The sequence below is a fragment of the Ictalurus furcatus genome, chromosome 7 (genome assembly GCF_023375685.1).
Source record: "Ictalurus furcatus strain D&B chromosome 7, Billie_1.0, whole genome shotgun sequence".
NCBI lineage: Eukaryota > Metazoa > Chordata > Actinopteri > Siluriformes > Ictaluridae > Ictalurus > Ictalurus furcatus.
This window is the reverse complement of record NC_071261.1, coordinates 31,203,810-31,304,778: the sequence shown is the minus strand read 5'-3', so window position 1 is coordinate 31,304,778 and position 100,969 is coordinate 31,203,810. Positions and strand designations below refer to the sequence as shown.

At 39.4% G+C, this 100,969-nt stretch overlaps 4 protein-coding genes, 1 long non-coding RNA gene and 1 pseudogene across 6 annotated transcripts; 1 reads left to right on the top strand and 5 right to left on the bottom strand.

The window, feature by feature from the left end:
* Positions 1–10,772: 10,772 nt before the first annotated feature.
* On the bottom strand, positions 10,773–45,788 carry LOC128610462 (uncharacterized). 2 transcript variants are annotated; one of them, XM_053629799.1, is made up of 3 exons: positions 45,722–45,788; positions 41,917–41,995; positions 10,773–12,824 (listed from the first exon to the last, which is right to left on the bottom strand). In XM_053629799.1, exons 2-3 carry the CDS (start codon positions 41,925–41,927, stop codon positions 11,123–11,125), a joined length of 1,713 nt encoding a protein of 570 aa, XP_053485774.1. In that variant the 5' UTR covers positions 41,928–41,995; positions 45,722–45,788; the 3' UTR covers positions 10,773–11,122. The 2 variants fall into 2 exon arrangements, with proteins under 2 accessions (XP_053485774.1, XP_053485772.1); XM_053629797.1 differs by lacking the exon at positions 45,722–45,788 and adding an exon at positions 43,584–43,879.
* Positions 35,783–37,873, bottom strand: LOC128610788 (uncharacterized; annotated as a pseudogene).
* Positions 37,498–41,877, bottom strand: LOC128610461 (uncharacterized). The gene is made up of 2 exons (XM_053629796.1): positions 41,212–41,877; positions 37,498–39,516 (listed from the first exon to the last, which is right to left on the bottom strand). The coding sequence occupies exons 1-2, from the start codon at positions 41,526–41,528 to the stop codon at positions 37,896–37,898; spliced, it is 1,938 nt and encodes a 645-aa protein (XP_053485771.1). The 5' UTR covers positions 41,529–41,877; the 3' UTR covers positions 37,498–37,895.
* A 22,860-nt stretch (positions 45,789–68,648) lies between the features above and the next one.
* Positions 68,649–80,976, top strand: LOC128610459 (uncharacterized). The gene is made up of 3 exons (XM_053629795.1): positions 68,649–68,774; positions 74,327–74,401; positions 79,265–80,976. The coding sequence occupies exons 2-3, from the start codon at positions 74,391–74,393 to the stop codon at positions 80,904–80,906; spliced, it is 1,653 nt and encodes a 550-aa protein (XP_053485770.1). The 5' UTR covers positions 68,649–68,774; positions 74,327–74,390; the 3' UTR covers positions 80,907–80,976.
* On the bottom strand, positions 74,890–78,706 carry LOC128610460 (uncharacterized). The gene is made up of 3 exons (XR_008386356.1): positions 78,494–78,706; positions 78,010–78,087; positions 74,890–77,596 (listed from the first exon to the last, which is right to left on the bottom strand). It is a non-coding gene; the product is annotated as an uncharacterized LOC128610460 (long non-coding RNA).
* Positions 80,977–84,523: 3,547 nt separating the features above from the next.
* On the bottom strand, positions 84,524–88,218 carry LOC128610782 (SUN domain-containing ossification factor-like). The gene is made up of 7 exons (XM_053630199.1): positions 88,061–88,218; positions 87,759–87,846; positions 86,897–87,001; positions 86,632–86,789; positions 86,443–86,528; positions 85,553–85,608; positions 84,524–85,384 (listed from the first exon to the last, which is right to left on the bottom strand). Exons 1-7 carry the CDS (start codon positions 88,138–88,140, stop codon positions 84,914–84,916), a joined length of 1,044 nt encoding a protein of 347 aa, XP_053486174.1. The 5' UTR covers positions 88,141–88,218; the 3' UTR covers positions 84,524–84,913.
* Positions 88,219–100,969: the final 12,751 nt, after the last annotated feature.

The following is a 100,969-nucleotide window of genomic DNA, read 5'->3' as shown; positions in this document are numbered from 1 at the left end:
GTCTTGGCTAGGCATTTAAGGCTAATTTTACACAAGCTTTACGTTATGAGAATATACAGAAAAAACACACTAACAAGATTCTTAAGGGTTTGATTATATTTACAGACATCTCCTGTATCACACCACACAAGAACTAGAAAATTACAGCCAAAAGCAGCACAGTGTGGAGTTCTTTTCCTGCTGTGGGGGCTAGTGGCTAATTCTTTTGACTGCTGAAGTGCAACCATTTTACATCATCGACTTTGCAGTGCGCATGTCACGTAATGGCGTTCTCCGTAGGTTAAAATATGTGTTAAATATGAAGGATCTTTAAAGTAATGAAAATATTTCATTTGCTTCTAATGACGTATTTTATTAAGAGAGCGCATTTACTGCAAGTTAGATTTCCATGTCACAGGAATCTAAGATTATGCCTTATGCCCATCAGATTGCCCGTCATGCCTTCCAGCCTGTTTTACCATTAACTTCTATTAACTATTATTAACTTTTAGTTCTGTGCTGCTATGAGCTAGAAAGTGTGGTTTGCGGCAGAGTCAGGCACCTGGAGAGTCCAAAATGAACACACACACTGACAGATATGAGTGTTCACAGAGACTTCCCCATTTATTCATTCAAAACAGAAGTATTTATACACATTGTACACATTGATAACAGCAGTGCATGGACGGTTTCTACTGGTCCAGGTGTCAGGCAGATTTAGTCAAAACACACAGCACATAGTCATAATACAGAATGAGTCCCGTGTCATGTTGACATGGAAATATATAATAATATAATCAAGGATAGCAGTTGATCAGCTTATTCAAAGAGGTAATTAAATGATTACATTCATCATAGGTATTTGAGAGCAGTTCATAATATAAGAGGATACATGATATAAGAGAATTTCCTTTCAATCCTCTCTTTTATTCTAGCGTAGCATAAAATAAACCAAAAGGAAATTCAAAGATTAACATCACCCTGTCACAGGAAAGTCATGATATGTCTGTGAGACCACATCTGAAGCCGATGAAACCGCAGCTTCATGGTTATTAATGTAAATGTCAATCAGTTAAGGTCTACAAGTCTTCATAGTCGGCATTTCTTTAAATGCGTAGCTTTTTTTAAATTGACCTCATCTCATTAGCATATTAGTATTTTTGAACAAACATGGTGGACAATAGTTTTGCAGCACAAAAAGTATGTATTTGGTTATTTTTATAACTGAGTAAAAAACTAAGCTTTATAGATAGAAGTAGTCATTATTAAAACTATAGCTCATTTCACATTTTCTACAAATGACTGAAACTAGAAACAGCATATTTTAAATTGCGCGCTCTGATTTGAATTTAGAAGCTGGTGAAAATAGGCGTATTTAATCTCATTAACGTGTCTGTTCCTCGCCGTTAATTTGTGTTTCTGTTTTCTTCCTACAGGTTACATTTTGTGGACTGATAGCATGCCTATATGTGAATGAAAAAAATACTCTGAATACATGTATGTGTGGGGACCAGTGCAGTAAAATCTGTAAGAAATTAGGACTAAACGCATCTTAGAACGATATCTCCCCATTTTAATTAATTTCTGATATTGGCATTGATTTGGGTGATGGATTAGAAATGCTGGTTATGTGATTCCTCCTCATGTACCTGGGCAGAGTTGCTTAGGCATAATTGTTTGCAACATAGCCATTTTTCAAACCTTTACCTGGTCTATATGACTCTTGTATCTGCAGATTTATTTCATTCAATGCACTGAAAATACATGCATCACAATTTCATAATGAGAAAGATAAGAGGAGTACATGTCACGCAGTACAGGTTGTGTACACATGTCCTTTATGGGGGTTTAAGCAACCTTTTGTATAAAAAACAAAACAAAATGTTGGTCATTTGAGAGCTCATGAAAGAGTAGCATTCCCATATAAGAAATGTAGGTGTAGCACAAATGTTTATTCATCATTTAAAGCTCAGACAACCAGAGCCCATGATGTAGATGATAGTTTAACCTCATTGAACATCTTTGATAAATCTTACAGAATGCACTGCAGGTGATGACATTTCTGCAACTGCAGAGACTGCTTATGAGGATCCTGAGAGTGATCTGAGAATGAAAACGCTGCATTACTTCGAATGCTTCCATTTTTGTTTTATGTAATACCAGAGGGAGATTCTGCATGGGCAGTGTTAATGCAATTAAAATCCACTGTGTAGTTAATGCTGTCCAGAACATTTACAGAAGAAATGATTCCGTATCTACAGAGTAAAATTAGGGACCACAATTCTTCTTGAAGTCTTTCCAGTCTTTAAACTTCGGCCAAAGCATCATTACATGAACATTACCCAGAGCTGATCATTTACATTTGCATTTACATTTATTCACTTAGCAGACGCTTTTATCCAAAGCGACTTACAAATGAGAAAGATACAAGCAAAGCAATATCAAGCAGAGAACAATACAATAAGTGCTACCATACGAGATCTATTAATTGAATTCCAGAAGAAGCAAAGTGCAGAGTAGAGGTGTAAGTGCAATTTTTTATTTATTTATTTATTTTTTTTATGAGTTTGTTAGGTGTTCATAGAAGAGGTGGGTCTTTAGTTGTTTTTTGAAGATGGTGAGAGATTCTGCGGTCCGGATTGAGATTGGAAGTGCATTCCACCACTGAGGAACAGTTAGTGTGGAGGTTTTGGAAAGGGACCTTGTGCCATGCTGAGTTGGAACTGCTAAACGTCGGTCGCTAATCGATCGCAGATTGCGAGAGGGAACGTAAGCCTTCAAGAGAGAGTTGAGGTAGGAGGGTGCTGTTCCTTACAAGGTCTTGTAGGTGAGCATCAAGGCCTTGAACTTAATGCGGGCAGCTACAGGAAGCCAGTAGGAGGGAGATGAAGAGGGGTGTGACGTGGGTTCTCTTGGACTGGTTGAAGACGAGGCGCGCTGCAGCATTCTGAATCATCTCAAGGGGTTTGATGGAGCTGGCTGGGAGGCCTGAAAGCAGTGAGTTGCAGTAGTCCAGTTTTGAGATAACAAGAGCCTGGACTAGAATCTGTGTAGCCTGTTTGGTGATGTAGGGTCGGATTTTCTTGATGTTGTAAAGGATGAACCTACAGGACCTTGCAGTTGCTGAGATATGGTCTGCAAAGGTCAAGCCATCATCAAGAATCACCCCAAGGTTCCTGGCCGTCCTGGTTGGCATGAGTGTGAGTGAGCCGAGCTGTACAGTGAGGTTGTGGTTGATTGAGGGACAGACTGGGATGACGAGAAGCTCAGATTTTGCCAGGTTAAGTTTAAGATGGTTTTCCTTCATCCAGACCGAGATGTCCGAAAGGCAAGCAGAGATGCGTGCAGATGCTTTGGTCCTCTTGTACACTTATGGACCATGTGTTTTGAAGGCAAACACCATTTCTTCAAACGAGTCATGCATGACACATAAAACTTTAAAAATGTGCTAAAGACACTGGCAAGCAGACACCAGCATATGATGGCTTACCATGTAAGTACCCAGGAACTCTCATTTATTCAAAGAAAGAAATATATATCTCATATGGTCATCTCATCAGCCTCAGACAGGATCTTCACCTGAGAGGCCGTCTCTCTGACCTCAGACAGGAACATGGTTTGGGAGACTGTCTCTCTGAACTCAGACAGGAACATGGCTTGGGAGGCCATCTCTTTGACCTCATACAGGAACATGACATACTCTCTGAGGTTCAGGTGTGGAGCAGTCTCTTCTGCACCTCAGAGAGATGATGTGTTATCCCCGGCCTGGCTTGAATGCAGAGCGATGGCTACTGCACAGTCAGTGGGAAGAATGAAGCTCAAGGCTGAGCCTGAGGGGAATTCGACTTTCCCCATGATGCTAGAGGGAGGAGCAAAGTTCTCCGCAAAGCCAGAGGGAGGAGCAAAGTTCTCCGCGAGGCCAGGAGGAGGAGCGGTGCTCTCCGTGAAGCATGAGGGGGGAGCGATGTCCTCTGTGGAGCAGAAAGGTGGAGCTACATATGGCATGAAGCAAAGAAAAGGAGGGACGTCTTCAGCAGAGCATGGAGGCAGAGTGTCGTCCTCAGCCGAGCAGGAAGGCGAAGCAATGTTCGAAATGGAGCCTGGCGTTGTGACGTCCAAGGTGGAACAGGGAAGAAAAGCGGAGCGCTTGGCTGGAACGGGAGGCTTAGCAAAGTCTTCAGTTGAACATGGAGTCTGAGCGACGTCCTCAGCTGAACAGTGACGCTAAGCGGCATCCTCAGACGAGACACTTTAACCTTGCCTAGAACATGAAGAAATTAGCTGGGTTATGTTTACACACAAGCCCTCCGTGCTCACACATCCAGACAAGTTTTCTACTCTGGCTCTGCAGCAAAGCCATCAGATGGCGCTATTGAGTTTGTGTACTGAAGTAGATTGAGACGTTTTCCTGGACATTGGATAATAATAATAATAATAATAATAATAATAATAATAATAATAATAATAATAAACAACTTTATTTTATAAAGCGACTTTAAAGCAGCTTCTCAAAGCGCTGTACATAAAATCACAGTTCACGGAAAAATAAAACAAATAAAAGTTAATAAGAACAAAAACAACAACATTGATAATAAAAAATACATATAAAACAATCTAAAAAGACATCAGCAGTCGAATGCAAGTTTTAAAAAAGTGTGTCTTGAGAAGAGTTTTAAAAATGCCAAAAGTCTGGGCTTCCCTGAGTTCAGGGGGAAGAGAGTTCCAAAGTGAAGGAGCAGAGACAGAAAAAGCCCTGTCACCCATAGATTTTAGGTGGGTTATTGGAACAGTAACAGATTACACTGTGAGGAGCGCAGTCTGTGATTTGGGGTGTAAGGGATTAATAAGCCAGATAAGTATTGCGGAGCCAATCCATGTAATGCCTTGTATGTCAACATCATGATCTTGAAATCGACACGGAACCTGACCGGGAGCCAGTGTAAGGACTTCAAAACAGGAGTAATATGGTCACATTTCCTGGTTCCCGTCAGGATCCGGGCGGCAGAGTTCTGAACATACTGCAATTTGTTTATTGCGGTTTTAGAAACTCCGGCTAAAACGGCGTTACAGTAATCCAGCCGTGTGACAACAAACGAATTAATCAACTTTTCAGCGACAAATAAGTTAAGCATTGGGCGTAGTCTGGCTATATTTCTGAGGTGGAAAAAGGATGCCTTCACAGTGCCCTGAACAAAAAAATCAAAAGTGAGGCTGGTGTCAAAAATTACACCAAGGTTCCTCATCTTACTTTGGGTCTCTAAAACAGAACCATCAACAAACAGAGACAGTGGAGCCGCTTTGCGAATTTGATGGCGGGAACCAATAAGCATGACCTCAGTTTTCCCGCTGTTCTGGCACAGAAAGTCATTGTTCATCCATGATTTTATCTCAGAAATACAGTCAGAAAGATAACAAGCATCAATGTTTTCACCAGATTTAGAGTGAATGTAGATTTGGGTATCGTCGGCATAAAAGTGATAATGGAGGCCAAGCGATCGCAGCAGATGCCCATGTGGAGATAAATAAATATTGAAGAGTAGAGGGCCTAGAACTGAACCCTGAGGAACACCAGTGAGCACCGAGCAAGTGTCAGACCTAAAGCCACACACAGAAATAAACTGGGAACGGTCAGTAAAATAGGATTTAAACCAGTTTAAAACTGTCCCAGACACACCAAAAACACTTTCAAGGCGGGTAAGTAAAGGACCATGATCCACAGTATCGAAGGCGGCTCTAAGGTCAAGAAGAATAAGAAGTGAGGTAGCTCCAGAATCAGAGGCCATCAGAAAGTCATTGGTAACTCTGACCAACGCCGTTTCAGTGCTGTGAAATTTACGAAAACCTGATTGAAGGGGTTCAAAGAGGTTATTGGTTGTCAGATGAGTACAGAGTTGAGAGGCAACAACACGCTCAAGTATTTTTGCCAAAAACGGAAGGTTTGAGATGGGACGAAAATTGTTAAAATCATCCACAGAAACATTTTCTCTCTTTGGTACAGGTGTAACAGCAGCAGACTTTAGTACTGCTGGAAGGACCCCAGTCTCCAGGGATTCATTTATAATGCTGAGGATAGTAGGGCAGCACACAGCGAAGCACGATTTGAACAGATTCGTAGGAATTGGATCCAGCAAGCAAGTGGTAGATTTCATGCTGGATTCCTCCCTTGTGAGAGCCTCAGAATCAAGCAGTGAGAAATGAGTGAAAAAAGCACCAGTGAACCCAGATGGACGAAGGAATGAAGTGGCACAGTCAGGTTTAACAGAAATTTCTTTGCGAACATTGACAATCTTAGAATTAAAAAACTGTACAAAAGAATCACAGAGCTGCTGTGAAACAGGCAAAGTGGTAACAGCATTAACTTGAAGCAATCTGTTTATGGTTTGGAACAAGTGTCTGGGATTATTTTGATGATTTACAATAGCCTGAGAGAAGTAAGAGGATCTTTCAGTCTCCAGTAGTGCACGATAATCCTCCAGAAGATCCTTCCACGCTTGATAGTAGACGTTCAGTCCAGTAAGGTGCTGTTTGCGCAACATTTTCCGACATACAGCCTTTCTAGAGCGCAGATTGTCATTATACCAGGGAGCAGAGCGGGTGAATGTGAGCTTACGTGACCTTAGAGGAGCAAAAGTGTCAAGATTAGCAGCAAGGGTTGAATTTACCTGCAGAACTTTCTCCTCCAGTGATGAGGGATGAAGATTGCTTAGGATGGAAACCACAGAATTGGAGAAAGCTGTCTGATCGATAGACTTCCACTTCCGGAAGGTTACTGTTCGGATGGTCGGCTCACATGAATGATACAGTTCGAGGTTAAAAAAGACAGCTGAATGATCAGACAGTCCAATGTCGATAGATGAAAACTCAGATACAAATGAGCCATTAGCAATCACAAGATCCAGTGTATGACCCTTGTTATGAGTCGGGTCACTTACAAACTGTGTGAAGTTAAAACAGTCAATTAGTGACAGAAATTCCTTAGCCGCCACAGAGTCACTACAGTCCACATGAATGTTGAAGTCTCCTACAATTAGAATTCTGTCAAACTTCATGCTCAACATCGATAGGAAGTCCGCAAACTCAGACATAAAAGCTGGATGTGTTGTGCGCCCCTTATTGATGTGATTTACATATACGATCATAAAAGGGGTCATCGTTTAATTAATATACACGTAGGTTGTCTCAATAGCATACAAGTTGAACTTTTCAAGATTAGTTGACCCACACCACACAGCACGGAGCTGCACAGGATAAGAACCTCATCTGGAAAATGATATCTGCACACAATCCTCTGCTAGAAACTTCTAGACGTGCTCTAATCTGAAGGCGCGGTGCAATCAATAATCCACTGAGGTTCCACTGTAGTACCGAGCACCATTCATTTCTTCACCCAGTCATTCAAGCACATCCAAGAAAAAGAGGGAGCTAATATCAAAAATCTGAAAGGTGTTCATCATACCTGACACCTAGATGAACACTTTACAGTTGGTTATATGACTGTAAGTCATTCCCTTCAAATGCTATTGAGCTTTAAATTATGATATACTTTGTGTATGGGCCCATTCTGTAGTGAAATTCATATCTAATTTACATTTGATTTAATATCTTATTTTAATAAAGATCAAAAATCTAAAAGGTGTGTGTCATACCTGACTCCTAGACGTGACTTTACAGTTGGTTGTGTGACTGTACATCATTCCCTTCAAATGCTATTGAGCTTTAAATTGTGGTATATTTTGTGTATGACCCCATGCAGTAATAAAATACATGGCAATTTTTATACATGATTTAATAGTTTATTTTAATAAATATCAAAAATCTAAAAGGTGTTCATCATACTTGACACCTAGATGAACACTTTACAGTTGGTTATATAACTGTAAGTCATTCCCTTCAAATGCTATTGAAGTTTGAAACGTGTATAACAATGTGGTATGTAACTTTAGGGACGGTCCCTTAATTTCCGCGAATATCGAACCTCCATCCAACTTTATTCCAGAAATGACATTTGCAGGAAGCTCCCACTTTCTGCTGATGTCTACAGTAATTGATAACATTTACAAAATGAGTCTACAATAAATAATAAGTCTATTTAATGAAAGTAAAGGTCCATGTTTAAAAAAAAAATTAATGAAATTAATAAAATAAAAAAGGTTGAGGTTGTTCAGTTTAGTTTAATACATGTTCTCATAGTTATTTTCATACTGTGGGATTTAGTGAAGTTTACTGAAAACAAACATCAACAATAAACACAATAATTCCTCCTCAGCATTCAGTAACTCCACGCGAGACGCCATGTTTGTAAGCGTTGCTATGGTTGTTCCGACAAACTACTTCTTCTCTCAGCTACTTCCTGTTGGTTTATAGGACGGTTACTCAGAGTCGCCCCCTTTCGTTTAAAAGAATATTACACTGGCGAGCGCGTCGAGTATAAACGCCTCGTCCGTTTGTGGAGGTGCGCGCGCAGTCAGTGGAGGCTCGCGCTGCGGAGACAGGCGGAAGTATAAACAAGGCTTTAGCTCCATGAGGATGAAGTTGATGGTCCAGAAGCATCTGGAACTTTTCTTTTAATACATCTGTCCATATTCTTTTGCACTACACACGCATCGTCACACGCTAATTATTAGGATGAAACACATGCATTCGTAACAGATACTGATGTTGACGTGCTGCTGACAGTCAGCGAGGGCGGTCGAGGGGGAGGGAATTATTATTATTTCTAAATATAATGTTTATTATTGTTGTTATTCGTGTGTGTCTGTCTTATTATTTCTGTGTCTGTGTTATTATTTCAGATATCAGATATTTATCATATATATGAAATGTTTTGTACACATTTTAGCATTTTATAAATGTTTGAAGGATTTTTACACGCACCCCTGCTCTCATCAGACGGAACCCCGGCTGGGAAACACTGCCTTAGATGATTAAAATAACACACTTTTGCCATCACCTCCTATACAAGTTTAGCTGTTGAGAGGAAAGGTGGTAAGAGTCAAATATGGAAATACTTCACATTCGAGGCGGATGACAACAAACATATAATTGATGCTGTGAAGCCGGTGTGTAACTGATGCTATCGCTCATTTCAAACAAAGCGAGGAAACATCTGGAATTTGGAGAATCACCTGAAAGACGGTCCTATATTATGTTTGTTTGAGGCAGCTGCATTGTGGCTGTGAAACCAGCTAACGCTATGCTCCATGTAATGTTAGCGATAGACAGTTATTTGTTAAGGACCCTAACACATTGCAGTGTTATAAACTACGTCCTAATGGACCCCCATGCATCTCCATTCAGCCCGGGTCCTGTCAGATACATGTAGCCTCATGTCACTAATAATTATTCACATGTTCATGCTTTTAATAAATCTTTCTGTTCTGACACCAGATCAGTGAATTTAAACTAATGCTTGCATGCAGAGTATAAGGTGTGTGTGTGTGTGTGTGTGTGTGTCTGTGTGTGCGCGCCTGTGTTTAGGAGTGCATCTTAGTACTTGTAGCCTCCACTCTTTTATTAGTCATTGTCAGACAGTGTTTGATAATTAAAATATCCCCCCCTCTCTCTATGCCAGTATTAGCCAGAGGAGGATGTATATATATATATATATATATATATATATATATATATATATATATATATACTGTACATATGAGTGTATATATATATATATATATATATATATATATATATATATATATATATATATATATATTTATTTATTTGTATTTTTTAAAATCACACCGTGGTATCGACTTTGGTATGGAGTATCGTGTACTTTTGGTGGTGTCGGTACCAACTACTAGATGTTTGGTATCGTGATATTCCTTAGCTCAATGTTAACACGAAGACAGCAGAATCTGTCACTATTTTCAAAAACAGCTAAAGACCCACTTCCTCTCTGAACACCTAACTAACCCCTACAACGCCAACCCCACATTATCCTTAAAAAAAAACAACAAAAAAAAAACATACTCTGGCACTTACACCTCTACTCTGTGCACTTTGCTTCTTTTGGAACTCTGTTAAAAGATCTTGTATGGTAGCACTACTTGTATTGTTCTCTGCTTGATATATCGCTTTGCTTGTATTTCCTCATTTGTAAGTCGCTTTGGATAAAAGCGTCTGCTAAACGAATAAATGTAAATGTAAGAAGAGTTTCTTTGTCACCTGTCGAGAGTCATAAGGGAGGATTAAAACCAGCCAATGAAAATGACTGAGTAAGATATCGAGTCAAAACATCATATGAAAGGTTATGTCTAGGACTTTAAATTCTCTGCATACTTCAACACTCCAAATAGCTTGAGACTCAGGTTTGTCAACAGTGTTTGGGAATGAATCTCATCCCTCCCAGATTGTTTTGTGTATTAAACAAACCACACCTTTTATGCATATAATCTAAAACATCACATGGTTTCCAGGAACACGTCTCCTTTCCCATATAGTAGTGAAGGGAACTACAACTCGTTTCAGTGAGTCGGAGCTTTCAACTCGGCTCCCAAAAAAGAGCCCAATTTATTTATTTTTTTTTTCATCAAAGAAAGAAGCACTTGTCCTTTTCTTTTGTTAGTCTACCCTGTAAACCATAATAGTTATTATTATTATTATTATTATTATTATTATTATTATTATTATTGATGATAATAATAATAATAATAATAATAATAATAATAATAATAATATTGGTAGCAGCAGTATTAGTATTACTTTTCACTTTTTATAATAATGAATTACTGACGTTTGAATGTTATTTGATACGTTTGTGTCAAAAAGAGGCGACTCAGGCTCACTGCAGTTAAAACACTGTTATTTAATGAGAAAGTCAGATAAACAGATAGTTACACAGAGAACATTAGCACTAGTGGAATTAACAATAGAAGCTAATTAACTAAATCATCTATCCATGCACAGTATAGCTTCATAAGCAGTATGGTATGTGTAAGGTAAAGTTAAATTTTTTAGAAAAATTCCATTGCTATACTTTAATTTTTTTCATAATGGCTCACCAAAACAGTGTTAAATGATTACCAAAACAAAGTAAAAGATTAAATATTGAACATCAGCATTAATGAATAAACACAATGCAGTTTATTAAATGTACAAAACCTGCAGTCTTGATTCAGATATGATGAGAATTCCTTCTTCATTACATGTTATTTGTACGAGTAACAGCATCTTTAATTTTACTGAACCCTGCTCTTGCATACCCCAGTACAGCATTAACTCTTTCCTGTGATTCAGGATGAATGTTCTTCAGCTCTCTTAGTTTCTGAGCATAGTTGAGTTTTCCAGTTTCTTCAGCTCGAGGGATCAAGAAGTTGAGACACTGAACAATGAAAGCAGAATCTGACTTTAAAGCAATCTCAGACAGTTTCATGACGATGGAGCAGGCTTCTTCCACCAGCTCAGCTTTTTCCTTTTCATTCTTGGTCAGTTCTTCTTTCAGTCTCTTCTCTATGCTTGTCTTCTCCTCTTCCTGTTTCTTGCTGCTTTCAAACTCTTTTTTAACATTTTCAACGGCGTTTGAGTCAAACGTGATATCTGATGCTGAATTACTGCTTTCATATTGTTTTTTGAAGTCATCAAACGTCACCATAGTCTCTTCACTGCATGTAACATATTTCTTGTCCTCTCTGACATGTTTAGTGTAGTGACATTTACCTGTACATACAGTGCACTGGTCATTTTTCATGACATAACACCACAGAGGACTCCAGGCGCTCCAGCAGTTATACTCATGACAGTTTTCCTCACAGACAGAGCAAGTGGTGGCCTTTCTGTCCCACCATGAAGCATTTTCAATGGGAACTTTTTCTTTGTAATACTTGGTGACTGTAAAAGTAAAGTCTTCACTTTTCTTAATCTTTTCTCGGTTTTCCTCAAGGACTTTCTGAATCTGAATCAGTTCTTCACGTTTGCGCTCTACAAAGTCAATACGGTCTTGTAGATTAGAAATACAGGCTTCAAGTCGTTTGGACTCTTTCAGAACTCTTTCAGTCTGCTCTAAGCTTTTTCTGTTCTCTTCTTTCAGTGAGGAAAAGAAATCATTTAAACTGTTTTCCATTTGTTCCCAAGCTGTCTGGAGAGCTTTGATATATCCTGGGTTCCTTTCCTCAGTTTGACAATTGTTGAATGAGAAATACTCAGGTTCATTTCCTTTATTTTTCCTGCAGAGAATCCCTGCTTTCTTGATGGCATTAAGAGCATTTGTCGGAGGCAATCCAGCTGAGTGAGTGATAAAAATGACAATGTTGTTCTCTATGTCTTTACCAAATAATGACAAAAGTGCATCAAAGATGTACTGCTGTCTGTCAGAGAGTCGATTCTCAGATGCCTTCACTACCAGACACACTGCATCGATTTCTTTCACTCCAGTATCATTGTGAAACAGTTTGTACAGATTCTCAGCGATCTGTTTATCATTTTCTGCTCCCCTGGTGTCTCCATAACCTGGAGTGTCAATGATGGTGAGACAGATTGGGTTGCCTTGGATAAAGATCTCATACACAGTGATTTCAGTTGTTTGACTTTCTGACTGATCTGGCATGTGATTATCTCCTCCCTCTTCTGTAATCTCAAACCACACTTCATCTGTAAACTTCACCCCGAGTATATAATTTACCATGGCATTGATCAGAGTAGTTTTGCCTGTTCCAGTTTCTCCTACCAGCAGTAGGATTTTGTTTTGCATTTTGACGTCTCGCTGTCCAAATGTCCATTTTCTCACTGAGCCTTTTTCATCAAGATTACTTCTGGTTGTGAGGAGACGATATCGTGCAGGTGGACCTTCACTGATTAATTTACTCTTCTTGATTACATCACATACAGTCTGTGATGAGTCTTGAAATCTGTTGAATTTAAAGGACAGATATAGGGTCAGTTTGATATTGTGTACAAATTTATGTACAGTACATTTAGAGAGCCCTCCATTTTAATTTAAGTGTTGAAATTACAAATACAGCTAGGGTAAACAACAGCAACTAAAAACATTTTCCCAAGCTATGAGTCATAAAAGGCAACATCATGTTCAATATTAGGATTTTTCTAAATAGATATTGTCATGATGCAGTTATTATTGTACTAACAGATATTTAGGCAATTTAGAAAATGATGTCTGCCCACATGTGAGGTTGAAAAAATCCCAAACTTTTTTTTTCATGTTTTTCACGGTAAGGTGGAGAGAGTCACCCTGACACTAGCTCTGTGCAGTGCTCACACTTCAGGATCAACCTGAGATGACAGGTAGAGGTAAAATAAGATACTTTAAATATGCTTTAATATATTTGTATAAATTATAGTATTATAATATTTTCATTTTTCTAGATAGATATTGTCCTGTTGTAGTTATTATTGTAGTAACAGATAATATTGTACTAGCAGTAAGTATTTGTAAGTATAAAAAAACACATTGCTGTAATGTGATGCTTTAATTCTAACTAAAATAAATTTAGATTCTGTTCTCACAAATTTACAGTGAGGTTAAAAAAGTTGTCGTTTTCCAACAACGTGGAGACAGTTCTGTTCATAGCTGTAGACCTGGTAAAGAAGTGACAGGTACATGAGAAATGGGGGAAAAAGTGTGTTTTGTTTACCTCTCTTCTGCATGTAATGTACTTTTGTGAGAGAGAAGAAGAGAGTTACTGGCAGCTTTGTACTTCTACTTCTGGTGTTTGCTTGTCATAATGTTGTTGCATAACAGTAAATATTAGTGTAAATGTGAATGAGTTTCAGTTTAATGTACCTGTGATGTAGGAATCAGTCAAATGAAGAAAGACGTGTGATACTATAATATCTGTGTTATGACAATGTTAACAAGAAGAGTTTCTTTATCACCTGACGAGAGTCATAAGGGAGGGTTAAAAACCAGCCAGTGAAAATGACTAAGTTGTATCTAGTCATAACATCATATGAAACGTTATGTCTAGGACTTTAAATTCTCTGCATCCTTCATCACAGCACTCCAAATAGCTTGAGATTCAGTTTTGTCAGCAGTGTTTGGGAATGAATCTCGCCCCTCCCAGCTCGCTTTGTGTTTGAAACAAACCACACCTTTTATGCGTATATTCTAAAACATCACGTGGTTTCCAGGAACACGTCTCCTTTCCCATATTGTGCTGAAGAAAATTGCGACTCGTTTCAGTGAGTCGGAGCTTTCAACTCGGCTCCCAAAAAAGAGCCGACTCTTTTAATTCCCAGAGGGCTCACTGACAGTTTTTATTTTCAAAATAAAGTTGTTCTTTGCCTTTCAATCACATTTAACATTTTACTCTGCCTTCTGATTAATAAAATAACATCATACTTTGCATTGTACATGTTATAAAATCTAATTAAAGGACAAAATGCCTTTTTTTTTTACTACTATCCTACTTTAATAATCTTTAGTGAAAGTCTTAAAGGCATTTTATCCTAGTGTTATTAATACTGTATGGCAGGATTGGTTGATTACTAGTTTATTGTATGCCTTAGATGATTAAAATAACACACTTTTGCCATCACCTCCTACACTGCTGTCTGACATCAAGCAAGGATGCAGTATAATAGTGAAAATAATACTGAAATGAATATAAAATCCACATCTCATGGTGACTTTATTTAGTATATTTCCTTATCAACCCCCTAGAAGTAATTACTGGCTACACCGCAGGGGCTCAATTCAAACAACAGCAACAACCACAACAACAACAATTAAAATAAATAATAATAATAATAATGATAATAATAATAATAATAATAATAATAATAATAACATATTGTAATTCCAGACACACTGATCACAACTGACTTAACTTTGGGAGTGAATCTTGCCCCTCCCAGCTCGCTTTGCGTTTAACGAACCACACCTTTTATGCTTCTAATCTAAAACATCACATGGTTTCCAGGAACATGTCTGATTTCCCCTATTGTAGTGAAGGAAATTCTGAGCTTTCGAGCTTTCAACTCGGCTCCCAAAAAAAGAGCCGACTCTTTCCATTCCCAAAGGGCTCTAATAAAACTTAATTAACTGATAAAGCTTATTGAACATACGGCCGTGTACACCTGTACACTGTAATCATTTATAATCCCACCATCCTTTAGATGATGAGAGAGAGGAGTGGTTTGTATGTTCCATATCACTAATTGGTTTTGACAGGTTTAGGTCAAAGGTCATCAGCAATCATAATTATCTTAGCAGGTCAAAGGTCATCATCATCAATCATAATTATGTTGAGAGTTGTATACCAAAGATAATATTACATGTGGTCTTTCACATAGATTAATCTTTTTATCAGTTTTTAGAAGAAGAAGCAGACCACACCCACCCTCTTGATTTTAAATACTCTGTATGTAGAACAACATGTATGAGCTTTCAACATGGCTTGCCCTAATGTTCACTCTTTTTTGGGAAGATTAGAAAAAAATTTAGAGCACGAAAAGATTCAATATTGGGTAATGTCAAACGGTTGTACAGACAGATTTTTTTTTTCACATCCACTGGAGACGTGATACCGAGGGGGACTGGAAAAGGTTCAGAAAAATTTTCAAACATTAATGAAAAACATGACATATACACTTTGCTAAAGGCACGGGCCAAAAAGCATCAGTGTGTGAAAGGTTCAACAGAACGCTAAAGACCAGAATGAGGAGATATTTTACTGCTTTTAACATGAGAAAATACACCGACACGGTCCAGGATTTGCTTCAAGCATACAATCACAATTACCATTCCAACATCAAAATGAAACCCGCGAGGTCACGAAGCCAATTCCTTCAGAGTATTTAAAAGCCTCTATGGACGGTTCTCACCTAAATTAAAGAAAATACATTTCAAGTTTAAAGTGATATTGATGATATTGGTGATATTTTTAGAATTTCCAGTTTAAAAAGACAGTTTTAAGTCATATTTAATGATACTGTTATACTGTTCGGGAATACAGTGTGGTTTTTGGCCATGGATCATCAACTTGCAAAAGATCTCTATATCAGAGCTCCCTGTGACAACATGACGAAGAAACCTTGATAGGAACCAGACTTGGAACCATCATCTAAAGGAAAGTGGGATTATAAATGATTGCAGTGTGCAGGTGTACACGGACGTATGCTCAGTAAGCTTTTTCAGTTCATTAAGTTTTATTACACTCCTTTGGGAATGGAAAGAGTCGGCTCTCTTTTGGGAGTCGAGTTGAAAGCTCTGACTCACTGAAACGAGTCGCAATTCCCTTCACTACTGTATGGGAAAGGAGACGTGTTCCTGGAAACCATGTGATGTTTTAGAATATAAACATAAAAGGTGTGGTTTGTTTCAAACACAAAGGAAGCTAGGAGGGGTGAGATTCAATCACAAAGTAAAGTCAGTTGTGTCTGGAATTATTATTATTATTATTATTATTATTATTATTATTATTATTATTATTGTTGTTGTTGTTGTTGTTGTTGTTGTTTGACCTGAGCCCCTGTGGTGTAACCAGTAATTACTTTTAGAGGGTTGATAAGTGTTTCGTAATTTGCGTAATGGAGGTTAGGACGGATTCAAGTGCAGTTAAAGACTTTTATTTGAGAGAGGTAGACAGGAAAATCCAAAATGGTAATCAAAAGCGTGGTCCAATAACAGGCAAAAGGTCAGGCGATGGGCAAACGGGCATAACCTGGGCAAGGCAAACACAAAATGAAAAACGAGGTGCAAGATCAAAAACCATGAAACGAAACACGAACAAAGGCTTGGTGTGGTGAATACACTATTTATACTATACACTACGCAAGGTACAAAGAGACGCGAGGGGTTTAAATAACAAACGTTATCTGGGAGAAATACAAGACAGCTGGAAACAATGCTGGCACACCTACGGGAAACGACAACCAATGACAAGACGGACGGAGACACAAAAACCATAACAAAAGCACATGTAGAAAGTAAACAAAGTCAATGTCACTGAAGACCCAAAAGCATGCATTCGCTAAGAGCTCGCGCTTCGGGTCTCTGAGCACGCTGCATGCTACAGAACAACCTCGAGGGGAAATCGTGACAATAAGGAAATATTCGAAATGAAGTCAACGTGAGATCTGGATTTTAAATTCATTCAATATTCTTTTCACTATTTCACTGCATCCTTGCTTGATGTCAGACAATAGTATAGGAGGTGATGACAAAAGTGTGTTATTTTAATCATCTAAGGCATACAGTAAACTAGTAATCAACCAATCCTGCCATACAGTATTAATAACACTGGGATAAAATGCCTTTAAGACTTTCACTAAAGATTATTAAAGTAGGAGAGTAGTAATAAGGGGGAAATGTCATTTTGTCCTTTAAATAGATTTTATAACATATAGAATGCAAAGTATCATGTTATTTTATTAATCAGAAGGGAGAGTAAAATGTTAAATGTGATTGATAGGCTAAGATCAACTTGGCCTAGTTTTGAAAATAAAAACTGTCAGTGAGCCCTTTGGGAATGGAAAGAGTCGGCTCTTTTTCTGGGAGCCGAGTTGAAAGCTCCGACTCACTGACACGAGTCGCAAATCTCTTCACCACAATATGGGAAAGGAGACGTGTTCCTGGAAACCATGTGATGTTTTAGAATATAAACATAAAAGGTGTGGTTTGTTTCAAACACAAAGCGAGCTGGGAGGGGTGAGATTCATTCCCAAACACTGCTGACAAAACTGAATCTCAAGCTATTTGGAGTGCTGTGATGAAGGATGCTGAGAATTTAAAGTCCTAGACATAACTTTTCATATGATGTTATGACTAGATACAGCTTAGTCATTTTCATTGGCTCGTCTTAAACCCTCACTTATGACTCTCATCATGTGATAAAGAAACTCTTCCTGTTAACATTGTCATAACACAGATATTATAGTATCACACGTCTTTCTTCATTTGACTGATTTCTACAACACAGGTACATTAAACTGAAACTCATTCACATTTACACTAATAATTGAGTCAGTACGTTTACATGAACAACAATAATCCGATATGAACCCGATTAAGACGATACTCTGATTAAGAAACTATCATGTAAACAGAGATTATTGATGACCTTAATCTGACTAAAGACTCGAATTAAACACACATGGAATTAAGACACGTGGAGTATTCCTGTTTTAGTCGCATTATCAACGTGCGTTACAGACATGTACACACCTTAATCACACTATTAACGTCGTGTGAGAGTTTTCACCGCATTGTGTGACAGGACACGTACACACACGGCGGTGCTCAAACGTTTGACGGCAAACAAGAGAGCACGTCTGCGTCCCAAACCATGTACTCACCTGCTACAGTGAGGGAAAAAAGTATTTGATCCCCTGCTGATTTTGTACGTTTGCCCACTGACAAAGAAATGATCAGTCTATAATTTTAATGGTAGATTTATTTGAACAGTGAGAGACAGAATAACAACAAAAAAATCCAGAAAAACGCATGTCAAAAATGTTATAAATTGATTTGCATTTTAATGAGGGAAATAAGTATATTTGACCCCTCTGCAAAACATGACTTAGTACTTGGTGGCAAAACCCTTGTTGGCAATCACAGAGGTCAGACGTTTCTTGTAGTTGGCCACCAGGTTTGCACACATCTCAGGAGGGATTTTGTCCCACTCCTCTTTGCAGATCTTCTCCAAGTCATTAAGGTTTCGAGGCTGACGTTTGGCAACTCGAACCTTCAGCTCCCTCCACAGATTTTCTATGGGATTAAGGTCTGGAGACTGGCTAGGCCACTCCAGGACCTTAATGTGCTTCTTCTTGAGCCACTCCTTTGTTGCCTTGGCTGTGTGTTTTGGGTCATTGTCATGCTGGAATACCCATCCACGACCCATTTTCAATGCCCTGGCTGAGGGAAGGAGGTTCTCACCCAAGATTTGACGGTACATGGCCCCGTCCATCGTCCCTTTGATGCGGTGAAGTTGGCCTGTCCCCTTAGCAGAAAAATACCCCCAAAGCATAATGTTTCCACCTCCATGTTTGACGATGGGGATGGTGTTCTTGGGGTCATAGGCAGCATTCCTCCTCCTCCAAACACGGCGAGTTGAGTTGATGCCAAAGAGCTCCATTTTGGTCTCATCTGACCATAACACTTTCACCCAATTGTCCTCTGAATCATTCAGATGTTCATTGGCAAACTTCAGACGGGCATGTATGTGTGCTTTCTTATGCAGGGGGACCTTGCGGGCGCTGCAGGATTTCAGTCCTTCACGGCGTAGTGTGTTACCAATTGTTTTCTTGGTGACTATGGTCCCAGCTGCCTTGAGATCATTGACAAGATCCTCCCGTGTAGTTCTGGGCTGATTCCTCACTGTTCTCATGATCGTTGCAACTCCACGAGGTGAGATCTTGCATGGAGCCCCAGGCCGAGGGAGATTGACAGTTCTTTTGTGTTTCTTCCATTTGCGAATAATCGCACCAACTGTTGTTACCTTCTCGCCAAGCTGCTTGGCAATGGTCTTGTAGCCCATTCCAGACTTGTGTAGGTCTACAATCTTGTCCTTGACATCCTTGGAGAGCTCTTTGGTCTTGGCCATGGTGGAGAGTTTGGAATCTGATTGATTGATTGCTTCTGTGGACAGGTGTCTTTTATACAGGTAACAAGCTGAGATTAGGAGAACTCCCTTTAAGAGTGTGCTCCTAATCTCAGCTTGTTACCTGTATAAAAGACACCTGGGAGCCAGAAATATTTCTGATTGTGAGGGGGTCAAATACTTATTTCCCTCATTAAAATGCAAATCAATTTATAACATTTTTGACATGCGTTTTTCTGGATTTTCTTGTTGTTATTCTGTCTCTCACTGTTCAAATAAATCTACCATTAAAATTATAGACTGATCATTTCTTTGTCAGTGGGCAAACGTACAAAATCAGCAGGGGATCAAATACTTTTTTCCCTCACTGTATATAGTGTGTGAAATACATGTATTTTGGCTACTGAGTACGCGGTTTGGGACACAGCCCACGGCTCTAAGCAGTCGTCTATTAGCATGTACAGCATGACAAATAATTAACTGCACTTGAAGCTTTCGTAAAATTAAAAATTAATCAACCAGAACTGTATGTCGATACGTGAAATTCTGGAGGGAATGTTGGACGGCGTGGCACGGTGACGTAATGGCGTGTGCCGTTAATCCATCTATGTTCTACAACATGTAAAATGGGAACATGAAAGGAATATTCTAAAAGCGACTCATGTAAACATCTTAATCAGAATACTGTCTTATTCAGAATATGGTCAATAAGTATATTATTGCTCTCCATGAAAACATAGTCACTGTTATGCAGATCTAGTAGTAGAGTCAATAAAACCTATAAATAAATTACAGTACAATTTAAATAAAAAAGTTTATTTGGTTTTAAAAGGTATTTAAGCAAAAGTTGTTGTTGTTGTTGTTGTTGTTCTTCTTCTTCTTCTTCTTCTTCTTTTATTTATTTCAAAGAAGTCACGTGCCTCACTCATGTCTGGATTGAGGTCTGGATTGGTCGATCATTGTAGGCACATTGCATTCTGGGTATTGTAGTCTTTGGCTGAAAACGGAAGGTATGATCCCAATTAGGTCAATGTCATTTCCAGCACTGAAAAATGTGCAGATTCTCCACATTTCTATTTTAATAAAACTTCTAAATTTCATTAACAGGTCATTCAGCTGTGCAGGGAACTTCTGAGACATTTGTGTCATCTACCACTAACTAACCAGGATTATGGCTACAGGGTACGTGAACAAACTTCTTTACACTAAAAATGTTATTTCAGAAAAGGACAAATGCTCCTTTCTTTCGGAAGAACCAGCTTTCTGTACTGTTAGATTCTGAAAATCAGGGCCGGACTGGGACGTAATTTCAGGTCGTGAGTCTCACACTCAATTTTAAACCACTGACAATGCCATGTTTTATTTCCTAATTTCAAGTTTTTACACACAGTATGGATCCCATAAATACATAAACAAGCAGCCTAGAGGTAGCGAAGCAGTCCTAATTTATATCAGCTTACAGGGGTCTGCACAGAACATTATGACAAGCAAACACCAGAAGTGCAAAGCTGCCAGTAACTCTCTTCATCTCACTCAGAAAAGTACATTACATGCAGGAGAGAGGTAAACAAAACAACCCCCCCCCCCCTCCCCCCATTTCTCATGTACCTGTCACTTCTTTACCAGGTCTACAGCTATGAACAGAACTGTCTCCACGTTGTTGGAGAACGACAACTTTTTAAATCTCACTGTAAATTTGTGAGAACAGAATCTAAATTTATTTTAGTTAAAATTAAAGCATCATATTACAGCAATGTGTTTTTTTATACTTACAAATACTTACTGCTAGTACAATATTATCTGTTACTACAATAATAACTACAACAGGACAATATCTATCTAGAAAAATTTAAATATTATAATACTATATTTTATACAAATATATTAAAGCATATTTAAAGTATCTTATTTTACCTCTACCAGTCATCTCAGGTTGATCCTGAAGTGTGAGCGCTGCACAGAGCTAGTGTCAGGGTGACTCTCTCCACCTTACCGTGAAAAATAGGAGAAAAGTTTGGGATTTTTTTTTCAACCTCACATATGGGCAAACAATTTATATAATGCAATAATAACTGCATCACGACAAAATCTATTTAGAAAAATCCTAATATTGAACATGATGTTGCCTTTTATGACTCATAGCTTAGAAAAATATTTTTAGTTGCAGTTGTTTATCCTAGTGTTACGGCCCAGTCTAGGTTGGGCCGCACAGAGTAACCAGCTCGGGATTCAAGTTGATTGATCTTTAAATAGTGAATGAGGGAGCCAGGATTAAACTATCACTTTATGATGAAACATTCTAATATCAATAATTTTAGAGATTATCAACATCGCGCCATCATATACTTTATCCTGTTAAAATTCAGATGGCCCGCCAGCGTGCTCTCGCCATGTTATGATCAAATCTATGCTATCTACACATCTTCTGTGTGTATGAAGCTACTCATATCTTTGGAAAGCTGAGATTCTTGTGATTCGATTGATATAAACTGTTTTGAGATACAATCACAACAGCAGCTACAATAAATATCTCTGTCAGACCTCCGACATACAAACAAACACTTACGGAATGGAGGCAACTCTCCTCATATGAAGTCTCATAGTAATCCACTGATCCATAACATCCTGACTAAAACAGTCTTGTTACACTGGCAAAGGTCCAAACAATCCAATTATATAAAAATATTTAGCCCAGCTCCCAAAAGAGATCAAAAATCATGCATGTACTCCAAATGGTTCAAGAACCGCTTTAATTTTACTTTGGAAATGCCTTGGCTAGGTGTTTTAGGCAAATTTTACACGAGCTTTACGTTATGAGAATTTACAGAAAAGACTCACTAACAACATGCTTACAGGTTTGATTATATTTACAGATATCCCCTGTATAACAGAACACAAGAATTAGAAAATTACAGTCAAAAGCAGCACAGTGTGGAGTTCTTTTCCTGCTGCGGGGGCTAGTAGCTAATTCTTTTAAGTGCTCAAGTGCAACGATTTTACATCATCGACTCAGAGTGCAGCGCGCATGTCTCGTAATGGCGTTCTCCGTAGGTTAAAATATGTGTTAAATATCAAGGATTTTTAAAGTAATGGACATATTTCCTGTGCTTCTAACAAAGTATTTTAGTAAGAGAGGGAAATTACTGCGTGTTAAGGTCTACAAGTCTTCATAGTCAGGATTCCTTTAAATGCGTAGCTTTTTTTTTAATTGACCTCATCTCATTAGCATATTAATATTTTTGAACAAACATGGCGGACAATCGTTTTGCAGCACAAATAGTATGTATTTGATGATTTTATAACATGCTGAGTAAAAAACTAAGCTTTATAGATAGAAGTAGTCATTATTAAAACTATAGATTATTTCATTATTTTATACAAATAACTGTGAAACTAAAAACAGCATATTTTAAATTGCGCGCTCTGATTTGAATTTAGAAGCTTGTGAAAATAGGCGTATTTAATCTCATTAACGTGTCTGTTCCTCGCCGTTAATTTGTGTTTCTGTTTTCTTTTCTGCAGACTGATAGCAGACCTATATGTGAGTGAAAAAAAAACTTTCTGAATGCATGTATGTGTGGGGACCAGTACAGACAAATCTGTAAGAAATTAGGACTAAAGACATCTTAAAATGGTAACTCCCCCTTTTAATCGACTTCTGAGATTGGCCTTGATTTCAGATTTGAAATGCAGGTTAATGTGATTCCTCCTCACGTACCCAGCAGAGTTGCTTAGGCATTATCATTTGCAACATAGCCATTTATCAAAGGTTAGCCCTTTACCTCTTGTCTTGTATCTGCACATTTATTTCATTCAGTGCACTGAAAATACATGTATCACGATTTCATAATGAGAAAGATAAGAGGAATACATGTCAAGCAGTACAGGTTGTGTACACATGTCCTTTATGTGGGCTTAAGCAACCTTTTGTATAAAAAAACAAAATTTTGGTCATTTGAGAGCTCATGAAAGAGTAGCATTCCCATATAAGAATTGTAGGTGTAGCACAAATGTTTATTCATCATTTAAAGCTCAGACAACCAGAGCCCATGATGTAGATGATAGTTTAACCTCATTGAAGATCTTTGATAAATGTTACAGATTGCACTGCAGATGATGACAGCTCTGCAACTGCAGAGACTGCTTATGAGGATCCTGAGAGTGATCTGAGAGTGAAAACGCTGCATTGCTTCGAATGCTTCCATTTTTGTTGTATGTAATAACAGAGGGAGATTGTGCATGGGCAGTGTTAATGCAGTTAAAATCCACTGTGTAGTTAATGCTGTCCACAATATTTACAAAAGAAATGATTCAGTATCTACAGAGTAAAATTAGGGACCACAAATTCTTCTTGAAGTCTTTCCAGTCTTTAAACTTCAGCCAAAGCATCATTACATCGAACATTACCCAGAGCTGATCAGATGTTTTGGTTCTCTTGTACACTTATGGACGATGTGTTTCGAAGGAAAACACGTTTCTTTAAACGAGTCATGCATGACACATAAAACTTTAAAAATGTGCTAAAGACACTGGCAAGCAGACACCAGCATATGATGGCTTACCATGTAAGTGCCCGGATCTCTCGTTTATTCAAAGAAAGAAATATATATCTCACATGGTCATCTCATCAGCCTCAGACAGGATCTTCACCTGAGAGGCCGTCTCTCTGACCTCAGACAGGAACATGGCTTGGGAGGCTGTCTCTCCGACCTCAGACAGGAACATGGCTTGGGAGGCCATCTCTTCGACCTCATATAGGAACATGACATACTCTCTGAGGTTCAGATGTGGAGCAGTCTCTTCTGCACCTCAGAGAGATGACATGATATCCCCGGCCTGGCTTGAATGTGGAGCGATGGCTACTGCACAGCCAGTGGGAAGAATGAAGCTCAAGGCTGAGCCTGAGGGGAATTCGACTTTCCCCATGATGCTAGAGGGAGGAGCAAAGTTCTCCGCAAAGCCAGAGGGAGGAGCAAAGTTCTCCGCGAGGCCAGGAGGAGGAGCGGTGCTCTCCGTGAAGCATGAGGGGGGAGCGATGTCCTCTGTGGAGCAGAAAGGTGGAGCTACATATAGCGTGAAGCAAAGAAAAGGAGGGACGTCTTCAGCAGAGCATGGAGGCAGAGTGACGTCCTCAGCCGAGGAAGGCAAAGCGATGTCCGAAGCGGAGCCTGGCGTTGTGACGTCCAAGGTGGAACAGGGAAGAAAAGCGGAGCGCTTGGCTGCAACGGGAGGCTTAGCAAAGTCTTCAGCTGAACATGGAGTCTGAGCGACGTCCTCAGCTGAACAGTGACGCTAAGCGGCATCCTCAGACGAGACACTTTAACCTTGCCTAGAACATGAAGAAATTAGCTGGGTTATGTTTACACACAAGCCCTCTGTGCTCGCACATCCAGACAAGTTTTCTACTCTGGCTCTGCAGCAAAGCCATCAGATGGCGCTATTGAATTTGTGTACTGAAGTAGATTGAGATGTTTTCCTGGACATTGGATAATAATAATAATAATAATAATAATAATAATAATAATAATAATAAACTTTATTTTATAAAGCGCCTTTAAAGCAGCTTCTCAAAGCGCTGTACATAAAATCACAGTTCACAGAAAAATAAAACAAATAAAAGTTAATAAGAACAAAAACAACAACATTGATAATAAAAAAAAACATATAAAACAATCTAAAAAGACATCAGCAGTCGAATGCAAGTTTAAAAAAGTGTGTCTTGAGAAGAGTTTTAAAAATGCCAAAAGTCTGGGCTTCCCTGAGTTCAGGGGGAAGAGAGTTCCAAAGTGAAGGAGCAGAGACAGAAAAAGCCCCGTCACCCATAGATTTTAGGTGGGTTATTGGAACAGTTAACAGATTACACTGTGAGGAGCGCAGTCTGCGATTTGGGGTGTAAGGGATTAATAAGCCAGATAAGTATTGCGGAGCCAATCCATGTAATGCCTTGTATGTCAGCATCATGATCTTGAAATCGACACGGAACCTGACCGGGAGCCAGTGTAAGGACTTCAAAACAGGAGTAATATGGTCACATTTCCTGGTTCCCGTCAGGACCCGGGCGGCAGAGTTCTGAACATACTGCAATTTGTTTATTGCGGTTTTAGAAACTCCAGCTCCGGCGTTACAGTAATCCAGCCGTGTGACAACAAACCAATTAATCAACTTTTCAGCGACAGATAAGTTAAGCATTGGGCGTAGTCTGGCTATATTTCTGAGGTGGAAAAAGGATGCCTTCACAGTGCCCTGAACAAAAAAAATCAAAAGTGAGGCTGGTGTCAAAAATTACACCAAGGTTCCTCATCTTACTTTGGGTCTCTAAAACAGAACCATCAACAAACAGAGACAGTGGAGCCGCTTTGCGAATTTGATGGCGGGAACCAATAAGCATGACCTCAGTTTTCCCGCTGTTCTGGCACAGAAAGTCATTGTTCATCCATGATTTTATCTCAGAAATACAGTCAGAAAGATAACAAGCATCAATGTTTTCACCAGATTTAGAGTGAATGTAGATTTGGGTATCGTCGGCATAAAAGTGATAATGGAGGCCAAGCGATCGCAGCAGATGCCCAAGTGGAGATAAATAAATATTGAAGAGTAGAGGGCCTAGAACTGAACCCGGAGGAACACCAGTGAGCAATTGTCAGACCTAAAGCCACACATTAACAATCTTAGAATTAAAAAACTGAAGAAAAGAATCACAGAGCTGCTGAGAAACAGGCAAAGTGGTAACAGCATTAACTTGAAGCAATCTGTTTATGGTTTGGAACAAGTGTCTGGGATTATTTGGATTATTTACAATAGCCTGAGAGAAGTAAGAGGATCTTTCAGTCTCCAGTAGTGCACGATAATCCCCCAGAAGATCCTTCCACGCTTGATAGTAGACATTCAGTCCAGTAAGGTGCCATTTTCGCTCCATTTTCCGACATACAGCCTTTCTAGAGCGCAGATTGTCATTATACCAGGGAGCAGAGCGGGTGAATGTAACCTTACATGACCTTAGAGGAGCAAAAGTGTCAAGATTAGCAGCAAGAGTGGAATTTAGCTGCAGAACTTTCTCCTCCAGTGATGAGGGATGAAGATCGCTTAGGATGGAAACCACAGAATTGCAGAAAGCTGTCTGATCGATAAACTTCCACTTCCGGAAGGTTACTGTTCGGATGGTCGGCTCACTTGAATGATACAGTTCGAGGTTAAAAAAGACAGCTGAATGATCAGACAGTCCAATGTCGATAGATGAAAACTCGGATACAAATGAGCCATTAGCAATCACAAGATCCAGTGTATGACCCTTGTTATGAGTCGGGTCACTTACAAACTGTGTGAAGTTAAAACAGTCAATTAGTGACAGAAATTCCTTACAGTCACTACAGTCCACATGAATGTTGAAGTCTCCTACAATTAGAATTCTGTCAAACTTCATGCTCAACATCGATAGGAAGTCCACAAACTCAGACATAAAAGCTGGATGTGTTGTGCGCCCCTTATTGATGCGATTTACGTATACGACCATAAAAGGGGTCATCGTTTAATTAATATACACGTAGGTTGTCTCAATAGCATACAAGTTGAACTTTTCAAGATTAGTTGACCCACACCACACAGCACGGAGCTGCACAGGATAAGAACCTCATCTGGAAAATGATATCTGCACACAATCCTCTGCTAGAAACTTCTAGACGTGCTCTAATCTGAAGGCGCGGTGCAATCAATAATCCACTGAGGTTCCACTGTAGTACCGAGCACCATTCATTTCTTCACCCAGTCATTCGAGCACATCCGAGAAAAAGAGGGAGCTAATATCAAAAATCTGAAAGGTGTTCATCATACCTGACACCTAGATGAACACTTTACAGTTGGTTATATAACTGTACATCATTCCCTTCAAATGCTATTGAGCTTTAAATTATGATATACTTTGTGTATGGTCGCATTCTGTAGTGAAATTCATATCTAATTTACATTTGATTTAATAGCTTATTTTAATAAAGATCAAAAATCTAAAAGGTGTGTGTCATACCTGACTCCTAGACGTGACTTTACAGTTGGTTGTGTGACTGTACATCATTCCCTTCAAATGCTATTGAGCTTTAAATTGTGGTATATTTTGTGTATGAGCCCATGCAGTAATAAAATACATGGCAATTTTTATACATGATTTAATAGTTTATTTTAATAAATATCAAAAATCTAAAAGGTGTTCATCATACTTGACACCTAGATGAACACTTTCAGTTGGTTATATAACTGTAAGTCATTCCCTTCAAATGCTATTGAAGTTTGAATCGTGTATAACAATGTGGTATGTAACTTTAGAGACGGTCCCTTAATTTCCGCGAATATCGAACCTCCATCCAACTTTATTCCAGAAATGACATTTGCAGGAAGCTCCCACTTTCTGCTGATGTCTACAGTAATTGATAACATTTACAAAATGAGTCTACAATAAATAATAAGTCTATTTAATGAAAGTAAAGGTCCATGTTTAATAAAAAAAATAATGAAATTAATAAAATAAAAAAGGTTGAGGTTGTTCAGTTTAGTTTAATACATGTTCTCATAGTTATTTTCATACTGTGGGATTTAGTGAAGTTTACTGAAAACAAACATCAACAATAAACACAATAATTCCTCCTCAGCATTCAGTAACTCCACGAGAGACGCCATGTTTGTAAGCGTTGCTATGGTTGTTCCGACAAACTACTTCTTCTCTCAGCTACTTCCTGTTGGTTTATAGGACGGTTACTCAGAGTCGCCCCCTTCCGTTTAAAAGAATATTACACCGGCTAGCGCGTCGAGTATAAACGCCTCATCCGTTTGTGGAGGTGCGCGCGCAGTCAGTGGAGGCTCGCGCTGCGGAGACAGGCGGAAGTATAAACAAGGCTTTAGCTCCATGAGGATGAAGTTGATGGTCCAGAAGCATCTGGAACTTTTCTTTTAATACATCTGTCCATATTCTTTTGCACTACACACGCATCGTCACACGCTAATTATTAGGATAAAACACACGCATACGTAACAGATACTGATGTCGACGTGCTGCTGACAGTCAGCGAGGGCGGTCGAGGGGGAGGGAATTATTATTATTTCTAAATATAATGTTTATTATTGTTGTTATTCGTGTGTGTCTGTCTTATTATTTCTGTGTCTGTGTTAATATTTCAGACATCAGATATTTATCATATATATGAAATGTTTTGTACACATTTTAGCATTTTATAAATGTTTGAAGGATTTTTACACGCACCCCTGCTCTCATCAGACGGAACCCCGGCTGGGAAACACTGCCTTAGATGATTAAAATAACACACTTTTGCCATCACCTCCTATACAAGTTTAGCTGTTGAGAGGAAAGGTGGTAAGAGTCAAATATGGAAATACTTCACATTCGAGGCGGATGACAACAAACATATAATTGATGCTGTGAAGCCGGTGTGTAACTGATGCTATCGCTCATTTCAAACAAAGCGAGGAAACATCTGGAATTTGGAGAATCACCTGAAAGACGGTCCTATATTATGTTTGTTTGAGGCAGCTGCATTGTGGCTGTGAAACCAGCTAACGCTATGCTCCATGTAATGTTAGCGATAGACAGTTATTTGTTAAGGACCCTAACACATTGCAGTGTTATAAACTACGTCCTAATGGACCCCCATGCATCTCCATTCAGCCCGGGTCCTGTCAGATACATGTAGCCTCATGTCACTAATAATTATTCACATGTTCATGCTTTTAATAAATCTTTCTGTTCTGACACCAGATCAGTGAATTTAAACTAATGCTTGCATGCAGTATAAAGGTGTGTGTGTGTGTGTGTGTCTGTGTGTGTGTGCGTGCGTGCATGCGTTTAGGAGTGCATCTTAGTACTTGTAGCCTCCACTCTTTTATTAGTCATTGTCAGACAGTGTTTGATAATTGAAATATTCTCTCTCTCTCTCTCTCTCTCTCTCTCTCTCTCTCTGCCAGTATTAGCCAGAGGAGGATGTCCTCCAGGAGAGTTTTTAATTTTTAATTTTGTTTTAATGTATTTTTTTAAACCACACCGTGGTATCGACTTTGGTATGGAGTATCGTGTACTTTTGGTGGTGTCGGTACCGACTACTAGATGTTTGGTATCGTGACATTCCCAGTCATGACAATGTTAACACGAAGACAGCAGAGGCTTTTAAATTTGCGTGCTCCGTTTTGAATATAGAAGCTGGTGAAAATAGGCATATTTAATCTCATTAACGTGTCTGTTCATCGCTGTTAATTTGTGTTTCTGTTTTCTTTATACATGTTAAATTTTGTGGACTGATAGCAGACCTATATTTGAGAGAAAAAAGTCTTTCTGAATGCATGTATGTGTGGGGACCAGTGCAGACAAATCTGTAAAAAAAAAATACTAAACGCATCTTAATCTCCCCATTTTAATTAATTTCTGAGATTGGCATTGATTTGGGCGATGGATTGGAAATGCAGGTTAATGTGATTCCTCCTCACATACCCCGGCAGAGCTGCTTAGGCATTATTATTTGCAGCATAGCCATTTTTCACAGGTGAGCCCTTTACCTTGTCTATATGACTCTTGTATCTGCACATTTATTTCATTCAATGCACTGAAAATACATGTATCACGATTTCATAATGCGAAAGATAAGAGGAATACATGTCAAGGTCCTGTACACATGTCCTTTATGTGGGTTTAATTAACCTTTTCGAAATAAACTCATTTTGGTCATTTGAAAGCTCAGGAAAGAGTAGCATGTCCATATAAGAATTAGATCATGCTCATTGTTGTGCCTGTGTTACAGGCCTCAAGCATGAGAAACCTGTGAACAGATATTGTGTCCTGTTTCGTATAGGAAAATCAGACACAGGAGATGTTACTTGTGATCACTCAACAGGCTGTTCTCTGTCTGAGGAGCGGAAGCATCGCGCGGCCCTACTAGCGCTCACATAAGTGAACATGTGGCATAATCAAGCAATTGCACCCTCGAAGATACCACTCAAATCCACTGCAAAAATACATTTAAATTGTTCCATTTATACAGATCAATACACAAAACAACTTAACAATTGTGACAATACATTTGTAGGCGTCACACCTGCTGGTGACTAGCAACCGATTTCCTGTTTACACTTGTATGCGCATACCCAGTGTGCATGAATGGTCATGTGACATGTTTTCGGTCGTGTAGTGTGGACGGAGATTGTTTCTGAAACACAGAGGAAACACTAGTGTGGACAAGGATCATTTTCATTTTAAAATGCTGTTTTCAAACAAAAACACACTAGTGTAAACAGGGCCTTAACCAGTTTGTTAAGACGTTTCCTGTCCCTCTCTGTGGTCCCAGCCAATGATGACACCAAATGATCATTCTGACTGAAATTTATTTTTATCCATTCTGATTTGATAATTGTGCAAGCATGATAAGCAATATCATCAATATTAAGTACTCAGTGTTAGAATATGATAAAAAGACTATGTGACTGTTTCTATGTTTTATGGGTGAAAACTTAACGTCATTAATGCAAGTTTTTTCAAATTCAAATTTTATTTGTCACACATTCAACTATACACAGTTTCACTTGTAGTGAAATTTACAAAGACCAGAATTTACTTGTATACAGTTAGAAAACATTTTTTTTTTTTACAAAGTATAAAGTGCAGATGTGTGCAGTTGTTTTGTGTAGTATAATGCTGTGCAACGTTAAGCTGAGGTAGTAGTATTGAAATTGCCCACATATACTGTATAATAAATGTTTATAAATACAGGGTAATACAGGATAAAGTGGTTACAGAAGATGAAAGAATAGAAGATGCATTAAAGGAATGTAGCTGATATGGGTGTTGTGGGTGTTGTGTTGGACTGATCCCCTAAATGAGGCTTTAACCACTATGAACGAAAGTCAAAGGTTTGGATGGTTCGTGAAAATAACACCTTGTGATTAATCATAATAGTTAACACTAAAATATATTTCTGCTATATTTGCTGCTCAGTGACGGTGTATGCAGATGGACATTGTAACAGTTTTTCAAAATTGAAACAACAACAAAAAATCTGTAAGTGTTGAGTGTAAATGTTAAACACTCAAAATCTTTTCCTGACAATGGTCAAATCAATTTACCTGCAAATTATATATATACACGTCTAGAAATGAGCATTTTATATACTTGGTAGCAACGCTGTACAGTACTTGCCCCTTGGAGTTAACTGATGCACCATCTTAAGTTGCAATTTTTGCAAAAATATTGTGCACACTCACGTATGAGTGTCCATCACTAATATGAGTGAGTACGAGGTGGACCCGCTATCCCCACTGTCCCCGGTGACTCACTGTCCCCACTGTCCACACTGACCCCACTGTCCCCATTGACCCCACTGACCCCACTGTCCACCCAGCTGTATCTACTGGGCATGCTCTGGCTCCAAGGACTCTCCAAATATGGCAAGATGGTGACTCTGAATTCGACCCAAATAAGGGTTCAAAATGCACAATGGAGGTTAATGGCACCATGCTGTTCACTTATATACACAGCTATGTTTATATTTATATAATGTTTATAAGTAAGTAAGTAAATCAATCAATAAATAAAAATGTAAAGTTTATATAAAGTTTGACTCTTATTACTGAAGCTTTTAAGGGAAAACATAAGTTTGAATGAGTTAGATAGTATTTGTAAGAAACCATTAATATCCCTATATATAATCAGGTTAATTGTGTTAGGTGTTGCTTAAATATATCTGCCATGCTAAAATTACCTGGTTAGCTTACACCGATATAAACCAATCAGCCATAACATTAAAACCACTGACAGGTGAAGTGTATCTCATTGATTATCTCGTTACAGTGGGACGTGTACAGGGGGTGGGATATATTTATTAGGCAGCATGAGAACAGTCAGTTCTCGATGTTGATGTGTTAAAAGCAGGAAAAATGGACAAGTGTAAGGATCTGAGCAGCTTTGACATACAATCAGTGATGACCCTTGACATCTGGTAAATCCAATGGACAGATAAAAAAATGTCATAAAAATTTGTGCTTACAAAGTTACTCAATAATTTTTAAAACCTGTGAAACAGAATACAAAATATGTTACTGGGAATAAAACTGTTTTTGTGTGAAAATGCTGGAATTTTTAGCATCTAACTGTGCAGGAGTCGTTTTTTTTTGGAAAGAAAGAAGCATTTTCACTTTTCTGAAATAATTTGTTTTTTCAAAAACAATTTGTTAGCCTACTCTGTAAACCATAATAGTTATTATTATTATTATTATTATTATTATTATTATTATTATTATTTTAAATTATTATTATTATTATGCTGCGATGGACTGGCACCCTGTCCAGGGTGTACCCTGCCTTGTGCCCGATGCTTTCCTGGGATAGACTCCAGGTTCCCCGTGACCCTGAAAAGGAGTAAGCGGTTGAAGATGGATGGATGGATGGATTATTATTATGGGGCGCACAGTGGCTTAGTACAGTGGTTTTCAAAGTGGGGGCAGCCCCCTTGGGGACCGCCAGGGGGCGCCCGGGGGGCCTCAACAATTTGGCGTGCCCATCCCTCCCACTAGTATGTTTTCTCTTTCTCACTATCTGACAACCACCCACCCACACACACACATACACACACAATCAATTCCTAATGTAAGGCAAAGATGTAAGATGTTATTATTAATTATTAATTAAAAAAATGGGGATATATTCAGAAATCTGTATTTTTAATGTGTTTAAAGACATTTTGCAAAAGGGGGACTCGGTCAAATGTTAATGCCATTTGGGGGGCCTTGCCCGGGAAACGTTTGGGAACCCCTGGCTTAGTGGTTAACATGTTCACCTCGCACCTCCAGTGTTGGGGATTTGATTCCCACCGTGGCCCTGTGTGTGTGGAGTTTGCATGTTCTCCCCGTGCTGCGGGGGTTTTCTCCGGGTACTCCAGTTTCCTCCCCCAGTCCAAAGACATGCATGGTAGGCTGATTGGCGTGTCAGAGAGCCAATTCTCAGATGCCTACCAGACACTGCATCCAGGATAATTACCAAACAGTTTGTATAGATTCTCACAATCTGTTCCAGTGGTGTTTCCATAATCTGGAGTCTAAATGATGGTAAGACAGATTGGATTCTCTTGGGCAAAGACCTCATACACAGAGATGTCAGTTATTTCACTTTCTGCCTGATCTGACATGTGATCATCTCCTTCCTCTTCTGTAATCTCAAACCACACTTCATCTGTAAAGTTACTCAATAATTTTTAAAACTTGTGAAACAGAATGCAAATATGTTACTGGGAATAGAACTCTTTTTGGGTTAAAATGCTGGAATTTTTATTATCTAGCAGTGCAAGAGTTGATTCTTTGGAAAGAAATAATCATAAATAATTTTTAGCTGTATTCTTATAATTATTCTTATATTATTATTGGAATTATCAGTAGTATTAATTATCTGGATTCTGAATTACTGAAGATTCAGTGTTATTTGATACATGTAGGTTTGTGTCAGAAAGAGGCGACTCAGGCACACCGTCATTACCAGATATTTAATGAGAAAGTCAGATAAACAGAAAGTAACACAGAGAACACTAACAAGAGTGGAATTAACAATATAAGCTAATTAACTAAATCAATTTAAAGGAAAGGATAAACATCTGTCCATGAACAGTACGGCTTCACACATTCATAATGACTCATCAAAAAAAGAATAGATTTATAACGCATTTAAATGATTACCAAAACAAAGTAAAAGATTAAATCTTGAACAACAGCATTAATGAATAAACACAATGCAGTTTATTAACTGAACAAAATCTGCACCCTTGATTCAGATATGTTCATAATTCCTTCTTTGTCACATGTTACCTGGTAATATTTAAGTGTAGCAATGTGGCTTGCTTCATTTTTCGTTTTGTACCAACTACGCCACCCCGAGAAAACGGGGAAAATAACCCAAATAAAGGCACGCAAATACGTTCCACTTAGAACAGGCAAAAGGCATGGGTTTCCATACAAAAATTAATTTTATTTTGAAGTTAAAAAGACTGGCCAAGAATTATTTAAAAAAAAAAAAAAAGTCAGGCATTGGTCAAATAAAACAGTCACAAGAGGAAATGAACAATAATCATCATAGGAGGACTGAGGCTTCCTGTATGAAGGGCAGGCTAGTACGACAGCACCAGCTATACAAAAGGGAAAAGCACCCCACTAATCAGAATCATACCCACAAAATTCACTGCAAATAAACACAGCAATAATAAAGACCCTTAGTTAAGTAAAGCCTAAACGTGCAGCAAAGAATTCCCCCCAGCCTCAGGAAGCACTCAGCTCCTACAAGGAGAAAACAGACACAAGAACAATTAATTACAATATGCTCAAAGCAGACAAACAAAAGAATAAAACAAAACAAACTTACTGTCAAAAAAAACACATAACCCCACACTCAAACTGATTACAGGTAGCAAGTTTACCAAAGCTGACCAAAACCACTACTACTACCTAGCAGTATCAGCATAACTGATAAAGACTGTTACAACACAGTTGAACTAAAGAAAGCTGATCTCAGTGGCAGTAACCAACACAAAGCAAAATAACGAAACAAAGAAGAACATCATAAAGCAAAATAAAACCAAATCAAAGCACAAACCAGCAGAATCAAGCAGCCCAAAGCAGCACTGTGGCTCTTCGAGTGAGGGGGAGGAGCTATACCAATATGACCACACCTCACTCAGCCCGCCTTAACGCATGCAAAATCGAGGACCCTAAGAACAAACAGGTGTTACAACTTCAATTTGGAATGCATGCAAAATAGTTTAACTCGAGTAACAGAATTAAACGATTTACCTACCGTGATCCGATGACATGGTACTCACGATGGCACATACGAAAATCATGATAGCGTCTTTAGTTGTGACGTCACCAGCTAGCGCTCCGACCGGAGCTACGTTAAACTACCATGCTACACAGCTGGGAGCCTTGACGTCACTGCGCACTGAGAGTCAGCAGCACATCACACATGCACACAGTCTCGGTAGCCCAACGTCACACTAAACAAGTAAATCACATGGTAAATAGACAACGCTAGCATCACACAGCTAAGCAACAAAGCTAAAAACACATACCTCTGTAGTCCATAGCAACGAAAGGAAGGGGTGGGGTTTCGACCATGACGCATTCTGGGAGGCATAAACACCCACTTATATACTATGGTAGGGAGAGAGCCCACTGGCCACGTAGTTAATAAGGGTGACGTTTCAACCACGACACACCCCCCACTACATAAGCTAATTTATTCTTTTTTTTTTTTTTTTTTACCAGTAAAAGCTAATTTAATTTAACTGAACCCTGCTCTTGCATACCCCGTTACAGCATTAACTCTTTCCTGTGATTCAGGCTGAATGTTCCTCAGCTCTCTTAGTCTCTGAGCATAGTTTAGTTTTCCAGTTTCTTCAGCTCAAGGGATCAAGAAGTCGAGACACTGAACAATAAAAGCAGAATCTGGCTTTAAAGCAATCTCAGACAGTTTCATGATGATGGTGCAGGCTTCTTCCACCAGCTCAGCTTTTTCCTTTTCAGTCTTGGTCAGGTCTTCTTTCAGTCTCTTCTCCAGGCTTGTCTTCTCCTCTTCCTGTTTCTTACTGCTTTCAAACTCCTTTTTAACATTTTCAACGGCGTTTGAGTCAAACGTGATATCTGATGCTGAATTACTGCTTTCATATTGTTTTTTAAAATCATCAAAGGTCACCGTAATCTCTTCACTGCATGTAGCATATTTCTTTTCTTCTCTGACATGTTTAGTGTAGTGACATTTACCTGTACATGAAGTGCAATCATTATTTTTCATGACTTCACACCACACAGGACTCCAGGCGTACCAGCAGTTTTTCTCATGACAGTTCTCCTTACAGACAGAGCAAGTGGTGGCCTTTCTGTCCCACCATGAAGCATTTTCAATGGGAACTTTTTCTTTGTAACACTTGGTGACTGTAAAAGTAAAGTTTTCATTTCTCTTAATCTTTTCTTGGTTTTCTGAGTCTGAGACAGTTCTTCACGTTTGCGCTCTACAAAGTCAATGTGGAATTGTAGATTAGAAATACAGGCTTCAAGTCGTTTGGAGTCAATCAGAACTCTTTCAGTCTGCTCTAAGCTTTTTCGGTTATCTTCTTTCAGTGAGGAAAAAAAAAAACTTTTAAACTGTCCTCTGTTAGTTCCCAAGCTGTTTGGAGAGCTCTGTTATATCTTGGGTTCCTCTTCACAGCTTGGCGATTGTTGAATAAGAAATGCTCAGGTTCATTTTTGTCATTTTTCCTACAGAGAACCCCCACTTTCTTGATGGCATTAAGAGCATTATCTGGAGGCAGTCCATCTGAGTGAGTGAAAAAAATGACAATGTTGTCCTCTATGTCTTTACCAAATACGGACAAAACTGCATCAAAGATGTACTGCTGTCTGTCAGAGAGTCGATTCTCAGATGCCTTCACTACCAGACACACTGCATCAATTTCTTTCACTCCAGAATCACTGTGAAACAGTTTGTACAGATTCTCAGCAATCTGTTTATCATTTTCTCTTCCCCTGGTGTCTCCATAACCTGGAGTGTCAATGATGGTGAGACAGATTGGGTTGCCTTGGGCACAGATCTCATACGCAGTGATTTCAGTTGTATGACTTTTTGACTGATCTGACATGTGATTATCTCCTTCCTCTTCTGTAATCTCAAACCACACTTCATGTGTAAAGTTACTCAATAATCTTTAAAACTTGTGAAACAGAATGCAAATATGTTACTGGGCATAGAACTTTTTTGTGTGAAAATGCCGGAATGTTTACCATCTAACAGTGCAGGAGTTGGTTTTTGGAAAGAAAGAAGCGTTTGCCCTTCTGAAATTATTTGTTTTGCTTTCAAAAACAAGTTGCTAGTCTACCCTGTAAACCATAATTGTTGTTGTTGTTGGTAGCAGTAGTATTACTTTTCACTTATTATAATAATGAATTACTGACGTTTCAATGTTATTTGATACGTTTGTGTCAAAAAGAGGCGACTCAGGCTCACTGCAGTTAAAACATTAGTTATTTAATGAGAAAGTCAGATAAACAGAGTTACACAGAACATTAGCACTAGCGGAATTAACAATATAAGCTAATTAACTAAATCATCTATCCATGTACAGTATAGCTTCACAAGCAATATGGTACGTGTAAGGTAAAGTTTACATTTTAGGAAAAATTCCAAAAATTGCTATACTTTAATTTTATTAATAATGGCTCACCAAAACAGTGTTAAATGATTACCAAAACAAAGTAAAAGATTCAATATTGAACAACATCATTAATGAATAAACACAATGCAGTTTATTACCTGAACAAAACCTGCAGTCTTGATTCAGATATGATCATAATTCCTTCTTAATTACATATTACCTGGCCATGTTTAAGCTAATTAATTCACTTTTAACCAGTAACAGCATGTTGAATCTTATTGAAACCTGTTCTTGCATACCCCGTTATAGCATTAACTCTTTCCTGTGATTCAGGCTGAATGTTCCTCAGCTCTCTTAGTTTCTGAGCAAGGACATCTCTTCTAGTTTCTTCAGCTCGAGGCATCAAGAAGTCAAGACACTGAACAATGTAAGCAGAATCTGACTTTAAAGCAATCTCAGACAGTTTTATGATGATGATGCAGGCTTCTTCCACCAGCTCAGCTTTTTCCTTTTCATTCTTGGTCAGTTCTTCTTTCAGTCTCTTCTCCATGCTTGTCTTCTCCTCTTCCTGTTTCTTGCTGCTTTCATATTCTTTTTTCAAATCATAATATGTTGACGTAGTCTCTTCACTGCGTGTAACATATTTCTTGTCCTCTCTGACATGATCAGTGTAGTGACATTTACCTGTACATGAAGTGCAGTGCTCATTTTTCATGACTTCACACCACTCGGTATTCAAGGCACACCAGCAGTTATACTCATGACAGTTCTCCTTACAGACAGAGCAAGTGGTGGCCTTTCTGTCCCACCATGAAGCATTTTCAATGGGAACTTTTTCTTTGTAATACTTGGTGACTGTAAAAGTAAAGTTTTCATTTTTCTTTATCTTTTCTCGGTTTTCCTCAAGGGCTTTCTGAGTCTGAGACAGTTCTTCACGTTTGCGCTCTACAAAGTCAATTCGGTCTTGTAGATTAGAAATACAGGCTTCAAGTCGTTTGGACTCTTTCAGAACACTTTCAGTCTGCTCTAAGCTTTTTCTGTTCTCTTCTTTCAGTGAGGAAAAGAAAACATTTAAACTGTCCTCTGTTTGTTCCCAAGCTGTCTGGAAAGTTTTGTTATACTTTTTGCTCCTTTTCTCAGCTTGGCGATTGTTGAATAAGAAATGCTCAGGTTCATTTTCGTCATTTTTCCTACAGAGAACCCCCGCTTTCTTGATGGCATTAAGAGCATTATCTGGAGGCATTCCATCTGAGTGAGTGAAAAAAATGACAATGTTGTTCTCTATGTCTTTACCAAATACGGACAAAACTGCATCAAAGATGTACTGCTGTCTGTCAGAGAGTCGATTCTCAGATGCCTTCACTACCAGACACACTGCATCGATTCCTTTCACTCCAGTATCATTGTGAAACAGTTTGTACAGATTCTCAGCGATCTGTTTATCCACATCTGTTCCCCTGGTGTCTCCATAACCTGGAGTGTCAATGATGGTGAGACAGATTGGGTTGTCTTGGATAAAGACCTCATACACAATGATTTCAGTTGTTTGACTTTTTGACTGATCTGACATGTGATTATCTCCTCCCTCTTCTGTAATCTCAAACCACACTTTATCTATAAACTTCACCCTGAGTATATAATTTACCATGGCATTGATCAGAGTAGTTTTGCCTGTTCCAGTTTCTCCTACCAGCAGTAGGATTTTGTTTTGCATTTTGACGTCTCTCTGTCCAAATGTCCATTTTCTCACTGAGCCTTTTTCATCAAGATTACTTCTGGTTGTGAGGAGACGATATCGTGCAGGTGGACCTTCACTGATGAATTTACTCTTCTGGATTACATCACGTACAGTCAGTGATGAGTCTTGAAATCTGTTGAATTTAAAGGACAGATGTAGGGTCAGTTTGATATTGTGCTTATGAAGTTCATCAATTGTTATCAAATGTGTATAATAGGATGCAAATTATATTACTGAGAGCACAGTGATGGGATTTTGTGAAAATGCTGTAATTTTCAGCAGGCTGGCCAACAGGAGCACTGGGAGAATTCCCACTGACCTGATGACTGATTTGTCCCGTTTCCATGCTGTTGTTTTAATTTGTTTATTTATTTAATCATTATTATTTTATATTATTGCGTGTTTGATGTACTCAAGTGATCCTTTCCGAATTCGGCATTTGACAATAAATCAATAAGAAACCATGAATCTGTTAGTGTTGACTCCGGTTTTGAACAGAGTCCTGCACAGAGAGAGGATGGATGTCACGTTGCGGCGAACTCGCGACTACAGTTCCCAGAGTGCAGCGCAAACTACAAACATGGCCGACGAGGACTACACTTCCCAGATACGCACACGCTCACATTATCTGGAATTCTGATTACGGACACCTGCACTCAATCACAGTTTATAAAAGACCTAGTTAACATCTGAGCCATGTGAAGTAAACGCTCAGATTTTTCATCTCTATCGTTCACCAAGCCGTTGATCTCGGTTTGGATTTACCCGGTTTTCGAATATCGTACTTTGTTTCTCGACCACAACTACCTGCCTTGCCCAGTGTTGACTGTTCGTCCGATCGCCTGACCTTCTGTCTTCCGTGTTCGCCTTCAGCCTGATCCTCGCCTTCTTATTTCGGCATTGCCCGCGCTTGCGTCCAACAAGGTACCGTACCAATGGAGAGGAAGTGGCCAGGTGGAGCAGAGAGAATTATCCACTGTGTAGTTATAATACTAACTAATTTAGCAGACAAATATCTATACAGTACATTTAGGGAGCCCTCCATGTTAATTTAAATGTTGAAAGTACAAATACAGCTAGGGCAAACGGCAACTAAAAACATTTGTCCAGGCTATGAGTCATAAAAGGCAACATCATGTTCAATATTAGGATTTTTCTAAATAGATATTGTCAGGATGCAGTTATTATTGTACTAACAGATATTTAGGCAATTTAGAAAATTATGTCTGCCCATATGTGCACTCGAAAAAACCACAAACTTTTTTCTCCTATTTTTCACAATAAGGTGGAGAGAGTCACCCTGACACTAGCTCTGTGCAGTGCTCACACTTCAGGGTCAACCTGAGATGACAGGTAGAGGTAAAACAGGATACATTAAACATGCTTTAATATATTTATATAAAATATAGTATTATAATATTTTCATTGTTGTTACGCCACGGCCAGCAGAGGGCACTGCGGCACGGCTTCTGACTGGTCACGTGACTCTTTTGTTGTCGTTCGCTTCCCACTTGGACATTGAATTAAGTTTGATCATGTCTCTGATTTGCCCAAGTGTCCGTGTTTTGGTTTGATTAGGTTTGCTATTTTAACCCCCCTGTGTGACTGCGCACTTCGCGCAGTATTATAGTTGGTATGGTTTGTACCAAACGTCTGATGCGGTTCCCGGTTATGTTTGATTACGATAGTGAATGCGTTAGCATGTTAAGCGGTCCGGTTTCATGCCCTGCTCTAGTTTCAAGCCACGATACCAGTTTCTTGTTTTCCTGGTGAAGACTGCGTTTCCTGTGTTTGTTTGTCTACTGTTAATAAATACTTTGACCTGCACCTGCATCCGCCTCCAGTCCCGATATGTAACAGAATACTGCGCCCAAAATGCGGATGCAGCAGGTAGCCATGAGCGCCGCCGAAGAGGCCAGGATTTGGGCGCTTTAACGTTCGTCCCTGGAGATGAGCAAACAGCTCGAAGAGGAAATTGCTCAGTGCAAAGCTGAGCTGCGCGCCCCGTCGTCCCTCGCGCCATTTACCCCGTCCCTGCCGCCGAAGAGCGAGGCCGTGCAACGCAGCCAGCAAAATGATCTGAGCATCTGGGGCTTCCCACGGCAGGGGAACTGTACAGCGCCACGCAGCTGTTGATGACCGCATTTCCTGTGTTTGTTTGTCTACTGCTAATAAAGACTTTGACCTGCACCTGCATCCGCCTCCAGTCTACGTTTCGTAACAATTGTTCTAGATAGATATTGTCATGTTGTAGTTGTTATTGTACTAACAGAATATTGTACTAACAGTAAGTATTTTTAAGTTAAAAAAAAACATTTGTGTGCTCACAAATTTACAATGAGGTTAAAAAAGTTGTCGTTTTCCAACAACATGGAGGTTCTGTTTTATAACAGTAGACCTGGTAAAGAAGTGACAGGTACATGAAAAATGGCAAAAAAAAAAAAAAAAAGTCTCTTGTTTACCTCTTGGACTTTTCTGAAATAATACAATTTATTGTTAAAAAAAAAAAAAAAAAAAAAGACTGTTCACATACCCTGTAGCCATAATCCTGGTTGGTTAGTTAGTTGTAGATGAGACAAATGTCTCAGAAGTTTCCTGCACAGCTGAATGACCTGTTAATGAAATTTAGAAGTTTTATTAAAGATGTGGAGAATATGCACATTCATTAGTCTTGGAAGTGAAATTGACCTAATTGGGATGAAACCTTGTTTTGTTTTTCTGTTTTCAGCTGAAGACTACAATACCCAGAATCCAATGTGCCTCTGTGTAATTCAGACATAGGGAATGCCTACAGTGATGGACCAATAAAGGCCTCTAAGTGAGACATGTGACTGATGTAAAAGTGGAAACTCTACCAGAACTGTGGCTTCCCATGATGCACACTAGGAGGGTAGTGGCAATTAGAATATAAGCAAAACATTGAGCTTCTTTCTACATTTGAACATTCTTTCTACATTTATATCAAACATTTAGATTCATATTTATCATTTACATGTAACATTTTCATGTATCAATTTAACATGAGTCACTCTCTATATGTATGACCTCAAATGTAAAAATAATAAATTGAGAGAAAAGTACTCAATTTTTTTACATAGTTCCTCACAGTCACATGACAAAAGAATGTGTCCTATAGTTGGTTTATCATTATATTATTGGATAAAGCTACAGTGGTGCGAAACAGGATTAACCAATCAGAATCAATGTTTTCCTGTTTTTGTCTGCAAGCCAGCAACCTATACTCAGAGTATAGAGATATTGAGTTGATTGCCAATTAAGTACTGGAGGTTTACTGCAGGAGGAGAAAGCGAAGTCGTTTTAAAGGACAAAATGCCATTTCCTCCTTATTACTACTACTACTATCTTATTTTAATAATCTTTAGTGAAACCCTTAAAAGGCCGTTTATACCAGTGTAATTAATACTGTATTCAATGGATATTGTCTCAAAGCAGCTTTACGGAAACATATAAACACAGATACAGATTTTAAGAGTTTAAATTTATCTCTATTGAGCGAGCCGTTGGTGAGGAGAAACTCCCTAAGATGTTAAGAGGAAGAAACCTTGAGAGGAACCGGACTCAGAAGGGAACCCGTCCTCATCTGGGTAACAGTGGATAGTGTGAAAGTAAAAGAAAGCTCATTATGGTTTTATATAAAGTCTGTTTGTTGAACTATTTGTTGAACAGGCAGGATTGGTTGATAGTAGATTACTGTATGCCTTAGATGATTAAAATAACACACTTTTGCCATCACCTCCTACACTGCTGTCTGACATCAAGCAAGGATGCAGTATAATAGTGAAAATAATACTGAAATGAATATAAAATCCACATCTCATGGTTACTTTATTTAGTATATTTCCTTATCAACCCCCTAAAAGTAATAACTGGATAAACCACAGGTTCTCAAGTCAAACAACATGAATGCAACAAAAAGAACAACAATAATAATAATATTAATAATATATTGTAATTCCAGACACACTGATCACAAATCAGTTTATATAAAATATTTTCTGTTTTTTATACACCTTATCCACTTTTACTTAAATACCTTTTAAAACCAAATAAACTTTTTTACTGAAACAGTACTATAACTTGTTTATTTATATTTTTTCAATATATTTTATTTACTCTACTAGAAGATGTGCATAACAGTAAATATTAGTGTAAATGTGAATGAGTTTGAGTTTAACGTACCCGTGTTGTAGAAATCAGTCAAATGAAGAAAGACGTGTGATACTATAATATCTGTGTTATGACAATGTCAACAGGAAGAGTTTCTTTATCACATGACGAGAGTCATAAGGGAGGGTTAAAAACCAGCCGATGAAAATGACTAAGTTGTATCTAGTCATAACATCATATGAAACGTAATGTCTTTCATAAAGAACTTTAAAAACTTTTCATAAAAAAGGACTTTAAATCCTCTGCATCCTTCAACACAGCGCTCCAAATAGCTTGAGATTCAGTTTTGTCAGCAGTGTTTGGGAATGAATCTCACCCCTCCCAGCTCGCTTCGTGTTTGAAACAAACCACACCTTTTATGCGTATAATCTAAACATCACGTGGTTTCCAGGAACACGTCTCATTTCCCGTAAAGTAGTGAAGGATATTGCGACACGTTTCAGTGAGTCAGAGCTTTCAACTCGGCTCCCAAAAAAAGAGCCGACTCTTTCCATTCACAATGGGCTAACTGAAAGTTTTTATTTTCAAACCTATGCCAAGTTGTTCTTTGCCTATCAATCGCATTTAACATTTTACTTTTCCTTCTGAATAATAAAATAACATTATACTTTGTATTGTACATGTTATAAAATCTATTTACTCTATGTAGAGAGCAAGGTGCTACACATTAGCACTAAAAATGCAGTGAGGATTAATATTATTGAGCTGCTGTGTGCATTTCACTTTTATTAAAGTAAAATTAGGAAAAGATTCCTGTCCATTTAACCTGATATTCTCCTTCCTACACTACACTACCCTCACATTTAAACTGCCTTACAAAGAGTTATTCTGTGCCTCACAACTCGGATACTGATTAGACTCTGGATCAAAGTTTTAATAAAAAACTGGAATGTGTTTACCAGAGCAGAGGAAACAGTTTTATCTTTGTGACCTTGACCTTGGGTCAGAAGCCTAGACGAAATGTTATGGCAAAGGGCTCTTTGACATGTGGGCAGTTGAGGACTGAACTTTGAAGAGACAACACCTGCGTATGCACATGCATGAAGCTTCACTAAAGACTATTCCTCTTCTCCAAGTTTGTACCTTCCATCTTTATTGAGAAGAAAAAATACTTCACAATCCATCATTACAGTTGTACTACTAATATAGAATACTGATAAAGCTTCCTGAACACACTTTAAGCTCACCTGTACACTGTAATGATTTATAATCTCACTTTCCATTAGAGCATTCCAGATTTCTGTAACCGACTTTGTGGCAATCTCTTTGGTTGAAATTGCTATATAAATAGAATTGAATTGAACCAGTGATGTAAAGAACGCATGTTTCTATATTTCAAACTTAATACTGATTTAAAGCAAATAGTCGTGTATTGTTATACCAGATAGGGTGGTTAAATCTTCCACCAGCCCAATTTGTAGTCTTACTCAATTACTAGCCATGGGAATTAACAGCTCTTCCCTGCATTTTCTTGTTTTTATATTTTGGAAATTGTAATATTTCTCTATTAACATAATAGTTCTTTATATTTGCTGGGTGGAAAGTGATCACAGCACCCCCAGAGATTTTGTACTTCTGTTATAGAGATCTTTTGCCAGCTCATGGCCAGAAACCCACACTTTACACAATTCTGTTTCTTAGGAAACTGGTGGTAGAGTACAAGGCTACTGGTGTATTTTCTTGTCTGTTGTTGCATATAGGACCACTTCTTTCATTTAATCATAGCTTGTTAATGAAGAGCACTGCTGATAGATATTTATATTTTGGATGGGAAATAACTCCAATAATTTGGAACCTACATGTATAGTACCAAACTATGATATTAGTTAACTACTTAGCCCCTAAAATCTATATGTGAAATTGTATCCAAAGCTGTTATGCGAGCGTTATGTGTTGGATTATAGTGTAGTTTAAGCCCAAACCTAAAATACAACAATCAGACATACTGATCACAACTGACTTAATACCAAATATTTTCTGTTTTTTATGCACCTTATCCACTTTTACTTAAATATCTTTTAAAACCAAATAAACTTTTTTACTTAAACAGTTCAATAACTTACTGATTTATAGGTTTTATTTACTCTACTAGTAGATGTGCATAACAGTAAATATTAGTGTAAATGTGAATGAGTTTCAGTTTAACGTACCTGTGTTGTAGAAATCAGTCAAATGAAGAAAGACGTGAGATACTATAATATCTGTGTTATGATTATGAATGTCACGAGAACTGATACTTCGGTACCAAGTTGGTACCAACATTCTTAAAACGTGACGGTACTTGTTTTTCTGCAAAAGTGTAGGTACTGTTGGTAATGAAGGTACCAAGGTTGCAATTCTTCCGGAACTGAAGGGGGCAGCAAATACGTACATGTGTTTTAGTCGGTCCACAAGTGGTAGAGAAGAAGAAGAATGCCTACAAGCACATGGGAAAACTACAGAAGATGGTGACAAGTTTAGCTTTTTTCTTCACCCAGTCATTCAAGCACATCTGAGAAAAAGAGGGAGCTAATCTCAAAAATCTGAAAGGTGTTCATTATACCTGACACCTAGATGAACACTTTACAGTTGGTTATATAACTGTACATCATTCCCTTCAAATGCTATTGAGCTTTAAATTATGATATACTTTGTGTATGGGCCCATTCCGTAGTGAAATTCATATCTAATTTACATTTGATTTAATAGCTTATTTTAATAAAGATCAAAAATCTAAGAGGTGTGCATCATACCTGACACCTAGATGAACACTTTCCAGTTGGGATCATGACTGTACATCATTCCCTTCAAATGTTATTGAGCTTTAAATTGTGGTATATTTTGTGTATGAGCCCATGCAGTAATAAAATACATGGCAATTTTTATATATGATTTAATAATTTATTTTAATAAATATCAGAAATCTAAAAGGTGTTCATCATACCTGACACCTAGATGAACACTTTACAGTTGGTTACACGACTGTAAGTCATTCCCTTCAAATGCTATTGAAGTTAGAAACGTGTATTACAATGTGGTATGTAACTTTAGAGACGGTCCCTTAATTTCCGCGAATATCGAACCTCCATCCAACTCGGCTCCCAAAAAAGAGCCGACTCTTTCCATTCCCAAAGGGCTCCAATAAAACTTAATTAACTGATAAAGCTTATTGAACATACGGCCGTGTACACCTGCACACTGTAATCATTTATAATCCCACTTTCCTTTAGATGATGAGAGAGAGGAGTGGTTTGTATGTTCCATATTACTAATTGGTTTTGACAGGTTTAGGTCAAAGGTCATCACCAATCATATTGATCTTAGCAGGTGAAAGGTCATCATCATCAATCATAATTATGTTGAGAGTTGTATACCAAAGATAATATTACATGTGGTCTTTCACATAGATTAATCTTTTTATCAGTTTTTAGAAGAAGAAGCAGACCACACCCACCCTCTTGATTTTAAATACTCTGTATGTAGAACAACATGTATGAGCTTTCAACATGGCTTGCCCTAATGTTCACTCTTTTTTGGGAAGATTAGAAAAAAATTTAGAGCACGAAAAGATTCAATATTGGGTAATGTCAAACGGTTGTACAGACAGATATTTTTTTTCACATCCACTGGAGACGTGATACCGAGGGGGACTGGAAAAGGTTCAGAAAAATTTTCAAACATTAATGAAAAACATGACATATACACTTTGCTAAAGGCACAGGCCAAAAAGCATCAGTGTGTGAAAGGTTCAACAGAACGCTAAAGACCAGAATGAGGAGATATTTTACTGCTTTTAACATGAGAAAATACACCGACACGGTCCAGGATTTGCTTCAAGCATACAATCACAATTACCATTCCAACATCAAAATGAAACCCGCCGAGGTCACGAAGCCAATTCCTTCAGAGTATTTAAAAGCCTCTACGGACTGTTCTCACCTAAATTAAAGAAAATACATTTCAAGTTTAAAGTGATATTGATGATATTGGTGATATTTTTAGAATTTCCAGTTTAAAAAGACAGTTTTAAGTCATATTTAATGATACTGTTATACTGTTCGGGAATACAGTGTGGTTTTTGGCCATGAATCATAAACTTGCAAAAGATTATATCAGAACTCCCTGTGACAACATGACGAAGAAACCTTGATAGGAACCAGACTTGGAACCATCATCTAAAGGAAAGTGGGATTATAAATGATTGCAGTGTGCAGGTGTACACGGACGTATGCTCAGTAAGCTTTATCAGTTCATTAAGTTTTATTACACCCCTTTGGGAATGAAAAGAGTCTTTTTTGGGAGCCGAGTTGAAAGCTCTGACTCACTGAAACGAGTCGCAATTCCCTTCACTACTGTATGGGAAAGGAGACGTGTTCCTGGAAACCATGTGATGTTTTAGAATATAAACATAAAAGGTGTGGTTTGTTTCAAACACAAAGGAAGCTAGGAGGGGTGAGATTCATTCACAAAGTAAAGTCAGTTGTGTCTGGAATTACAATAAATTATTATTATTATTATTATTATTATTATTATTATTATTATTATTATTGTTGTTGTTGTTGTTGTTGCCTTTATGTTGTTTGACCTGAGCCCCTGTGGTGTAACCAGTAATTACTTTTAGAGGGTTGATAAGTGTTTCGTAATTTACGTAATGGAGGTTAGGACAGATGCAAGTGCAGTTAAAGACTTTTATTTGAGAGAGGTAGACAGGAAAATCCAAAATGGTAATCAAAAGCGTGGTCCAATAGCAGGCAAAAGGTCAGGCGATGGGCAAACGGGCATAACCTGGGCAAGGCAAACACAAAATGAGAAATGAGGTGCAAGATGAAAAACCATGAAACGAAACACGAACAAAGGCTTGGTGTGGTGAATACACTATATATACTATACACTACGCAAGGTACAAAGAGACGCGAGGGGTTTAAATAACAAACGTAATCAGGGAGAAATACAAGACAGCTGGAAACAATGCTGGCACACCTACGGGAAACGACAACCAATGACAAGACGGACAGAGACACAAAAACCATAACAAAAGCACATGTAGAAAGTAAACAAAGTCAATGTCACTGAAGACCCAAAAGCATGCATTCGCTAAGAGCTCGCGCTTCGGGTCTCTGAGCACGCTGCATGCTACAGAACAACCTCGAGGGGAAATCGTGACAATAAGGAAATATTCGAAATAAAGTCAACGTGAGATCTGGATTTTAAATTCATTCAATATTCTTTTCACTATTTCACTGCATCCTTGCTTGATGTCAGACAATAGTATAGGAGGTGATGACAAAAGTGTGTTATTTTAATCATCTAAGGCATACAGTAAACTAGTAATCAACCAATCCTGCCATACAGTATTAATAACACTGGGATAAAATGCCTTTAAGACTTTCACTAAAGATTATTAAAGTAGGAGAGTAGTAATAAGGGGGAAATGTCATTTTGTCCTTTAAATAGATTTTATAACATATAGAATGCAAAGTATCATGTTATTTTATTAATCAGAAGGGAGAGTAAAATGTTAAATGTGATTGATAGGCTAAGATCAACTTGGCCTAGTTTTGAAAATAAAAACTGTCAGTGAGCCCTTTGGGAATGGAAAGAGTCGGCTCTTTTTTTGGGAGCCGAGTTGAAAGCTCCGACTCACTGACACGAGTCGCAAATCTCTTCACCACAATATGGGAAAGGAGACGTGTTCCTGGAAACCATGTGATGTTTTAGAATATAAACATAAAAGGTGTGGTTTGTTTCAAACACAAAGCGAGCTGGGAGGGGTGAGATTCATTCCCAAACACTGCTGACAAACCTGAATCTCAAGCTATTTGGAGTGCTGTGATGAAGGATGCTGAGAATTTAAAGTCCTAGACATAACTTTTCATATGATGTTATGACTAGATACAGCTTAGTCATTTTCATTGGCTCGTCTTAAACCCTCACTTATGACTCTCATCATGTGATAAAGAAACTCTTCCTGTTAACATTGTCATAACACAGATATTATAGTATCACACGTCTTTCTTCATTTGACTGATTTCTACAACACAGGTACATTAAACTGAAACTCATTCACATTTACACTAATAATTGAGTCAGTACGTTTACATGAACAACAATAATCCGATATGAACCCGATTAAGACGATACTCTGATTAAGAAACTATCATGTAAACAGAGATTATTGATGACCTTAATCTGACTAAAGACTCGAATTAAACACACATGGAATTAAGACACGTGGAGTATTCCTGTTTTAGTCGCATTATCAACGTGCGTTACAGACATGTACACACCTTAATCACACTATTAACGTCGTGTGAGAGTTTTCACCGCATTGTGTGACAGGACACGTACACACACGGCGGTGCTCAAACGTTTGACGGCAAACAAGAGAGCACGTCTGCGTCCCAAACCATGTACTCACCTGCTACAGTGAGGGAAAAAAGTATTTGATCCCCTGCTGATTTTGTACGTTTGCCCACTGACAAAGAAATGATCAGTCTATAATTTTAATGGTAGATTTATTTGAACAGTGAGAGACAGAATAACAACAAAAAAATCCAGAAAAACGCATGTCAAAAATGTTATAAATTGATTTGCATTTTAATGAGGGAAATAAGTATAAGTATTTGACCCCTCTGCAAAACATGACTTAGTACTTGGTGGCAAAACCCTTGTTGGCAATCACAGAGGTCAGACGTTTCTTGTAGTTGGCCACCAGGTTTGCACACATCTCAGGAGGGATTTTGTCCCACTCCTCTTTGCAGATCTTCTCCAAGTCATTAAGGTTTCGAGGCTGACGTTTGGCAACTCGAACCTTCAGCTCCCTCCACAGATTTTCTATGGGATTAAGGTCTGGAGACTGGCTAGGCCACTCCAGGACCTTAATGTGCTTCTTCTTGAGCCACTCCTTTGTTGCCTTGGCTGTGTGTTTTGGGTCATTGTCATGCTGGAATACCCATCCACGACCCATTTTCAATGCCCTGGCTGAGGGAAGGAGGTTCTCACCCAAGATTTGACGGTACATGGCCCCGTCCATCGTCCCTTTGATGCGGTGAAGTTGGCCTGTCCCCTTAGCAGAAAAATACCCCCAAAGCATAATGTTTCCACCTCCATGTTTGACGATGGGGATGGTGTTCTTGGGGTCATAGGCAGCATTCATTCTCCTCCAAACACGGCGAGTTGAGTTGATGCCAAAGAGCTCCATTTTGGTCTCATCTGACCATAACACTTTCACCCAATTGTCCTCTGAATCATTCAGATGTTCATTGGCAAACTTCAGACGGGCATGTATGTGTGCTTTCTTATGCAGGGGGACCTTGCGGGCGCTGCAGGATTTCAGTCCTTCACGGCGTAGTGTGTTACCAATTGTTTTCTTGGTGACTATGGTCCCAGCTGCCTTGAGATCATTGACAAGATCCTCCCGTGTAGTTCTGGGCTGATTCCTCACTGTTCTCATGATCGTTGCAACTCCACGAGGTGAGATCTTGCATGGAGCCCCAGGCCGAGGGAGATTGACAGTTCTTTTGTGTTTCTTCCATTTGCGAATAATCGCACCAACTGTTGTCACCTTCTCACCAAGCTGCTTGGCAATGGTCTTGTAGCCCATTCCAGACTTGTGTAGGTCTACAATCTTGTCCTTGACATCCTTGGAGAGCTCTTTGGTCTTGGCCATGGTGGAGAGTTTGGAATCTGATTGATTGATTGCTTCTGTGGACAGGTGTCTTTTATACAGGTAACAAGCTGAGATTAGGAGAACTCCCTTTAAGAGTGTGCTCCTAATCTCAGCTTGTTACCTGTATAAAAGACACCTGGGAGCCAGAAATATTTCTGATTGAGAGGGGGTCAAATACTTATTTCCCTCATTAAAATGCAAATCAATTTATAACATTTTTGACATGCGTTTTTCTGGATTTTCTTGTTGTTATTCTGTCTCTCACTGTTCAAATAAATCTACCATTAAAATTATAGACTGATCATTTCTTTGTCAGTGGGCAAACGTACAAAATCAGCAGGGGATCAAATACTTTTTTCCCTCACTGTATATAGTGTGTGAAATACATGTATTTTGGCTACTGAGTACGCGGTTTGGGACACAGCCCACGGCTCTAAGCAGTCGTCTATTAGCATGTACAGCATGACAAATAATTAACTGCACTTAAAGCTTTCGTAAAATTAAAAATTAATCAACCAGAACTGTATGTCGATACGTGAAATTCTGGAGGGAATGTTGGACGGCGTGGCACGGTGACGTAATGGCGTGTGCCGTTAATCCATCTATGTTCTACAACATGTAAAATGGGAACATGAAAGGAATATTCTAAAAGCGACTCATGTAAACATCTTAATCAGAATACTGTCTTATTCAGAATATGTTCAATAAGTATATTATTGCTCTCCATGAAAACATAGTCACTGTTATGCAGATCTAGTAGTAGAGTCAATAAAACCTATAAATAAATTACAGTACAATTTAAATAAAAAAGTTTATTTGGTTTTAAAAGATATTTAAGCAAAAGTTGTTGTTGTTGTTGTTGTTGTTGTTGTTGTTGTTCTTCTTCTTCTTCTTCTTCTTCTTTTATTTATTTCAAAGAAGTCACGTGCCTCACTCATGTCTGGATTGAGGTCTGGATTGGTCGATCATTGTAAATATCTTTTAAAACCAAATAAACTTTTTTACTTAAACAGTTCAATAACTTACTGATTTATAGGTTTTATTTACTCTACTAGTAGATGTGCATAACAGTAAATATTAGTGTAAATGTGAATGAGTTTCAGTTTAACGTACCTGTGTTGTAGAAATCAGTCAAATGAAGAAAGACGTGAGATACTATAATATCTGTGTTATGATTATGAATGTCACGAGAACTGATACTTCGGTACCAAGTTGGTACCAACATTCTTAAAACGTGACGGTACTTGTTTTTCTGCAAAAGTGTAGGTACTGTTGGTAATGAAGGTACCAAGGTTGCAATTCTTCCGGAACTGAAGGGGGCAGCAAATACGTACATGTGTTTTAGTCGGTCCACAAGTGGTAGAGAAGAAGAAGAATGCCTACAAGCACATGGGAAAACTACAGAAGATGGTGACAAGTTTAGCTTTTTTCTTCACCCAGTCATTCAAGCACATCTGAGAAAAAGAGGGAGCTAATCTCAAAAATCTGAAAGGTGTTCATTATACCTGACACCTAGATGAACACTTTACAGTTGGTTATATAACTGTACATCATTCCCTTCAAATGCTATTGAGCTTTAAATTATGATATACTTTGTGTATGGGCCCATTCCGTAGTGAAATTCATATCTAATTTACATTTGATTTAATAGCTTATTTTAATAAAGATCAAAAATCTAAGAGGTGTGCATCATACCTGACACCTAGATGAACACTTTCCAGTTGGGATCATGACTGTACATCATTCCCTTCAAATGTTATTGAGCTTTAAATTGTGGTATATTTTGTGTATGAGCCCATGCAGTAATAAAATACATGGCAATTTTTATATATGATTTAATAATTTATTTTAATAAATATCAGAAATCTAAAAGGTGTTCATCATACCTGACACCTAGATGAACACTTTACAGTTGGTTACACGACTGTAAGTCATTCCCTTCAAATGCTATTGAAGTTAGAAACGTGTATTACAATGTGGTATGTAACTTTAGAGACGGTCCCTTAATTTCCGCGAATATCGAACCTCCATCCAACTCGGCTCCCAAAAAAGAGCCGACTCTTTCCATTCCCAAAGGGCTCCAATAAAACTTAATTAACTGATAAAGCTTATTGAACATACGGCCGTGTACACCTGCACACTGTAATCATTTATAATCCCACTTTCCTTTAGATGATGAGAGAGAGGAGTGGTTTGTATGTTCCATATTACTAATTGGTTTTGACAGGTTTAGGTCAAAGGTCATCACCAATCATATTGATCTTAGCAGGTGAAAGGTCATCATCATCAATCATAATTATGTTGAGAGTTGTATACCAAAGATAATATTACATGTGGTCTTTCACATAGATTAATCTTTTTATCAGTTTTTAGAAGAAGAAGCAGACCACACCCACCCTCTTGATTTTAAATACTCTGTATGTAGAACAACATGTATGAGCTTTCAACATGGCTTGCCCTAATGTTCACTCTTTTTTGGGAAGATTAGAAAAAAATTTAGAGCACGAAAAGATTCAATATTGGGTAATGTCAAACGGTTGTACAGACAGATATTTTTTTTCACATCCACTGGAGACGTGATACCGAGGGGGACTGGAAAAGGTTCAGAAAAATTTTCAAACATTAATGAAAAACATGACATATACACTTTGCTAAAGGCACAGGCCAAAAAGCATCAGTGTGTGAAAGGTTCAACAGAACGCTAAAGACCAGAATGTGGAGATATTGTAGGCACTGTTGCATTCTGGGTATTGTAGTCTTTGGCTGAAAACGGAAGGTATGATCCCAATTAGGTCAATGTCATTTCCAGCACTGAAAAATGTGCAGATTCTCCACATTTCTATTTTAATAAAACTTCTAAATTTCATTAACAGGTCATTCAGCTGTGCAGGGAACTTCTGAGACATTTGTGTCATCTACCACTAACTAACCAGGATTATGGCTACAGGGTACGTGAACAAACTTCTTTACACTAAAAATGTTATTTCAGAAAAGGACAAATGCTCCTTTCTTTCGGAAGAACCAGCTTTCTGTACTGTTAGATTCTGAAAATCAGGGCCGGACTGGGACGTAATTTCAGGTCGTGAGTCTCACACTCAATTTTAAACCACTGACAATGCCATGTTTTATTTCCTAATTTCAAGTTTTTACACACAGTATGGATCCCATAAATACATAAACAAGCAGCCTAGAGGTAGCGAAGCAGTCCTAATTTATATCAGCTTACAGGGGTCTGCACAGAACATTATGACAAGCAAACACCAGAAGTGCAAAGCTGCCAGTAACTCTCTTCATCTCACTCAGAAAAGTACATTACATGCAGGAGAGAGGTAAACAAAACAACCCCCCCCCCCCCCCCATTTCTCATGTACCTGTCACTTCTTTACCAGGTCTACAGCTATGAACAGAACTGTCTCCACGTTGTTGGAGAACGACAACTTTTTAAATCTCACTGTAAATTTGTGAGAACAGAATCTAAATTTATTTTAGTTAAAATTAAAGCATCATATTACAGCAATGTGTTTTTTTATACTTACAAATACTTACTGCTAGTACAATATTATCTGTTACTACAATAATAACTACAACAGGACAATATCTATCTAGAAAAATTTAAATATTATAATACTATATTTTATACAAATATATTAAAGCATATTTAAAGTATCTTATTTTACCTCTACCAGTCATCTCAGGTTGATCCTGAAGTGTGAGCACTGCACAGAGCTAGTGTCAGGGTGACTCTCTCCACCTTACCGTGAAAAATAGGAGAAAAGTTTGGGATTTTTTTTTCAACCTCACATATGGGCAAACAATTTATATAATGCAATAATAACTGCATCACGACAAAATCTATTTAGAAAATCCTAATACTGAACATGATGTTGCCTTTTATGACTCATAGCTTAGAAAAATATTTTTAGTTGCAGTTGTTTATCCTAGTGTTACGGCCCAGTCTAGGTTGGGCCGCACAGAGTAACCAGCTCGGGATTCAAGTTGATTGATCTTTAAATAGTGAATGAGGGAGCCAGGATTAAACTATCACTTTATGATGAAACATTCTAATATCAATAATTTTAGAGATTATCAACATCGCGCCATCATATACTTTATCCTGTTAAAATTCAGATGGCCCGCCAGCGTGCTCTCGCCATGTTATGATCAAATCTATGCTATCTACACATCTTCTGTGTGTATGAAGCTACTCATATCTTTGGAAAGCTGAGATTCTTGTGATTCGATTGATATAAACTGTTTTGAGATACAATCACAACAGCAGCTACAATAAATATCTCTGTCAGACCTCCGACATACAAACAAACACTTACGAAATGGAGGCAACTCTCCTCATATGAAGTCTCATAGTAATCCACTGATCCATAACATCCTGACTAAAACAGTCTTGTTACACTGGCAAAGGTCCAAACAATCCAATTATATAAAAATATTTAGCCCAGCTCCCAAAAGAGATCAAAAATCATGCATGTACTCCAAATGGTTCAAGAACCGCTTTAATTTTACTTTGGAAATGCCTTGGCTAGGTGTTTTAGGCAAATTTTACACGAGCTTTACGTTATGAGAATTTACAGAAAAGACTCACTAACAACATGCTTACAGGTTTGATTATATTTACAGATATCCCCTGTATAACAGAACACAAGAATTAGAAAATTACAGTCAAAAGCAGCACAGTGTGGAGTTCTTTTCCTGCTGCGGGGGCTAGTAGCTAATTCTTTTAAGTGCTCAAGTGCAACGATTTTACATCATCGACTCAGAGTGCAGCGCGCATGTCTTGTAATGGCGTTCTCCGTAGGTTAAAATATGTGTTAAATATCAAGGATTTTTAAAGTAATGGACATATTTCCTGTGCTTCTAACAAAGTATTTTAGTAAGAGAGGGAAATTACTGCGTGTTAAGGTCTACAAGTCTTCATAGTCGGGATTCCTTTAAATGCGTAGCTTTTTTTTTAATTGACCTCATCTCATTAGCATATTAATATTTTTGAACAAACATGGCGGACAATCGTTTTGCAGCACAAATAGTATGTATTTGATGATTTTATAACATGCTGAGTAAAAAACTAAGCTTTATAGATAGAAGTAGTCATTATTAAAACTATAGATTATTTCATTATTTTATACGAATAACTGTGAAACTAAAAACAGCATATTTTAAATTGCGCGCTCTGATTTGAATTTAGAAGCTTGTGAAAATAGGCGTATTTAATCTCATTAACGTGTCTGTTCCTCGCCGTTAATTTGTGTTTCTGTTTTCTTTTCTGCAGACTGATAGCAGACCTATATGTGAGTGAAAAAAAAACTTTCTGAATGCATGTATGTGTGGGGACCAGTACAGACAAATCTGTAAGAAATTAGGACTAAAGACATCTTAAAATGGTAACTCCCCCTTTTAATCGACTTCTGAGATTGGCCTTGATTTCAGATTTGAAATGCAGGTTAATGTGATTCCTCCTCACGTACCCAGCAGAGTTGCTTAGGCATTATCATTTGCAACATAGCCATTTATCAAAGGTTAGCCCTTTACCTCTTGTCTTGTATCTGCACATTTATTTCATTCAGTGCACTGAAAATACATGTATCACGATTTCATAATGAGAAAGATAAGAGGAATACATGTCAAGCAGTACAGGTTGTGTACACATGTCCTTTATGTGGGCTTAAGCAACCTTTTGTATAAAAAAACAAAATTTTGGTCATTTGAGAGCTCATGAAAGAGTAGCATTCCCATATAAGAATTGTAGGTGTAGCACAAATGTTTATTCATCATTTAAAGCTCAGACAACCAGAGCCCATGATGTAGATGATAGTTTAACCTCATTGAAGATCTTTGATAAATGTTACAGATTGCACTGCAGATGATGACAGCTCTGCAACTGCAGAGACTGCTTATGAGGATCCTGAGAGCGATCTGAGAGTGAAAACGCTGCATTGCTTCGAATGCTTCCATTTTTGTTGTATGTAATAACAGAGGGAGATTGTGCATGGGAAGTGTTAATGCAGTTAAAATCCACTGTGTAGTTAATGCTGTCCACAATATTTACAAAAGAAATGATTCAGTATCTACAGAGTAAAATTAGGGACCACAAATTCTTCTTGAAGTCTTTCCAGTCTTTAAACTTCAGCCAAAGCATCATTACATCGAACATTACCCAGAGCTGATCAGATGTTTTGGTCCTCTTGTACACTTATGGACGATGTGTTTCGAAGGAAAACACGTTTCTTTAAACGAGTCATGCATGACACATAAAACTTTAAAAATGTGCTAAAGACACTGGCAAGCAGACACCAGCATATGATGGCTTACCATGTAAGTGCCCGGATCTCTCGTTTATTCAAAGAAAGAAATATATATCTCACATGGTCATCTCATCAGCCTCAGACAGGATCTTCACCTGAGAGGCCGTCTCTCTGACCTCAGACAGGAACATGGCTTGGGAGGCCGTCTCTCCGACCTCAGACAGGAACATGGCTTGGGAGGCCGTCTCTTCGACCTCATACAGGAACATGACATACTCTCTGAGGTTCAGATGTGGAGCAGTCTCTTCTGCACCTCAGAGAGATGACATGATATCCCCGGCCTGGCTTGAATGTGGAGCGATGGCTACTGCACAGCCAGTGGGAAGAATGAAGCTCAAGGCTGAGCCTGAGGGGAATTCGACTTTCCCCATGATGCTAGAGGGAGGAGCAAAGTTCTCCGCAAAGCCAGAGGGAGGAGCAAAGTTCTCCGCGAGGCCAGGAGGAGGAGCGGTGCTCTCCGTGAAGCATGAGGGGGGAGCGATGTCCTCTGTGGAGCAGAAAGGTGGAGCTACATATAGCGTGAAGCAAAGAAAAGGAGGGACGTCTTCAGCAGAGCATGGAGGCAGAGTGACGTCCTCAGCCGAGGAAGGCAAAGCGATGTCCGAAGCGGAGCCTGGCGTTGTGACGTCCAAGGTGGAACAGGGAAGAAAAGCGGAATGCTTGGCTGCAACGGGAGGCTTAGCAAAGTCTTCAGCTGAACATGGAGTCTGAGCGACGTCCTCAGCTGAACAGTGACGCTAAGCGGCATCCTCAGACGAGACACTTTAACCTTGCCTAGAACATGAAGAAATTAGCTGGGTTATGTTTACACACAAGCCCTCCGTGCTCACACATCCAGACAAGTTTTCTACTCTGGCTCTGCAGCAAAGCCATCAGATGGCGCTATTGAATTTGTGTACTGAAGTAGATTGAGATGTTTTCCTGGACATTGGATAATAATAATAATAATAATAATAATAATAATAATAATAATAATAAACTTTATTTTATAAAGCGCCTTTAAAGCAGCTTCTCAAAGCGCTGTACATAAAATCACAGTTCACAGAAAAATAAAACAAATAAAAGTTAATAAGAACAAAAACAACAACATTGATAATAAAAAAAAAACATATAAAACAATCTAAAAAGACATCAGCAGTCGAATGCAAGTTTAAAAAAGTGTGTCTTGAGAAGAGTTTTAAAAATGCCAAAAGTCTGGGCTTCCCTGAGTTCAGGGGGAAGAGAGTTCCAAAGTGAAGGAGCAGAGACAGAAAAAGCCCTGTCACCCATAGATTTTAGGTGGGTTATTGGAACAGTAACAGATTACACTGTGAGGAGCGCAGTCTGCGATTTGGGGTGTAAGGGATTAATAAGCCAGATAAGTATTGCGGAGCCAATCCATGTAATGCCTTGTATGTCAGCATCATGATCTTGAAATCGACACGGAACCTGACCGGGAGCCAGTGTAAGAACTTCAAAACAGGAGTAATATGGTCACATTTCCTGGTTCCCGTCAGGACCCGGGCGGCAGAGTTCTGAACATACTGCAATTTGTTTATTGCGGTTTTAGAAACTCCAGCTCCGGCGTTACAGTAATCCAGCCGTGTGACAACAAACCAATTAATCAACTTTTCAGCGACAGATAAGTTAAGCATTGGGCGTAGTCTGGCTATATTTCTGAGGTGGAAAAAGGATGCCTTCACAGTGCCCTGAACAAAAAAAATCAAAAGTGAGGCTGGTGTCAAAAATTACACCAAGGTTCCTCATCTTACTTTGGGTCTCTAAAACAGAACCATCAACAAACAGAGACAGTGGAGCCGCTTTGCGAATTTGATGGCGGGAACCAATAAGCATGACCTCAGTTTTCCCGCTGTTCTGGCACAGAAAGTCATTGTTCATCCATGATTTTATCTCAGAAATACAGTCAGAAAGATAACAAGCATCAATGTTTTCACCAGATTTAGAGTGAATGTAGATTTGGGTATCGTCGGCATAAAAGTGATAATGGAGGCCAAGCGATCGCAGCAGATGCCCATGTGGAGATAAATAAATATTGAAGAGTAGAGGGCCTAGAACTGAACCCTGAGGAACACCAGTGAGCACCGAGCAAGTGTCAGACCTAAAGCCACACACAGAAATAAACTGGGAACGGTCAGTAAAATAGGATTTAAACCAGTTTAAAACTGTCCCAGACACACCAAAAACACTTTCAAGGCGGGTAAGTAAAGGACCATGATCCACAGTATCGAAGGCGGCTCTAAGGTCAAGAAGAATAAGAAGTGAGGTAGCTCCAGAATCAGAGGCCATCAGAAAGTCATTGGTAACTCTGACCAACGCCGTTTCAGTGCTGTGAAATTTACGAAAACCTGATTGAAGGGGTTCAAAGAGGTTATTGGTTGTCAGATGAGTACAGAGTTGAGAGGCAACAACACGCTCAAGTATTTTTGCCAAAAACGGAAGATTTGAGATGGGACGAAAATTGTTAAAATCATCCACAGAAACATTTTCTCTCTTTGGTACAGGTGTAACAGCAGCAGACTTTAGTACTGCTGGAAGGACCCCAGTCTCCAGGGATTCATTTATAATGCTGAGGATAGTAGGGCAGCACACAGCGAAGCACGATTTGAACAGATTCGTAGGAATTGGATCCAGCAAGCAAGTGGTAGATTTCATGCTGGATTCCTCCCTTGTGAGAGCCTCAGAATCAAGCAGTGAGAAATGAGTGAAAAAAGCACCAGTGAACCCAGATGGACGAAGGAATGAAGTGGCACAGTCAGGTTTAACAGAAATTTCTTTGCGAACATTGACAATCTTAGAATTAAAAAACTGAAGAAAAGAATCACAGAGCTGCTGTGAAACAGGCAAAGTGGTAACAGCATTAACTTGAAGCAATCTGTTTATGGTTTGGAACAAGTGTCTGGGATTATTTTGATGATTTACAATAGCCTGAGAGAAGTAAGAGGATCTTTCAGTCTCCAGTAGTGCACGATAATCCTCCAGAAGATCCTTCCACGCTTGATAGTAGACGTTCAGTCCAGTAAGGTGCTGTTTGCGCACCATTTTCCGACATACAGCCTTTCTAGAGCGCAGATTGTCATTATACCAGGGAGCAGAGCGGGTGAATGTGAGCTTACGTGACCTTAGAGGAGCAAAAGTGTCAAGATTAGCAGCAAGGGTTGAATTTAGCTGCAGAACTTTCTCCTCCAGTGATGAGGGATGAAGATTGCTTAGGATGGAAACCACAGAATTGCAGAAAGCTGTCTGATCGATAGACTTCCACTTCCGGAAGGTTACTGTTCGGATGGTCGGTTCACATGAATGATACAGTTCGAGGTTAAAAAAGACAGCTGAATGATCAGACAGTCCAATGTCGATAGATGAAAACTCGGATACAAATGAGCCATTAGCAATCACAAGATCCAGCGTATGACCCTTGTTATGAGTCGGGTCACTTACAAACTGTGTGAAGTTAAAACAGTCAATTAGTGACAGAAATTCCTTACAGTCACTACAGTCCACATGAATGTTGAAGTCTCCTACAATTAGAATTCTGTCAAACTTCATGCTCAACATCGATAGGAAGTCCGCAAACTCAGACATAAAAGCTGGATGTGTTGTGCGCCCCTTATTGATGTGATTTACGTATACGATCATAAAAGGGGTCATCGTTTAATTAATATACACGTAGGTTGTCTCAATAGCATACAAGTTGAACTTTTCAAGATTAGTTGACCCACACCACACAGCACGGAGCTGCACAGGATAAGAACCTCATCTGGAAAATGATATCTGCACACAATCCTCTGCTAGAAACTTCTAGACGTGCTCTAATCTGAAGGCGCGGTGCAATCAATAATCCACTGAGGTTCCACTGTAGTACCGAGCACCATTCATTTCTTCACCCAGTCATTCAAGCACATCCAAGAAAAAGAGGGAGCTAATATCAAAAATCTAAAAGGTGTCCATCATACCTGACACCTAGATGAACACTTTACAGTTGGTTATATGACTGTAAGTCATTCCCTTCAAATGCTATTGAAGTTAGAAACGTGTATAACAATGTCGTATGTAACTTTAGAGACGGTCCCTTAATTTCCGCGAATATCGAACCTCCATCCAACTTTATTCCAGTAATGACATTTGCAGGAATCTCCCACTTTCTGCTGATGTCTACAGTAATTGCTAACATTTACAAAATGAGTCTACAATAAATATTAGGTCTATTTAATGAAAGTAAAGGTCCATGTTTAATAAAAAACTGTAATGAAATTAATAAAATAAAAAAGGTTGAGGTTGTTCAATTTAGTTTAATACATGTTCTCATATTTATTTTCATACTGTGGGATTTAGTGAAGTTTACTGAAAACAAACATCAACAATAAACACAATAATTCCTCCTCAGCATTCAGTAACTCCACGCGAGACGCCATGTTTGTAAGCGTTGCTATGGTTGTTCAGACGGTTACTCAGAGTCGCCCCCTTCCGTTTAAAAGAATATTACACCGGCGAGCGCGTCGAGTAAAAACGCCTCATCCGTTTGTGGAGGTGCGCGCGCAGTCAGTGGAGGCTCGCGCTGCGGAGTCAGGCGGAAGTATAAACAAGGCTTTAGCTCCATGAGCATGAAGTTGATGTTCCAGAAGCATCTGGAGCCTTTCTTTTAATACATCTGACCATATTCCTTTGCACTACACACGCATCGTCACACGCTAATTATTAGGATAAAACACACGCATACGTAACAGATACTGATATTGACGTGCTGCTGACAGTCAGCGAGGGGGAGGGAATTATTATTATTTCTAAATATAATGTTTATTATTGTTGTTATTCGTGTGTGTCTGTCTTATTATTTCTGTGTCTGTGTTATTATTTCAGATATCAGATATTTATCATATATATGAAATGTTGTATACACATTTTAGCATTTTATAAATGTTTGAAGGATTTTTACACGCACCCCTGCTCTCATCAGACGGAACCCCGGCTGGGAAACACTGCCTTAGATGATTAAAATAACACACGTTTGCCATCACCTCCTATACAAGTTTAGCTGTTGAGAGGAAAGGTGGTAAGAGTCAAATATGGAAATACTTCACATTCGAGGCGGATGACAACAAACATATAATTGATGCTGTGAAGCCGGTGTGTAACTGATGCTATCGCTCATTTCAAACAAAGCGAGGAAACATCTGGAATTTGGCGAATCACCTGAAAGACGGTCCTATATTATGTTTGTTTGAGGCAGCTGCATTGTGGCCGTTATGCTCCATGTAATGTTAGCGATAGACAGTTATTTGTTAAGGACCCTAACACATTGCAGTGTTATAAACTACGTCCTAATGGACCCCCATGCATCTCCATTCAGCCCGGGTCCTGTCAGATACATGTAGCCTCATGTCACTCATAATTATTCACATGTTCATGCTTTTAATAAATCTTTCTGTTCTGACACCAGATCAGTGAATTTAAACTAATGCTTGCCTGCAGTATAAGGGTGTGTGTGTGCGTGCATGCGTTTAGGAGTGCATCTTAGCACTTGTAGCCTCCACTCTTTTATTAGTCATTGTCAGACAGTGTTTGATCATTGAATATCTCTCTCTCTCTTTCTCTCTCTCTCTCTCTCTCTCTCTCTCTCTCTCTCTCTCTCTCTCTCTCTCAGCCAGAGGAGGATGTCCTCCAGGAGAGTTTTTTAATTTTTAATTTTTTTAAACCACACCGTGGTATCGACTTTGGTGTGGAGTATCGTGTACTTTTGGTGGTGTCGGTACCGACTACTAGATGTTTGGTATCGTGACATTCCCAGTCATGACAATGTTAACACGAAGACAGCAGAATCTTTTAAATTGCGTGCTCCGTTTTGAATATAGAAGCTGGTGAAAATAGGCATATTTAATCTCATTAACGTGTCTGTTCATCGCTGTTAATTTGTGTTTCTGTTTTCTTTATACATGTTAAATTTTGTGGACTGATAGCAGACCTATATTTGAGAGAAAAAAGTCTTTCTGAATGCATGTATGTGTGGGGACCAGTGCAGACAAATCTGTAAAAAAAAAATACTAAACGCATCTTAATCTCCCCATTTTAATTAATTTCTGAGATTGGCATTGATTTGGGCGATGGATTGGAAATGCAGGTTAATGTGATTCCTCCTCACATACCCCGGCAGAGCTGCTTAGGCATTATCATTTGCAGCATAGCCATTTTTCAAAGGTTAGCCCTTTACCTTGTCTATATGACTCTTGTATCTGCACATTTATTTCATTCAATGCACTGAAAATACATGTATCATGATTTCATAATGCGAAAGATAAGAGGAATACATGTCAAGGTCCTGTACACATGTCCTTTATGTGGGTTTAATTAACCTTTTCGAAATAAACTCATTTTGGTCATTTGAAAGCTCAGGAAAGAGTAGCATGTCCATATAAGAATTAGATCATGCTCATTGTTGTGCCTGTGTTACAGGCCTCAAGCATGAGAAACCTGTGAACAGATATTGTGTCCTGTTTTGTATAGGAAAATCAGACACAGGAGATGTTACTTGTGATCGCTCAACAGGCTGTTCTCTGTCTGTGGAGCAGAAGCATCGCGCAGCCCTACTAGCCAAAGCCCAAGCCTGATCTCAGAACTCTAATCCAGTCAGAGCCTCAAAACAGAGAACCACATTAATACCGAAGTAGATTTAAGAGGAGTAAGTTCACAAAATCTAGGTGGAGTAATGCAACGACAATATCTTCAATAAAAATCAGAATTCTCTAGAGCTGGAAGGCCGAGTACAAAAAATAAAAGAAGAGAGAAAAAGACTCCGCTGTGTAGGTGATGCAGTTCACCCCAATATCAAGAGTTTAACATAATCTCCTGCTTCCTCCGCTGAAATAAAGTCCTTCTGAACACCATTATATGTAATGCGAAGCCGAGTTGGGTGAAGTATTCCATAGCGAGCGCTCTCAATACCACAAAGTTGACGCCGAACCTCGTTAAACGCAGCCTGGGCCTATCTTGGCTGTGTAGTCAGGGAAAATGGAGATAGCCAAATCCCTCGCTTTAATCCGCTGGATCTCTCTCTCACGGCGTAAAATATCAACAGTCACTGTGATAGTGGAATCTGCACACAATAGCTTGTGGGCGTTCACCAGGCTTGGGCTTGGGCTGAAGGGTCCAGTGGGACCGGTCCAAAACCGGCTCCTTCTCCAGACCAAACGCCTCCTTTAACAAGGCCGCTACAGCAGCAGTTGTACAGGTGTCAGCACCCTCTGGAACTCCCACTATCCTAACGTTATTGCGCCGTGACTTCGACTCCAAATCCTCACATTTATTCTCTAATTGAGTCACGGTCGCAGTGAGAGACTCAATAGTAGTCTTCATGTGAGCTATGTCATCGGTGCAACCGGAGAGAGCGTGCTCCATTTCCCCAACAGTACCTTTCAGTGTTGATATGGAAGCCTCACTAGACAGCTGTGTTTTCACGGCATGCAGGTCAAGCTGGATAGTAGACAGCGCTTCCCAGAGAGTCTCCTGGAGCTTCTGAAGCTCCTTTTTAAAAATATCGGTGATGTCCTTCCTCAGTAAAGCCAGCAACTCAAGCCTGAGTGCAGCGAAGTCAAGGTCACCGCTCGGCAATGCGGATTCAGGGGGAGAACGGGGCTCCCTCACAGCACACACACTAGGCCTCAGTCGTGTCTGAATGCTACCACAGGTTTTCGTGTTCTTTCCAGACATTTTAACGTACCACAAAGTTAAAAGTGCAAACAAGGAAACTGAGTAGAATAAGTCAAAATCTATTGTATGACCGAAAAGTGCAAATTAATTACAATTTTTTCGAAGCCTGTATTTCTAATCTACAAAACCGCATTGACTCTGTAGAGCGCAAATGTGAAGAACTGTCTCAGACGCAGAAAGCCCTTGAGGAAAAAAGAGAAAAGATTAAGAGAAATGAAAACTTTACTTTTACAGTCACCAAGTATTACATAGAAAAAGTTCCCATTGAAAATGCTTCATGGTGGGACAGAAAGGCCACCACTTGCTCTGTCTGTAAGGAGAACTGTTATGAGTAAAACTGCTGGTGTGCCTGGAGTCCTCGGTGGTGTGAAGTCATGAAAAATGAGCACTGCACTGTATGTACAGGTAAATGTCACTACACTAAACATGTCAGAGAGGACAAGAAATGTGTTACACGGAGCAAAGAGATTACAGTGAGGTTTGATGAGTGCAAAAAACAATATGAAAGCAATAATTCAGAATCAGATATCGTGTTTGACTCAAAGGCCATTGAAAATGTTAAAAAAAGAGTTTGAAAGCAGCAAGAAACAGGAAGAGGAGAAGACAAGCACGGAGAAGAGACTAAAAGAAGAACTGACTAAGAATGAAAAGGGGAAAAGCTGAGCTGGTGGAAGCTCATGAAACTGTCTGAGATTGCTTTAAAGCCAGATTCTGCTTTCATTGTTCAGTGTCTTCACTTCTTGATCCCTTGAGCTGAAGAAACTGGAAAACTCAACTATGCTTAGAAACTAAGAGAGCTGAGGAACATTCAGCCTGAATCACAGGAAAGAGTTAATGCTGTAATGGCGTATGCAAGAGCGGGGTTCAGTAAAATTAAAGATGCTGTAACGGGTACAAATTGAATATATTGGTGACATGAAGAAATCTGAATTGAGAGTACATGTTTTCTTCTATTAATAAAAATACATTGTCTTTATATAGTAATGCTTTTTAGTCTGATAGTCAATGGTTCATGAATAATTTTAAAATCCTCCTTGGCACAATACTCCATCTTTTATATATTTTTGCAAAGAAAGATCCTTTTCTTTGACTTTGGTTTATTTCATTATCTTTTATTGTTATTTCCACTGTTTGTCTCTGTGTATCTGAGTATTTGGTTGTTTTCTCATTATTTCTCATCTCATTCTCTTTATTATTCTCATGGTATCAATGTGCCAGAGTTGCTTCCTTCTGCATAAATATTATTAAATCTTAAGTCATTCATATTTCAGAGTTATTTTTGGAATTGAAGTAGATCTTCACATTTACATTTTAAATACTGTATTCGCTTCCGGTGTTTGTTTACTTGCTAACAGGTCCATTTTGTAAAAACAACAGAATAACTATTTTGAAATTTAGGTTTGGGCTTAAACTATACTATAATCTAACACATAACTCGCATAACAGCTTTGAATACAATTTCACCTGTATATTTTACGGGCCAAGTAGTCAACTAATATCAAATATATTGCTAAGTGCCAGATCAGGTATTAGGTAATGTACAAAAACTGTTTGGTGCTATACATGTAGGTTACAAATTATTGGATGTATTACCCATCCAAAATATAAATGCATACAATAGATATCAGCAGCACTCTTCATGAATTAGCTATGATTAAATGAAAGAAGCACAAAAAGAAGTTTGTTTCTTTTCATGCTTTGTGGGGGATTTTCTTACAAAAGGAAGTGGTCCTGTATGCAACAATAGACAAGAAACTACACCAGTAGTCTTGTACTCTACCACCAGTTTCTTAAGAAAGCAGAATTGTGTAAAGTGTGGGTTTTGGCCATGAATTCGCAAAAGATCTCTATAACAGAAGTACAAAATCTCTGGGGGTGCTGTGATCACTTTTCACCCAGCAAATATAAAGAACTATTATGTTAATAGAAAAATATTACAATTTCCAAAATATAAAAACAAGAAAATGCAGGGAAGAGCTGTTAATTCCCATGGCTAGTAATTGAGTAAGGCTACAAATTGGGCTGGTGGAACATTTAAACACCCTATCTGGTATAACAATACACGACTATTTCCTTTAAATAAGTATTAAGTTTGCAATATAGAAACACATGTTCTTTACATCACTGTTTCAACTCTGTTTATATAGCAATTTCAACCAAAGAGATTGGCACAAAGTCGGTTTACAGAAATCTGGAATCCTCTAATAGAAAGTGGGATTATAAATCATTACAGTGGGATTATAAATTATTACAATGTACAGGTGTGCTTAAAGTGTGTTCCTCAAGACTGCCCACCTTTCCCAAAACATCTCATCTAGGCTTCTGACCCAATGTCAAGGTCACAAAGAAAAAACGGTCTCCTCTGCCCTGGTAAACACATTCCAGGTTTTCATTAAAACTTTGATCCAGAGTCTCATCAGTATCCGAGTTGTGTGGCACAGAATAACTCTTTGTAAAGGCAGTTTAAATGCAAGTCAAAGTGTAGTGTAGGAAGGAGAATATCGGGTTAAATGGACAGGAATCTTTTCCTAATTTTACTTTTATAAAAGTGAAATCCACACAACAGCTCAATAACATTAATCCTCACTGCATTTTAAGTGCTAATGTGTAGCACCTTGCTCTCTACATAGATAAATAGATTTTATAGCATGAACAATACAAAGTATAATGTTATTTTATTAATCAGAAGGGAGAGTAAAATATTAAAAGCTCTTAAAAGCTCTTAATGCGTTGTTTTGAAAATGAAAACTGGCAGTGAGCTGTTTGGGAATGGAACACGTCGGCTCTTTTTTTGGGAGCCGAGTTGAAAGTTCAGACTCACTGAAAGGAGTCACAATTCCATCCATCCATCTTCTATACCACTTATCCTTCCTTCAGGATGACGGGAGCCTATCCCAGGGAGCATGGGGCACAAGGCGGGGTACACCCTGGACAGGGTGCCAATCGCACAATTACATTACATTCACACACTACGGACACACCAATCAGCCTACTATGCATGTCTTTGGACTGGGGGAGGAAACCAGAGTACCCGGAGGAAACCCCCGCAGCACGGGGAGAACATGCACACATGCACACAGGGGCCACGGTGGGAATCGAACCCCCGAACCTGGAGGTGTGAGGCCAACGTGCTAACCACTAAGCCACTGGAGTTGCAGTTCCCTTCACTACTATATGGGAAAGGAGACGTGTTCCTGGAAACCATGTGATGTTTTAGAATATAAGCATAAAATGTGTGGTTTGTTTCAACACAAAGCAAGCGGGGAGGGATGAGATTCTTTCCCAAACACTGCTGACAAAACTGAATCTCAAGCTATTTGGAGTGCTGTGATGAAGGATGCAGAGAATTTAAAGTCCTAGACATTACCTTTCATGTGATGTTATGACTAGATACAACTTAGTCATTTTCATTGGCTGTTTTTTACCCCTCCCTTATGACTCTCGTCAGGTGATAAATAAACTCTTCTTGTTAACATTGTCATAACACAGATATTATAGTATCACACGTCTTTCTCCATTTGACTGATTTCTACAACACAGGTACATTAAACTGAAACTCATTCACATTTACACTAATATTTACTGTTATGCAGATCTACTATTAAATAAAACCTATAAATAATTAAGTTATAGTAGTGTTGAAGTAAAAAGGTTTATTTGACTATTAAAAGATACTTAAGTTAAAGTGGATAGGGTGCATAAAAAACAGAAAATATTTGGTATTAAGTGAGTTGTGATCAATTTGTCTGCAATTACAATATTATTATTGTGATTATTTATTTTATTTTATTGTTGTTGCTTTTATGTTGTTTGACTTGAGCCCCTGTGGTGCAGCCAGTAATTACTTTTAGGGGGTTGATAAGGAAATATACTAAATAAAGTCACCATGAGATGTGGATTTTATATTCATTTCAATATTATTTTCACTATTATACTGCATCCTTGGTTGATGTCAGACAGCAGTGTAGGAGGTGATGGCAAAAGTGTGTTATTTTAATCATCTAAGGCAGAGGTGCCTATACCTATTAACTTTTTCCTATGAAGGGCCTAAAATCAAACTTGATTGAGGGCCGTGGGCCGAAAGTTAACGTTGCATTATACCAAAGTCTATTATATAAAAATTAAAGTTGCCATGGTTCTCCTCATTTATGATTTCATAATATTTACAAATAATTAAATAAACAGTTAACATTAGTCTGTAATCTGCTTAACTAATGCAGTTTTATTTTCAGAGTTTATAGTTCAATGAAACTTATAGTATAATGAAAACATAGAAACAATCCCATTTACAGTACAACATGTTCAATGCCTAATACAACTATTCAAGCTATAAGCAACACAGCCATATTCCGGCAACATCAGTGACCTCTAATGAGAGACATGAAGCTGGTCCTTATTTTTCAAAAGTTTTTCCAAACTGGGATGCAGCTGACTTACTGACAAAGTCAGGATATTATGTAGGTGAGAGTCAGTTAGTTTGCTTCTCAGTTTACACTTGTTCAAGTTCATCACACTGGAAGTCTGCTCACAGAAGTAGGTAAGCCAAACAGAGACAGCAACACTTGTGCCTGTTTGAACATCTTTGGGTACCTGTTTGCTGGGACACATTTGTAGAAGTTTGTCAAGGGAAGGGACCTGAACTTGTGTTTGAGTTCTGAATCAAACTGAAGCGGTCATGTTTCAAGGTTGATGTGGAAGCAATCGCACATTTTCAAACAGTTTATTAAACAAACAAACAAAACAAAGACACTAAGACAACTTGGCATAATACTGTGGCAAAAACTAAACAAACTAACAAGAACAAAACACGGTAACATGGAACATGGTAGTCTAAGACAAACGTAAGACAGAGAAGCAGTGCAAACAATGGCTATATAGAAGTGTGCTCGTTAACAGAAACATGATTCAGGTGCAGGTGGTCATGTGACATGTAGTACAGTGCAGTGGCTGATGGGAACTGAAGTCCAGAGTTACCTCCTTGATATATGACAGAAGCTCAATTGGCTCCATCTGAAGATCATCACTGACTGTGTCCACACTGTTGGTGAAGGGCTGAGCAAACAACTCAAAGTCAGTAGCATTGTGTCTGAAGCCCTCAAAGCGACTGTCGAACTCCTGGATAAGGTTGCTGAGAACAGTATCATACTCGGGTACCTTCTCTTTCATCATGCCTGCCTCTCTAAGACAGGGGAAATGGACTAAATTTCCTGGATGTGGGGATGAGAGAGAGAGAGGGGAACAGTGTGAGACTGGGAGTGAAAGAAGAGAAAAGCAGGCATATAAAAACAGAGTGAGGCAAATAGAATAAATAACTGACAAAACAAGGAAATTAATCCATGATAATTTAAGAGAACTTTGACAAATTTTATCACCTTGATTAACAAAAATACCAAAGCTGACACCACTGAATATAAATGCTAACTAAATATAAGTTAAGAATAACAATAATAACTGCACATAAAACTATTGTGAATATTATAAATGTGAATGTTACCTGCTGAGAGATGTCTTCTGAGCAGCAGTAGTTTTTGTTTGAAGGCTCTGACATGATCAAAAACCTGGGTGATAATCTGGTCTTTTCCCTGGAGCTGAACATTTAAAACATTGAGCAGCTCTGTGACGTCCACCAGGAAAGCCAGGTCAGAAAGCCATTTCTCATTAGTGGGCACTTCAATACTACCAATCTTGCTTTCATGAAAAGCTCGATCTCATCACGCAGATCAAAAAATCTCCTGAGAACTTTTCCTCGGCTCAGCCATCTATCCTCCTGGTGGTTCAACACATCACCATATTGCTCATCCATCTCATCCAACAGTACCTTAAACTGCCGGTGAGAGAGTGTCTTGGAGCGTATATCATTCACAATTTTGATGACGTCACGCATCACATCCACAAGCCCGATGGATTTGGCACATAGCTGTTCTTGATGTAAAATACAGTGGTACTTTACTAATTTCCCCCCCACATTCACTCACTTTCTGAGACACCAATGTAGCAAGGCCAGATTTCCTCCCTACCATCTCCGGGGCTCCATCAGTTGTAATGCCAGCCATATCCTCCCACTTTAATTCATTCTTTTTTTAACACTCAACAGCAAAAGAAGATCCTCTCCTTTAGTAGTACCAGAAAGAGTCTCAATGCCAGCCAGCTCCTGAGTCACTTCAAAATTTTCATTTACTCCACGCAGAAATACCAACAGCTGTATGGAATCAGATATATCGTCGCAAGCTATTGAAAAGGCAGTTGCTTTTGCCTTGATTTGCTTGCCGATGTCTTGGGCCATGTCCTCTATGTGTCGGGTAACAGTATTCCTTGACAAGCTGATTTGTGAGAACATGCGTATCTGAGAAGGGAACACTGCTTCTGCAGGCACTGCAAGGCACCCTTTGACGAACTTTCCAGTAGCGAAGACTCTGTCACTTTTAGCAATTAGAGCGGAAATCTGATAGCTGGCCTGTGTGGCACTTTCTTGATCTGATGAAGGACGTAGCAGCGCGCTCTGCTCAGATCGAAGTTTAGCAAGCAGCTCGTTAGCCTTCTGTTTTTGTCCCTCGCCGCTGTACTTTGAGAAAGCTGAAGAATGTTTTATTTCATAATGATGACAGATATTGTACTCTTTCAAAACAGCAACTGACTGCTTGCAAACTAGACACACTGCCTTTGAATTGATTTCAGTAAATAAAAAATCATCTTGCCAAAGCTTTTTAAATTTCCTCTTGTCTGTGTGCCACTGCCTGGATCTCTCCATTATTACCTGTTTGTTGACTGTCGCAAAGCACACAGACCTTGAAGTACACATGTACATTAAATAAAAGTCAAATTCACTTATATTCTCTACATTTAATTTCAATTCACATTTTTTTTAGCTCAAAAATAAATAAAAAAAAAAGTTAAATTAAAAATGAAGATCAGCGTCAATGACATCCCCCCCCTTCTCACATATGGCATGGTGGGCCAAATCAAGTCACCACGGGCCAACTGTGGCCCGTAGGCCCTAGTTTGGGCATCTCTGATCTAAGGCATGCAGTAATATACCCGTAAGGCCGATATAGCGGCTTTACAGTGTAAACATTTTCCCCGTAAGGCCGGTGTACCGGCATTACTCTGCTATGATTCCTTACTTATTTAATTATTATTTTTTAACCCGGAAGGTCGATGACGTCATGACGTCACAACGTGATTACGTTATTACGCCGGCATTACGATGAAGATCCAAGCGTGAATGTTGGTGCAATAGTAGAAGTGAACTAAAAATGCCAAAGCGAAAAGCTAATCGTGTTCCAGCTAAAGTTACACCTACAGTGAACACAGGTACATCTAAAACAGTGAAAAAAAAAAAAAAAGAAAACATACACAGTTACACAGGCCAGAGCGAGAATTCTATATAATGACAGCAGTGAAAGTTCAGGCGATGTTGAAACCGAAACCGAAACTGATAGAGACGCAAACTCTCCTGATTCAGACCCTGATCCGTCTTCATCTTCAGCATCGACCAGTGCGACTGACACTGCAGGGGTCTGGGGTCATAACGGGACCATTTCTGTGCATTCGTGAAAACACTACCTGCTGCTCTGATTATCACCAGAAACTTGACTTTTGGCGCTAAAATGCATTTATTTATTATTTACTTGAATTTATTCAAAGCCATTGACCACGCTGATGCTCGTATGGTACTTCTAAAGGAGTATAAGGATTTTAGCGAGCATTTTTCGTCATTTCTCTAGTTAAGAATTGTGCTCTAAGTGGAGTAAAAACACTGAACTGCTTCATTTTCAAAGTAATATTACACAAATACATTATTATAAGTTGTTTCAAGGCCTAAAAATGCTCAAATTAAAATGTTGATTTTGGGGCCAATTTCGGCCTGGGAACTCAGGGTTGGCGTGCTGTTTCTATGGGGAATATTTGGGTTGTGGGGCACAATACTGTGGGAACTAAGGGGTAAGAGGGTTAAAGTAAGATAGTAGTAATAAGGGGGAAATGGCATTTTGTCCTTTAAAACGACTTTTTCTCCTCCTGCAGTAAACCTCCAGTACTTCATTGGCTATCAACTCAATGTCTCTATACTCTGAGAGTAGCTTTCTGGCTTTCAAACAAAAACAGGAAAACATCTGTGATTCTGATCAGTTAATCCTGTTTCTCACCATTGCAGCTTTATCCAATAATATAATGATAAACTATAGGACACATTCTTTTATCATTTGACTATGAGGAACTATATGTAAAAGTTGAGTACTTTTCTCTCAGAATTTTATTTAATTTTTATTTTACATTTGAGGTCATACATTTAGATAGTGACTCATGTTAAATTGATACATGAAAATGTTACATGTAAATGATAAATATGAATCTAAATGTTCGATATGAATGTTAAATACAAATATAAATCTTAAATCAAAATGTTAAATGTAGGAGCTCAATGTTTTGTTCATATGCTACTTTCCCCCCCCCAAGTATGCATCATGGGAAGCCACAGCTCTGGTAGGGTTTCCACGTTTACATCAGTCACGTGTCTCACTCAGAGGTCTGGATTGGTCGATCACTGTAGGTGTTCCCTATGTCTGAATTACAAAAAGGCACATTGCATTCTGGTATTGTAGCCTTCAGGTGAAAACAGAAGGTATAATCTCAATTAGGTCAATGTCATTTCCAAGACTCATGAATGTGCAGATTCTCCACATCCATCCATCTTCTACTGGTTACTCCTTTTCAGGGTCACAGGGAAACCTGGAGACTATCCCAGGGAGCATGGGTCACAAGGCAGGGTACACCTGGGACAGGGTGCCAGTCCATCGCAGGGCACAATCACATACACACTCACACACCCATTCATACACTATGGACACTTTAGACACGCCAATCAGCCTACCATGCATGTCCTTGGACTGGGGGAGGAAACCGGAGTACCCGGAGGAAACCCCCGCAGCACAGGGAGAACATGCAAACTCAGCACACACATGGCCCTGGCGGGAATCGAACCCCCGACCCTGGAGGTGTGAGGTGAATGTGGTAACCACTAAGCCTCTTAGTGGTAACCACTAAGAGATTCTCCACATTTCTATTTTAATAAAACTTCTAAATTTCATTAACAGGTCATTCAGCTGTGCAGGAAACGTCTGAGACATTTGTGTCACCTACCACTAACTAACCAGGATTATGGCTACAGGGTACGTGTACAAACTTTTTTACACTAAAAATGTTATTTCAGAAAAAGACAATTGGACTTTCTTGCTGAAGAACCAGCTTTCTGTACTGTTAGATGCTGAAAATCAGGGCCAGACTGGGACGTAATCTTAGGCCGGGAGTCTCGCACTCGATTTTGAAACCACTGACAATGCTATTTTTTCTTTCCTAAATTCAAGTTTTTACACACAGTATGGGTCCCATAAATACATAAACAAGCAGCCTAGAGGTAGCGAAGCAGTCCTAATTTATATCAGCTTACATGGGTCTGCACAGAACATTATGACAAGCAAACACCAGAAGTGCAAAGCTGCCAGTAACTCTCTTCATCTCACTCAGAAAAGTACATTACATGCAGAAGAGATGTAAAGAAAAGACAATTTTTTTTTCCATTTCTCATGTACCGGTCACTTCTTTACCAGGTCTACTGCTATGAACAGAACTGTCTCCACATTGTTGAAAAAACAATTTTATTTTATTTTCCCCCCAAATATTTTATTGAGAAGAAAAACAAACCGACTGACACAGCAAAAATCATTCACAGTTTTTTTCTTTTTATATTAACAGAGGAAAACAAAATGAAAAAGTACAAACACCAAAAACAAACCCACCCGGTTCATCATGGCTAACCAATAACAATCAGTGGTTATATAGATATTGTAAAACCCAACAACAGGCACAAAATTTTCCAGAGGGAAGTGTCTGTAACTTTATAAAATATGTAATAAAGGGTTGCCATTTATTAAAAAAACAAAAAACGTGTCAGTACAACCCCTCATCGTATACCTTATTTTCTTGAGTTTAAAAAAAAAACATCACATCCTTTAGCCACTGGGAGATAGATGGGTATTTAACAGACTTCCAATGCAACAGTAGGGAATGTCTTGCTATAAGGGATGTGAAAGCAATAACATCCTTTTGTATCGAGCTCAATGAAACTGAGTCATCAGGAATCCCAAATACAGCAATCAGTGGGCAAGGTTTTAAATCTACCCAGAGAATAGTGGACATGATGGTAAAAAAAACAGACCAAAAACCATGGAGATCAGGGAAGAAGAAAAACATATGGCCAAGATGACATGGAGAGCCATGGCATTTATCACACTTGTCCTCTATGTCCGGATATATTACAGAAAGTCTCGACTTGGACAGATGGACTCTATTTAAAACTTTGAACTGGATAAGTCCAAGGCGAGTACAAGAAGTGGTAGACTGTATCCTACCTATAGCACTTTCCCAACACTCTTCACTTATCTGTACTCCTAACTCCATTTCCCACGCATTCTTAATTTTGTTACTCAACTCACTACCTAGCGGCAGAATAAATAAGGGGAGTGAAATTAGCTGATAAAAGATTAGATAAAGAGCATGTCACGTTGATACCTAGGTATTTTATACCCTGACTGACTAAATCGAAAAGGTAGATCTGCCTGTTGGAGAGAAAATGCTGAAGTATTGACAGGAAAACAGTCGCTTTTGTCCAAATTTAATTTATAACCAGAGACAACACCGAAGGACCTTGACCGATGACCGAAGGATCATAACCTTTGATGATCTTTAATACGTAGGTGAGTCTCCTGTAAAAATACTATATCGGAGTTTAAATGTTTCAAATGTGTAAAAACCTTAGATCTCTTGACAGGATTACCCATACCTCTGACATTCCAACTAATAAATCTTAAAGGCGTGCCTGTCCCAGCTATGCTGGGATCCATATTACTACTAACCATTTAAATAAAGTAAACCATAGGGATATAAATAGCCAATTAGAGCCAAAGTGGGACCTCCTCCCCCTCCCCCCAACAATCTCCCAAACACACACCTAAAGTCTCCATAAAACAAATGAGACAGCAGTGTTTCCCACAATAACCAAAAGTTGTCCACAATGTGAAAACAACTCCGAGTAAGCTGAACTAACCAATATAATTACCTAAACAAAAAAATTCCAGTAAGAGAAAAAAACCCTACTGACTTCTAGTCTGATAAACAGTCTGCGCCCAATAACAATGTCCTTAACTTTTAAAGACATGTAACATAATATAACAGTAGCATGTAAAACTGAGGAAAAAACACTAAGACAAATAAATAAACAGAAACTCTAATCCAGTCAGAGCCTCAACACAGAGAACCACATTAATACCGAAGTAGATTTAAGAGGAGTAAGTTCACAAAATCTAGGCTGAGTAATGCAACGACAATATCTTCAATAAGAATCCGAATTCTGTAGAGCTGGAAGGCCGAGTGCAAGAAATAAAAATAATAGAAGAGCGAAAAAGACTCCGCTGTGTAGGTGATGCGGTTCACCCCGATATCATAGTCTCCTGCTTTAACATAGTCTCCTGCTTCCTCCGCTGAAATAAAGTCCTTCTGAACACCGTTATATGTAATGCGAAGCCGAGCTGGGTGAAGTATTCCATAGCGAGCGCCCTCAATACCAGGAAGTTGACGCCGAACCTCGTTAAACGCGGCCCGGGCCGTCTCGGCTGTGTAGTCAGGGAAAACGGAGATGGTCAAATCCCTCGCTTTAATCCTCTGGATCTCTCTCGCACGGTGTAAAATGTCAACACAGTCACTGTGATAGTGGAATCTGCACACAATAACTCGTGGTCGTTCACCAGGCTTGGGCTTCGGCTGAAGGGTCCGGTGGGACCGGTCCAAAACCGGCTCCTTCTCCAGATCAAATGCCTCCTTTAACAAGGCCGCTACAGCAACAGTTGTACAAGTGTCAGCGCCCTCTGGAACTCTGACCATCCTAACGTTATTGCGCCGTGACCTCTACTCCAAATCCTCACATTTATTCTCTAATTGAGTCACAGTCGCAATGAGAGACTCGATAGTAGTCTTCATGTGAGCTATGTCATCGGTGCAACCGGAGAGAGCGTGCTCCATTTCCCCAACAGTACCTTTCAGTGTTGATATGGTAGCCTCACTAGACAGCTGTGTTTTCACGGCCTGTAGGTCAAGCTGGATAGTAGACAGTGCAACCCTGAAAGTCTCCTGGAGCTCCTTTTTAAAAATATCGGCGATGTCCTTCCTCAGTGAAGCCGGCAGCTCGAGCCTGAGTGCGGTGAAGTCAGGGTCACCGCTCGGCGACGCGGATTCGGGGAAGAAGAGGACTCGCTTGCGGCGCGCACACTAGGCCTCAGTTGTGTCTGAATGCTACCACGGGTTTTCATGTTCTTTCCAGACATTTTAACGCGCCACAAAGTTAGAAGTACAAACAAAGAAACAGTAGAATAAGTCAAAATCTATTGTATGACCGAAAAGCACAAATTAATTACAATTTTAATCGAAATCAGCAGGAGCCTCCAACTTCGCTTCCTACTCCATCAAACTCCGAATTCGAGTTCAAACGACAACTTTTTTAACCTCACTGTAAATTTGTGAGAACAGAATCTAAATTTATTTTGGTTAAAATTAAAGCATGACATTAGGGCAATGTGTGTTTTAGACTTAAAAATAGTTACTGTTAGCACAATATTATCTGTTAGTACAATAATAACTACAACAGGACAATCAAGAAAAATGTAAATATTATAATACTATATTTCAAACACATAGATTAAATCATATTTAATGTATCTTATTTTACCTCTCCCTGTCATCTCAGGTTGATCCTGAAGTGTGAGCACTGCACAGAGCTAGTGTCAGGGTGACTCTCTCCACCTTACTGTGAAAAATAGGAGAAAAAAGTTTGGGGTTTTTCAACTTCACATGTGGGCAGACATTTTTCTAAATTGCCTAAATATCTGTTAGTACAATAATAACTGCATCAGGACAATATCTATTTAGAAAAATCCTAATATTGAACATGATGTTGCCTTTTATGACTCATAGCTTGGAAAAATGTTTTTAGTTGTTGTTGTTTGCCCTAGCTGTATTTGTAATTTCAACACTTAAATTAAAATGGAGGGCTCTCTAAATGTACTGTACATAAATTTGGATATTTGTCTGCTAAATTACTTAGTATTATAACTATACAGTAGATAATGCTGTCCTTTAGCATATTTTGAGTGATGATACTGATGATAGTGATGATAGTTAGTGACGCTACAGTATTTACAGATGAGACTGACCTGCACTTGAAGCCTTGAACAGGTCAGTAACTTTGCAGCATTTTGCTGCTTCTTCTTAGAGGGTTTACTTTTGTGTGCCCTTTCCATCTCTACTCCACCTGCCCACTTTCTCTCCATCCTCTCACTGTGCAGTGATGACTTGAGTACATCGGACACACAATGATATAAAATAATAATGATTAAATAAATAAACAAATTAAAACAAAAGCAGGGAAACAGGCCAAATCAGTTACCAGGCCAGTGGGAATTCTCCCAGTGCTCCCGATGGTCAAAATCCCATCACTGCTGTTACGATACCTGGCGACGAGGCAAGCGCGGGCAGAGCAGCAACAGGAAGACGAGGAAACAGCTGAGAGCAAAGTCCGAAACAACAGACGAGGATCAGGCGTGACGACGAAATAATCAAAAGGGGTATTCGGGAAATCGTGCGTCGAAGACAAGGCAAATGTCCATAATCCAGAAAAGTCCGAAACGTATACGAAGGCTTGGTATAACGACAGCGTTTGGGAAACTGAGCGTTTACTTCGTGCTGCGCTGTCGTTAACAAGGTCTTATATAAACTTGGATGGAACACAGGTGTTGGCACTCAGTACGTGGGCGTGGCTGGGAAGTGTAGTTCTCGTCTGCTCGGTGGTCGCGAGTTCGCCGTGGCGTAACAATTGCGCTCTCAGTAATATATTTTGCATCCTATTATACACGTTTGATAACAATTGATGAACTTCATAAACACAGTATCAAACTGACCCTACATCTGTCCTTTAAATTCAACAGATTACAAGACTCATCATTGACTGTATGTGATGTAATCAGGAAGAGTAAATTAATCAGTGAAAATCGACCTCGACGATATCGTCTCCTCACAACCAGAAGTAATCTTGATGAAAAAGGCTCAGTGAGAAAATGGACATTTGGACAGCGAGACATCAAAATGCAAAACAAAATCCTACTGATGGTAGGAGAAACTGGAACAGGCAAAACTACTCTGATCAATGCCATGGTAAATTATATACTCAGGGTGAAGTTTATAGATAAAGTGTGGTTTGAGATTACAGAAGAGGGAGGAGATAATCACATGTCAGATCAGTCAAAAAGTCAAACAACTGAAATCACTGTGTATGAGGTCTTTGCTCAAGACAACCCAATCTGTCTCACCATCATTGACACTCCAGGTTATGGAGACACCAGGGGAAGAGAATATGATAAACAGATCGCTGAGAATCTGCACAAACTGTTTCACAATGATACTGGAGTGAAGGAAATCGATGCAGTGTGTCTGGTAGTGAAGGCATCTGAGAATCGACTCTCTGACAGACAGCAGTACATCTTTGATGCACTTTTGTCCTTATTTGGTAAAGACATAGAGGACAACATTGTCATTTTTATCACTCACTCAGCTGGAATGCCTCCAACAAATGCTCTTAATTCCATCAAGAAAGCAGGGATTCCCTACAGGAAAGATGAAGAAAATGAACCTGAGCATTTCTTATTCAACAATTGCCAAGCTGAGAAGAGGAACTCAAAATATATCAAAGCTCTCCAAAAGGCTTGGGAACTAACGGAAAATAGTTTAAATGATTTCTTTTCCTCACTCAAAGAAGAGAACAGAAAAAGCTTAGAGCAGACTGAAAATGTTCTGAAAGAGTCCAAACGACTTGAAGCCTGTATGTCTAATCTACAAAAGCGCATTGACCTTGTAGAGTGCAAACGTGAAGAACTGTCTCAGACTCAGAAAGCCCTGGAGGAAAACCGAGGAAAGATAAAGAAAAATGAAAACTTTACTTTTACAGTCACCAAGTGTTACAAAGAAAAAGTTCCCATTGAAAATGCTTCACGGTGGGCCAGAAAGGTGACCAGTTGCAATGTCTGTAAGGAGAACTGTCATGAGTATGGCTGCTGGTGTGCCTGGAATACCAAGTTGTGTGAAGTCATGAGAAATGAGCACTGCACTTCATGTACAGGTAAATGTCACTACACTAAACATGTCAGAGAGGACAAGAAATATGTTACACGCAGTAAAGAGGTTTTGGTGACATATTATGATTTGAAAAAAGAATATGAAAGCAGCAAGAAACAGGAAGAGGAGAAGACAAGCATGGAGAGGAGACTGAAAGAAGAACTGACCAAGACTGAAAAGGAAAAAGCTGAGCTGGTGGAAGAAGCCTGCATCATCATCATAAAACTGTCTGAGATTGCTTTAAAGTCAGATTCTGCTTTAATTGTTCAGTGTCTCGACTTCTTGATCCCTCGAGCTGAAGAAACTGGAAAACTCAACTATGCTCAGAAACTAAGAGAGCTGAGGAACATTCAGCCTGAATCACAGGAAAGAGTTAATGCTGTACTGGCGTATGCAAGAGCAGGGCTCAGTCAAATTAAACATGTTGGTACTAGTAAAAAAATTAATTCATTAGCTTAAATATGGCCATGTAACATGTGATGAAGAAGGAATTCTGATCATATCTGAATCAAGGTTGCAGGTTTTGTTCAGTTAATAAACTGCATTGTGTTTATTCATTAATGATGTTGTTCAAAATTTAATCTTTTACTTTGTTTTGGTAATCATTTAAATGAGCTATACTTGATTTAGTTAATTAGCTTATATTGTTAATTCCACTCTTGTTAGTGTTCTCTGTGTTACTATCTGTTTATCTGACTTTCTCATTAAATATCTGGTAATGACGGTGTGCCTGAGTCGCCTCTTTCTGACACAAACCTACATGTATCAAATAACACTGAATCTTCAGTAATTCATAATCCAGATAATTAATACTACTGAAAATTCCAATACCAATACCAAGAAGAAGAAGAAGAAGAAGAACCACCATTATGGTTACAGCTATAAATTATTTATGATTATTTCTTTCCAAAGTATCAACTCCTGACTGCTAGATGCTAAAAATTCCAGCATTTCTACACAAAATAAGTAATATATTCCCAGTAGCATATTTGCATTCTGTTTCACAAGTTTTAAAAATTAATGAGTAACTGTACAGATGAAGTGTGGTTTGAGAATACAGAAGAGGGAGGAGACAATCACATGTCAGATCAGTCAAAAACACAAATAACTGAAATCACTGGGTATGAGGTCTTTGCTCAAGGCAACCAAATCTGTTTTACTATCATTGACAGTCCAGGTTATGGAGACACCAGGGGAACAGATGTGGATAAACAGATCGCTGAGAATCTGTACAAACTGTTTCACAATGATTCTGGAGTGAAAGAAATCGATGCAGTGTGTCTGGTAGTGAAGGCATCTGAGAATCGACTCTCTGACAGACTGCAGTACATCTTTGATGCACTTTTGTCCTTATTTGGTAAAGACATAGACGACAACATTGTCATTTTTAACACTCACTCAGATGGAATGCCTCCAACAAATGCTCTTAATTCCATCAAGAAAGCAGGGATTCCCTACAGGAAAGATGAAGAAAATGAACCTGAGCATTTCTTATTCAACAATCTTCAAATTAAAGCATGGAGCAAAAGACATTCTCCTTCAACATGGCAGGCTGGACAAGACCACAGTGGGGGAGGGAGGTTCCAGCCTGGTTGGAATGCTCCCCTTTGGTATACCCCATGATGGAGTACATCAAGTTGAGCCATTCCCGATTGTTCTTAATGAAGGAGAATTTTCCCTCAATCTCCCACCTCAGCTTTTCCTTTTCATAAAGGGCCTCTTGAACTCTAAAATTTGAAATCATCACTGACTGTGGAAACTTCACTCTGGACTTCAAGCAAGTTGGATTCAGTGCCTCTCCACTCTTCGTCCAGACTCTGGGACCTTGATTTCCGAATGAAATGCAAAATATACTTTCATCTTCCCCGTAATTGTGCTTGTGTACTGAACCAGACTGAGATTAAAGGCTCAGGAAACCTTTCCAGGTGTTTTGAGTTAATTAGCTGATTAGAGATCTTCTCAGGTCCACATTTCTGTATTATAAATTCTTTATCCTAATATTTTGAGATGCTGGGTTTTTGATTTCCATGAGCTGTAAGCCATAATCATCTAGATTAAAATAAAAAAAAAGCCTAAAAATATTTCACTTTCTGTGTAATGAATCTAGAATATATGAAAGTTCCATATAAAAAAAATATATTACCGAAAAAAAAAAAAAAACTTTTCTATGATATTCAAATTTTTTTAAAGTTGCACCTGTATTTTCCCCATAGGCTAAATCTGAGAAAATAGTATACATTTCAGATTTTTTTTAAAAAAACAACAACAATGTTTCAAAATCTTTTCAACAAACTAAAAGCCTATTAACACAGAATACATGATTTTTTTTTTTTTTACTTAAACATGATGGAACAATGAATTCTGAATTACACCAGCGAATTCTAAAGGAAAATGTCAGGACATCTGTTCGTGATTTAAATCTCAAGAGAAAGTGGATCATGCAACAAGACAACTGCACTAAGCACACGAGTAGTTCTACTAAAGAACGGTTAAAGAAGAATAAAGTTAATGTTTTGGAATGATCAAATCAAAGTCCTGACCTTAATCCAATAGAAATGTTGTGGAAGAACCTGAAGCAAGCAGTTCATGTGAGGAAACCCACCAACATCCCAGAGTTGAAGCTGTTCTGTACTGAGGAACGGGATAAAACTCCTCCAAGCTGATGTGCAGGACTGATCAACACTTACCGTAAACGTTTAGTTACAGTTATTACTGCACAAGGGGGTCACACCAGATACTGAAAGCAAAGGTTCTCCTACTTTTATCACTCACAGATCTGTAATATTGTACCATTTTCCTCAATAAATTAATGACCAAATATAATATGTTTGTCTCATTTGTTTAATTCAGTTCTTGTTCTCTACATTTAAGAGTTGTGTGAAAATCTGATTTAGTTGTAGGTCATATTTATGCAGATATTATAGAAAATTCTAAAGAGTTCACAAACTTTCACGCACCACTGTACCTTATATTTACTACACCGTGACTGGATGTGCGTTACCTACTTTACCTGCTGCATCATTTCTAGTCTTCCATTTATTGTACATAAGTCATTTATGAATGTTCTGTTCAGTGGTATGTAATGACATTCATGAAAATTCATGGCAGATAGTTTGAGTATCCTATTAAAGTTTGATATAATTTAAAGGGGACCTATTATGTAAATTTCTACATGGCTTTTGAACATAAATGTGTGTCGGCAGTGTGTGTACTGTACACACCCACCCTACAATGGTAAAAATCCACCCGCTCCTTATATATATATATATATATATATATATATATATATATATATATATATATATATATATATATATATATTCCCAATAAATCATAAACATTGTCTCAAAATGAGCCGTTTTCATTTTCTCTCGAATGTGACAAGACATTGGAACAGGCCCCGCCCACGACAGGTGATGGACTCTGCTTCATTAGCATAGCTCCTCCCCTGAGTGGGCTACACACAGTCTGCCATGTTCTCTGCTCTGGAACAGCTACAGTGATGAGAAGAATGTCTCAGCTTCATAAGCATTGTAAGTGTACAGTTATTTCTTCTGCCGGAGTCTCTCCTTCATCAGAATCCGACTCTGGTTCATTCATATAGGGCTGAACACTGGTATTTACAGCGTCAGTCATATGGGTTCCCCTGATTTGTTGTTGCCGTAGTATCCGAAGTACAAGCTGTAATGGCACATCCCTTTTCTGGAAAGGGGACGGGGAGCAGCAGCTCATTTGCATTTAAAGAGACACACATGAAAACAGTGTTTTTTTGCTTCCACCCAAAAAGGGGCATTTTCAGCATGGTATAATAAATGACCCGTGGGGTATTTTTGTATTTTGAGCTGAAACTTCACAGACACATTCTGGGGAAACCTGAGACTTATATTACATCTTGTAAAAAGGGTCATAATAGATCTCCTTTAAATACTACAGTGTAGTTGGTGTTAAAAACTGATTTAAGAGCAATGATAGGTGTGCGCAGCAATGGGAAGTCTGTTCTTTCCTGTGTTCCAGTTTAATATAGCCCAGTCTAACAATAAGAAATAGAATAATAAGCAATGACTCAGAGTGAAAAACACAGTTTCTGATTCATTTTTATAAAAATAGCAACATTTTGCAATTAACAAATAATCTGCATTTGACCGAGTCACACAAAAAGTCTAAAAAACAATGTAAAGCATAAGCAAGCCTTACCAATTTAAAAACTGTGCAAATGATTCTCCCTTCTAAAAACAGCAGCGTATTCGGACATTTTAAATCATGTTTTAATCGTGATTTTGACTTTGACTGATTCCAGTCTGCTAGGCAGATGATGATCGATGATTGTCCCAATGTCCAAAACCTTGTGGGCATATTTCCTACATCCACAGAATAACCACATTACCACAGGAGTTAAAGCTAACAGTGTAGCTTACCTAGTAGCTACCAATCAGCAGTGGCTATAGAGATCAGCATCGTTAGCATTGTCAGTTATAACTGTTCTTTTTAGGAAGCAATGGGACTCCTGGCCTGTTCGTGTTCAGCTCTGTGGAGCCTGTGATCAAGCCACGCAGGGTGAACTTAGCCGCGACCGGCGGGCCGTTACACTGCACAGGCTGAAGAAGCTGCTTGAGTACGGTGCTCCTCTTTTTCAAGCGGTTCCTCTTTTTGGAGCAGCTCTTTGCAGCAGGCAGAGGATCACAGAGGCGGCTGCAGGAGGCGATACCGCAGAATGAAGGCTCGTCTGACTGGGAGGAGTCTTCGGAGCTTCCCTCTGACGAGGAGTCTCTGAAGGAGAAGGGAGGAGGGACGAGGCTACGAGGTGGCAGCTTTAAGTCCAGATTGTGAGGACGGTGGTCATTACACCGCAATCCTCCATTGGGGACTGAAAGGGTGGAGAGTAGCGTGGGAGTTATCGTCTCTGGCTTTCTGCCAGATTTCATTTTACAGCGCTTTTTCTGGAAGGAGAGACAGAGCAGTCGTTCATTTGAAAAATTGTTGTATCCAATCAAAATGGTTCACAGAACTTTCAACAGGACATAAATAATTACCCTGATGTATTTATGAGGTTTGTTCTATTTGAGTACTAATTAATGATTAAAAATAAATTAAAAAAGCCTGAATACCCTTTTACTCCCGGTTGAATTCCTCCGAGTTTCTACATTATATGCTTCACTTGGACCTGTAAAAAACGTGAAAGGTTACCGACAAGAACGTGTAATGAAGGAACGACCAATTTCAATAAATAAATAATCAAGTCCCCTGAGGCTGCATGATCAGGTCCAGGAAATAAATGACAACGTGGTCCATGTGCCCATGAGTGTCAGGGGGCAAAATTAGATTTTTCACAAACCAAGCATCATAACCACTAAACCATTTCTGGCATTTGGCAAACACCCTTCTCCAGAGCGACTTACAATGATCTCATTTTCTTTATACAACTGAGCAGTTGAGCGTTAAGGGCCTTGCTCAAGGGCCCAGCAGTGGCAGCTTGGCAGTGCTGGGATTCACTCTCATGACCTTTTGATCAGAAGTCCAACGTACTAACCACTGAGCTACCACTTCCCCAAACCACCACTTCGGTTGCTGCAAACTGCTACGTGTTTTTTTTTTTTTTACATTGTGCCAGTAATCAGTTTGACTGTAGCATAATCTTCACGGTACTTTAGACCATCATGGAAATTCAGACAACAAAGGTCTGGAGGAACCAAATGGTCCCTTGAAAAAAAAAAGCTCCTGGTATTGATTGTTCCAGGTAATTTCGGTGGAAAAGCGGCTTTACTTGTCCACCGATCAACTACAATAAAAAAAACCAGGACATGAAATCTGTTGCTCATGGGCACCCCCTGTTTACTGTAGAATCACAGCAAAACCCTCCCGGCATTGATAATGCAATCTTTGCTATCACTTTGCTTGTATTTTCTCATTTGTAAGTCGCTGTGGATAAAAGCGTCTGCTAAATGAATAAATGTAAATGTAATGTAAAATCTTGCTTGAAAGTGTATCGCAGTTCTACCTTCAGTGGTTGCGATTTGCAGGGATGACTGTGCAAATGGATAAGATGCTCTCCGCTTTGGGTTCACGTCCTCATCAGGGGAATCTCTGAAAATCATCAGGATTGTCTGGATTAGACTAAATCAAAGCCAGCACAAATAAAACGCATCTAAAATGAAATGAGTAAATCTGTGTGAGTACCGAGGCTCACCTGTCAGGGCAGCAGTAGCTGTAGGAGTTTGGTACGTATGTGTCAGGTTCTGTCGAGAGATTCTCAGCCGACATGCGACAGTAATTAACACAGATGACGATGCAGATGAGCAAGCCGAGGACCACACACAGCAGCAGGTAGCTGTGCCTGTCAGAGACCTGCACAACACAGCAGCATTAGTTTACTGATCAACATAACATGTAGCCTATACTGTTCAAACACATGCACATATACAGTGGTTTTGGTCAGGGCAGTGGGTCGATACCTCTCTCTGTAGCTGGCTCACTTGCAGTGACAGGTTAAGGACGAGCTGAGTCACGTTCTCCAGCTGCCTCTGCAGCACCTGTATAGACTCGGTCTGTTTCTGATCCTACAGGCAGAAAAGAAAAGATCAGATTAATAACATGCTGTTCTGGCATCCCAGTAAAGTCTACTGAAACTTTAACACAACTCAGGACCAGAAATTGTCTGATGAAAACTAGGTTGCAGATTCAGGATGCAACCTTGAACCTTTTTAAGGACCGGTCCATGTTTTTCATGGCTTAAGAGCCAAACCATTACGTAAATAAGATGGCTCAGTTTTCTAATAAATAGCAGGGAAATAGTGGCTGGCCTTTTACTACCTTTCAGTATTATACAGCACAAATAACACAACTAATTATGTACAAGATGAAAGGTTTTATTGGTTTTTGGCTGCAAAGTAATTATGCAGGTTCTCGAAGGCAGTAATTAGTCATTGTTGCAATTGATGAATTGTTGTTCCTTCCTAGGACCACGGATTCAGAGTGCAATATTCATTCCATATCAGTCTCAACAGTGATCTTAAAATACATCAGGGCTTGGTTTCAGTCCAGCGACATTTTGGTGTTGAAACAACTGACTGCTGTGGTATAAATAATAAGGAATATTGTGCGGTCATTGGAAAATAATCAACTTTGGATGGGAACTCCATGGTAAACTCCAGCTTTTTGTTGGGCCACATCATACCACCCCATCATTAATCATTTTCCTATAACAAAAACACACACCCTAGTGTTTTATTCCGTACATCCCATTCCATAACCCACCACCACTCAATACTTTACAGAGGAAAAGATCAGCGAGATGAAGTTATTAATTTTGCTGACCTGTTCTTCAGCCATCCTTGACGTGTTCTGGAGTTTAATGATGGTTTTATTGAAAGCCTTCTGCATCTCCTCCATCTGCTTTCGATATCTATGAAAAAAAAAAGTATGAGCCAGAACAAACAAGCAAGTAGGATTCAAAGCAAAACTGAAGGAGTCATCCATATATCGAATTTCCTTGCTCAGCTCATGAGTATGTCATGGCGAGAGCTTGGGCTTTGGTAGAAAATATCTAATAATAAATGACGTTAATAAGGTTTGTTATTGAAATCACGGTAAGAATGGTCAGTAAGAGCAGTAATCACCTCTGACTGAGCTGTTCCAGGTAACGGCCACTGAGTGACATGTTCACCTCCAGGGCTTTGATCCGGTTGTTTAGCCTCATGAAGACTGACTCCTTCTGGCTGGAGCCAGGGATCGGTGCATCGGTGGAGCTGGGGATTTCGGCATAGTAGTCAAAGGACGATGGTTGCACCGATTGGCCATTAGTAGAGGTTTCGGATTGAGTGTTGACATTGTGGCCTCCAAGGGAAGCTTCATCGAGCAGATCTTCACTTTTAGGTTCTGCTACAACTGATACCGTCGCCACTCAGTGGCTTGCTCAGTTGGGATAAATTCGCACCTTTAATATCTGTATACCATATTGATATTTCTGTAAAGCTGCTTTGAGACAATGTCTATTGTAAAAAGCGCTATACAAATAAAATTGAATTGAATTGAATTGATACCACCTCTAAGGGTTCTGTTAGAGGGGCAGCTGTTATTGATACAGCAGGAGTTACACTTTTGCTTACGGTTGGTTGGACAAAGGACTGATCTGTGGAAGTTGATAGAGGGGTAAATGTCGCCTGATCCATGGTGCTGGTCATCAAACTAGGAGTCAAGGTGTTCTTTTCAGTGGTAGATTTCTCTACTGCAGATACAGACAACTGGACTTGATCCATCTCATCACTTTTAGTGGTTAAAACTGGAGTGGATGTCAGATCAAGAGTGTCAGAGCATGTAAGTGTCACCAGAGCTGAAGTAAGACTTGGTGCAAGATCCACAGATCCAGATTCAAGCACATGTTCACTCTCAGTAAGAGATGGAACAACCACAGCAGAAGCTTCCACTGGAAAGGTTGTCTCCACAGTCTGGGTGTGGAGCACTTGCATCAGTGATGATGAGATCATGACTGGGACTGAGGTTTCCGTTTTGTGGAAAGTGTTCGGTTGAGAATGTGATTCTTGAGATTTCTTTTTTGTCTTCTTCTGAAGGGTAATGCAGCTCTGCAGGAGGTACTCTTTAAGCGATACAACACAAGGACTTTTGTTCTCATTACCAACCAATCCAATAAGCACTGCAACTTTGGGTAGTACTACTGACTATAAAATCTGGTTAATTTGTGTCCAGTATTTTTACTGCTAACTGGAATTGTCTGGGAATTGTAAAATGTTTTAAACAAATCTTCTCAGGTACTCACGTAATCTTGGATGAGGTTGGGGAGGCTGTCTGAACTGGAGTTCCTGATGTCTCAGTCGCATTTAAATGCAGGGAAGAATAATTGCCTGTTGAACACAATGGAATAACTAAGCCGACTAACTACCAAATTCCTTCTAAAAGTGTTTGTTCATTGTCCAACCTGTACATTTATAGTGTTAAATATTATCTGCAAAGGGCTGGTGTGCTTACAGGGTTTTTTTTCCCCAACCAAGCTGGAGCCACACTTGATTCCACTAATGGAGCTTGGTCTTCAAAGTACTAACATGTACAGCTCTTACTTTACATTTTGGGTAAACTTATTCTCACCTTACATGAAAAAATGTTTGACAGTAGATATTATTTTGTTTGTTACCTAGCGCCAACCGCCCCCCCCCCCCCCTTCCAAAACAAATAGAGAAATCTTAATTTCATTGTACTTGTGCTTATAATATTATAGGCTTATATACGCAGCCACACGAGCCCTCTGCAGATAAAATCGGATACCCCCAGTGTACATCATTGTTCAAACATGTGTAGCTGCAGGATTGTGTGTGTGTGTAGAATTACCATCTTCTGGATTTCCACCCAACACATTAGTAGCAATGTTGTTCACCATGTTGAGAATAGCATCTGTAAAAAAAAAAAAAACCCAAAAAACCAAAACAAAAAAAAAAACATGATAATTCAGTGCTTATTATCTGTAGCAATCATGTCATTATGCCTGCAGTGCTTCATACTAAACATACTTTTGTGGTTAAACCCTACCATAACTCAAGTTGATTAACCTCATCATAGATTAGACATAATATATTAGGGTTTCTGCTAAAACCCATAGCACAGAAAAAAAACGTATATTTGCTGCCTCTCAGCTCCAGGGTCTCCTGTTCAATCCTGAACTTGGGTTACTGTCTGTGTGGATTTTCACGTTTTCCCCATGTAGTGGTTTTTTCCCAAAAATATGCTGGTAGGTGGGTCATTTCTACCATAAAATTGCCCCTAGGTGTGAATGTGTATGTGTACTACAATGGATGCCGTCCCATTCAGGCATGCCCAGTTTCCCCCACGAGCCTGACCAGGAGAAAGTGCTTACTGAAGAGAAATGAATGAATGAATGAATGAATGAATGAATGAAAGAAATACTACATTGGAACTCACCCTTGGCAGACCCGATCAGATTCTTTGAAGCTTTATCACCTGATGGAACATATCCAGGAGGATAATCTACAGGTTTAAGAGAAGAATTACATTCACAGGACAGCATTACTATAAAACACCAGTGGAAAGATAAGATCTAGACAGAAATGGTCTGCTGAGTATTTCAAAAGCCGGTTCTCACCATCGTCCTCATCCTGGAAGTTTAGTCTCTCAGAGGGCTCAGAATTCAGCTCGTACTCCTCCATCATACTTGTGCCAAAAACCCTGAACACACAAAACAGTGATAAGTAAGGACTTCAGTGCTTCAAGGTAAAGATATATATATATATATATATATATATATATATATATATATATATATATATATATATATATATATATACAGTGAGGGAAAAAAGTATTTGATCCCCTGCTGATTTTGTACGTTTGCCCACTGACAAAGAAATGATCAGTCTATAATTTTAATGGTAGATTAATTTGAACAGTGAGACAGAATAACAACAAAAAAATCCAGAAAAACACATGTCAAAAATGTTATAAATTGATTTGCATTTTAATGAGGGAAATAAGTATTTGACCCCTCTGCAAAACATGACTTAGTACTTGGTGGCAAAACCCTTGTTGGCAATCACAGAGGTCAGACGTTTCTTGTAGTTGGCCACCAGGTTTGCACACACCTCAGGAGGGATTTTGTCCCACTCCTCTTTGCAGATTTTCTATATGATTAAGGTCTGGAGACTGGCTAGGCCACTCCAGAACCTTAATGTGCTTCTTCTTGAGCCACTCCTTTTTGCCTTCGCCGTGTATTTTGGGTCATTGTCATGCAGGAATACCCATACACGACCCATTTTCAATGCCCTGGCTGAGGGAAGGAGGTTCTCACCCAAGATTTGATGGTACATGGCCCCGTCCATCATCCCTTTGATGCGGTGAAGTTGTCCTGTCCCCTTAGCAGAAAAACACCCCCAAAGCATAATGTTTCCCCCTCCATGTTTGACGGTGGGGATGGTGTTCTTGGGGTCATAGGCAGCATTCCTCCTCCTCCAAACACGGCGAGTTGAGTTGATGCCAAAGAGCTCCATTTTGGTCTCATCTGACCACAACACTTTCACCCAGTTGTCCTCTGAATCATTCAGATGTTCATTGGCAAACTTCAGACGGGCATGTATATGTGCTTTCTTGAGCAGGGGGACCTTGCGGGCGCTGCAGGATTTCAGTCCTTCACGGCGTAGTGTGTTACCAATTGTTTTCTTGGTGACTATGGTCCCAGCTGCCTTGAGATCATTGACAAGATCCTCCCGTGTAGTTCTGGGCTGATTCCTCACTGTTCTCATGATCATTGCAACTCCACGAGGTGAGATCTTGCATGGAGCTCCTAGCCGAGGGAGATGGACAGTTCTTTTGTGTTTCTTCCATTTGCGAATAATCGCACCAACTGTTGTCACCTTCTCACCAAGCTGCTTGGCAATGTTCTTGTAGCCCATTCCAGACCTGTGTAGGTCTATAATCTTGTCCCTGACATCCTTGGAGAGCTCTTTGGTCTTGGCCATGGTGGAGAGTTTGGAATCTGACTGATTGATTGCTTCTGTGGACAGGTGTCTTTTATACAGGTAACAAGCTGAGATTAGGAGCACTCCCTTTAAGAGTGTGCTCCTAATCTCAGCTCGTTACCTGTATAAAAGACACCTGGGAGCCAGAAATCTTTCTGATTGAGAGGGGGTCAAATACTTATTTCCCTCATTAAAATGCAAATCAATTTATAACATTTTTGACGTGTTTTTCTGGATTTTTTTGTTGTTATTCTGTCTCTCACTGTTCAAATTAATCTACCATTAAAATTATAGAATGATCATTTTTTTGTCAGTGGGCAAACGTACAAAATCAGCAGGGGATCAAATACTTTTTTCCCTCACTGTATATATATATATATATATATATATATATATATATATATATATATATATATATATAATACAATTTTGGAGAAAGGCTTTTTTTGTTTTACCTGAGTAGGCTGAGAGGACAGAAGTGCTCAGACCCAAAGTGTGACAACAGCCCCACCTACAGTCACATGAAAATGTAACAACAAACAGGAGTATTATAGTATTTTGATGGAAAATACACCTTTCTTGTTCATATTATTAAATAAGGACAATACTGGTATAGCTGGTACGGAGATTAATTGGTTAAAATGTTGTATTATGGGAAATAATGAGGAATATTCCATTTCTCTCAGGCACTGCGCTGAATGTGGATTGCAACGAGACTGTTAGAAAGCTGTTCACCGGACTCGGATAATCAATAAAAGACAGTGGAGTAAAGGAAAAAAGAAAATCAAATACCATTTACCACTTAGTACATAAACGTAAGCAGACATCTTTATATGTGAATCTCATAGCACAAAGTAAATGAGAGCAAGTGTAGCATTCAGGGTTGTTGTTCCAGTTAATTGAAAAGAGCACACACTTTAACCTTGCCTAGAACATGAAGAAATTAGCTGGGTTATGTTTACTCACAAGCCCTCCCTGCTCACACATCCAGACAAGTTTTCTACTCTGGCTCTGAAGCAAAGCCATCAGATGGTGCTATTGAGTTTGTGTACTGAAGTAGATTTAGACATTTTCCTGGACATTGGATGTGTTGTGCGCCCCTTATTGATGTGATTTACGTATACGATCATAAAAGGGGTCATCGTTTAATTAATATACACGTAGTTTGTCTCAATAGCATACAAGTTGAACTTTTCAAGATTAGTTGACCCACACCACACAGCACAGAGCTGCACAGGATAAGAACCTCATCTGGAAAATGATATCTGCACACAATCCTCTGCAAGAAACTTCTAGACGTGCTCTAATCTGAAGGCGCGGTGCAATCAATAATCCACTGAGGTTCCACTGTAGTACCGAGCACCATTCATTTCTTCACCCAGTCATTCAAGCACATCCGAGAAAAAGAGGGAGCTAACCTTAATGTACTTGGTGAACATCTGACGCAGAAGAGAAAAGATAGAATTACAGGGAAAAAAAGACAAGACAAAACAGGTGAGAAGATAGTTTGCTCACAATTCATGATAAATCTGAACTGGTTCTACAGATTGATCAAATATTTACAGAAATGTGAGGGGTGTACTCACTTTTGTGAGATACTGTATTTATTAGACAGCAAGTGAACAGTCAGTTCTTGAAGTTGATGTGTTAGAAGCGGGAAAAATGGGCAAGTGTAAGGATCTGAGCAGCTTTGATATACAGTCAGTGATGACCCTTGACATCTGTTAAATTCAATGGACAGATAAAAATGTCATAAAATTTGTGCTTACAAAGTTACTCAATAATTTTTAAAACCTATGAAACACAAAGCAAATGTGTTACTGGGAAAAGAACTGTTTGTGTGAAAATGCTGGAATTTTTAGCATGTAACAGTGCAGGAGTTGGTTTTTGGAAAGAAAGAAGCATTTGCCCTTTTCTGAAATAATTTGGTTTGTTTTCAAAAACAAGTTGCTAGTCTACCCTGTAAACCATAATAGTTATTATTATTATTAGTAGTAATAGTAGTAGTGGTATTAGTAGTAGTAATAGTAGTAGTAGTAGTGTTATGAAACTTGACTGGGAACAGGAAGTAAGTGAAGGATCAAAGTATTTATTATCCACTAAAGTCAATATACACGATACGGGAAACGAGGTCAAAGCATAAAGTAGAATTGAGGCATGAAACGTGAAACTAGAACTTGGCTTTGAAACAATACTGCTTAGCACAATTATACATTAATCTCATGTAAACATTTACTCATAACTAGAACTGAGGCTTCAAACATAAAACAAGAGCTGGGCATGGAAAACCTACCGCGTGGCACCATTACACATCTAACCCGTTTTAAACTTATACTCACCTATCATTTAGCTATGGCATGAAACAAGAAACTAGACATGGACATCATTTAACTAAGACTATGGCATGGAACACGCAACCAGAGCAGAACATGGAAACATTACCGCGTGGTAGCATTACACCAATCCGTCTATACATAACTAGAGCCGAGGCGCGAAACATGAAACCAAACATGTAACCTGTAATACTGCGCGAAGTGCGCAGCAACATGAGGGTTTTAAATAACTAATGACATTTACCTTAAATGTCGACACCTGGTAACAATTGAAAACACTCTCACACCTCCGCCAATAAGTAAACAGGGAGGGGACAGAACAGAAACCAAAACAAGTGCACGTGTCCATTGTACACAAAGTCCTATCGTCCATGCACACTTAAAGCACGTGCACGTGTGCTCTCCGTGCACGTCGCCGCCGCTGCGCCATCTGCCGGCAAAATCTTGACAGAACCCCCCTCCAAAGGCGGTTCTGGTCCAATGTGTAACCTGTCCTTTGATGCATCAGGAAACAGGGCGGCCTCTGCCAGGCAGCAGACAGGCGGAGCACCGCCCCCAGCATGGCTGGGGCACTGGGCGACGTCCACTGTGGGGCTGGAGCTCGGGGCGACATCCTCAGTGGGGCTGGAATGCTGGGCGATGTCCTCTGTGGGGCTGGAGCTCGGAGAGGCGTCCTCTGCGGGGCTGGTGCTCGGAGAGGCGTCCTCTGCGTGGCTGGAGCTTGGAGAGGCGTCCTCTGCGGGGCTGGAGCTCGGAGAGGCGTCCAGGACAGCGGGACAGCTTCCTCGGCGGGACAGGACATTGGGACAGCTTCCTTGGCAGCTGAGACCTCCCGCAGGTCTCCAGCTGGTGATCTGAGGTCACCATGTTGACCTCAGGCGGGAGCTCCGAGGTCGCCTCGTTGACCTCGGGCTGAAGCTCCGGAGCTGAGACCTCCCCGCAGGTCTCCAGCTGGAGCTCCAAAGTCACCAGGTTGACCTCGGGCTGGGGCCCCGAGGTCCCCCCTGAAATTATAAATAATAATAATAATAATAATAATAATAATAATATTTTGTAATTCCAGACACACTGATCACAAATCACTTAATACCAAATATTTTATATGTTTTTTATGCACCTTATCCACTTTTACTTAAATACATTTTAAAACCAAATAAACTCTTTTACTTAAGCGGTACTATAACTTATTTATAGGTTTTATTTACTAGTAGATCTGCATAACAGTAAATATTAGTGTAAATGTGAATGAGTTTGAGTTTAATGTACCTGTGTTGTAGAAATCAGTCAAATGAAGAAAGACGTGTGATACTATAATGTCTGTGTTATGACAATGTTAACAAGAAGAGTTTCTTTATCACCTGATGAGAGTCATAAGGGAGGGTTAAAACTAGCTAATGAAAATGACTAAGTTGTATCTAGTCATAAAATCATATGAAAGGTAATGTGTAGGACTTAAAATCCTTTGCATCCTTCAACACAGCACTCCAAATAGCTTGAGATTCAGGTTTGTCAGCAGTGTTTGCGAATGAATCTCGCCCCTCCTGGCTTCCTTTATGTTTGAAACAAACCACACCTTTTATGCTTATATTCTAAAACATCACATGGTTTCCAGGAACACGTCTCCTTTCCCATATTGTAATGAAGGGAATTGCAACTCGTTTCAGTGAGTCGGAGCTTTCAACTCGGCTCCCAAAAAAGAGCCGACTCTTTTCATTCCCAAAGGGGTCTAACAAAACCTAATGAACTGATAAAGCTTACATTTATAATCCCACTTTCCTTTAGATGATGGTTACAAGTCTGGTTCCTATCAAGTTTTCTGCTTCATGTTGTCACAGGGAGTTCTGATATAGAGATCTTTTGTAAGTTGATGATTCATGGCCAAAAACCACACTGTATTCCCGAACAGTATAACAGTATCATTAAAAATGTGTAACTATAGAGGTAACTATACTTAAAACTGTTAATAAGTTCAGCTTTGTTTAACGATATTAATGTTTTGATCTCAAGGAACTTAAATAAAATAAGTCAAAAGAGTAATTTAACTCTAAAAGGGAACCCTGACTATGAAGACTTGTATGGCTTATTAGATTAATGCTGACTTCCGCTATATAAATCTGCTATAGAGAAATATTCTAGATGTCAGTTTTTTTAAATAATAAAAATGCTTGCACTCATAGGCTGCCATTGTTTTTTATGTTGCAGTGGTCTTCTTGATTCTCGAGCAACAGACTTCTCAAGTCTTCAGCCTTTTCAATTTGAACCCGAGTGCAACATAAGCGAGGAGGTTAATATACAAGACTACTCAAAATGTACATCAGAACGAAGATGATCAGAGAGGTGAGGAGGCGAGAGTGGGGCAAAATCCATGGTGTCTGTGCAGCAACTGCTCGTCTATGCCAATCGAGAGTTTGTTGTTCAAGGTAAGCATATGGATTAAACTATCATTTTATAATGAAATGTATTCTAATATCAATCATTTTAGAGATTATCAGCCATCTGCTATCTACACAGTTTCTGTGTGTATGAAGGTACTCAGATCTTTGGAAAGCTAAGAATCTTGTGATTCAATTGATAAAAACCATTTTGAAATACAATCACAACAGCAGCTACATTCAACATGTCTCTGTCAGATGACCGACATACAACCAAACACTTATGAAACAGAGGCAACTCACCTCATATGAAGTCTCATAGTAATCACATTAAAAACATTAAAAACAGTCTTGTTACACTAGCAAAGCTCCAAACAATCCAATTATGTAAAAATATTTAGTCCACCTTTCAAAAGAGACCAAAACCATGCATGTACTCCAAATGGTACAAGAACAGCTCTAATTTTACTTTGGGTATGCCTTGACTAGGCGGTTTAGGCTAATTTTACACGAGATTTATGTTATAAGAATATACAGAAAAAACGCAATAACAAGGTGCTTACAGGTTTGATTATATTTACAGATATCCCCTGTATCACAGCACACAAGAACTATAAAATTACAGGCAAAAGCAGCACAGTGTGGCATTCTTTTCCTGCTGCCATGGCTAGTAACTAATTCTTTTAAGTGCTCAAGTGCAACGATTTTACATCATCGATTTAGAGTGCAGTGTGCATGCCACGTAACGGTGGCCTCCATATTTTAAAATATGTATTAAATATTAAGGATTTTTTTTTAATTTCTTGACATTTATGTACTTGCCACTTGTAGTTAACTGATGCACCATCTTAAGTTGTAATTCAGGTAATATTGTGCACGCTCACGTGTGAGTGTCCATCACTAATATGGGTGAGTGAGTGTTGGACCCACTGTCCCCACTGACCCACTGCCCACCCAGCTTCATCTTCTGTGTGTGTTCTGGCTCCAGGGACTCTCCAAATTTGGCAAGATGGTGACTCTGAATTCGACCCAAATAAGGGTTCAAAATGCAATATGGAAGTTAATGGCACCATGCTGTTCACTTATATACACAGCCATGTTTATATTTACATAATGTTTATAAGTTGTGGCGACAGGCCTACGGCCGACGCACAAGAAACAGTGATCGCTCCTCCCGCGACTGCCGCTGTTTTGAACAGCCGGAGAACGTGTGGCGGCGGGGCGGGGCCGCTGACACACACATGGCTGCCGAATGGCGGACGACATGGGAAAATTCCACCATCCGGCAGGCGACGGGAGAGTATAAGAGGGCCGATACTCCACTCACAAGGGAGAGAAGGCTCTCTGGGCACGTGCACTAATCCGTGTTGTGTTTTTTTCAGAAAAGACCGATGCGATCGGAGACTCCCAGCAGCCCCATGACAACTGAGCACTTAATCTCACGGTCGCCCATGTGCACATACACACACTCACGGACTTTTGTAAATAAAATTCCCCACATGTTCACCCGAAGCAGCCTCCTGCCTTTCTGTGTTCTGCCCACTGCTGACTAAATTCCCTACACTGGTGGAGGATGCGGGCATGAGCACAGACCCGCCCCTATAAAAAAAAAAATATATATATATTTTTCTTTTTCTTTCCATAGATGGAGTCCCTGCTGCAGCAACTGATGGAGGTGCTGGCTCAAATTTAGCCTATTACCCAAAAACACTTAAAATTCAACATAGAAGCAAATACTCACATCTACTCTGAACCCAGTTGGAGATAGAAAAAAAGACACCAGCCGTGAGTGAGAAGAAGCAAGGGTCCAGATTTATTGGTTCCGCTCCACCACACGAGATCCACACCGATGAGAATTCTCAGACGTGATCTGACACCCTGAGCTTGAGCTCCAGTATTTATACTGTATTTACACAGTAAATAACCAATATGTTTCAAAAAGACTATGATATCAATACCAATAGGGTTAAAAAAGAGCTCATCTACATTACTATTATGTTCTAAAAAAGGGCTATTCAACTTACTATTATGTTCTAAAAAAGGGCTATTCAATTTACCATTAGCTCAAAACACAGGGCTTTTCAATTTACCATTAGCTTCAAGAGTGGAGAGACAAAACAACGAGTGACCTTGGTCTCACTATTATCTCGCGGGGGCAGCTTGACTCAGCTACCCTTATAAATGCCTACTCATGGTTTTCTGTTAAAATTAAGGCCTTCCTTGCGAGACAAGAATCTTCACCATCTGAAGTATGAGTAAGTTACTTTTTTCCTGTATTTCTAGTTTATAATTTATTTTCATATTTGCTCTATATCTCTATTTTATATATAGTTATACTGCTTGAAAAACGGTTTACTGTACTTCCTACTTCATAATATCATTATATTACCCTTCTACTGTCCTACATATCCTACTATTCTGTTTTTTTATAAAGAGTTTTCTATTATTATACGATATTACCCTTATAATATCTTAATACTCCTTTTTATTATTCTTAGAAAGTTATAATGTTATGTGTGTGTGTGTTATGTCTACATGCCCACCCTTGACTGTGCGAGAGTGTATGTGTGTGTGTGTTAGCACTCCTCAGCTCTTATACTTCTTTTTGACTCTTCGACTAATAAACCATAGTGTAGTACTCTTAAAGATCTCTAAAGTGTAAATCCAATTTGTCAATATCCGCCTAATACCGCTTCTGTGTGGCTAGGTGCCCATCGTCATTCCTTCTTCTCACCTTTACTGGATCTGGATCTGGATCTCGATCTGGACACTCATTATCAGCTTGCGCATCTCACTGCTGATATCATGGTGCTACTTAACTTTCTTCGCAGCACCCCCTCTGGAAATGGAAATGCGGGGTTCACCCCCCTCTCCGATACAGAATCTGCCCCGTGAATGTGTGTATTGATGCCTCTACACAGCCAAAACCCCCCTCCAGCTTCCAGTCTGAGGAAGATGTCACCTTCTCTGACCTGGGCCCCGACCATTCTTCCCTCTTCTCACCTGTCAGTCCACCCCACTCTCAGTGGTCCTCTCACTTCACCTTTGCTGACTATCCCATGTCCCCAGGACGCACTCCATTTTCTTCCCCCTACCGCTCTCCTCCAGATTACGCACCCACCAGTCCTGTGAATTATCAATAAAATTACATTTTACTCATACTAAGTCTCCCTCATGTTTATTCCATGTCATTTTTATCCACAACAGAGGCCAGCCTCCAGCAGCAGACGATAACACAGCAGCTCACCGAGAGCCTACAGGTCTCAATCCGGGAGCTGCTGGCCCTGAAAGCCATGACCTCTGTGGCCGCCCCTCCTCACCCTGATCCCAGCCGAGAAGCCCAGGACCTTCTTCCCGACTTGTCCCCAGAGGACGATATCGAGGCCTACCTGGAAACCTTCGAACAGGTCACTCACCAGGGGTATCGAAGAGTGGCTGCGCATCCTCGGCCTGCTGCTTTCCGGAGAGGCGCGCGCAGCTTACTATGCCCTCACTCCGGAGGACACAGGGGATTTCGGAAAGGTAAAGAGAGAGATCCTGGCATGGTGTGGGCGGAACCCCCTCCAGGCGGCGGCAGAGTTCCACCAGTGGAGCTACAGGCCAGGAGCCAAGCTACGTTGGCAGATGGACACCCTCCTGCGCCTCACCAAGAGGTGGCTACAGCCATTCCTGCACTCAGCCACTGAGGTTGTAGAGAGGGTGGCCGTCGATCGGTTCCTGAGGACTCTGCCACCCACAGAATGCCAGGCTGTGGGGATGCAAGCCCCCGGGACACCCAGGGAACTACTGACCGCCTTGGAACACACCTTGACCACTCTGGCGCTCGGCAAAGAGGGACAGCACCACCAAGGCTGCCCGGACTACAGGATGCCTGAGGACGAGTCCAGACCGACCGAGCCAGACCAGGGGACGCAGAAGAAGACCCAGAAAGCCTGGCCAGCTGGGCGTGTCCTCCCCATGCTGGACCTGCTGAAACCAGCCCAGCGAGTGAAGGAAGAACGAGTGTGGCAGGCCTACATCGCCCGAGGCGAGGAGGACGCCAGCACAGAAGGTAAGCTGCACACACACTCTAACCCGCTCTTGTCTGTGTTCCAGCAGGTAAACCGGCAGGGGAACTTCGGCCGAGAGCAGAAAGAGGACAGCCGCCTGAAGAATTGCTGGATTCAGGTGCGCCAGATCGAGGGGGTCGACCAGAGCCTGAACCTGAGACTCCCCTCTTCCTACTTTCTGGTCAAAGAAGGCTTACTGTACCACTGGACCAACCGCAGAGGGGAAACCGTGGACCTCTTGGTCGTCCCCAAAGCCAGAACGCAGGCCATGATGCACCTGGCCCATGCCCATCC

What these genes read in the sequence shown, in the direction of transcription:
- LOC128610782 (XM_053630199.1), bottom strand. Translation starts at nt 88,140, where the DNA reads ATGAGGCTAAACAACCGGATCAAAGCCCTGGAGGTGAACATGTCACTC. An exon ending in TGAGCCAGCTACAGAGAGAG is followed by an intron (nt 86,790 to 86,896) that starts GTATCGACCCAC and finishes TGTGTTGTGCAG; the next exon opens with GTCTCTGACAGGCACAGCTA. An exon ending in AGCTACTGCTGCCCTGACAG is followed by an intron (nt 86,529 to 86,631) that starts GTGAGCCTCGGT and finishes GATGATTTTCAG; the next exon opens with AGATTCCCCTGATGAGGACG.
- LOC128610461 (XM_053629796.1), bottom strand. Translation starts at nt 41,528, where the DNA reads ATGCGGTCATCAACAGCTGCGTGGCGCTGTACAGTTCCCCTGCCGTGG. An exon ending in GGGACTGGAGGCGGATGCAG is followed by an intron (nt 39,517 to 41,211) that starts GTGCAGGTCAAA and finishes TAAATTCAACAG; the next exon opens with ATTTCAAGACTCATCACTGA.